This window comes from Enhydra lutris, unplaced genomic scaffold (genome assembly GCF_002288905.1).
Source record: "Enhydra lutris kenyoni isolate GAN:26980312 unplaced genomic scaffold, ASM228890v2 scaffoldscaffold9, whole genome shotgun sequence".
In the NCBI taxonomy this organism is placed as follows: domain Eukaryota; kingdom Metazoa; phylum Chordata; class Mammalia; order Carnivora; family Mustelidae; genus Enhydra; species Enhydra lutris.
The window spans coordinates 20,563,838-20,708,016 of record NW_019154093.1 but is presented as its reverse complement, the minus strand read 5'-3'; the positions used below and the strand labels follow the sequence as shown (position 1 = coordinate 20,708,016).

Sequence of the window (144,179 nt, the reverse complement as noted above, 5' to 3'; positions counted from 1 at the left end):
AAAAATTTGTCTATTGACAACTCCTCCTGCATTCTTTCCTTATGAGTTGATATCATTGACATAAACATTTTTTCCCATTTTACTGATGGTTTTGGAGGAAAGGGAAGAAAAGCACACATACAGATTGTAATGTATACATATTATGTATAAAACATATATATTACCTATAATACATATAACATATTATGTATTATTATATGTTATTATACTAAAACTGGTTCAGTTCACCAAAATAAAAACACTGAGATCATAACATCAATGTTGATAAGATTGTGCTGAAATAGGGAACTCATTGTTATCAATATGAATTCATATAATTCCTTTAGAATATAGAAATCTATACTGAAACAAAAAAATGCTTTAACCTTTAACTGGCTATCCAATGAAATTATTTAGAGGGGAAAAATCAATAAACAAAATGTTATTCATTTTAATGAAAAATTAGAGGCAACAATAATTTCTAACAATCTGAGGATGTTAAAATTTAGTACATGTCTTACACATCTAACACATGGCTGATAATATTATATAGTAATTATTTTCAAATATGACTTATGTTAAAGTTTAAATATTGTAATATAACACTAAGTGCAAAGAAAAGGACACAAACATATGTTCACTGTGGGTAAGCAATGTAAACTTTATATGTTATAAAGAGAATATACAAAATAAAACCAGTTGTTTTTAGAGAGGTAGAATTAGGGAGGTTTTGTTTTTCTTTTTTAAAAAATCCCTTTTATGTTGTTATAAAAATGTTTTCATAATAATAAAAAAAAAAACCTCAAGCCTAAAGCTGACAAAAATCATGGTGATTGTGTCTACCAGACCCCTTAGATGAAGACGAAAACTAAACCGTTCAGCCAAACATCTGAAAGTTTCAGAAAAGCCAGGTCTTTGATGTTGGGTAGACTAAACAACCAGATGTTTGACTGAAGTTTTCCGTTTTCATCTGAAAAGCTGACATCATGCAACTATAGCCTAAGTGTATTACTAATGTCAGTCACCATAAAGTTCAATGAGTTGTTAACACAGTCCCATGCAGCTCTCTTGGCCTTCCTCATTTGTACTCATAAACATCATCATCATTAGCTTGCTCTTTCTTTTAGGTGTCATATGACTCTTTGATTATTCTTCATTTTCTAAAGAATAATGTCTAACCTCCTTAACCCTTCCTAATGTGGCTCCAACTGCATCATCAGCTCCATCTCTCACCATTTCCCTCCCTCACAAGGTCCATATTCTCTAGATGCTGGAAATACAGTCCCTGATTCTCAAGATATTCATAGTGGTATTATTATTATTGTTGTTGTTGACTAGAGAATATTAGTGTTATCATTCATTGAGCTATTATGAGCCATAGTGATAGGGCTTAGTGTACACAATTGAATTTAATCTTCACCATAACTTTTGTAGCATTATTATTTTCATTTTACCAATAGTGAAAGAGAAACTAGAGAGATTAAGTATCTTGCCCAAAGTTATATAACCTGTAAGATACAGAGTCAGGACTCAGTCTATTAAATTCCAAAGCCTATGCTCTTAATCACAACACCATAGAGACATGTCTACTAATAAGTTTACTAAGGTATTATGGTGGCTATGTAGAAGTATGGAGAAAATAAGGACTATAAAATGACAGCAAATAGATAGGCAGAAGTCTAGTCCAATTACAATTTGTAAAAAAATCGCCTATGATGTTCTGGGTCTCATCCCAAGTGCTAGGCACACAGGGAAATCAAATATCATCTTTGCCCTGAAGGGGAAATCAGTCTGATAAGGGTGTCAGGCACCTAAAATTAGGTGGAAAATGCCAACATTCCAGAAATGGAGCCCATAGGAGTGATGGTGTCATATTTCCCCAGGCCTTGGCTGGGGTATATGGTCTCAGGGTAAAAGTTCCAGGAGAAGGAAAAAGGGGATAGAGAGATCCTAGGTACTAAGTAACTTAGAAAGAGTGCCCAGGGAGATCATTGTCTCCTCACAGGAAAACCTGAAGGATGAAGAAAGAGGACACACTGTTACCCATCTGAATCAAGAAAACACTGAGACTCATGACAGTCATAACTGTCTATTCAAGACAACAATCAAAATCTATTTATTTTACTAGTTCGTATTCTGTGCCTCTGTTGGACACCAGGGATTCAGATAAGAGTCAGACCTAACTTATCCCTGGTCATTGTGGTTGGCTCATTCTTTCTACAATTAAGTATGGAGAACCTACTATGTGCATTTCTCTAGGCATTGGGGATACAACAGTAAACAAAATAGACATGTCTTCTGTTTTGGAGCTTACATTCTACTAGGGGGAGACAGGCAAATATGTAAAATACATAATATTTTTAAAAAAGATTTTATTTATTTATTTGACAGAGAGAGATCACAAGTAAGCAGAGAGGCAGGTGAGAGAGAGAGAGAGAGAGAGGAGGAAGCAGGTTCCCCACTGAGCAGAGAATCTGATGTGGGGCTTGATCCCAGGACCCTGAGACCATGACCTGAGCCGAAGGCAGAGGCTTTAACCCACTGAGCCACCCAGGCACCCCGTAAAATACATAATATTTTAGATGGTGATAAGAGCCAAGAAGAAAAATAAAGCAGGGAAAGGGGGCAGAAAGTATCAGTGAGATGGAGAAGTCAGGAAAGGCCCCTCTAGGAAGATGATTTGGAGTAGAGACCTTGAATTTTCACAAAAAGAAGAGAATTCCAGGTAGAGAGTAGAGCAATTGCAAAGGCTGTCAGGCTAGAATGTTGCTTGATGTGACCAGGAACAGCAAAAAAGCCAGTGCAACTGTGGAAGAGTAAGGATTATAAGAATTTTGACTTTTATTCTGAGAAAGATGGTTAGCCATCAGAGGGTTTTTGAACAGAGGAGTGATAATGATCTACTTTATGATTTTGAATTTTCATTCTGGTTGCAGTGTAGATAATAAACTAAAAGAGGATAAGGGTGGGAGTAGGGATACCAACTAGGAGGTCATTGCAATAATCCAGAGGAGAGATGATGGTGGCTAGGATCAGAAAGATAGCAGTAGAGGTAGTAAATGGTCTAATTCTGGCTATACTATGGTATATTCAGAAACTTGGTAAGTTTGATGATGGACCAAATTGGAATGTGAAAGAGTGGAGTCAAAGAGGACACCAAGATTTTACCCTAAGGAAATGGAAGAATGGAATTTTAGTTTCCTTTGATGAATAAGATTGAGTAAGAATCAGGTTTTAGGGGAAAGATCTGGAACTCAGTTCAGACATGCCAAGGTTTATATACATATTGATATTCAGGAGGTGGTGATGAAGAGATAATTGGATATATGAATATAGAGTTCCACATATTCAAGCTGGAAATAAAAATTTTGGGATTTGGGGGAGGAGCAAGATGGCAGAGGAGTAAGAGACCAAAATATTATCAGGTCCCAGGAGTTTAGCTATATAGTTATCAAACCATTCTCAACACCTACAAAGTCAACAGGACATAGAAGAGAAGAAGAGCAGCAATTCTAGGAACAGAAAATCAACCACTTTCCAGAAGGTAGGACATGCAGAGAAGTGAATCCAAAGTGATGGGAAGATAGACTGCAGGGGGAGGGCTGGCAAGTGAGAGAGCAGTGGTACACAAAACTGGAACTTTTAGAAGTCTGCTCCACTGAGAGACATCACTCCAGAGGCTAAGCAGTAGGTGGAGCATTTGTGGGGACAGTGTGGTCTCAGGACCTTTGGGGACACAAAAAGACTAGGGGTGTCTAAGGGTGGCAGAGCTGTCAGGTATTGGAGCAGGGAAGCTGGCTGCAGAGATGGAGCCGAGAAATGAGCTCTTAGCTCAGGATTACCTTAAACTATGATCCAAGGCACAGTTGGGCCACTGCTCTTCGAACAGGGACACCACAAGTGGCAGATCTGGAGAGACCCCCTCCTCCCTCCTCTGGAAAGAGTGGCATGGGAGCCCGCTACAGGAATCTGCTGGGTTTGGAGACTCCAAACAGGGTTGTGCACCAGAGATAGAAATGCTCAGTCACAGGCTGGGTGAGCTCGGAGTATGGCTGGAGACCAGGGAGACAGGAGGAATTGACTTCTTTTCTCTGAGGGTGCATTGAGGAGTGGGGACCTGAGCTCTCAGTTTCTACGGGGCTGGAGATTGGGAGGTTGCCATTTTCATTCCTGGCCTCAAAGCTGTATGGAAAGTGTTCAGGGAACAAAAGCTACCGAGAGCAAACCTGAGCAGATTGCTTAGCCTGGCCCCTGGCAAGGGTGGTGCAATTCTACCTCAGGCAAAGACATTTGAGAATCGCTGCAACAAGCCCCTCTCCTAGAAGATCAGCAAGAACATCCAGCCAAGACCAAGTTTGCCAATCAGTGAGAACTGCAGAACTCCAGAGCTAGGGGAAAGCAACACATAGAATTCATGGCTTTTTTCCCATGATCCTTTAGTCTTTCAAAGTTAAATTTTTTTAATTTTATTTTTTTCCTATTCTATTTTTAAAATTTTTCCTCTTTCCTATTTTAATGTTTTTTTTTTAACTGTTTTATCTTATCAATGCCTTTAAAAAATCTTTTTCTAATTTGCATTGTTATATTTTATCCTTTCATTGTATTTAACCTTACTTTTTTGTATACATAGAGGTTTTTTTTTCTTTAAAAATTTGGTATACAATTTCTTCTAATAGATCAAAATATACCCTGAATCTAGGGCATGGTTCTCTTCTAGTCTCCAGACTGATCACATTCTTTCTTCTTCTTTTTTTCTTTTTTCAACCAACTTCTTATCTTATCAATTCTTTTTTTAGAATCTTTTTAAATTTTCATCTTTACAGTCATATTCCAATGCTTCATCATGTTTACCCTTATTTTTGTATATATGTAAGTTTTTCTTTCTTTAAAAATTTGGGAAGTAGTGTCTTCTAACAGACCAAAACACACCCAAAATCAAGTGTGTGGCTCTGTTCTATTTAACAGTCTAATATATATATATATATATATTTCCCCCCCTCCTTTCCTCTCTTGGTTTTGGGTCTCTTCCAATTACATATATTTTTTTTTCTTTTTTTCCCCCTCTTTCTCCCCCTCATTTTGGGTCTCTTCTGATTTGGTTAGTGTATATTTCTCTGGGGCCATTGCTACCCTTTTAGGCTTTTGTTCTCTCATTCATCTGTCCTTATCTGGATAAAATTACAAGACAGAAAAACTCGCCACATACAAAAAAAAGTACAAGAGTCAGTACTGATGGCTAGGGCTAATCAGTACAGACATTAGTAATATGTCGGTACTAGGATTCAGAAGGATGATATCAAGGTGCTAGGTGGGCTCAAAAAAAGCATGGAAGATATTAGAGAATCCCTTTCTGGAGAAATAAAATCCCTTTCTGGAGAAATAAAAGAACAAAAATCTAACAAAGTTGAAATAAAGAAAAGCTATTAATGAGGTGCAATAAAAAAATGGAGGCTCTTACTGCCAGGATAAATGAGGCAGAAGAGAGAATTAGTGATATAGAAGACCAAATGAAGCAGAATAAAGAAGCTGAACAAGAGAGAGGGAAACAACTACTGGACCATGAGGGGAGAATTCGAGAGATAAGTGATACCATAAGACAAAACAATATTAGAATAATTGGGATACCCAAGAAAAGAAAGAGAGAGAGGGGCAGAAGGTATATTGGAGCAAATTATAGTAGGGAATTTCTCTAATTTGGGGAAGGGAACAAGCATCTGTGCCAGGAGGCACAGAGAACCCCCCTTAAAATCAATAAAAACAGGTCAACATCCCATCATCTAACAATAAAACTTCCAAGTCTCAGTGGCAAAGATAAAATCCTGAAAGCAGCTCAGGACAAGAGGTCTGTAACACACAACTGTAGAAATATTAGACTGGCAGCAGACCTATCCACAGAGACCTGGCAGGCCAGAAAGTACTGGCATGATATATTAAGAGCACTAAACAAGAAAGCTATGCAGCCAAGAATACTATATCCAGCTAGGCTGTCACTGAAAATAGGAGAGATAAAAAGCTTCCAGGACAAACAAAAACTAAAAGAATTTACGAACACCAAACCAGGCCTACAGGAAATATTGAAAGGGGTCCTCTAAGCAAAGAAAGAGAGCCTAAAAGTAATATAGACCAGAAAGGAACAGAGATAATATACAGTCACAGTCACCTTACAGGCAATACAATGGCACTAAATTCATGTCTTTCAATAGTTACCCTGAATGTAAATGGGCTAAATGCCCCAGTCAAAAGACACAGGGTATCAGAATAGATAAAAAAAACAAGACCATCGATATGCTTTCTACAAGAAACTCATTTTAGACCCAAGAACACCTCCAGATTTAAAGTGAGGAGGTGGAAAACCATTTACCATGCTAATGGATATCAAAAGAAAGCTGGGGTGGCAATCCTTATATCAGATAAATTAAATTTTAAGCCAAAGATAATAATAAGAGGGGCGCCTGGGTGGCTCAGTGGGTTAAAGCCACTGCCTTAGGCTCAGGTCATGATCCCAGGGTCCTGGGATTGAGCTCCGCATCGGGCTCTCTGCTCAGCGGGGAGCCTGCTTCCCTTCCTCTCTCTCTGCCTGCCTCTCTGCCTACTTGTGATCTCTGTCAAATAAATAAATAAAATCTTTAAAAAAAAAGATAATAATAAGAGATGGGAAAGGACACTGTATCATACTTAAAGGGTCTGTCCAACAAGAATATCTAACAGTTTTAAATATCTATGCCCCTAACATTGCAGCAGCCAATTATATAAACCAATTAATAACAAAATCAAAGCAACACATCAACAATAATACAAGAATGGTAGGGGACTTTAATACCCTCCTCACTGAAATGGACAGATTATCTAAGCAGAAGATCAACAAGGAACTAAAAGATCTAAATGACACACTGGACCAGATGGACATCACAGATATATTTAGAACATTCCATCCCAAAACAACAGAATACACATTCCTCTCCAGTGCACATGGAACATTCTCCAGAATAGATCACATTCTGGGTCACAGATCAGGTCTCAACCAGTACCAAAAGATTGGGGTCATTTCCTGCATATTTTCAGACCACAGTGCTTTAAAACTAGAACTCAATCACAAGAGGAAAGTTGGAAAGAACTCAAAAACATGGAGGCTAAAGAGCATCCTACTAAAGAATGAATGGGTCAACCAGGAAATTAAAGAAGAATTGAAAAACTCATGGAGACAAATGATAATGAAAACACAACTGTTCAAAATCTCTGGGACACAGCAAATGTGGTCCTGAGAAGAAAGTATACAGCAATACAAGCCTTTCTCAGGAAACAAGAAAGGTCTCAAGCACACAACCTAACCCTACACCTAAAGAAGCTGGAGAAAGAAAAGCAAAGAAAGCCTAAACCCAGCAGGAGAAGAGAAATCATAAAGATCAGAGCAGAAATCAATGAAATAGAAAGCAAAAGAACAGAAGAACAAATCAATGAAACTAGGAGCTCGTTCTTTAAAGAATTAATAAGATTGATAAACCCCTGGCCAGACTTATCAAAAAGAAAAGAGAAAGGACCCAAACAAATAAAACCATGAATGAAAGAGGAGAGATCACAACCAACATGGAAGAAATACAATTATAAGAACATATTATGAGCAACTATATGCCAGCAAGTTTGACAATCTGGAAGAAATGGATGCATTCCTAGAGACATATAGACTACCAAAACTGAACCAGGAAGAAATAGAAAACCTGAACAGACCCATAACCAGTAAGGAGATTGAAGCAGTCATCAAAAATCTCCCAACAAACAAGAATCCAGGGCCAGGCAGCTTCCCAGGGAATTCTACCAAATATTTAAAGAAGAATTAATACCTCTTCTCCTGAAACTGTTCCAAAAAATAGAAATGGAATGAAAACTTCCAAAGTCATTCTATGAGGCCAGCATTTCCTTGATCTCAAAACCAGACAAAGACCCAATCAAAAAGGAGAATAACAGACCAATATCCTTGATGAACACCAATGCAAAAATTCTCACCAAAATAGTAGCCAATAGGATCCAACAGTACATTAAAAGGATTGTTCACCACGACCAAGTGGGATTTATTCCTGGGCTCCAAGGTTGGTTCAACATTCACAAATCAATCAATCTGATACAAGACATTAATAAAAGAAAGAACAAGAACTATATGATCCTCTCAATAGATGCTGAAAAAGCATTTGAAAAAGTACAGCATTCTTTCTTTCTTTTCTTTTCTTTTTTTTTTTTTTTTTGGTTTGTTTTCAGCATCCTTTCTTGATCAAAACTATTCACAGTGTAGGCATAGAGAATACATACCTCAATATAATCAAAACCATCTATGAAAATCCCACAGCAAATATCATTCTCAATGGGGAAAAACTGAGAGCTTTCCCCCTAAGGTCAGGAACGCAGCAGGGATGTCCACTATCACCACTGCTATGCAACACAGTACTAAAAGTCCTAGCCTCAGCAATCAGACAACAAAAAGAAATAAAAGGCATCTGAATCAGCAAAGAAGAAGTCAAATTCTCACTCTTTGCAGATGATATGATACTTTCTGTGGAAAGCCCAAAATACTCCACCCCAAAACTCTAGAATTTATCCAGGAATTCAATAAAGTGTCAGGATATAAAGTCAATGCACAGAAATCAGTTGCATTTCTATACACCAACAGCAAGACAGAAGAACAAGAAATTAAGAAGTCAATCCCATTTACAAGTGCACCCAAAACCATAAGATACCTAGGAAAAAACCTAACCAAAGAGGCATAGAATCTGTACTCAGAAAACTATAAAGTACTCATGAAAGAAATTGAAGAAGACACAAAGAAATGGAAAAACATTCCATGCTCATGGATTGGAAGAACAAATATTGTGAAAATGTCTATGCTACCTAAAGCAATCTACACATTTAATGCAATCCGTATCAAAATACCATCAATTTTTTTCAAAGAATCAGAACAAATAATCCTCAAATTTATATGCAACCAGAAAGGACCCCAAATAGCCAGAGGAATGTTGAAAAAGAAAACCAAAGCTGGTGCCATCACAATTCCGGACTTCAAGCTCTATTACAAAGCTATAATCATCAAGATAGTATGGTACTGGCACAAAAACAGATACATAGATCAATGAACAGAGTAGAGAGCCCAGAAACGGACCTTCAACTTTATCCTCAATTAATCTTCGACAAAGCAGGAAAGAATGTCCAATGGAAAAAAGACAGTCTCTTCAACAAATGGTTTTGGGAAAATTGAACAGCCACATGCAGAAGAATGAAACTGGACCATTTCGTTATACCACACAAAAAATAGACTCAAAATGGATGAAAGACCTCAATGTGAGACAGGAATCCATCAAAATCCTTGAGTAGAACCAAGGCAACAACCTCTTCCACCTCAGCCGCAGCAACTTCTTCCTAGGAACATCGCCAAAGGTGAGGGAAGCCAGGGCAAAAATAAACTATTAGGACTTCATCAAGATAAAAAACTTTTGTACAGCAATGGAAACAGTCAACAAAACCAAAAGACAACTGACAGAATGGGAGAAGATATTTGCACATGACATATCAGATAAAGGGCTAGTATCCAAAATCTATAAAGAACTTATTAAACTCAACACCCAAAGAACAAATAATCCAATCAAGAAATGGGCAGAAGACATGAACACACATTTCTGCAAAGCACACATCCAAATGGCCAACAGACACACGCAAAAGTGTTCAACATCACTTGGAATCAGGGAAATACAAATCAAAACCTTAGTGAGATACCACCTCACACCATTCAGAATGGCTAAAATTAACAAGTCAGGAAACAACAGATGTTGGTGAGGATGCAGAGAAAGGTGAACCCTCCTACACTTCTGGTGGGAATGCAAGCTGGTGCTGCCACTTTGGAAAACAGTATGGCAGTTCCTCAAAAAGTTGAAAATAGAGCTACCTTACAATCCAGCAATCGCACTACTGGGTACTTACCCCAAAGATAAAAATGTAGTGATCTGAAGGGGCACTTGCACCTGAATGTTTATGGCAGCAATGTCCACAATAGCCAAACTATGGAAAGAACCTAGATATCCATCAACAGATGAATGGATAAAGAAGATGTGGTATATATATTTACAATGTAATATTATGCAGCCATCAAAAGAAATGAAATCTCCTTTTGCAATAACTTGGATGGAACTAGAGGGTATTATGCTGAGCAAATAAGTCAATCAGAGAAAGGCAATTATTGTATGATCTCTCTGATATGAGGAATTTGAGAGGCAGGGAGGAGGGTTGTCAGGTGTAGAGGGGGGAAAAATGAAACAAAATGGGATTAGGAGGGAGACAAACCATAAGAGACTCTTAATCTCATGAAACAAACTGAGGGTTACTGGGGGTTGCGGGGTAGGGATAGGGTGGCTGGGTTATGGACATTGGGGAGGGTATGTGTTATGGTGAGTGCTGTGAAATATGGAAGCCTGATAATTCACAGACCTGTACCCCTGGTGCAAATAAAATACATTATATGTTAATAAAGCAACTAAGGAAGGGAGTATACAGAAGAAAAAAGTCCAAGGACTGAGATCTGGGCACTTGAACATTTAGAGGTCAGGGCATGAGAAACTAGAAAAGGAGACTAGAAGGATTATTAAAAATAGAAAGAAAACCAGAAGAATGTAGTTTCCAGGAATCAAAAGAAAGAAGTTTTTCTGGAAACATTTGCTAGGAATGATCTAGTTCAGGGTTTGTCAACATCGGCACTGTTGATATTTTGGGCAGAATAATGTATTGTTGTGGAGGGCCGTCCTTCACATTGTAAGATGTTTAGAAACATCCCTCACATTTTATCCACTAGATGACAGTGTCTTCCCCCCCACCTCCCCAGTTGTCGCAACCATTAGGGTCTCTAGGTATTGCTAAATGTTCCCTGGAAGGTAGAGAGGGAGGGGAGCAGGCAAAATCACCTATGACTGAGAACCCCTGATTTAGTAGAAAAGAAAAATATTCATGACGTTGGACAGAGAATGAGAGAATTTCTAAGGCAGTATCTTTGAGTTAGTGATAAAGGATGCAATCTACTGTCCAAGAAGAGGGCTTGGTTTGCTAGTTTCATGGACTGTGAATCCACATTAACAGAGAAAACAGAGGGTATGGGCACAGATGCAGCTAAGTGACTAGATGTGTTTTGTAGCAACCTAAGGAACTTCCTTAGGTTCTAACTTCCTTAGGTTCAACTCTTCTAGTTGCCTTTGTTTTCTCAGTAAAATAAGTAGCAGAGTAAGCAGCCAAAAACAAGCACACAAAAGGAGGTCCTGGAGGTTTTAGGAGATGGGAGATCTGACAAGAGATCATCTAGGAGAATGAAAGGCAAGCTAGACTAGTGAAATGTATGGTGCTTGCTGAGAAGCTTTACTATTCAGCAATAATTTCCATTAAGAGTAGAGTAAGACTAATTAACATTGTTGTATGTTTTTTCCAGTCATACTCAGGGGTCTTGGCACACAGAATAAACTCAGAGTTGGATATGGGCAGGGTTGCAGTCTTACCAAGGAATATCATGAAATGAAGGGTGGCCTGGGAGTTGACTATGAGCAAGGGAGTGATTATAATGATTGACCATAACATTTAAGCTGATAGGAAAGGAAGCAAGGATATGAAGGGGGAAAGGGATGATAAAAAGGTCATAGCATCAGTGGAATATAAATCCCTGAGGTACTGAAGGATTGTTGGAGGTGAAGTACTAAAGACAGTGAGATGGAAATATAGGGGGCCAGAGTAAGGATAGGGTCTAGGGTATGACCAGAGTAGTGAGTTTCAGGGTAGGGTGGGAAATGGAGTCACAAAGAAAGATGCACAGAGCTGAAGAGATGCCCAGAGCCACAGAATATCAGAGTCCAGGGCACAAGGAGGGACAACAAAACCTTATTGTAGTAACCAACATAAACAATTAGCAATTTCTACCCCAGCTGGGATGATTATCCTTTTTGTGGTAATATTATTTATTCCTTTTGCCACTGACTGATTTAGAGATGGCCAAGCAGATGAGGGAAATTCTGCAGGGAGCTTATGGAAAATGTTTTCTTATTCCAAAGAATGGGTTGGTTCCTCTTCCTCCTCTGGATTATGTGATGCCTGAAACTTTTGTAGCCACTCTTTTAGTAGCCTGAGGATAAAGTTAACACTGAAATGTCAGAGAGATGGATAGAGCATGGGCTATTGATGACACTGTTGAACCATTGTACCAATCGATCCTGGAGATTGCCCTACTCATAAAGCAATATTCCTATTTTGAGAAATAATAAGTTATCTTATTTTTAAGTCAGTTTGCATTAGGTTTCTGATACTCACAGCCAAAGCATCTGATTTCCCACAGCCCCTTGCCTGTGGGAAAGCCAGGAAACAGATGAACACACCTCAATATGTCACATGCTGGAAAACCAGGGGGCTGTGAGATCCTTGTGTAGGTGCCCAACCAGACTGAGAGTCAGGGAAGCCTTCCCAGATGAGAGTAGTCCTTAAAGGTCAATAAGGATTTGGAAGGCAAAAGAAGGTTCCTGGGGAGAGGGAATGGGATATGTGATGGGGAAATGGTAAAACAAAACAACAAAACCAAAAAAAACCCACTCAAAACTTAGTAGTTTTAAAGCTAGCAGGAATTCTGGATGACCTCAACAAAAATACTAACATTTGCCAATCAAAAAAGTCACATATGTCAGAAGTTCATTAGTTGCTTATCCAGTATTTACCTTCCCTCTCTCCCTTCCTAACCATATCTATGTTTTCCTTTGGGAGCTACTTCTCCCCTCCTGTGTGACTGACTCCAACCCCAGCTCTAGAGGTAGCCTCTGACTGACAGAAAACAACTAGAGTAATCTTGAGTCCCTGACATGGTGATTGTTCAGTAAATGAGGTACAAATCAATCAAATTTGGCAGTCTTCTGGCTACAGAAGATAGTTCACGGGTAGTGTGGACAAGTTTGGGGTTTTACTCACTGGTTTTGAGAAATGATGTTCTCTCTTCCTGCATGTAAACAAAAAAGCATATAATCTTTTTGCTAGATGTTGATTTGTGTCCATGGGGGATCCCAGTGCAAGGATTACAAGCTACACACATAGGAGGTCAGAAATGAGACAACAGAGGAGAGCAATTGAGGAAAATCCCTGATTGAACTATAGGGAAGTCTGTCCACTTACTTGATTTTCAGTTATAATTGCTAATATACCGTTTTGTTAGTTAAGCCCATTTGAATTGGATTTTCAGTTACTTGAAACTGAATGGTCCCAATCTGAAACACATTTACAGAAGATCAGTATGTTCATTAGTAACCTATATTATATTTTATATTAGCTGATATTAGAGCAATTCATACATAACATAATGTTTTGTATCTTTAATTTCTTGGACACTAGATGATATACAGAATGTCTGGTTTTACACCAGACATCTGTCTACTCTAATGTCTTGGGGTGGGATACATAGATAAAACTCAGAAGTGGATGGGGGGACAGTGTCTTATCTTAAAGATAAGGGAGAGCCAGGGGAAGGGGTTAGGGAGGTTAAACAAACAAAAAGTAATAACTTCCACGGTTTTGAGGACAAGTCATTTCAAAAAAGAAATATTTTCCCCCTGCCTTTTCCTTTCAGTAAAATTCTTATTGACCTTCAAAATCTACTGATGTATTCAATAGTTATTTATTAAGCATTTACTTTGTGCCAGTCACAGCTGTAGGAATTTAGTATATAGCAGTAAACAAACCAGGAAAAATTCCTGCCATCACAGACAGAGCTTAGGTCCTTTTCAGGCCAAACAGTATCCTCTCCAAAATGTCGAGGGAGAGGGAGAGAGAGAATCTTAAACAGTCTCCACACTGAGTGTGGAGCCAAGCAGGTGGGAATCTCATGACCCTGAGAGCATGACCTGAGCTGAAATGAAGAGTAGGACACTTAACCGATTGAGTCACCTAGGCATCCCTTTCTCAATCATATTTAATATATCCTCCTGCTTTATGGCGTGTTGTTCCATTGTAATTAAACTTATGATCTGCTTCAAGTTAGAGGTATTGCTTTAGGGGTCTCCTTTACTAGACCAAAGGGTTCCTGGGATCACAGTCTATGTTATTAATCTGCCTCCCAAGCACAGACCTGGTTCAGAACAAGTGCCACTAGGTATTTGTTGAATGAACGCATGACCCTGTCTACAGTCCTAAAAGGGCAAGACCACATGGTGCAGCTCTCACTGTAGGCTCTGCCAGGCATTCATTTGGAGTGGTTGGGAGCCAACCTGTCATGGATTTAGGTGATCTGGGAGTTATACAGAAATGACATTCCCAATGAGTGATTATTACTGATAAGTGATAATAATAAAGTTCATGTACGACTGTGGGCATAATAGGAAATGAAAGTCTGGATAATTGTATTACGAAATTCAAACAGCTATGCAGCTTAATGAATGTAAATGGCTCTTTGATGAAGAAAGGGAACATACCAATGAAAATGGTGACTGCAAGTATAAAAATATTTCTTTGGTTAAAACTTAACTCAAATGTTGGGTCACATATGCACTTAAGTATTTTATAAATTATTATAACTTAGGGGCAAAGACCTCTGGTTTTTCTAAAAACAAAAAAGAATTACTGTAAAGATGCAAAGCAATAGTTGGCTATAAAATGGTTGGTGTTTATGGCTACACAGTCAACAGAGGGAGCCCATGTTACAAAACCTTATATAATTTCCTTATTGAATTTTGTACACTGGTAGAAAGTCAACAGAAGATATAGAAAGGAATAGGAGAAGTAGAATAGAATAGTTAAGGTACTGGACAAATTTGGTTTTAAACTGTACTGGGAATCTGGAATCCGTCTTAACTTAAACTGAGTTTAAGGGATGACATTAAGTTAAAGGTATTTCAAAATAGTATACATGTGGGGCGCCTGGGTGGCTCAGTCTAAGCATCTGCCTTCAGCTCAGGTCATGATCTCAGGGTCCTGGGATTGCACCCCACATCGGGCTCCTTGCTTGGCAGGGAGCCTGCTTCTTCTGCCTCTGCTTCTCCCTCTCCCTCTGCTCCCCCTACTTGTGTTCCCTCATTCTCTCTGTTAAAAAAAAAAAAAAAAACCAAAAAAAAAAAAAAAAAAAAAGCATACATGTAGTGGACTTGTTTTTAAAGCACTTTACACACTGCCAGCGTGATCCTTTATTTTTAAAGTCATAGTTATAGAACTCTCCTGCTTAAAACCCTCCTGTGGCCTCTTCATTACTTAACATGACAAATGCAACCTTAGGGGGTGGTATTAAAGGAGATAATCCATAGCACAGGGTTTGGCACAGTAAATTGTCAGTAAATTCTTAGTATTATTTTTCACTATTGTGCCTTCTATTATGGTGATCCTTCAGAGTAGAATACTTTCCAACTGCCCCAATCCTATTACTCTCATCTGGTTAACTCCTTTCTTGTACTCGAGGTTTCAGGATCCCAGAAGTTTTGCTTCATTCACAGTCTGGATGCTCTTCTGTAGTGATATGTTCTGTAGTGATATGTCCAACTTGAAAGCAGAGGCAAGATCCCATAAATTGTTCTGTCTCTAATGCCTAGCAATCAGGTGACCAGTCGTCCAGGTTTGCCTGGGACCGTTACAGTGTTAGCACTAAAATTTCTAGGTCTCTAGAACCACAGTTCCAGGCAAACCAGATAGTTGGCCACTCTCCCAAAGATCTTGATACCTAAAAATAGTTCAATCAATAAATTTGTTTTCCAAGGCAAATTATCTTTGGTGACTCACCTTTGCTTCATGGGTTTAAATTTCTCCAATTATAAATAACAAATTTAAACAAAATAACACCTAAGTCTTTTTTATACTCTGGTATTTTAGAATTGGATGTCTCATTAATGTTTTGCCTACATTCAACATTTTATCACATCTATACCAAGTGAATTTTAACTATACTAATACTCTATTTTTTTTAATTTTAAAAGATTTATTTATTTATTTTAGAGAGAGAGTGAAAACATGAATGGGAGGGGCAGAGGGAAAGGAAGAGAGAATCTCAAGCAGATGTCATATTAAGCACAGAGTCTGACACAAAGCTCTCAATCTCAGGACCCTGAGATCACAACTTCAGCTGAAACTAAGAGTCAGAAGCTCAACAACTACACCACCCAGGTGCCCCAAAAAGATTTTTAAAAATGGTGTATAGTTGATACACAATGTTACATTAGTTTCATGTGAACAACATGGTGATTTGACAACTCTGTATGTTATTCTATGTTCTCCACAAACATAGTTACCTTCTGCCACCATACAATGCTATTATAATAGCATTGACTATACTCCCTACATTGTACCTTTCATCCCTCTGACTTATTCATTCCCAAACTGGAAGCCTATACCTTCCACTCCCCTCTACTCTGTAAATTTTTTTTTTAAAGTACTGCTGAAAATACTCATGAGAAATAAAATGAAAAGTAAAATATAAACCTTGTATCTATGGTATAATCCCAATTTTGTAAAATATGTATATTTTTGTGTTTCATTGAAGAAAAGAGAATGTAATTATGAATACATGTTAATAAATTCTCCCACTTTCTTAATTTTTAAAAATTTCTACAGTGATCATATGATTTTATAGTCAGTTAACAATACCTACAAAACACCAATGTTTGTGGTAGTGGGTGTCCTTTAAATAATTATTTTTCGGGAAACTGTTCCTTTTACATGAAGTTGTTGACAAAAGTTAACTAACTGATTACATGTTTCTTTTAACAGTGCTTCTCAAATATCAATGTGGGTCTGGGTTGGGCCTGTGATTCTGCATTTCTGACAAACTTCCAGGTGATGCCATTGCTTCTGGCTCATGAACCATATTTTGGATAGTGGGCTTTAGAATATATGAATTCCAACCCATGTTTGACTATCAATTACAGTTTTTTCAACCATACTGGGCTTTGGTAGTGCTTCCCCAAATGACACACAGGAGAAATACAAGAAATGTCTCATAATTCACCTTTCTGAGGTGTAGTGGTTGGAGTTAGTTAGACAACTAACTTAGAGTTAGTTGTCTTTTGTAATGACAAGTCAAATGCAACAATATATGTTTGACCAACCAAAATACCAGAATCCTATGTTGACAGATGAAACATTGCTCTTCCCTGGGTCCCAACAGCAGGTTTTTGCATAAGATTCTGAATACCTGACATTGTTACATAATTCCAACTTCCCCAGTTCTAGGCCACTATTTTAACTTTCTGAAAAACGAAAAATTGCAAAAATTTCTCTCAAAAGTTGTTGAATATAGAAAAAAGAATTATTAGTGTTTTTGAAAAGTATTCAAAAGAGAAAATTAAGTGGTACTTAAGTGACTCAACCAGTTAAGCATCTGACTCTTGGTTTTGACTTGTATCATGATCTGAGGGTTGTGGGATCAGACCCCAAGTCAGTTTCTGAACACAGTGGGGAGTCTGCTTGAGATTCTCTCTCTCCTTCCTCTTTCCCTCCCCAAACTTGTGCACTCTCTCTCTAAAAATAAATAAATAAATTAATTAATTTTTAAAATTAATGTGGCAGTTCTCTAACACATGTTCCTTTCTTCTATTAATGTAAACACACACGTCTTATGAAGAGCAGCTATGGAAGTTTCAATGATGCCAAGAAACACAAGACTAAATAAATCAAAAGGTTATAAAAGCATATAGGTAAATGCTTTTCAGACAAATCAAAGAGTGCTTTCGTCTAAATCCTTTGTTTCTTTTCCACCCCTAAGGAAGATGGACAGTTTCTTTGATTAAAATAACGTTTTTGTTTGAAGAGGTTTTTTTTTAAGATTTTATTTATTCATTTGAGAGAGAGAGAGCACACGAGCAGGGGAGAGGGGCAGAGAGAGGGAAAAGCAGACTCTCTGCTGAGCAGGGAGCCCATGTAGGACTCGATCCCAGGACCCTGGGACCATGACTGGCCTAAGGAAGACACTTAACCTACTGAGCCACCCAGGCACTCTGAAGTGTTTTTTAAAGAATATTTTTAAGGTGTTTTTTCTTTTTTTTTTTTTTTTAAAGATTTTATTTGTTTGCTAGAGAGAGAACAAGGGAGAGAGCACAAGCAGTGGGAAGGAGCTCCCACTAGCAGGGAGCCTGATACGGGGCTGGATCCCAGGACTCTGGGATACCTAACCAACTGAGCCACGAAGGCACTCCAGGATTTTGTTTTCTCTTATTTTCAATATTCTTAAAAGTCTTAAAATCTTCCTTTCTTTAATATGACAAAATATTTATTTTTTACTTGTCTTGTAAATAGAATTTAATAATGTTTACTTCTAGTTAAACTCTAAAATGTTATTAAAATAAAAGTAATCCCTAAACCCTAACTCAAAAAGTATTTTCTTTTTCTTCCTATTCCCTTCAAGTCTTTATATGCTGTGTTTGTATAAGGATAATCCTAGGAAATATAAAATGTTGTGTTGAACTTTTTCTCCTTAATGACAACAGGAAGAAAATAGTGCTTTCTTTTCAAGAATTTATTTGCTTGTGCATCATCATTATAAATAATATTTATATATCTCCTAGGTATTGCAATCATGTCTCATATTCTTTCATCTGGAAGCAGTTTGGTGTGTATTATTGATGTGTATTAATTAAAATAGTATTATTTTAATAAATATTCATTTGTTCATTATTATTCATATTTACCTGAGTCATGCTAGAGGTCAACCCAGAGGTGTCTGGGTGGCTCAGTTGTTAAGTGCCTGCCTTCAGCTCAGGTTGTGATCCTAAGGTCCTGGGATAGAGCCCCACATGGGTCTCTCTACTCAGCAGGAAGCCTGCTTCTCCCTCTCCCACTCCCCTGCTTGTGTTCCCTCTCTCAGTGTCTCTCTGTCAAATAAATAAATAAAATCTTTAAAAAGAAAAAAGTCAACCCAATGAGCATCTAAACTAGTAAGCACTTTAAACGGTACTACTATTACTTTAATAAATGAATACTGTTATTTCTCTTTAGAAAATGATGTCTCTTTAGAAAATGATATTTCTCTTTAGAAAATTTATTTAGGAAATAAATGTTTCACAAAAAATTAACAAATTAAATGAAAACTTTTCAGGAAGGAAGAGGTAAAGATACAATTGAATTCTATTTTAATGGTAGATGGGGAGAGGGAATAATTATATTTAAAGGTAGGCTTATCTTTGAATTTCTTAAATAATTTCACAGAAATGTGACAAAATATTTTAATTTCATTCAATAAATTGCTGCTTCACCTTTTTAAAAAAAATAAATAAAGGTAGGCTTAAGCCAAAAATTGATGGTACTCAAAATTACCCTTTAAAATGCCAAATTAGAGAGGAGGGGGGCCAACATGGCAGAATAAGAGGACCCTCAAGTCACTTGTTCCATGGATACAACTAGATAATGGTCACATCAGTGTAAACAACCCAGAAAACAACCTGAAAACTGACGGCTCAAACTCCACAACTAAAGGTAGTGAAGAAGCCACATCAAAGAGGGTAGGAAGGGCAAAGACTCAGTGAAGAGTAAAATGGATGAGAGCAAAATGGACCCATATGTAGGAGGAGTTACAAAGTGGAAAAGAGAAACAGATTATCCCACTGAGAAGAGGGGATGACAGATCCCGCAAAACATTTGGCTTTGAAAATTAGATGGGTGGGGGCACATGGGTGGTTCAGTTGGTTAAGTGTTTGACTCTTGGTTTCAGCTCAGGTTATGATCTCACGGGTTGTGAGATTGAGCCCTACATGGGGCTCTGCACTCAGTGGGGAGTTTGCTTGAGATTCTCTCCCTCTGTCCCTCCTCTGTTCTCTCTCTCTCTCTCCCCTCTCAGATGAATAAATAAATCTTTAAAAAAAAAAAAAAGAAAACTAGAGGGGTCAAATTCCATGAGTGCTTATAACAGGGAGACTTAAAGCCTGGAATTTTAAAAATCAGAGGGCTCTACTCCAGGAGAGCTCAGAAGGTGATATGAAGTGGAGTTCTTGCCCTTAAAGAAATAGTATGACAAACAGCCAACAGAGATACAACACAGAAGTAGCAAAAGGGAAAAAAATCCACAGCCAAGAATACTCTATCCAGAAAGGCTGTCATTCAGAATAGAAGGAGAGGTAAAGAGTTTTCCAGACAAACAAAAGCTAAAGGAGTTAATGACCACTAAACCAGCCCCATAAGAAATGCTCAAGGGAACTCTTTTGAGTGGAAAAGAAAGATCATAAGTAAGAGTAAAAAAAGTAGGAAGCACAAAAGTGGTAAAAATAAATATATTTGTAAAAATCAGTCAAGGGACTTACAAAAGAAAAGGATGTAAAGTATGACCCAAATACATAAAATGTGGCAAGGAGAGGGGTAAAGAATGGGCTCAAACTTAAGTGACATTGACCATGAACTTAATACAGACTGCCATATGCAAAAGATGTTATATGTAAACCTAATGGTAACCGCAAATCAAAGATATGTAGTAATAGATATGCAAAAATAGATATGAAGTAATAGATATGCAAAAAATAAAGAGAAAGGAATCCAAATTGATCACTAAAGAAAACTAGCAACTGTGAAAGAAAGCGAGAGAAGAAAAGATCAGTGAAGAACTAAGAAAACAACCACAAAACAAGTAACAAAATGAGAATAAAATGCTTATTAATAATTACTTTGAATATAAATTTTTTGGACTAAAAAATCCAATCAAATGACATAGGGTAAAAGAGTGGATTAAAAAAAAAATAAAACAAGATCCATCTATAGGCTGCCTACAAGAGACTCATTTCACACCTAAAGACATATGCAGGCTGAAAGTGAGGGGATGGAGAAACATTTATCATGCAAATTGATGTCAAAAGAAGGCAAGGGTAGCAATACTTATATTGGAAAAATAGACTTTAAAACAAGGACTGTAACAAGACAAAGAAGGATAGTATATAATAATAAAGGGGACAATCCAACAAGAAGATATAACAATTGTAAATACTTATGCACCCAACATGGGAGGACCCAAATACATAAAACAGTTAATAAAAAGCATAAAGGAATAACTGATAATAATACAATAATAGTAGAGGACTTTAACACCCCACTTACATCAATGGATAGATTTATCCAAACAGAAAATCAACAAGGAAACAGTGACTTTGACACACTAGATCAGATGGATTTAGCAGTCATACTCAGAACATTTCATCCTAAAGCAGCAGAATACATATTCTTTGCAAGTGCATATGGAACGTTCTCCAGAGTAGATCGCATATTGACATAAAACAAGTCTCAACAAATTAAAAAAGGTTGAAGTCATACCATGCATCTTTTTTTTACCACAATGCTATGAAATTGCTTGGGTGTGGGGGGAGGTAGAGACACAGATAAATTATAATAATAAAGGAGAAGAAACTTAAGTATATGGCAAAGATGAAAATATCATTAGTGAGCAACTATAAATAACTTTGTGCCAGTAAATATCAAAACTTACACAAAAATCAGGAATTTCTTAGAAAAGTATAAGTCGGGCGCCTGGGTGGCTCAGTTGGTTAAGAGACTGCCTTCAGCTCAGGTCATGATCCTGGAGTCCCGGGATCGAGTCCCGCATCGGGCTCCCAGCTCCACGGGGAGTCTGCTTCTCCCTCTGACCTTCTCCTCGCTCATGCTCTCTCTCACTGTCTCTCTCTCTCAAAAAAAAAAAAAAAATTTTAAAAAAAAAAAAAAAAAAGAAAAGTATAAGTCATCAAGAAAGAAAGAAGAATAGGGAAACCTGGATAGTATTACCACCATTAAAGAAATTGAATTAGTAGTTTTAAAAAAATCTACTCACTTAAATGTATCAGGTGAATTTTATGAAACCTTCTAGAGAAACAGATTATCCTGGTGTTCTTGAAGTTAGAAATAGGATTTCTTAGCCAATTTTATGAGGGTGCTAAAGACTGGTTATTTATATCCAGAAGCTTAAAGTAATTGCAAAAATATAAAAAAACTGAAAGTAGATGTCTTAAAACTCATAACTACTTTAAGTTTAAAGTTTATATCCAAACCAGAATTTTGTGTAATTCTACTTTCCTGATTTTAATAGAAACAATGCATCAATACTTTCAAAGACTACCTGTAAAAAAAAATTTACCATTAAAAGTTGGTAAAAGTAGGGGCGCCTGGGTGACTCAGTCATTAAGCATCTGCCTTTGGCTCAGGCCATGATCCCAGAGTCCTGGGATGGAGACCTGCATCGGTCTCCCTGCAGAGCAGGGAGTCTGCTTCTCCCTTTCCCCCTGCTTGTGTTCCCTCTCTCACTGTGTCTCTTTCTGTAAAATAAATAAATAAAATATAAAAAAAAAGACTTAAAAAGTTTGTAAAACATGTATATAGAGGTGCATATTTTTCCTTTCACCTCAGGCTTCACCGTTTCAACATGGCACCATAAAAACCTAACTCTAGAGCTTAAATAATTGGGCAATAGCTTTGGCCAAATGAATACTTTTCACATATTCAGCATGTTTTCCATTCCTTCTTTTCTCTTCAAATTATTCTACATTATTTAGTTTTAGGATGTAAAGCGGGGTATATACAGTTTCTTCTTATTTTGTAACTATCTTGTATGTAGAACATCATGCACTCAGTAATTTTTCAGAATATATTACAGATTACTTAGTTTGCTAGCTTGCACTCACCTCAACCTATTAACAATTTATATTAAAAATTTGTCTATGGGTGCCTGGCTGGCTCAGTTGATAGAGCATGTGACTCTTGGTGTTGGGGTTGTGAGTTTGAGCCCTATGTTGGGTATAGAGATTACTTAAAATTATTTTTTGTCTCAACCCAAATGTCCATAAATGAATGAGTGGATAAACAAAAATGTGGTATATGTACACAATGGAATACTATTCAGCAATGAAATGGAATGAAGTCCTGTTATACATTCTAACATGGATGAACATTGTAAATGTTAATCTAAGTAGAAAAAGCTAGTCACAGAAGATGACATATTTTATAATTCCATTAACATAAGTGTCCAGAATAGGCAAATATGGAGAAACAAAGGGGTGCCTGGCATGCTTCTCCTTCTCCCTCTTCCCCTGTTCCTACCACCCCGACTTGTGCTCTCTCTGACATTCTCTGTCTCAGATAGATAAATAAAATCATATATCTATAGATGTAGATATAGATATGTAGATATATATGTTTGTTTGCCTAGGTCCAGTGATGGTGGGGGGGGGGATGGGAGTGACTACTTATAGGTATGGGATTTCTTTTAGAGTGATGAAAATATTCTAAAATAGTTTGTGGTTATGGTTGGAGAATTAAGTTATATGCTTTAAGTGGGTGACTTATATGATCTATGAATTATATACCCAGAAAGTTATTGTACATAAAACAAAAACAACCCATCCCCCATCAGTTCCTATTTCACTTGAAGTACACACAAAGAGATGCACCATCCATGAATCCAGTCCTACTTGTTCAGGTCATGATTCACCACATCTTGGGAACCTTCCCTGACCTCCAGGCTGAGTTAGGGATTACTCAACAATCCCACATGCCCCCTTTCTGCTATCACAGCACACTTCATATATTGCATTTGTACTGCTGCATGCATGCCTCCCTGAGGCTGGAGGAGTCAGACATAGTCTTGCTTTGAAGAGCTCTACTATAAGCACTGAAGGGCAAGATCAAAGCTAGAGGGTATTTGGGGAACAAAGGAAAAAGAGTAGTCAATTCTAACTTGTTGAGGTGGAATGGGATTAAAGTGTAATGAGAAAGGCATCCTTGAGATGTTTAGGAATCAGTTGTTTCTTGAAGGATGAATCAGAATTAGATAGGCAGACATTGAAGCAAAGTCAGGATCATCACACTGGGAATCATGGATGTGACACAGGACCAGGAGTCAGAATCCTCATTCTGCCCTGTATAACACTTGAAAAGTCCCTCCTCCTTGCTGGGCCTCAGTTTCCTAGAAATTAAAGGGAGATGTTTGACTAGGTGGTATCTGATTGTCTTGCTACTATCCTGAGCTCCTATAGTCCTATGTTCCCCTATATTATCTCATTGAGTCAGCAATATATTGACCATCAGTTATGTGGCACTGAGAATACATGAGGGTACAACATAAGGCATTTTGAGGTGTCATCAAGGTCAAGTGCAAGCTGCTATGAAAGTAACAGAGATGTGCACAACTGAAAAGGAAGAATACTCTTTCTGAGACTGTGGCATTTGAACTGAGATCTGAAGGACAAGGACAGTGGGTGTGTCCCATCCCAGGTAGAAAGGGACAGCACACAGAAAAGGTCAGGGTCATGAGGGATGAGGTTCAGTTGAGGGGCTAAAAGGAGCCAAGTGACACGGCAGTGGAAGTAGGAACGGGGCCAGAATGTGAGTGGTAATCAGATCACCAGAAGCCTTGCAAGTCACAGAAAGAACTTTGATCTTTCTCTAAAGAGTAATGAGATGTGTTAGCAATTTAAGTGTCCACTGACAGATGAATGGATAAAGTAGATGTGATGTATCACACAGTGGAGTCTTACTCAGCCATAAAAAAGAATGAGATCTCGGGGGCGCCTGGCTGGCTCAGTCACCAGAGCATCTGACTCTTGATCTCAGGGTCATGAATTCAAGTCCCACATCGGGTGTAGAGATTGCTTAAAAAAAAAAAAAAAAGAATGAAATCTTGCTATTTGATATAACATATAATTTCACATACATGTGAACAAAGTTCCATTTATAAAATAAATAACAGAGATCAAAAGTACAGCATAGGGAATATAGTTAATAATATTGTGATAACTTTGTATGGTGACAGATGATAACTATACTTACCATGGTGAACATTTTATAATGTATATAATTATATGCTGTACACCAGAAACTAACATAATATTGTATTTTGACCATACTTCAGTTAAAAATTTTAAAATGTGAAAAAAAGGGTAATGGATAGATAAACAAAACATTCATTAAATGGGATATTATTCAGCCATAAAAAGGAATGAAGCACTGACCCATGCTATATTATGGATGGATCTTGAAATGTTACAAAATCTTGAAAATATTATAGAATATGAAAGATCACATATTGCATTAAACGTCCAGCATATGCAAATCCATAAAGAAGCCAAAAAATACTCTAAATTTGAAGTAGGATGGAAAAAAGGTTTCAAAAAAGGAAAAGAAAAAAACAAAAACCTTTTGCACTGGTGTTAGTAAAGGAGAGCCATGTGGCATGGTGTTTGTAGTTAAAGGGTATATAGGGAGTTGTTGATGATGAGCCTTTCCCCTTAGAAAGCATCTTGTTTGCAGCATAATCCAGCCTCAGCCTCACCCTTCAATGGTGGTTAGGAAGTGTTTCTTAACAGTTTCCTGGATAGTTGCATATTACAAGTCGCATACCCCTTTCACCATCCATGAAAGAGTACAACTTATTTTCAATTAGAGTGCAAATGCTACTATTTTATTTGATTCATAGGAGAGTTTTTGTTATACTATGTTTCAGGATGTCCTGTTTGCTTAATTCAGTAAGTTAAAGGGCCATTTTTGTTTTATTTTTGTTGGTCTAGCTTTTGTGTGTGTGTTTAAGAATAATATCAACGAAGAAAGAAGCATGTTGGTAAAATTCTAATAAAAAAATTAGTGCTGCCAAAACTCTTTTGTGGTTTTGAATCGAAGAGCTAAAATATAAGAATCTGTAATTTAATAATTATCTACCCTCTGAATTTAGAAACCCTGAGAATAAAGCATAATTCTAAATTTTCAGGAGTTATTTCACTCAGCATAATCTCTTCCAGACCTGTCCATATTGATACAAGAGTTGGGTATTCATCCTTTCTGATGGAGGCATAATATTCCATATCATATATGAATCATATTTTCTTTATCCATTCATCTGTTGAAGGGCATTTTGGCCCAGGCAGAGAGAGTCAATTATCATTTGGTTTCACTTACTTGTGGAGCATAAGGAATAACATGGAGGACATTAGGAGAAGGAAAGGATAAGTAAAATTGTAGGGGGATAAACCATGAGAGACTGTGGACTCTGAGAAACAAACTGAGTGTTTTGGGTGGGGTAGGGGGTTAGGTGAGATCGGTGATGGGTATTAAGGAGGGCTTGTATTGCATGGAGCACTGGGCATGGTGCATAAACAATAAATCTTGGAACACTGAAAAAATAAAAGAAAAAAAGAAAAATAAATATTCAGGAGTTATAAAAATAATCATCCTTAACACTCAAAAAGATATGTTTAGCAGATTCAAAGGATATAGAATGTTTTAATATCTGGTCTTACTATTTGAAGAGACATAAACTAGCTGGCAAGTTTAGATCTCCTCAAGAATACTGGTTTCCTAAAATTTACTTTGTAACTTGGTTTATTAAAGCACATGGTATCATTTATGACTTAAATAATCTAAACTTAGGAAAAGGGACAGAAAAACTATGTTTATTCTTTAAAATTAAAACTTTCTATATCTTGAATTTAAAAAATTTCAATTTTGACATTGAATATAGAAAAAAATTTCAGGGTTATAGGGTAGCTCTATTTTTAATTTCTTTTTTTTTCAATTTTTAATTTCTTAAGGAATCTCCACACTGTTTTTCTAAGTGACTGCACCAACTTGCATTCCCACCAACAGTGTAAGAGGGTTCCCCTTTCTCCACATCCTCTCCAACACTTGTTGTTTACTGTCTTGTTAATTTTGGCCATTCTAACTGATATAAGGTGGTATCTCAATGCGGTTTTGATTTGAATTTCCCTGATGGTTAATGATGATGAACATTTTTTCATGTGTCTGTAATTGCACTACTGGGTATTTACCCCCAAAATACAGATGTAGTGGAAAAAAGGGCCATCTGTACCCCAATGTTCATAGCAGCAATGGCCACAGTCGCCAAACTGTGGAAAGAGCCGAGATGCCCTTCAATAGATGAATGGATAAAGAAGATGTGATCCATATATACAATGGAATACTAAGCCTCCATCAGAAAGGATGAATACCCAACTTTTGTATCAACATGGATATGATTGGAGGAGATAATGCTGAGTGAAATGAGTCAAGCAGAGAGAGTCAATTATCATATGGTTTCACTGGTGGAGCATAAGGAATAACATGGAGGACATTGGGAAAAGGAAAGGAGAAGGGAATTGGGGGAAACTGGAGGGAGAGATGAAGTATGAGAGACTGTAGACTCTGAGAAACAAACAGGGTTTTGGAGGGGAAGGGGGTGGGAGTTGGGTGAGCCTGGTGGTGAGTATTAAGGAGGGCACGTATTGCATGGAAAACTGGGTATGATGCATAAACAATGAATTTTAGAACACTGAAAAAATAAAATAAAGTTTAAATAATTTTTAAAAAAGAAAGAAAAAAATTTCAATTCAGTTCTATTATTTTCTTTCCAAAACACCTTTCTCTATTTAAAAATATTCGATGGCACCTACTGCCTGTCAAATCAAGCCCAAATCTTAGCTTGGCATTCAAAGCCTTCCACAATCCGGTTATCTATTTTTCTTATTTTCTCTCCCAACATTCTGTCTCTTGTTAGACTCCTGCTCCTGGGATTGGGACTCCTGCTTTGGGATTAGACTAGGATTTAATCCCAAAACAAGCTCCCTGATGCACTTGGATGTGTGATATTGACCTCACTGCCTAAGCAGCCCTTCTACTTCTCTGCCAAGCAAAATATTGGTATAGATCAAGATACAGCTCAGAGTACTTCTATTATACTACAACAAGTTCTTAAATGATTTCCCTGCAGTCCATCTTGTATATCACGTGTAAGCCAATCTTACTAAAACAATTGTTTTTATCCTTTTATTATCAGCCAATGACTGGGAGTTCTAGTTCAAGATAGCAAACTAAACAATTATGTTAGAGATGTGGGAAATTCTTCAGCATGTGACTCTTAAGAATGAGGACATTCTTCTACCTTATAATAAAACCACCACACTCATGAAATTTAATACCGATATAGTGTTACTATTATAAATTTCATAGTCAAATTTCCCCAATTGTTCTGATAACATTCTTTATAGTGAGAGAGAAAGAGATCCTATCTCCAACTAAGTATATCATGTTGCATTTAGTTGACATGTTTCTTCAGCCTCATTTAATAAAGAACAACTCCCTAATATTTTATTGGTATTTCATGACATGGTTGTTTTTGAAGAATCTAGGACAGTGGCATTACAGAATATTCCTTAATTTGGGTTTATTCAATTGTTTTCTCATGATTAACTTTAGGTAATTTGGGGGGCACCTGGGTGACTCAGTCACTTAAACATCTGCTTTCATCTCAGGTCATGATCCCAAGGTCCTGAGATCAAGTCCCATGTTGAGCTCCCTGCTCATCAAGGAGCCTGCTTCTCCCTCTCCCTCTGCTGCTCCCCCTACTTGTGCTCTCTCTCTTTCTCTCTCAAGTTAATAAGTAAAATCTTAAAAAAAATAAAACTTAGGTAATTTGGAGGGGAAGAGCAGGAATAGTGTATAGGAATTGTGTCCTTCTCAGTGCCTCATAATGGGAGGTAAATAATGTCAATTGGTCTCATTTTTCACACTATAAATTTGGTCAGTTGGTTTTCAGAAGTCTGCTCTGGTGAGGAGATGCCCCAGCCTGAAAGGCACTCAGGTGACTAAGTGGGGCAAAATCCTAGGTGGGACAGTATGGTCTCAGGATCCTTGGGGTCACAGGAAGACCATCTAAGCAGAGTTCCTCGGATCAGAGCAGGGAAATGAGCTGCAAGCAGTGAGCCCAGGAGTGTGTTTTCAAATTGGGGTCACCATAAACCATGAACTAGAACACAGTAAGGTGACTGCTCTCCAAGCAGGGGCCCAACAAGCAGAAGAACTGGCAAGACCCCCCTTCCTCACCTGGGAAGAGCAGCACAGGAGCACACTGCAGGAGTCTTCAGGGTATGGAGACTAGAAAAGAGGTTGTGTGCTTGAGATAGAAACACTTGGTCACAGGCTGGGTGAGCACAGAGTGCAGACAGACACCAGGGAGACAGGAGTGATTGATGGCTTTTCCCTGAGGGTGAACTGAGGAGTGGGGCTCTGGAGCCAAAAGCTCAGCTTGGGAGGCTCCCATTTTCATTCTCATCCTCTAAAGCTGTGCAGAAAGGCTTCAGGGAACAAAAGGCACATAGAACAAACCAGAGAAGCTTACTTAGCCTGGACCCCTGGCAAAGACACTTGAGAATCAGTGCAACAGGCCCCTCCCCAAGAAGATCAGCCAAGAACATGCAGCCAAGATCAAGTTTACTGATCAAGGAGAACTGTAAAACTCCAGCACTAGAGGAATAGAGCACATAGAATTCTTGGGGTTTTCCTCCCATGATTTTCAGTCTTTCGATTTTAATTTTTTCTCTTTCCTTTTTCAACCAATTTCTTATTTTACCAATTATTTTCAAAATCTTTTTAGGGGCACCTGGGTGGCTTAGTCGGTTAAGTGGCTGCCTTCGCCTCAGTCATGATCCCAGGGTCCTGGGATCGAATCCTGCATCAGGCTCCCTACTCAGTGGAGAGCCTGCTTTTCCCTCTCCTTCTGCCTGCTGCTCTGCCTACTTGTGCTCTCTATCTTTCTAATAAATAAATAAAATCTAAAAAATAAAATTTTAAAAATTTTGAGTTTTACAGTTAAATTCTATCCCTTGTATTTAAGTGTATGTGTGTGTGTAATTTTCTTTCTTTATAATTTTGGGATGCAGTTTTTTCCAACAGGCCAAAATACACCCAGAATCTAGTGTATGGCTCTGTTCTCTTAACCTGTTTGATCATACATCATATTCTTTTTTTTTGTTAAAGTCTTTTTTAATTTTCATTTTTACAGTTACATTCTATCCTCCCAAAGTATTTAATTTTATTTTTTACATATGTAAATTTTTCTTTCTTTACAATTTTGGGATTGAGTTTTCTAACAAGTGGACCAAAGTACACACAGGATCCAGTGTATTGCTCTATTCTGTCTGCTTGTCTGATTATATCTCTCTTTTTTAAACCTTTCCTTTCTTTTGTTTCTTTTAATTTTTTTTTCAGTTTTGTGTCTCTTCTGAATTGTTTAGTGTATATTTTGGGAGAGTCATTGTTGCCATTTAGTATTTTGTTCTCTTGTTCATCTGAGTGCATCTTGGCATTGAACAGGAGTCTGCAGGGTTTGGAGACTACAAAGGGGACCATGTGCCCGAGATAGAAACACTTGGACAAAATGACAAGACAGAAAAACTCACATCAAACAAGAGAACAAGAGGCAGTACTGACTGTCAGGGACCTAATCAGTATTGATATAAGTAAGATGTTGGAACTAGAGTTCAGAATAATGATTATAAATATACTAGCTGGGCTTGAAAAAAGCATAGAAAACACTAGAGAATCCCTTTCTAGAGAAATAAAAGAACTAAAATCTAATCAAGTCAAAATAAAAAAGGCCATTAATGAGAAGCAATAAAAAATGGAGGCTCTAGGGATGCCTGGGCAGCTCAGTTGGTTAAGGGTCTGCCTTCAGCTCAGATCATGATCCCAGGGTCCTAGGATCGAGTACCGCATCAAGCTCCTTGTTCAGTGGGGAGCCTGCTTCTCCCTCTTCCTGCTGCTCACGCTGCTTGTGCTCTCTCTCTTTGAAAAATAAATTAAAAAAAAAAAAATGGAGGCTCTAACTGCAAGGATAAATGAAAGGAAAACAAATACAGAAGACAAAATGGGAAAAAATAAAGAAGCTGAGAAAAAGAGAGATAAACAACTACTAGATCACGAGGGGAGAATTTGAGAGATAAGTGATACTGTAAAGCAAAACATTAGAATAACTGGGATCCCAGAAGAAGAGGAAAGAGAGAGAGGTACAGAGGTATATTGGAGCAAATTATAGTGGAGAACTTCCTTAATCTGGGGAAGGAAACAGGTATCCAAGTCCAGGAGGCACAGAGCATCCCCCTCAAATCAATAAAAATAGGTCAGCACCCTGACATATAATAGTGAAACTTATAAATCTCAGAGACAATGAGAAAATCCTGAAAGCAGCTTGGGACAAGAAGTCCATAACCTACAAGGGTAGAAACATTAGATTGGCAGCAGACTTACCCACAGAGACCTGGCAAGCCAGACAGGACTGGCATAATATATTTAGGGTGCTAAATGAGAAAAATATGCAGCTGAGAATACTTTATCTAGCTAAGATGTCATTCAAAATAGGAGGCATATAGAAAGCTTCCAGGACAAACAGAAACTAAAAAAATCTGTGATCACCGAACGAGCCCTACAAGAAATATTAAAAGAGATCCTTTAAGCAAAGAGAAAGCCCAAAAGTAACATAGACCAGAAAGGAACAGAAACAATATACAGAAACAGTGACTTTACAGATAAGACAATGGCACTAAATTCATATCTTTTAATAGTTACCCTGTATGTAAATGGGATAAGTGCCCCAATCAAAAGACATAGGATATCAGATTGGATAAAAAAGCAAGGCTCGTTGATAGGCAGACTGTAAGAGACTCATTTTAGGTCTAAAGACACCTCCAGATTTAAAGTGAGGGGCTGGAAAACCATTTACCAAAAAAAAAAAAAAAAGCTGGGGTGGAAATCCTTATATCAGACAAATTAGATTTTAAACCAAAGACTGTAATAAGACATGAGGAAGGACACTATATCATAATCAAAGCGTCTATCTAACAAAAAGATCTAAGAGTTGTAAATATTTATCCCAACATGGGAGCAACCAATTATATAAGCCAATTAATAATAAAATCAAAGAAACACATCAACAGTAATACAAGAGTAGTAGGGGACTTTATCACCCCACTCACTGCAATGGATAGATCATCTAAGCAGAAGATCAACAAGGTAACCAGGGCTTTGAATGACACAATGGACAAATGGACTTCACAGGTATATTCAGAATATCCCATCCCAAAACAACACAATACACATTCTTCTCTAGTGCACATGGAACAGTCTCCAAAGTAGATCACATCCTGGGTCACCAATCAGATCTCAACCAGTACCAAAAGATCAGGATCATTCCCTGCACATTTTTGCACCACAATGTTTTGAAACTGAAACTCAACCACAAGAGGAAAGTTGAAAAGAACCCAAATACATGGAGGTCAAAGAACATCATACTAAAGAATGAATGGGTCAACCAGGAAATTAAGGAAGAATTTTAAAAAAATTCATGGAAACGAGTGAAAATGAAAACACAACAGTTTAAAACCTTTGGGATGCAGCAATGGAGGTCCTAAGAGGGAAGTATATAGCAATACAAGCCTTTCTCAAGAAACAAGAAAGGTTTCAAATACACGACCTAATCCTACACCCAAATGAGCTGGAGAAAGGACAGAAAAGTAAGCCCAAATCCAGCAGAAGAAGAGAAATAATAAAGATCAGAGCAGAAATCAATGAAATAGAAACCAAAAAAAGAGTAGAACAAATCAATGAAACCACCTCATACACTCACACAGACACACACACTGGAATACTACTCAGCCATCAAAAAACCGAAATCTCTCCATCTGCAATGATGTGGATGTAACTACAGGGTATTTGGTAAGCAAAATAAGTCAATAAGAAAAAGATCATCATATGATCTCACTGATAGGTGGAATTTAAGAAACAAAACACAGGATCAGAGGGGAAGAAAGAAAAAAATAAAACAAGATGAAATCAGAGAGGGAGACAAACCATAAGAGAGTCTTAATCATAGGAAACAAACTGAGGGTTGCTGGAGGGGAGAGGGTGGGGGGATGGGGTGGTAGGGTGATGGACATTGGGGAGGGTATGTGCTATGGTGAGTGCTGTGAATTATGTAAGACTGTTGAATCACACACCTGTACCCCTGAAACAAACAATGCATTTTATGTTAACTAAAAAATAAATAAAAATGAAAATAAGGGAAAAAATGATCATTTGGTTTGATTAGAGTCTTTTCCCATTGGAAAAGTAGTTTTTTCTCTATTTGTAAAGAATCTGTGAGTATGTACAGATTCTTTGAGATGTGAATATCATGTTCTCAACTATCTAAAACTTAATGTGTACTAACACATTGACTTCTTGCATAAATCAATTATTACTAAAGAGATTGCAAAAATGATTTCCTAATTCTATCTTTCTACATTTATTAGTTGGCTTTCTGTCCTTAGCCCTTTAAATTTTTTATAAAAAGTTTTCAGGATGGATTCATGGGTCCTTTTTTAGTTCAATATGTTACAACTTGTTATTATTCATTTTGTCCTCAGAATTTCCCTAATTTGAAAAGTGGGAGCCTCTTTAAGCTAGCTCAGGTGTCCTTTTGTCATGGTCCCATCATTTTATGTGTACTTTCTTACTTTAGGTGCAAGAAAATGTTCTAGGTTTACTTCATAATTTCCTCACCCCAGTCCTAGACTAATTTCCTAGTCCCAGCCCCATTTCTTCAAGGAATATTATTTCCTTTGAGTGGAGAATTGTTTTTAGAAACCAAGTTTGAGAGGCACCTGGGTGGCTCAGTCAATAAGCGTCTGCCTTCAGCTCAGGTCATGATCCCAGGGTGTGGGATTGAGCCCCGCATCAGGCTCCCTGCTCAGCAGGAAGCCTGCTTCTCCCTTTCCCACTCCCCCTGCTTGTATTCTCTCTCTCACAGTGTCTCCCTCTGTTAAATAAATAAATAAAACCTTAAAAAAAAAAAAAGAAACCAAGTCTGAGCATTAACTGTGTTGATACATGAGATGAGGGATCAGTATTAGGAAATACAGTATAAACACATATAGCATAAAAATACTAATGCTAATAATAGTATTAGAAGTATCATTGTAAATAAATACACACACAAACACACATTGCATATACATACATACTAATACCTTCAATTCCAACCCAATACCATGTCACAGGGCTTTTTTTTTTTTTTCTGATTTGCATTTCCCTGATGATTAATGACTTTGAGCATTTTTATGTATATACATTTTTATGTATCTGTTGGCTATTCTTACATCTTCTTTCAAAAGATTTCTCTTCAGGTCTTTTGCCATGGCTCACTCTTGAACTATTACATGCTTAGGTGAAAATCCAAGGTATCCAGGGGCAAAACAACAGCTAGAGAGTTGAAAGAGCCAAGCAGATACTTCAGTTATTGTCTACCACAGTGGAGAGAGATTTAACCTATAAAAGCTTACTTGGTTTAAGTAAGAGGAAAAGCTCTAAGTCTGATGAATAGCTCTAACTTGAATCATCACAATATAGAGACGTGGTTCATCAACCAGTTTCCAGATTTGAGCTAGTTCTCAAACTTAGAGCCTTTAGATAAAAGATGGCCTTTGAGGAAGGGCCCAGCTGTTCTGCTAAAAATTTACATTACAAATTTTATTACATAGAAAATCTTCCTCCTACACTTCCTCCCAAATATTTGCAGCCATTAGCCAGTGTGAGAGTACATTGGGCTAAGGCAAATAACCAGATTTAAAAAACAGATTACCAGATACTGGCTATGAACTGCCACTAATTCCTGGAGAGCTAAAAGTCACAGTGGTCCCCTAGTCAAAATAGGGGCCTATGGAAGTAAGGTCATTAATGTAGTTTTAGACTGGTTCATCTCAGTTAGCCCAGTGGGTTCCAAACCAAACCCATGGTTATTTCCTCCAGTCCTAGGAAGCATAATTGGAGTAGGCATACTTAGCAAAGGGCAAAATCTCCACATTGGTTCCCTAACCCATGGGATGAGGGCTATTATGTTAGCAAAAACGAAGTGGAAGCCACTAGAACTGCTTTCCCCACCCAAAATAATAAACCAAAAGCAATACACATAGAGAGAGATTAGAGATTAATGCCACTTGAAGGATTCAGGAGTGGTAATTCTTGCCACATCTCTTTTCAAGTTGCCTATTTGGCCTGTGCAGAGGAAGATAAAACTTAGAAAATGGAAATGGATTGTTTTAAACTATTTAATCAGGTACTCCCTCTAATTATAGCTACTGTTCCTGGTGTTGCTTCATTGGTGGAGCAAATCAGTGCTTTCTCTTGTATATGCTATCCACCTATTCCTCCAGCAAATAATTTTTTTCTTTATTCCTGTTAGTGTGGACCACAACACGCAGTTTTATTTCATCTCTAAAGATCAGCACTAACTTCGCTGTTCTACTGCAGGGTTAGATTATCTCTCTAGCTCTCTGTCATAATTTAGTTTAAATGGGCCTTAATCTTCATTCCACACAAATGGACACCAGAAGACATTTGTGATATCATGCTAGCTGGACATGGTAAACAAGCATTAGTAACTACCCTAGATAATATGGTTAGATAAATGCAAGCCAGGGGGTGGAAATAAATTCTACAAAATTCAAGGGTCTGTTGCCTCAGGAAAATTACTACAAATCCAGTGGTCTGGAGCATGTCTGGATACCCTTCTAAGGTGAAAGACTAGTTGCTGCATCTGATACCTCCAACCACCAAGAAAGAGGCACAATGTATAGTGGACTCCTTTGGATATTGGAGATAACATATACTTCAATTGGATGTGCTACTTGGACCCACTCACTGAGGAACCTGAAAGAGGTTCCAGTTCTGAGTATGGTCTGGAAGAATAGAAAGCTCTGCAACAGATTCAGGCTACTAAGTTAGTTCTGCCACATAGCAGATCCATGCTATGTGAAGTATTTGTAGCAAATAGATATACTCCATGGAGACTTTATCACGCAACTCTAGGTTAATGAAAGTCTATAGGATTCTAAACAAAGCTATGTTATCACCCGCCAATTATTCTTCTTTGGAAACATCCTCTGGTTTACTATTAGACTAGTAGGGACTTAACATGTGACTATGGCCACCAACTTACCTTTGAGTTCAACTGTTCACCATGAAATGGTGTTGTCTGATTTGCTAACACATAAAGTTAGGCATGTAGATCTGTACTCAATTACAAATGGCATTAGGTTATATAAAATTGAATTTGAGCAGATTCTTTTTTTTTTTTTTGAATTTGAGCAGATTCTTAAACCACAAAGAAATTGCATGAGAAAATGATTGAGATACCCATGGCTCTTACTCCTGCTACATGGTCTCTCTCTCACCATATAACTATGGCATCAAGTAGAGTTACTTGTCAACAGTTGACTAAGAAAATACTTGATCCTGACTTTCAGACAGTTCTACATGATATGCCAGCATCATCTCAGAGTTCACACCTAAAGTAAGAGAGCCCTGCTCATGTATGGCCTTGGTAGGCAGTGGTGAAAGTCTCAGTAGGCATAACTTTGAGCAGTGACCTAGCTGTATAGCCTGGAAGAATAAACTTTCAGAGGTATAGATTTTTGTTGATTCATTGGCAGTAGGTAATGGTTTGGCTGAGTGGTTGGAGACTTGTAAGGAATACAATTGGAAAATTAGTGACAAGGAGTCTAGGAATGATGTATGTAGGTAAATTTCCTGATGGAGAATGGACACAGAATATGAATATAAATGAGTCTTAAGTAAATGTTACCCAAAGAGCAATATCAGAAGAAATTTAATAATTAAGTGGACAAGATGATCCACTCCATGGACGTCAGCCTCTTTCAAAAGTCATCCTTGCTACTGCTATGAATAATAAACCGTCCTTTGTCACTGTAAAACCACTGAGGGCTAACTTGTCAGAGGGCACGAATGGTGAAATCTTAGATCCTTTACAGTTCTTGAAAATAAGATTATTTTAGACTGCTGTAATTTCATATACTCATCAGTCTTTTCAAAGAGAACAATTATATAGCTATGATATAGAATAACATTTTTTTTTTTTTTTAAGATTTTATTTATTTATTTGTCAGAGAGAGAGAGGGAGAGAGAGCAAGCACAGGCAGACAGAATGGCAGGCAGAGGCAGAGGGAGAAGCAGGCTCCCTGACGAGCAAGGAGCCCGATGTGGGACTCGATCCCAGGATGCTGGGATCATGACCTGAGCCGAAGGCAGCTGCTTAACCAACTGAGCCACCCAGGCGTCCCTAGAATAACATTTTAATAAACAAGTAAATGTGTTAGGTTTTGAGAAAAAAGTTCAATCTATTCATTCATAATATAACAATTATTTTATATGCATAGATCTCTTTATTTCTCATTTGTAATGACAAGAATTTGGTTAGGATGCTTTGTTCATAGTAACAGAAACAGAACTCTTTTTACTTTATGCAAAAAGGACTATTTATTATAAAATTACAAGGGTACCTTACCAAAGCCCAGAACAACAGTTAAAAACAGGACATTAATAAATATCAAATCTTGCTAGCTTAAGCAAACAGGGGAACTTATTATTAGGATACCAGACTGCCATACCAAGCCAAGGGCAGCTTCATGAAGGGCTGGAATAAGGAAATGGAGAACTATTAGAAAGCAGGAATCACATTCACCTTATCTTTCATCTCTGCTTTTTACTTTGCAAGTGCTTCACTGCTCTCTCACTGCAGATTTACTATTTTTCCTTCCCAAACATAGCCCATAGCTCCCCAGGTTGTTTCCGCTATTCCAGAGACTAATCAGATCAAAGCTAGACTCTCTTATCTCCAATCCCAAATTCCTAGAAAAGATTTAACATCTTACCAAAATTAGAGATAACTTCTCTGGGATAGGTAGTAAGATATAAGTTGGTGAGACACCAAGAGACAGAGAACAATTTATATATATGCTGTTCCTTACAGACCCTGAGTTCAAATAGCTTACTTAAATGTAGGGGTGGACATTAGAGAGATGTTCTCACAACCAGTAACTAGTAGAAACGATGAGGTGTTCAGGAGAGAGAGGTATTCTAATCCTTTTTACTATTTCCCATGGGACAGAATCAATAGACATGGACAACGCTACTTTTAATTGAGAGAAGTTTCTTTTCATTTATTGTAATAGGTATGATTTATCTCTTGGGAAGATATGCACAAGTGTAGGTGAGTAACTTAAGCACAAAAGTTAATATTATATTTAGTCATCTTCCAAAAAAGAAAGAAGAAAAGGAGAGAGAGAGAGAGAGAGAGAGAGAGAGAAGGAAGGGTGGAAGGAAGGAAGGAAGGAAGGAAGGAGGGAACTGATTATATGGAGACTATTTAGGAGAAAGGGAAAAAAGATTAATTACATGGTGGATGATTTCAGAAATCCCTCAGGACTAAACATAGAAATCTGACTAAGGGTCTTTCAGATTATTGTCATTAAGAGGTTTTGGAAAACTCATCAAACTCAGTAAATTTTCTGCATTACCCACTTAGAATTATTCCTAATAAAATGATAAAGATATATTTAAAAAAAAAAGAAGGATCTCTCAGATTAGTGAGAACTCTGATTCATCTAGCTTGAATCAGCGGTTTAGGAAAATAGCTGGCCACATTTCCATCATAGTGGAGTAAGGATTGGGAAACCATTCTGAGAAACAGACATAGGAAGGGGCAAAGAAAATTATTTTCTGGATTCTTCAGTTTCCAGGCTTCCATAGAAGAGCAAAATTATATTGTTTACCAAAATCATGACAAAATAAAATTTGAATGTTAAGAGATTTATGTATTTAAAATTCAGAAAAGCTGATGGAAGTATTCTGCCCAGCCCTACCCACATGGAAGTAAAATTGAAAATGTCAAAAGTATAAGGAAATGTTGTGAATGTTTTATTCAAAAATCTATTTATGCTGAAGATTTTTTAAAGTATTTCTCTTGTATGTTGAAATACATTCATATTATTTATTATGTCCTTTGATGAAATACAAGGAGTTAAACTTTATATTCATAATGTCACTCTACTGCTTCCTGTAATTTTGTTTCTAGAAATAAGAAATGGCAAGGGAAGTAGGACCACTCTAAGGTAAAGAACAAGTAATATTAGTATGGACATGTTAAGAGACTCAGAAGCTGGTGATTCAGTTTTAACTTTCCATGATTTCAGTGTATACAATGTTTCAAAAGAAAAAAAAGTCATTCAATATTATGTTGAAGGTTTTGTATTTCAACCTCTGCATTTCTTCGTGAAAATATTTCCTTAATGCTGTCATCTTTCTGATCATCATAAAGTGCCATATTCAGTACATTTTCAGTACAGTCTTCCAAGGAAATTGTTGACAGGTATGAAAATACTTTTTCCAGTAGAGGTTCCCTGAGAAAAGGCATTGGAGAGCTCTTTTTTGCTAGAATATCATCAGAAAACAAGTCATCAGCTGCTTCTATACTTTGGCTGTAATAAGAATCAGATGGTAGTGTTGATAAGGTTAAGGTAACACTGCTGGGATGTGTTGCCAAGCTAGTCTCTGAGGGGTCACAAATGACCTTTTGTTTTGCAAGGCAGAATTCGTCTTTAGAGTGATCATTAATTACTGTAAAAGAAAATTAGATATACTATGAATACTATACATTCATGACCTGAATCTTACTTATAAAGGCGATATTTCTTTTTAAAATTCAGACTCTTTTTTGAGTTAAAATGGACAGAAGGATGCAATAGTGAAAATTCTAAGTTGCTATCATCATCTGTACAATGTTAAGTATGTAATTGGGGATTAACAACTTCATTACAATCAAGAATAGAAAAGGCTGTTCTAAAGAAAATCAACCCGTTTTAATAGGAGAAGATTCTAAATAGGCTAGAAAGCTCAGTTCTGGAATATTGTAAGCAGGTAGATTACAAAATGTTTGGTCCACAGTGGAAAGGGCCTATGGGTTGCCTTGACACCAATTAAAGTAACTACTAACATTCTTAGAGTGCCTTATAATATGTGAAGCAGTTTGATATATTTCCATATATCATTTATCCTTTCAATAATTTTTCAAGTAAGGTATTATTAGAACCATTTCACAAAAGAGAAGACTGAGATTTAGAGACTGATGACTCACCAAAGATCAGAGACACAACAGACTTCACCTAGACTTCTAGTACTCTAAGATTCATGCTTCTTCAATTATTACATTATTTATAATGCACAGTTGATATTTAAAAATGTTAAGATTTAGAAAATATACTACATAATATATAGTATATATATACTTAGGATTAAGTATCTTCTATAATATTTTACATACTGAACTTTGATATTAATGTATAACATTAATTTTTAAAGCTGTTTTAAATATCTTATTACATTTTGTATATCCAACATTTCTTACATAGGAGGATAATATTTTGAGGTAGTAAGACATAATATACAATATCTAGAGGATTATAAAATACTCATGTCTTTTGACCCTCCAGGATAACTATATGGCATTGACTATGACACTTTTTTTTTTTAACCTTAGGGATGGTTGGGGGATGAATGGAGACAATCTGAAATAGGCTACATGCCCAGCATGGAGCTCTACGCCAGGCTCGATCTCACAACCCTGAAATCATGACCTGAGCAGAAATCAAGAATTGGACAGTTAACCCAATGAACCACCAAGATGCTCCTGACTATGATGCTTTTGGGTATAAATAAGGAACAAAAATTTGAATTTCACATTTTAATTTAAGATGTGACATTGTAAGTTTTGTTTTTTAAGGAATATATGCCCACTCACATACTAATACATTAATGTTTCCCTTGAATTTCCATGGTATTAAAACAATATTTAGATAACATTTAGGTAGGCCTCTTGGTTCTTTAAAAATTGCTATAATTATATATAATTATGGTTTCTTCTAACAAATTGTTGAGAAAATTTACCTTTTATATGTGCTGTTTCCTTTTTTCTTTGCTCCTCCTACATAAAAAAAGTTATTCATATTTAAAAAACTGAATGGTTTCTCTATAATTTCTTTAATATATTTAACATATATTTATATGAGAATAATATATTTTAACTTCATAATAAGGTTTTGATTGAATTTTTTTCCACAATATGAGTTTATATCATCAAAATATACTGACAGAAAAAAAAAGTGTTTAGGTATCATCTGGAGAGAACGTGAACTGGTTCAAGAAGGCAATCTCAGGATTAGGAATGAAGGGGTGAAATAGAGTTCATCAGGATTATTTCTTCCCCTCCTCACTAACTCAGAGTCATTAGAACTAGAGAGGTCTAAAAAAGTAATTGGAATTCTTAGACTTAGTCATTTCATTAACCAACAACAAAAACATGAATTCATGTGCTATTCTTTTGAAGCAAATAAAACAGTTGCTCAAACAATATATTCTAAGATGTATTCTGGAAAGTGTAGTGGTATAGTAGTTCTCAAACTCCAGGGCATCAGAATCACCTGGTGTGCCTATTAAAATGCTGATACTTGGACATAATATCAGACCCTACTAAAACACATTCTCTGGGAGGAGATTGGGAGTATCCATTGTAACACTCTGCAAGTGGTTCTGATTCAGGTTTTTCTTAGACCACTAGATAAACAGTGGGCTACTGCATAGGGTGTTTGGGATGGAGTGGGTAAAGATGAGGCAGGAGAGAACATTGCTTTCTTGTGTTTTAGGGGAACAGTGTTAGTACTCCATGCTGATCTGCATTGTCCTATCCCCCAAAATGGTTTCTTAGGATATATATATACACACACTCACACGCACACACACACACATACTATACATTATATAGTATGTGTGTGTGTGTGCGTGCGTGTGTGTGTATATATATATATAAAATATATATATTTCATATATGTCTTATATGTATATAGGATAACACCTAAGCACTTTTTTTGCAATCAACTTTACTTATTTGTTCTGTTTACCTTTTATTAATATAAATGTCAGTATAGGCTCCTGACTTACCTTGCCTAGACTTAGGACCAATTCAGTTTGTGACTCCTATATAAATTATATCAGAATGCTGCCCCTCAGACTTTTATGTGCCTATGTTTTACCTGGTGAGTTTGTTCAAATGCAGATTATGACCCAGTAGGTCTGGAGTGGGGTCTGAGACTGTGCATTTCTAACAGATGCGCCTAGGTAATAACAATATTGCTGGTCTGGGGACCACAGAATAAGGACCTAGACTGATTGAAATTCCACCCAAATTTAAGGGAATTGCAAAATGGACATTCTTACATATTGCTGCCTATAAATAGGTAGAATTTTTCTGGAAGGCCATATAACAAATCTACTTCTAGAAATGTATTATGCCAGGTTAATAATTTTGGATTTATGTAAATATTCAGTTACCAGAATGTTCTTTACAACAATCTTAAGCATTTCTTAAATCTGTAATTTAAAATTCTAAAAGAAATACTTAAATGTATTATGATACATAGATAATAAAATAATCAATATTCTTCCAACTATTAAAAATTATGCTATAGTTCAGAAGTAAGGGCTCAAAAAATGACAGGGATATATAAAAAAGGGAAACAACCTTGGGGGTTCTCACTGGTTAAATCTGGAAAAAACTGAGCATCAAAATAAGTACAGTAATGGATTACCGTCTGCTGAATAACACAGAAACCCATGAGTCTACACAGATAATAAAGACAGAGAATTTTTTTCTTATAGTAGAAAGCCCAATGGAAGATGGAAGTAGTATCATAAGAAAAACATTATTTTGCTACAGCTTTGTAAAGCAAGGTTCAGGTAAGAACCTTACCTTGGTTCAGGTAAGCAGAGGAACTCTACTTACCACCTGTCTACTTGGTAAGTAGAGTCTGATGAAGAAAGAGAATTTCATGGTTACATGGTTCAAGATTATTTAATTGCTAGGGTAAAAACAGGAATAATACAATGGGTGAAGAACAGACATCATCCTGATGGTGTGATCAACTAAAATCATTAGTGAAAAGCAGATGAACATTGTATGTCTTCATATGTGATAAAATGAATCTGATCACAAGGAAAGTCAAAATCAATCTTATGATCTATAAAGTAACTGACTGCATTCTTCAAAAATGTCAATATCCTGGAAGACAACAAAAGGACACTTTTAAAATATTTTGAACTGAATAATGATGAAAACAAAACAAAAATTTGTGGGATGCAGCAAAAGCATTGCTTAGAAGAAAATTTAAATATTAGATGTTTACATAAAAGAAGTCTAAGGATAATAAATTGAATATACCTAGCAAGACTGATTTAGAAAAAGAGAGATAAATCAGGAATGAAAAGTGTACCATCACTAAAGATTCTACAGATATTAAAAGGAAAATAACTGGATACTATTAAAACTTTATGCCAATAAACTTAACAATTTAGATCAAATGGACAAATTCATTGAAAAACAAATTTCTAAAGCATACAAAATAAAACACTTAAATAGCCCCATATCTATTTTTTTTTTAAAGATTTTATTTATTTGTCAGAGAGAGAGAGGGAGAGAGAGTGAGCACAGGCAGACAGAATGGCAGGCAGAGGCAGAGGGAGAAGCAGGCTCCCCGCCAAGCAAGGAGCCCGATGCGGGACTTGATCCCAGGACGCTGGAATCATGACCTGAGCCGAAGGCAGCTGCTTAACCAACTGAGCCACCCAGGCGTCCCGCCCCATATCTATTAAAGGTCCTATATTTATAGTCAAAAACTTTCTCTGGAAGAAAACTCTAGACCTACGTGACCTCATTGCTGAATTCTAGGAAAACCTTTGAGAAAGCAGTATTGCCAATTATACACAAAAATTTTTCAAAAAGTAGAGGAGCAGGAGACATTTCATAGTTTTCTGACCAGAATAACTATGATTTTAAAATCTAAAAACAAAGAGGGGCATCTTGGTGGTTCAGGCTGTTAGGTGTCTGTTTTCGGCTCAGGTCATGGTCCCAGGGTCCTGGGATTCAGCCCAGCACCAGGCTCCCTGAGCCTGCTTCTCCCTCTGTCCCTCCCACTGCTCCTGTTTTTTTTCTCTCTCTCTCAAATAAAGAAATAAATAAAATCTTTTTAAAAATCTAATAAAGATATTACAAGATAAGAAAATTATAGAATAATATTCCTCATATACATAGATGTAAAAGTGATTTAAAAATATATCAGTAAATTGGGGTTTATTCCAGGAATATTCCAGGAATACAAGGTTGATTTAACATTTGAAATTCAATGTAATTCACAATATCAAAAGAGAAAATCTATGTGAACAATGTCAAAAGATGCAGAAAAACCATTTGGCAAAATTGAGCAAACTTCATGACTAAAAAAAACAGAAACAACAAACTTTCATTAGACTAAGAATAGAAGGGAATTTCCTTGACCTGACAATATGCATCTACAAAAATTTCATAGTTAACTTTACACTTACTGGTAAAGAGTTGAATGTATTCTGAGATCAGGGATATAAAAAGGATAACTGTTCCTGACACTTCTATTTATCATTACTACATGAGGTCTTACCCAGTACAAGATGAAAAATAAAAATAAAAGCATAAAGATTAGAAAATAAGTAAAGTTGATGTTTTTCACAGATGATATGATTGTGCTGAAGAAAACCTATGGAGTCCACACACACACACAAAAATTACTAAAAGTAATAAGTAAATTTATTTATAAAAGTCACAGAAGACAGGTCAATATAAGTATCAATTGTAGTAAAGATGGCAATTTGCTTCAAACTAATCTATAAACTAAATGTAATTTCCATTACAATCTCAAAAAGGTATTTTGTAGTTAGGGATTAATTTATCTTAAAATTTATATGAACAGGCAAAAAACCAAGAAAATCTAAAAAAAACATTGAAAAAGAACAATGAAATTGGAGGAACCATATGGTCCAATTTTATGACCTACTATGTAGCTAGAGTGTGGTTTTGATAGAAATAGACACACAGGTCAACAGTATAGACAGAGAATCCAGAAATAGACCCACATGTATTTGCTCAACAGATTTTTGATAAAAGTTGCAAAAGCAATTCAATGTAAAAAGGATAGTCTTTCCAATAAATAGTGCTGGAACAATTAGACATCAGGAGCTCCCAAAATGAATTTTGACCTAAACCTCACACCTTATTAAAAAAATTAACTAAAAGTGGATCAAAGATAGAAATATAAAATGTAACACTTAATAGCAAAAACAATCCTAAAAAAAAAGTTGGAGAACTTCCTGAAATTAAAACTTACTTCAAAGCTATAATAATTAAGATGTGGAACTGATATAAGGATAGATATATAGATCAATGGAATAGAACTGACATTCCAGAAGTAAATGTTCACATTTATAGCAAATTGATTTTTGACAAGTGTTTGAAGACAATCATTGGGGAGAGATAGTCTTTTCAACAAATAGTGTTGGGACAAGATATGTACATGTAAATGAATGAAGTTGGGCCCATACCTCACACCATATCAAAAACTAACTCAAAATAGATCAAACACTTAAATATAAGAGCTAAAACTATTAAAGCTCTTAGAAGAAAATATAGGCATAAATCTTTACACCTTAGATTAGAAAAAGGTTTTATATATGACTTTGAAGCTTTTAATCTTGATGAAGTTCCAATAGCTCATTTTTACTTTGGTTTCCCTTGCCTCCAAAGATACAGCTAGTAAGAAGTTGCTATGGCCAACGTCAAAGAAGTCGCTTCCTGTGATCTCTATGATTTTGATGGTTTCCTGTTTCACATTTAGGTCTTTCAACCATTTTGAATTTATTTTTTTTGTACGGTGTAAGAAAGTGGTCCAGTTTGATTCTTTTGCGCATTGTTGTCCAGTTTTCCCAACACCATTTGTTGAAGAGACTATCTTTTTTCCCTTGATATTCTTCCCTGCTTTGTCAAAAATTAGTGGACCATACAGTTGTAGATCCATTTCTGGGTTTTCTTTTCTGTTCCATTGATCTATACGTCTGTTTTTGTGCCAGTACCACATTGTTTTGATCACTAAGGCTTTGTAGAGTATCTTGATATTTGGGATTGTGATACCTCCATTTTTGTTCTTTATCAAGATTGCTTTAGCTATTCGAGGTCTTTTAATTATAATTTTGGTTATTTGCAAACAAAATTTGGTCAGTTCATATACTGGAATACTGTAAAAAAAAGTCTATAATGTGGGGCGCCTGGGTAGCTCAGTGGGTTAAAGCCTCTGCCTTTGGCTCAGGTCATGATCTCAGGGTCCTGGGATCGAGCCCTGCATGGTGCTTCCTCCTCTCTCTCTCTGCCTACTTGTGATCTCTGTCAAATAAATAAATAAAATCTTTAAAAAAAAAAGGCTATAGTGCACTATGGGTATATGCACCAACCTGGATGAATCTCAGAAACATAATGTTGGACAAAAAGGTAAGAGTATATTAGACATGGAGTCTGAAATCAAGTAAAATTTAATAATACATTGGTAAAATCATAAAGAAAAGCAAAGAAATGGTTAACTGCAATTATAAGATAGTTGCAGTGAAGGGCTGGGATACAAACTGTAAGAGATAAATGAAGGCTCAGGACATCTCAAAGGTACTGGTAATATTCCATTTCTTATTCTGAGTGGTGGGTATAAATAATTACACTTATTAGTCTTTAAATTGTTTGTGGGTACTCTATTGTTTATATGCTGTATTTCACAATATACATTTTAGAAATGCAGCTCTAGTTCTATCCATTAAGCCGTATCTTTCATTATAATTTTCATCCTCCTGCCTGTCTGTCTCTAGGAGGTGAGGAAGAGGCCAATACACAGGAAGAAACTGAGATGAGAAAAAGAAGGACAATATGAAAAAGAATCCTTTTGTACTGCCTGAAATGATTGTGGCTGAAGTCAGTACTACCTTATTCTTTTCATACCCTGTTTTCATACTATGATTTATACTATCTTTTTTTCTGAATTAGGTTTCTATCACTATCAATAATTTTGAATAATATTCTACATTTTTTTGTATATTATTTATCTCTCCCATTAGTCTATAAATCTCATGGAAACAGGGACTCTTGTTTTCCTTGTTCACTACCAAATTTCCAGTTGCCTAGAATAGTGCCTGGCATATAAGACTTTATTAGGTATTTGTTGAATGAACAATAAACAGTTAAACAGTACTATTATATATGTACTTCTTCCATCATAGTACTCATGACATTTTGTTTATCTGTATCTACCATTAGGTATGAAGACATCATTGTACTATAGTATCCAGCAAAATGCCTAGCATGTGATGGGTACTCAGTAAATACATTTAAACATTTCTCTCTGCAATGCAATCCTAATTTCAAACAACCCTTCATTTGAAAGAACTATTTAGAATTGATTTGATCATTAAACCCACCTGCCTAAAACCTCCCGGTAATCATAATGGTAAACTTGTATGGTGCTCACTATGTGGCCAGGCACAATTCTGAGTGTTTTTTACATACGAATTCATTTACTTCCCATAACAATCCTATAGAGATTAAATCATCCTCATTTTGCAGATGATGAAACAGACACACAGTAAGTAATTTGCCTAAGATTACACAGCTAGCAGTGGTTAAGCTAGGATTTGAACCTGCATCAACTGGCTCTATAGTCTATGCTCTTGACTATAATCCCATACTGCCTCCAGTGGATCTGTAAAGTCTATGGAGTAAAATCCAAAATCCTTAGGCTGTAAATGAGGTTTCTCAAAACTTCATCTCCAGGACCTTTCCCCCACCATTTCCCTTTATGAACCCTAGCTCCCAAACATTATAACATTTTTACTGAACATGTTACTTACTTTCATACCTGCAAGCCTTTGAACATAGAATGAATGTCCTTTGTTCTCTTTCCTCCTGGCAAACTTCTATTCCTTTCTCAAAATCCAACTAAAAATTTCTTCTCTGTGAAGGCTTTCTCAATTTATGCTCCCTTGTCTGCATTTCCTCAATTCTGTGGCTCTTACCACATTATGATGCAATTTTTAGTTTATATGTTTTTCTTCTCTACTAACTTTGGGCTCATCTAGATCTGAATTCATATCTTATTTATGTAGCCTCAGTGCCAAACCTAGTGTTGTCATATTTAAGGCACTTGAAAAATATTTGTTCAATAAATGAACACTGAGTTCAACTTGAGTTCAATATTCAATATGTACAATGAAACTTTGATATTCTATCAATTTGCTGCTATTTTTTATTAATGCTATAATAATAATGATGATGCTGTAAACCACTAATATTTGTTTTAATTATACATAGTTTTACATTTCCACTGGTATCTCTCCTGTTTTACTTTGTCCATATAACACTGTTTTGACACCACATAACAGAAAGTTAACTATGTATCTGCCTTTCCCACTTGTACTACAATAAGGATACCTTATCATCCTTAACAGGGGGTTCCCAGAGCTTAGAATATACTGAAGTCTTAATAAATCTTTGTTAAGTAGTACTTAATTTCAGTTAGTTGGTTTTTTAGATTATTTGGTTTTCTGAGTTTCCTCTTATTTCCAAATCACTTTCCTCTGTTAAGCCTGGCAATTTTGTTTTGTTTTTCTTATGCCATTTTTCTTCATCTCTGTAATAATCCTAATATGAGGAGTATAGGTTCTTAGGCTAGAGATACAGAGAAGCAACTATAAAAGCAGACATTTCCTTTTAGTTTTTCATTTTCCTTTAATATAAAAACTAACTAGTTTGGGTAATTTAAATTTAGCTCCATATTACTATCTTTCAAATTGAAAACAGTGGATACTGTTTTTCAGATTTAAAGACAACAATGTTAGTGACATGGTATCAAATAAATTATTTGAAAATATTTCTATAAAACGTCATACACTACCTGTGACTGGAATCCTCCAGTATGAAAATTTCGAGAAATAAACACACACTGAGAATGAGATTTAATCTTTCCCTTTGATGATCTTTGCCTGCATCTCTTATCAATTGCTTTAAATTTGGAATTTCGAAATATTTCTCTGAAAAATATTTTATAGAGAATATTATCAAACCTGAGTTCCATTATAAATAACTAAAATTATTTCTAATAGTTATACATAAAAGTTTAAAATCAGAAATATTAATATTTATTTTTATTTTTTATTAACATATAATGTATTATTTGTTTCAGGGGTACAGGTCTATAATTCATCAGTCTTACACAGGTCACAGCACTCACCGTAGCACATACCTTCCCCAATGTCCATTACCCAGCCACCCCATCCCTCCCACCCCCTCCACTTCAGCAATCCTCAGTTTGTTTCCTGAGATTAAGAGTCTCTTAAGGTTTGTCTCCCTCTCTGGTTTTGTCTTGTTTCATTTTCCCCCACCTTCCCCTATGATCCTCTGTCTTGTTTCTCAAATTCCTCATATCAGTGAGATCATTTAAGTGTCTTTCTCTGATTGGCTTATTTTGCTTAGCATAATACCCTTTGTTCCATTCAAGTCCTTGCAAATGGTAAGATTTCATTTTTTGATGGCAGCATAATATTCCGTTGTGTATGTGTGTGTGTGTGTGTGTGTGTGTGTGTGTGTATACCACCTTCTATATCCATGCATCTATTGATGGACATCTAGGCTCTTTCCATAGTTTCCATTGTGGACATTGCTATTAACAACATTGGGGTGCAAGTGCCCCTTCAGATCACTACATTTGTATCTTTGAGGTAAATACCCAGCAGTGTATTTGCTGGGTCATAGGGTAGTTCTATTTTCAACCTTTTGAGGAAGCTCCACACTGTTTTCTAGAGTGGCTGCACCAGCTTGCATTCCCACCAACAGTGTGGGAGGGTTCCCCTTTCTCCACATCCTCACCAACACCTGTCATTTCCTGACTTGTTAATTTTAGCCACTCTGACTGGTGTGAGGTGGTATCTCATTGTGGTTTTGGTTTGTATTTGCCTGATGTGGAATGATGTTGAGCACTTTTTCATGTGTCTGCTGGCAATTTGGATGTCTTCTTTGGAGAAATGTCTGTTCATGTCTTCTGCCCATTTCTTGACTTGATTGTTTTTTGGGTGTTGAGTTTGATAAGTTCTTCATACATTTTGGATACTAGCCCTTTATCTGATTTGTCATTTGCAAATATCTTCTCCCATTCTGTCAGTTGTCTTTTGGTTTTGTTGACTGTTACCTTTGCAATGCAGATCTTTTATCTTGATGATGTCCCAAAAGTTCATTTTTGCCCTGCTTCCCTTGCCATTTTTTTTATTGTTTTATGTTAGTCACCATAAAATACATCATTAGTTTTTGATGCAGTGTTCCAAATTCATTATTTATGTACAACATCCAGTGCTCCATAAAATACGTGCCCTCCTTAATACTTACCACCAGGCTTACCCATGTCCCTACCCCCTGGCCCCAAAACCCTGTTTGTTTCTCAGAATCCAGTCTCTTTTGTGGTTCGTCTCCCCCTCCTACTTCCCCCAATTCACTTTTCTTTTCCTTCTTCTAGTGTCCTCCATGTTATTTCCTTTGTTCCACAAGTAAGTGAAACCATATGATAATTGACTTTCTTTGCTTGACTTATTTTACTCAGAGATTATGCTGAGTGCTTCCCTTGTCTTTGGCGATGTTTCTAGGAAGAACTTGCTGTGGCTGAGGTCACAGAGGTTGCTGTCTGTGTTCTCCTCAAAGATTTTGATGGGTTCCTGTCTCACATTTAGGTCTTTCATCCATTTTGAGTTTTTTGTATGTGTGGTATAAGGAAATGGTCGTTTCATTCTTCTGCATGTCTGTCCAATTTTCCCAACACCATTTGTTGAAGAGACTGTCTTTTTTCCATTGGACATTCTTTCCTGCTTTGTCAAAGATTAGTTGACCATAGAGTTGAGGGTCCATTTCTGGATTCTCTATCCTGTTCCACTGATCTATGTGTCTGTTTTTGTGCCAGTACCAAACTGTCTTGATGACTACAGCTTTATAAGAGAGCTTGAAGTCCAGAATTGTGATGGCACCACCTTTGGTTTTCTTTTTCAACATTCTTTTGTCTTTTCTGGTTCCATACAGTTTTTAGGATCAATTGTTCCAGTCTGTGAAAAAAGCTGATGGTATTTTATAGGGACTGCATTGAATGTATAGATTGCTATCAGTAGCATAGACATTTTAACAATATTTGTTCTTCTAATCCATGAGCATGGAACATTTTTCCAGTTCTTTGTGTCTTCCTCAATTTCTTTCATGAGTATTCTACAGTTTTCAGAGTACAGATTCTTTGCCTCACTGGTTAGATTTATTCCTAGATATCTTATGGTTTTGGGTGCAATTGTAAATGGGATCAACTCCTTAATTTCTCTCTCTTCTGTCTTGTTGTTGGTGTATAGAAATGCAACTCATTTCTATATGCTGATTTTATATCCTGACACTTTACTGAACTCCTGTATGAGTTCTAGCAGTTTTGGGGTGGAATCTTTTGGGTTTTCCGCATAAAGTACTGTATCGCCTGCAAAGAGTGAGAGTTTGACTTCTTGTCGATTCAGATGGCTTTTATTTCTGATTTCTGATAGCTTAGGCAGGACTTCTAGTACTATGTTGAACAGCAGTGGTGATAGTGGACATCCCTGCTGTGTTCCTGTCCTTAGGGAGAAAGCTCTCAGTTTTTCCCCATTGAGAATGATATTTGTTGTGGGTTTTTCGTAGATGGCTTTTATGATATTGAGGCATGTTCCCTCTATCCCTACACTATGAAGAGTTTTAATCAAGAAAGGATGCTGTGCTTTGTCAAATGCTTTTTCTGCATTTATTGAGAGGAGGATCATATGGTTCTTGTTCTTCTATTAATATATTGTATCACATTGATTTGCAGATGTTGAACCAACCCTGAAGCCCAGGAATAAATCCCACTTTGTTGTGATGAATAATCCTTTTAACGTACTACTAGATTCTATAGGCTAGTATTCTGGTGAGAATTTTTGTATGCATATCCATCAGGGATATTGCTCTGTAATTCTTCTTTTTGATGGGGTCTTTGTCTGGTTTTGGGATCAGAGTAATGCTGGACTCACAGAGTTTGGAAGTTTTCCTTCCATTTTGACTTTTTGAAACAGTTTTGGAAGAACAGGTATTAATTTTTCTTTAAATGTTTGGTAGAATTCCCCCTGGAATGCCACCTGGCCCTGGATTCTTGTCTGTTGGGAGATTTTTGATTACTGCTTCAATTTCCTTGCTGGTTATGGGTCTGTTCAGGTTTTTTATTTCTTCCTGTTTCAGTTTTGGTAGTTTATATGTTCTAGGAATCCATCCATTTCTTCCAAATTGCCTAATTTATTGGCATAGAGTTGCTCATAAATATGTTCTTATAATTGTTTGTATTTCTTCCATGTTAGTTGTGATCTCTCCTCTCTCATTCATGATTTTATTTATTTGGGTCCTTTTTCTTTTCTTTTGGATAAATCTGGCTAGATTATTAATTCTTTCTTATTATTAATAATTAATTCTTATTAATTATTAATTCTTATTAATTCTTTCAAAGAACTTATTCTTATTAATTCTTCAAAGAACCAGCTCCTAGTTTTGTTGATTGGTTCTACTATTCTTTTGGTTTCTATTTCATTGGTTTCTGCTCTGCTGGATTTAGGCTTTCTTTGCTGTTCTTTCTCCAGCTCCTTTAGGTGTAGAGTTAGGTTGTGTATTTGAAACCTTTTTTGTTTCTTGAGAAAGGCTTGTATTGCTATATACTTCCCTCTTAGGACCACCATTACTGCATCCCAAAGGTTTTGAACTGTTGTGTTTTCATTTTCATTTGTTTCCATGAATTTTTTAAATTCTTCTTTAATTTCCTGGTTCACCCATTTATTCTTTAGTACAATGATCTTTAACCTCCATGTATTTGAGTTCTTCCCAACTTTCCTCTTGTGATTGAGTTTCAGTTTCAAAGCATTGTGGTGCAAAAATGTGCAGGGAATAATCCTGATCTTTTGGTACTGGTTGAGATGTGATTTGTGACCCAGGATGTGATCTATTCTGGTGACTCTTCCATGTGCACTAGAGAAGAATGTGTATTCTGTTGTTTTGGGATGGAATGCTCTGAATGTATCTGTGAAGTCCATTTGGTCCAGTGTGACATTTAAAGCTTTTATTTCCTTGTTGATCTTTTGCTTAGATGATCTATTTCAGTGAGGGAGGTGTAAAAGTCCCCTACTACTCTTGTATTATTGTTGATGTGTTTCTTTGATTTTGTTATTAATTGGCTTATATAATTGGCTGCTCCCATGTTAGGGGCATAGATATTTACAATTTTTAGATCTTTTTGTTGGATAGACCCTTTAAGCATGTTATAGTGTCCTTCCTCATCTCTTATTAGTCTTTGGTTTAAAATCTAATTTGTCTGATATAAGGATCACCACCCCAGGGTTTTTTTTTTTTTTTTAATGTTCATTAGCATGGTAAAAGGTTTTCCACCCCCTCACTTTACATCTGGAGGTGTCTTTGGGTCTAAAATGAGTCTCTTGCAGATAGCATATCAATGAGTCTTGTGTGTGTATGTGTGTGTGTGTGTGCGTGTTTAATCCAATCTGATAGCCGTGCCTTTCAACTAGGGCATTTAGCCCATTTACATTCAGGGTAACTATTGAAATATATGAATTTAGTGCCAATTGTATTGCTTGTAAGGTGACTGTTACTGTATATTGTCTCTGTTCCTGTCTGGTTTATGTTACTTTTAGACTCTCTCTCTCTGCTTAGAGGATCTCTTTCAATATTTCTTGGAGGGCTGGTTTGGTGTTCGCAAATTCTTTTAGTTTTTCTTTGTCCTGAAAGACTTTTATCTTTCCTTCTATTTTCAATGACAGCCTAGCTGGATCTAGTATTCTTGGCTGCATAATTTTCTCATTTAGCACTCTGAATATATCATGCCAGTCCTTTCTGGCCTGTCAGGTCTCTGTGGATAGGTCTTCTGCCAATCTAATGTTTCTACTGTTGTAGGTTACAGACCTCTTGTCCTGAGCTACTTTCAGGAGTCTTTTTTTGTCTCTGAGACTTGTAAGTTTTACTATTAGATGATGAGGTGTGGACTTATTTTTATTAATTTTGAGGGGAATTCTCTATGCCTCCTGGATTTTGATGCCTGTTTCCTTCCCCAAATTAAGGAAGTTCTTCTTAATATACCTTCTGTCCCTCTCTTTCTTTCTTCTTCTTCTGGGATTCCCAATTATTCTAATATTGTTTTGTCTTATTGTATCACTCATCTCTCAAATTCTCACCTTGTGATCCAGTAGTTGTTTATCTCTCTTTTTCTCAGCTTCTTTATTCTCCATCATTTGCTCTTCTATATTAGTAATTCTCTCTTCTGCCTCATTAATCCTAGCAGTAAGAACCTACATTTTTTATTGCACCTCATTAATAGTCTTTTTTATTTTGACTTGGTTAGATTTTAGTTCTTTTATTTCTCCAGAAAGGGATTCTCTAGTACCTTCTCCACTTTTTTCAAGCCTAGCTAGTATCTTTATAGTCGCCATTGTGAACTCTAGTTCTGACATCTTACTAATGTCCTTATTGATTAGGACCCTAGCAGTTGGTACTGCCTCTTGTTCTTTTTTTTTTTTTTTTGAGATGAATTTTTCCATTTTATCATTTTTTCCAGAGAAGAAGATGAATGAGAGAAGAAAATCCTAAAAGGGTAACAATGATGTCAGAAAAATATACACTAAACAAATGAGAAGAGATCTTCCAGAAAGTGGTTGCTTTTCTGTTCATAGAATTGCTGCTATTCTTTTCTTCAATCTCCTCTTGAGTTCGTAGGTGCTCAGAATGGTTTGATAACTACCTAGCTGAATTCCTAGGACCAGACAAAATTTACATCTCCTACACCTCTGCCATCTTGCTTCCCCCCCATGTATTTATTTATTTATTTAATTTTATTTTATATAAACATATAATATATTTTTATCCCCAGGGGTACAGGTCTGTGAATCGCCAGGTTTACACACTTCACAGCACTCACCATAGCACATACCCTCCCCAATGTCCATAATCCCACCCCCCCTCTCCCAACCCCCTCCCCCATCCATATATTTATTTTTAAAACACCAATCAACATATATATTCCCTTCTCATATGTTACTGATTTTACTATACCTATTTTATTCATAGAATGTAAATTAAGCCACTTTTTATGCAGGATTAATATTTCCAGTTTGAAATTCACCACAATTTTTTGATATCCATCTTTCTGGTTGTGAGATCATCAATCTAGTTTAATGTTAACTAGTCTTTTCATAAATTTGCCTTCTATGACAAAGGAATGAAATGAAATTCATTCATCAGTTTTTTACTTAATAATATATCTGGCAAAATTAAATAGAAGGAAACTGGATTGAAACTAATGACTTACAATGCAAGTGTACCCATGACCTTACCCTTGCAACACAAACAATTTTGAGAGACCGTTAAAAATAACGAAGCAGCAAGTAAAACTCCAGCTGATCAAAGATAGTTAAGCATAAGGAAATGTAGTTTCTAATAGTCATTACAAACTTACCAATTTAAAACATAATGCTGATTGCCATTTCTTCATAGAGAAGTACTAGAAAACTTCTAAATTAATTTAAGAGACTCTATTTCATTACTTAATGTGGTTTAGGCAACTAGGATTCACTCATTCATTGAATTAAGTTCACTTAACAAATATTTAGTGAGTACTTGCTATGGGTCAGACATTGTGCTGGGTGCTGGATATATAGTGGCAAGGGAAAAAAAGCACAACCACTACCCTCACAGAACCGTTATTGCTCTTATGGAGGTTAAAGACTATTAAGGAAGACAGACATTAATAAAATGCTGACAAGAAAATGAAAAATTACAACTTTTGAAAGAGTTATCAAGGAAAGGTACCTGTTGTACTGTGGGAGTATGCAACAAAGGGAATTAATTTGGTTAGAGAGTCAGGGAGAAGGCTTTTCTGAGGAAAAGACTGAATTGGGCATTCGAAGAAATAGTAATTTATTAGGCAGAGTGTTGTGGAGGAAGGGAGTTGTAGAAGAAAGTATTTCAGTCAGAAATAATATCAAGATAAAGACCTAGGGGCCAGATTAGGACAGTGTAGCAGAAACAGTGAAAGCAAGAGGAAAGTGGGAGATGAAATGGGCAGACCATGTAGGGCCTTAAAAGTTATGCCACTTGTCTTTCTCCTAAAAGCAATTGGAAGTTCTTTATAATGTAGTGGGGATGGGACGGAATGGTCTGGTAACCTGATTATATCTGTATTTGGAAAATGTCTCGCTGAAGTGTGGAAAAGAGATTTAATGAGAATAATAGTGTAGGTAGAGAGTCAGTTATTACTTGTACTGCAGTAATCTATGTGAGGGATAATGATAAATAAGATGGTAACAGTGGTAACTGAAAGTAAAGGATAGATTTGAGTGATTTATGAGGTTAAATAGAACTTGGTGATGGTTCAAATTTGGGGGAAGTGGTGAATGAGAGAGGAAGATAATCAAGCATGTCTTCAATTTTTAGAGAGGGGAAAAAACCCTCTTCCTTGCCCTCACATTCTCCTCCAGTTACTTCCCCATTTGTCAACTCGCCTTCACCAAAAACAAAATAATACAAAACAAAACAGAAAACACCACTTTCCTTAAAGGGAGGTCTATATTGATTCAATTCTCTCACCTCCTGTGTTTTATTCAAATGTGAGCTTCTGAACTCATCACTCCACCAAAACTGTTAGAGGTCGTCAATAACTTCCATGTTGCCAAATCCAAAAATTATTTCTCCATCATCTTTCTCAACTTCTTAAGCACTTTCAATATCATCATCTCCTCCTTCTTGAAACATTTTCTAATTTTTTCCCTTCTTTTTATTTTTTTAAATTTTAAATTCCAGTATAGTTAACATACAATGTGTATCTTAGTTTCAGGTGTAAATATAGTGATACAACAATTCTATACATTGCCCAGTGCTCATCATGACAAGTGCACTCCTTAATCCCCTTCACCTGTTTCACCCATCCTCCCCTTCACCTCCCTTCTGATAACCATTAGTTTGTTCTCTATAGTTAAGAGTCTGCTTCTTGGCCCCCCCCCCTTTTGCTTTGCTCTTGGTTTTGTTCCTTAAATTCCACATAAGAGTGAAATCATATTTGTCTTTCTCAGACTGACTTATTTTGCTTAACATTATACTCTCTAGCTTCACTTTGCACTGCAAATGGAAAGATTTTTTTTTTATGGTTGAATAATACTCCATTGTCTATTATACCACACCTTCTTTATCTATTCATCATTCAATGGACACTTATATTGCTTCCATAGTTTGACTTCTACAAATAATGTTGCAATAAACAGAGGGGTTCATGTGTCTTCTGAATTCATGTTTTTGAATTATTTCTGGGTAAATACCCAGTAGTGCAAACACTGGATCATAGGGTAGCTCTATTTATAATTTCTTGAGGAACCTCCATACTGTCTTCCAAAGTGGCTGCACCAATTTGCATTCCCACCAACAGTGCAAGAGGGTTTCTTTTTCTGCACATGCTCTCCAACACTTGTTTCTTGTGTTTTTGATTTTAGGCATCCTGACAGGTGAGAGGTAATATCTCACTGTGGTTTTGATTTGCATTTCCCTGATGATCAGTGGTGTTGAGCATCTTTTCATGTGTCTGTGGGACATCTGGATGTCTTCTTTGAAGAAATGTCTGTGTCTTCTGCTCATTTTTAAATTGGACTATTAGTTTTCTGGATGTTGAATTGTATAAATTCTTTATATATTTTGGATACTAACCCCTTATCAGATGTCATTTGCAAATATCTTCTCCCATTCCATAGGTTGCCATTTAGTTTTGTTCATTATTTCCTTTGCTGTGCAGAAGCCTTTTATTTTGATGTAGTCCCAATAGCTTATTTTTTCTTTTATTCCCCTTGCCTCAGAAGACATATCTAGAAAAATGTTGCTAGAGCCAATGTCAGAGAAATTAATGCCTGTGCTCTCTTCAAGTGGTCCAGTTTCATTCTTTTGCATGTGGCTGTCCAGTTTTCCCAACATCATTTGTGGAAGAGATGGTCTTTTTCCCATTGGATATTCTTTCCTGCTTTTTCGAAGATTAAAAGGCCACAAAATTTGGGACTTATTTCTGTGTTTTCTAATCTGTTCCATTAATCATGTGTCAATTTTTGTGCCAGTAACATACTGTTTTGATTACTATGGCTTTGTAACATAATTTGAAGTTGGAATTGTGATACCACCAGCTTTTTCTTTTTCAAAATTGCTTTGGTTATTCAGGGTCTTTTGTGGTTCCATACAAATTTTGTGATTTTTTTTTTTGTTCTAGTTCTATGAAGAAATGTTGTTGGTGTTTTGGTAGGAATTGCATTAAATCTGTAAATTGCTTTGAGTCATATGGACATTTTAACAATTGTTCTAAGCAATTAGCATGGAATGTCTTTCCATTTCTGTCTCTAATTTCTTCCATCAATGTTTTATAGCTTTCAGAGTATAGGTCTTTCACCTCTTTGTTTATTCCTAGGTATTCTGTTGTTTTTGGTGTGGTTGTAAATGGGATTATTTTCTTAATTTCTCTTTCGGTTGATTCATTACTAATGTATACAAATGCAACAAATTTTTGCATATTGATTTTGTATCCTGTGACTTCACTAAATTCATTTATCAGTTCTAGTAGTTTTTTGGTTGAGTCTTTAGAGTTTTCTATATATAGTATTATCTGCAAATAATGAGAGTTTTACTTCTTCCTTACCAATTTAGATGTCTTTATTTCTTTTTGTTGTCTGATTGCTTTGGCTAGGACTTCTAGTACTATGTTTAATAAAAATGGCAAGAGTGGACATCCTTGTGTTGTTCCTGACCTTAGGGGGAAACCTCTGTTTTTCCCTATTGAGAATGATAACAGCTATGGGTTTTTCATATATGGACTTTATTATGTTGAGGTATGTTCCCTCTAAACCTACTTTTTAAAAGATTATTATCACGAACCAGTGTTGTACTTTGTCGAATGCATTTTCTGCATCTATTGAGATGATCACTGTTTTTATCCTTTCTTTTATTGATGAGATGTTATCACATTGATTATTTTGTGAATATAGAACCACCCTTTCATCCCAGTGGATTTTATTTGCTAGTATTTTGTTGAGATTTTTGCATTTATATTCATCAGAGATATTGGCCTATAGTTCTCTTTTGTGGTATATTTAGTTGGTTTTGGTATCAGGATAATGCTGCCCTCACAGAATGAATTTGGAAGTTTTCCTTCTTCTATTTTTTAGAATAGTTTGAGTAGAACAGGCATTAACTTTTCCTTAAATGTTTGGTAGCATTCAGCTGTGAAGCCATCTGCCCCTGGACTATTGTTTGTTGGGTGTTTTTTGATTACAGATTCAATTGCCTTGCTGGTAAAAGATCTGTTCAAATTTTGTTTCCTCCTGCTTCAGTTTTGGTAGGTTATATTTCTCTGAATTTATCCATTTCTTCTAGGTTGTCTAATTTATTTGGCATATAGTTTTTAATAATATTCTTACAATTATTTGTATTTCTGGGATGTTAGTTATTTCTCCTCTTTCATTGGTGATTTTGTTTAAAATCCTTCTCCCCACCCCTTTTTCTGGAAGAGTCTGCCTAGAGGTTTATCAATTTGGTTGATATTTTCAAAGAACCAGGTCCTGGTTTCATTGATCTGTTTTTTTTGTTCTTTTTGTTTGTTTGAGTTTCTATATCATTTATTTCTGCTCTAATCTTTATTATTATTCCTTTTCTTCTCCTGGTTTTAGGTTTTGTTTGTTGTTCTTTTTCCAGCTTCTTTAGGTTTGAGGTCTCTCTTGCCTTGTGAGCTAGGTTTGTATTGCTATAAATTTCCCTCTTAGAATTGCTTTTGCTGGGAAGTGGCTGCCTGGCTCAGTCTGTTAAGTATCTAACCCTTAGTCTGGCTCAGGTCATGATTTTAGGGTTGTGAGATTGAGCCCTGTGTCAGGTTTTGTGCTGGGAGTGGAGCCTACTTAAGATTCTCTCTCTCCCTCTGCCCCTCCTTTCTCTCTCTCTCTTCCTCTCTTTCCCACTCTAAAAAATAAAAATAAAAGATATATTTAAAAAATAACTGCTTTTCTCTATGACCCGGCAATTGCGCTACTGGGTATTTACCCCAAAGATACAGATGTAGTGAAAAGAAGGGCCATATGCACCCCAATGTTCATAGTAGCAAAGTCCACAATAGCCAAACTGGGGAAAGAGCCAAGATGCCCTTCAACAGATGAATGAATAAAGAATCCATGGTCCATATATTCAATGGAATATTACTCAGCCATCAGAAAGGATGAATACCCAATTTTTGTATCAACATTGATGGGACTGGAGGAGATTATGCTGAGTGAAATAAGTCAAGCAGAAAAAGTCAATTATATGGTTTTACTTATTTGTGGAACATAAGGAATAACATGGAGGACATTAGGAGAAGGAAAAGAAAAGTGAAGAGAGGGAAATTAGAGGGGGAGATGAATCATGAGAGACTGTGGACTCCAAGAAACAAACTGAGGGTTTTAAGGGGAAGAACTGGGGAATGGGTGAGCCTGGTGGTCGGTATTTAGGGCATGTATTGCATGGAGCACTGGGTGTTATACATAATCAATGAATCTTGGAACACTACCACAAAAACTAATGATGTACTGTATGGTAACTAACAACACAATAAAAAAAAAAGAAAAAAATTGCTTTTGTTACATCCCAAAGATTTGGACAATTTGTGTGTTGTTGTTGTTTTTTTAAGGTTTTATTTATTTATTTGGGAGAGAGAGAGAGAGAAAGTGAAAGAGCAAGCACAAGCAGAGAGGAGGGGCAGAGGGAGAGAGGGAGGGAGCAGGGAGCCTCACCCATGCCCTGAGCTGAAGGCAGGCACTTAACCAACTGATCCACCCAGATGCCCCTGGACTATTCTGTTTTCATTTTCATTTGTTTCTATGTACTTTTTTATTTCTTCTTTCATTTCATGGTTGACCCATTCATTGTTTAGTATTTATTACTTAATCTCCATGTATTTGTGGATCTTCCCAAAATCTTCCCAGATATTTTGTGATTGATTTCTAATTCCATAGCATTATGGTCAGAAAATATGCATGGTATAACTTTGCTCTTATTGAATTTGTTGAGGCTTGTTTCAGGTCTTAACATGTGATCTATTCTGGAGAATGCTCCATCTGTGCTTGAAAAGAATGTGTATTCTGCTGCTTTTGGATGGAATGTTTTGAATATATCCATTAAATCCATCTGGTCCAGTGTATCATTCAAAGTTAGTTTCATCATTGATTTTCTATTTGAATGATCTGTTCATTGATGTAAATGGAAGCTAAAGTCCCCTACTATTGGTGTATTCCTATTGAATATTTCCTTTATGTTTGTTATTAACTGTTTTGTGTATTTGGGTACTCCCATGTTGGGTGCATAAAAAATATTTACAATTGCTATATATTCTTGTTGGGTTCTGTTTATTATTATATAGTGTCCTTCTTTGCCTCTTTTTACAGACTTTATTTTAGAGTCTGTTTGTCCAACGTAAGTATTGCTACTCTGGCTTTCTTTTGACATCCACTTGCATGATGAATGTTTCTCCATCTCCACACTTCAAATCTACAGGTGTCTTTAGGCCTGTAATAAATCTCTTGTAGGAAGCCTATAATTGGGTCTTGTTTTTTTTATAAACTCTTTCACCCTATATCTTTTGATTGGAGCAGTTAGTCCCTTTGCATTCAAAGTAACTATTGATAAGTATTTATTGTCATTTTGTTACTTTTTTGTGGTTGTTTTTGTAATTTTTTTCTGATTCTTTTCTTTCTCTCTTTCATGGTTTGCTGGGGGGCAGTTAGTGATATCTTTGGGTTCCATACTTTTTTTTTTTGCATATCTACTACTGTTTTTTGATTTGTAGTTACCATTAGGTTTATACATAACATCTTTTGCATAAAGCAGTCTATGTTAAGCTGATGGTCGCTTGTTTTTAAATTCATTTTTTACTTCTCCTCCTTCTACATTTCAGATATTTGGCGTGTTTTGTTACATCTTTTTATTTCGTGATTCTCACTTTTCTTATTCTTACTTATGGTTTTTGTTTTCCACTCAGATTCCCCCTTAACATTTCTTGTAGGGCTGGTTTAGTGGCCATGAGTTCTTTTAACTTTTGTTTGGGAAACTCTTTATCTCTCTTTCTATTCTGAATGATAGCCTTGCTGGGTAAAGCATTCTTGGCTGCAGAATTTTCCCTTTCAGCACTTTGAATACATTATGCTATCCTCTTTCAACTTACAAAGTTTCTGCTAAATAATCAGCTGATAACTTTTTGGGGTTTCCTTTGTATGTAGCTGTCTTCTTTTCTCTTGCTACCTTTAAAATTCTCTATCACTATTTTTTGCCTTTTTAATTACTAAGTGTCTTGGTGTGGATCTTCTTGCTTCTTGAGTTGAATTTGTTGTGGGATCTCTGTGCTAGCAGAAAGGCTTGGGGCAACTTTTGATGTTAGCAAAATTTGCACTGAACCCCTAGTCCCAGGCCAGACCTCCCACAGCCAAGTGGCTATTGGGGGTACAGGGACTGAGGATGGTGGTGGTGGCCACCCGGGGCACTTGGTGGCTGGGCATGGCATATGCAGTGTTAGTAAACTTTGCATTGACCCACTAGTTTGAAGCTGGATCCCCCAAAGTGTGATGGCCATGGGCGCATAGCATGTAGAGGCATGGGTGGGTGCAACATGCACAGTGTTAACAAAAATTACACTGAGCTGGAGCTGAGATCAGCAAGCTTGGAGTTGGCAAGTGCTCAGGAGAACTTGTTGGCAGGGCTCAGTACCAACAGGTTAAGTAGCAAGTGCCTGTGCAGCACCACCTCCTACAGGTGACTCTGTGTTTATGTGAGGGGGCAGGAGAAGAAAATGGCAACTGCCAGCTCCTTCATTCCCAGAGAAATCCCCCAACACTCTCTGAAATTGGTATAAACAGATTTCCCTCCGATCTGCAAGCTGTCACTTCTATGTTGTCTTTCCTTGGGCCCTTGTCTCTTTAAGGGTGGGGACTCTTTATGGGCTATCACTAGCCCTCTGACTTTTAAAACTCTGGGCTCCAAGTCCTGCTGGTTATACAAACTCACAGAATTCAGCCCCTTTGGTTTTCAAGGCCAGACGTTATGGGGATTCATTTCCTCTGTGTTGGCTTCCTGGTGTTTTTCCCTCTCCAAGTCTGCAGCTCTCTCCCTCCTGTGGGTAGCTCCTGACCACAGTGTCTGCTCTTCCTAAACTCTCTCATGCAGCTTTTTCTCTACATTTAGTTGTAGAGTTTGTTCTGCCAGTCTTAGGATCACTCTCAGTTTATTGACTTGGATGTGAATGATATCCAGTTGTAAACATGGGACAGGGTGAGCCTAGGGCCCTCCTCCTCTGCCATCTTCCCAGCACCACTGAAACATTTTCTAATTTTGATTTCCTTAACAGCGTACCCTTCTGTTCTTCCTTTTCAGATGATTCTTCCTATTCTTTTGCTAGATTTCTAAATGTTGGTGGGCTGAAGGGCGTAGTCCTAGGTTTTTTCTTCCAAAAATCACTCCCTGGTTAGTCTCACCCAGTTCTAATGACCTTAGATATCCTCTATACATTGATACCCTAAATCTTCAGGCTTGAATTCTCTTCTGAACTTCCTACATGTATATCTGAGTATTTGACATTTCTAATGGATATCCAAAACACTTTCCAAAATGTAACTCCTAGTTTATCACTATTCCTTCAACTTGCTCCCCTCTCTAATCATATTCCCATCTCAGTAATTGACATGATCAACTACTCGATTGCTCATGGTAAAAAGGTAGGTGTTGGCATTAACTCTCCATTTCATTTATCTTTCCTTACCTCATTCAATCCACCAAACAAGCCCTCTTAACTTTACCTGCAAAACACACCTCAAATCCAACCTCTTCTTTTCATCTCTTTTAGTCCAAGACACTATCATCTCTGACCTAGATTATGCAATAGCCTCCTGACCTGCTCTGCTTTCACTCTTGCTCAATTAAATACAGGCTTCACAGAGAAGTAAGAAAACCCTTTTAAAAATATGAATTAGAACTCTCAAATATTACTGGTAGAAGTATATACTCACTTTGGAAGACTGTTAAGCAATTTGCTAACAAAGTGAATATGATCCAGCAATTCTACTCTTAGGTATTACCCAAGAGAAGTGAAAGCACATGTACAAAAAGATTGTACAAGAACGTTCATAACAGCCTTACTCCTAAGAACTAAAAACTGGAAATGATCCAATTGTCCATTAACAGGGACATTATACAGTGAGGTGCATTTATACAATTAATAAAAATCATCAATAAAAAGAATGAAATACAGATAAATACAAAGATATGAATGAATCTCAAAAATATTATGTTAAGGCAAAAATGCGAACATAAAGTCCATATGATCCCATTTACACATAACTCAAGACTAGGCAAAATTAACCTCTGGTAATAAAAATCAGAATAATGACTGTCTCTGAGTGGGAGGTGGGGAGTGACAACTGGAAAGGAGCATGAGGGAACTTTCCAAGGTGATGGAAAGTTGTATATCTTGATCGGGGTTGTGATGATATGGGAATATATATGCTGAAATTCATCATCATACATTTAAAATCTATGTACTATATTGTATGTGAATTATATCTCAAATTTTAAAAAGTGTTATAAAAGTGTAACATAGGTTACACTATATCTATATCTATCTTATCTATAGGTGACATTATAGTGTCATATAGATATAGGTTACACTATATCTATATCTTATCTATAGGTGACATTATAGTGTCCTTAAAAGGGAGATAACATTACTGCTACCTCATGGGCTGGTTATGAATTCTAAATGAGATCACATATAAAGCATTTAGAACAGTGGCCACTAGGTAGTAAGTCCCCAGTGTTAGCCATTATTATACTAATAAAGTCATTCTCCTGCTTAAAACCTTACAATGGCATAAATAACAAAATCCAAACTCCATATTCTAGTCCACAACATGCTATGTGATCTAACCCCCATCTACATCTTTAATTTCATCATTATTTCCCTCACTCACTACAGTCTATACACTAGCCTTTTTTCCCTTTCCTGAACAATACCAAGGACATTTCCACGTGGGGTCTTTGTATTTGCTATCCCTTCAGCTTACAGAGCTCTTTAACAAAGTCTTCATATGGTTGGTTCCTTCTTTTAACTCCAATCTCAGATTAAATACTGCTCACTTAAAGAGACATTCCCTGGCCACTTTATTTTTCATTATCTGTCTCCTCCCAGTGGCACTGCTAGTCTATGAAACAGAAACCCTGTCTGACTTATTCACAGTTATATCCATAGTACCAAGAACAATGGCAGACACTAATAAATATTTGTTAAAAGAATGAGTAAGTGAATTTCCAGTTTTCTGACTTATGCAAATGAATAGATAGTATGTATTCATTGGTTAAGATAGGGAATCCTGGAAGAGTATGTGCAAGAACGTGTTACAATTTACATTTTTAAACATCAAACAAAGCAACTCAACAAAATAATCAAAACCACCAAATTTTAGGGTTTTCTGTCTCTGGCAAAAGACTACATTTAGATTATACCAGAGGATTCTGTCAGCTCTTCTCTTAAATATCTAAAAAAAAAAAGAGAGAGTCTTTTTGTCCCAGTAATGTTTTTAACCTCTAAATTAGAAATAAAAAACTATGGGGCACCTGGGTGGCTCAGTGGGTTAAAGCCTCTGCCTTAGGCTCGGGTCATGATCCCAGGGTCCTAGGATTGAGCCCCACATTCGGCTCCCCGCTGAGCAGAGAGCCTGCTTCCTCCTCTCCCTCTCTGCCTGCTTCTCTGCCTACTTGTGATCTCTGTCTGTCAAATAAATAAGTAAAATCTTAAAAAAAAAAAGAAATAAAAAACTAAAAATTTCTAGACATGATTTGAACACATGTCTTCCAGAGAATAAAATATATCTCATTATTTCTTAGAATTTTAATGCATGAAGATTACTATTACAGTACTCAGGCTATTATACTAGTAGGACGTGTTTTTCTGGGCTATTTTAAACATGTAAAGCTTTCCCTTCCCAATCAAAATGTCTATAACCAAACCTCAAATTACAGAATCAGTGCTATTATAGTTATTTAATACCATTTGGAAAAGTCTTTCACTGAATTTTTAAAAGGAAAAAAAGTTAAACATTCTAATAAACCTTACCTTCGTTTGCAAATCAGGAACCACAAAGCTGATGCCAAAGCAAAGAAACCAATTCCCAAAGTAACAGCACCAGCAGCCAGAAAATAAGTTAAGTGGTTAAAAAAACCTACACAAATAAATTATAAAAGATTATTTCATGCATGTATCTTCATTCTCTAGGTAAAATTAAATGACATAATAATTTGAATGATATGATGTACTGTAGTGTTAAAACATTAACCAGGAAGTTCGAAAACCTGAATTCTAGGCTCCTGTGCAATTCTAACAAATTTCAACACAAGGTCTCATGGTTATTAGGGCCCAGGGTGCATATATCTGACCCTGCCTCAATTTGATACCTAGATTTTGTTTGTTTTTGCACAGGTGTCCCCTCCTTTTTTTTTTTTTTTAATCTAGCCTTCTCCTTTCCCAGTCTAGCTGTAAATTTTCAAATTATTTTTCCAGTATCAGTCTTTGCAGTCCTTCAATAAGACAATAAAATCTGTATTATCAATCACTATAAGAAGGTAGATGGAGGGTAATAAAGAACAAATATGAGGAACTTTGTTTTTATCTCTATTTTATCCCAGGAACAATAAAAGATCACGGCCAAAAGCTAAATAAAAGCAATATAAAATAATAGCATATCACAGGTTTAAAATTGGAAAAGCCTATAGGAATTATGTGGTATAACTCCTTCATTTTACAGATGAAAAAATTGAGGTCTAGGTAAGAGAGGGAACTAAACAGATTAGGCAGCAGATTAAAGTCAGTCTTGTTTTTTTCTATTAACTTATCCCTACTACAAATCATCTTAATACTAGTAGATACTGAAAAGAATTAAGAATAAAGAATGCATGAGGTATTTATAGTCAGGTTGGTCAAGTATTCCTTAAGATTGTGAAATGTGAAACCTAACCATAAAGCAAGCTGTAGGAAGCTTTTGTAGAAAGCTGTATAGAACATAAAGGGCCTTAAAACAATTTAGTAGTACAGCTGACCCTTAAACAACATGAGGATTAGGGGTACCAATCTGTGCACACTCATAAATGCAGATATAATTTTTGACTCTGCCAACACCTAACTACTTATGTATATACATATATAAACAACAGCCTACTGTTAACCAGAAGCCTTACCAATAACATAAACAGTTGATTAACACATATTTTGTATGTTCTATGTATTTCATACTATAGTCTTACAATAAATAAACTAGAGAAAAGAAAATGTTATTAAGAAAATTATAAGGAGGAGAAAATACATCAATAGTCTTGTACTATGTTGAAAATCATCTACATATAAGTGGACCTGCACAATTCAAACACATATTGTTCAAGGGTCAACTGCATAGTACCTGGGAAAAAAGAGTTTAAAGGTATAAAACTATAGAGAACAAACTGATGATGACCAGAGGGGAGGATGGTTTAAATAGGTGATGGGAATTAAGGATGCACTTGTGATGAGTGCTGGGTGTTGCATAGAAATGTTGAATTGCTAAATTGTACACCTGAAACTAATATTACACTGTAGTTAACTAACTGGAATTTAAATAAAATGAAACAATATGGGACCGAGGAGGGAGACAAACCATAAGAGACTCTTAATCTCAGGAAATAAACTGAGGGTTGCTGGGGGATAAGGGAGGGGGGGGATAGGGTGGTTGGGTTATGGACATTGGGGAAGGTGTGTGCTATGGTGAGTGCTGTGAATTTTGTAAGACTGATGAACCATAGACCTGTACCCCTAAAGCAAATAATACATTATATGTTAATAAAAAAAATTAAAACTAATGCAATATGTTTATGCGTGAACATATTATAAGTTCCACTAAACATATGACATTATAAAGACTTTGTTGTTCCCATGTTTTTGTTGTTTCCTAAGTAATTTCCAGCTTCCAAGATAATGCCTCTCAAGGAGTTCAGAAAATGTGTACATTTGGGAATTAATGGTACCAAAATGTTATAGAAGGCTATTTATCAAAGTGACACTTATAATACAAAGAAAAAACCTTCTAAGTGCATATAAGGAAGGCAATTAAATAACTTATGATGATGTTACATATGAAAAATACCATATTCTTTATTTAGTGCAGGGTTTCTCAATCAATACTATTGATCTTTTGGATCAGATAATTTGTTGTAGGGATTGTCCTATGCATTGTACGAAAGACATCTCCAGGCAAATGTATTCTGGGGGGCAAAACTGTCCCACTTGAGAATCACTGGCAGAGTGTTATAATGAAATATCATTATATCAGAAATATAATGAAATGCTTTATCATTGATAAAAGCAAGATAGGTAAAATGCATATTTTTTAAATATTAAAAAGACACTGTCATACTCAAATATAAGATAAAAAAGATTTCTAGGGGCCCCTGGCCAGCTCAGTTGGAAGAACATGTGACTCTTGATCTTGGGGTCATGAGTTTGAGCCCCACATAGTGTGTAGAGATTAAATAAATAAAGCTATGGGAAAAAAGATAAAGATTCCTGGGGTGCCTGGGTGGCTCAGTGGGTTAAAGCCTCTGCATTCGGCTCAGGTCGTGGTCCCGGGGTCCTGGGATCAAGCCCCGCATTGGGCTCTCTGCTCAGTGGGGAGCCTGCTTCCCCTCTCTTTCTGCCTGCCTCTCTGCCTACTTGTGATCTCTGTCTGTCAAATGAATAAATAAAATCTTAAAAAAAAAGATAAAGATTTCTATAGACAAAATAAATAAATAAAAGCAACACAGAGTAATAAGTATAGGCTAAAACCACAGGCATAATAAGCACTGAGATCTGGAAGCAAGAATTAGTTAGAAGAAGCAGAGAAAATCTCTGAAACAAGACCTAGACCAAATCATCCTTTGGCACTGTGAATGACTCTACATTAACAAAATCTCTGAGGGAGGGGGTTCCTGAACCACTAACAGAAAACCAAGAAGGAACCTTGGAAAATGAAAAATTCAAAAATTTTAAGATAAATTCTTTTTTGAACACAATTAATGAAATGAAATATAACACTGAGAAACTCATCTAATTACATAAAGGAATGAAAAATATAAGGAAATATAAGACTGGAAGAGATTAAGAGTACATAATATAAAAGTAATAGGGGTCCTAAAAGAAAAAATACAGGAGTAGTAGAGAAGTAATATTCAGGGAATTAACCGAAGAAGGATTTTACTTTAAAAAAATTTTTAATTTATATAGTAATATTCATTTACTTGTGTGTGTGCTGTTCTTTAAGTTTTGACAAATACAAAAATATGTCACAGCACCATAACCAACTTACGTGACACTTCATCACCTTCCAAAATTTCCTCATACTGCCTCTTAGCAGCCAAGCACTGATAGCTAGCAACCATTGTTTATTTTCCATCTCTATTCTCCATCCTTATACTTTTGGCCTTTTCCAGAATTTCATATAAATGGAATCATACAGCATGTGGCCTTTTGAGTCTGGCTTTTTTCACTTAGCATAATGCTTCTGACATTCACCTACACTGCTGCATGTATCAACAGTTTCTTTTTATTCCTGAGTAACATTCCACTTTACAGATGTACCACAGTTTTGTTTATTCCCCAGCTGAGACATTTGGTTGTTTCCAGTTTGGGGTTGTTAGATTAAAGCTACTATACTTTTTTTTTTAAGATTTTATTTATTTGAGAGAGAGAGAGAGAGCATGAAAGGGGCGAGGGGCAGAGGGAGAAGCCAGCTCCCTGATGAGCAGAGGGCCTGATGTGGGACTTGATCCTGGGACTCCAGGATCATGACCTGAGCCGAAGGCAGTTGTTTAACCAACTGAGCCACCCAGGTGCCCAAGCTACTATACTTTTGCATAAAGATGTTTGTTTGAACATATATTTTTATTTCAGTAGGGTCATGTAGCAAACATCTATTTAAATGTGTAAGAAACTGCCAAGCTGCCTTCCAAATTGTACCATCTTGCTTTCCCACTAGCATTATATGACAGTTTCACTTGCACTGTATCATTGTCACCACTTGGTATTGTTAGTTTTATTTCAGTCATTCTAGTAGATGTACAGTGGTATCTCACTGTGGTTTTAATTTGCATATCCTTAATGAATAATGATGTCGAGCATCTTCGTATGTGCTTATTTGTCATCCACATGTCTTCTTCAGTGAAGTATTTGTTTAAATCTTTGTTGATATTTTAAAATTCCTCAAGTCCTTGGTCAGATATGTGATTTGGAAATATTTTCTCCAAGTCTATGGCTTGTCTTTTCAGTTCTCTTATGGGTGTCTTTCACAGAGGAAAACTTTTAAATTTTGGTAATGTCTAATTTATTAAGTTTTTCCTTGTATGGATTGTGCTATGGTATTATCTAAGAAATCTTTGCCAAACCCAGGCCACAGAGATTTTTCTCCTATGTTTTCCTATAAAGGAGTTATAGTTTTATGTTTTACATTTAATTTATGATTCATTTTGAATTAATTTTTACATAAGGTATAATGCATGGGTCAAGTTCCTTTTCTTTTCTCCTTTGGGTATGTATATCCAGTGTATATCCAGTATATTCAACACCATTTGCTGAAAAAACTATCCTTTCTTCACTGAGTTGCTTTTGCACCCTTGTCAAAAATTAAGTAGCTATATTTGTGTCAGTTTGTTTCTTGAATCTCTGTTCTGTCCCCTTGATATATATTGTCTATCCTTTTGCCAACAACAGCAACAACAATAATAATAACTAACATTCATATAGTAAATACTCCCTACCAGGCACTGTTCAGTGTATTAAATATTTAAACTCATTTAATTCTCACAACAACTCTGAGTTAAGTACTATTATTTCCTCATTTTACAGATGTAGAAACAACTGAAGCAAAATAAGGTTAAGAGACTTGTTTGAAGGCACACAACTACTACGGGAGGGAACAATAGTTATTGCTAAGGTCCTTCCTTATCTAGATTGGGTGGAGAATAGAGACCTTTAGATTACCTTTAGATTACCTTTAGATTTGTTAGAAAAAAATCAAGTAAGGATGCTAAATATTTAAGGATATCATAAAAAAGAATATCTAAATGGTCAATAAATGTATGAAAACTTCATTAACTATTAGGAAAGTTATAATTTTTTTTTATAATTTTTTTTAAATTTATTTATTTGACAGACAGAGATCACAAGCAGGCAGAGAGGCAGGCAGAGAGAGAGGAGGAAGCAGGCTCCTTGCCGAGCAGAGAGCCCGATGCGGGGCTTGATCCCAGGACCCTGAGATCATGACCTGAGCCGAAGGCAGCGGCTTAACCCACTGAGCCACCCAGGCGCCCCTAGGAAAGTTATAATTAAACCATGAGATAACAACGACTCTATATGATGCCTAAGATGAAAAAGACAGAAAATGCCAATTGTTGCCAAGGAGGCAGAGTAACCTGAACTCTTATTTACTATCGGAGCAAATGGAGTTTTGTACAATACTTTGGAAAACTGTGGCTCTATATTAAAGCTGAACAGATGCATAGCCATGACCCAACAATTTTTAGACATATACCAAAATGAAATGCATTCAGAAAAGTATGTACTAGAATGTTTATAGCATCACTATTTAAGATAGCCACAAATTAGAAACTATACAAATGCCCATCAATAGTTGAATGAATGAATTTTTAAAAATTGACTTAAGAAAAAAAATATTCTATAAATGGGAAAGAATAGATTACAACTATTTCAAAATAATATTGGGCAAAAGAAGGCCAACCTAAAATTCAAACACGGTATTTGGGGAGTTCAAGAATGCTGGTAATGTTCAGTTTCTTGAGCTAGGGGCTGGTCACAAAGGTGTGTTCAGTGAAAATTCATCAAGGTTAACACTTAAGACTTATGAATAAGCAAGATATGTATGCATCAGCATGAATAGAACTGAAAAACATAATGTTCGGTGCAAAAAGAAATTCCTCTAAATCTGTATTCAATTACTCCAATTATATATTGATTCCATGTATGCACATTTAAAAAAAAACACAAAATAATAATATTTTTTAAAAAAATTACTGTAATAGGGGAGGAGTCAAGATGGCGGAGAAGTAGCAGGCTGAGACTACTTCAGGTAGCGGGAGATCAGCTAGATAGCTTATCTAAAGATTGCAAACACCTACAAATCCAACGGGAGATCGAAGAGAAGAAGAACAGCAACTCTAGAAACAGAAAATCAACCACTTTCTGAAAGGTAGGACTGGCGGAGAAGTGAATCCAAAGCGACGGGAAGATAGACCGCAGGGGGAGGGGCCGGCTCCCGGCAAGCGGCGGAGCAACGGAGCACAAAATCGGGACTTTTAAAAGTCTGTTCCGCTGAGGGACATCGCTCCAGAGGCTTAACTGGGGTGAAGCCCATGCAGGGTCAGCGCGGCCTCAGGTCCCGCAGGGTCACAGAAGGATCGGGGGTGTCTGAGTGTCGCAGAGCTTACAGGTATTAGAACAGGGAAGCCGGCTACAGAGACAGAGCCGAGGAGTAAGCTCTAAGCTCGGGGTTACCTTGAACCGGTCGCAGGCTCGGTCAGCTCGGAGCGCGGCCGGAGGCAGGGTGACGGGAGTAAATCGGCGCTGTTCTCTGAGGGCGCACTGAGGAGTGGGGCCCCGGGCTCTCGGCTCCTCCGGGCCGGAGACCGGGAGGCCGCCATCTTCATTCCCGCCCTCCGGAACTCTACGGAAAGCGCTCAGGGAACAAAAGCTCCCGAAAGCAAACCCGAGCGGATTACTCAGCCCGGCCCCTGGTAAGGGCGGTGCAACTCCGCCCGGGGCAAAGACACTTGAGAATCACTACAACAGGCCCCTCCCCCAGAAGATCAACAAGAAGCCCAGCCAGGACCAAGTTCACATACCAAGGAGTGCAGTCTCAATACCAAGGAGAGCAGCGGAATTCCAAAGGAAGAGAAAGCAAAGCACGGAACTCATGGCTTTCTCCCCATGATTCTTTAGCCTTGCAGTTAATTTAATTTTTTTTTCCTTTTTCAATTTATTTTTCTTCTTCTGCTAAATTTTTTTTAACTTTTACCCTTTCCTTTTTTAACATTTTTTAACTAGTTTATCTAATATATATATTCTTTTTTTCCTTTTTATATTTTTTCTTTATTGGTTTTCTTTTCTTAATTGTTTCTTTCTTTCTTTTTTTTTTTTTTCTCTTCTTTCTGAACCTCTTTTTATCCCCTTTCTCCCCCCTCACGATTTGGGATCTCTTCTGATTTGGCTAAAGCATATTTTCCTGGGGTTGTTGCCACCCTTTTAGTATTTTACTTGCTCCTTCATCTACTCTTATCTGGACAAAATGACAAGGCGGAAAAATTCACCACAAAAAAAAGAACAAGAGGCAGTACCAAAGGCTAGGGACCTAATCAATACAGACATTGGTAATATGTCAGATCTAGAGTTCAGAATGACGATTCTCAAGGTTCTAGCCGGGCTCGAAAAAGGCATGGAAGATATTAGAGAAACCCTCTCCGGAGAGATAAAAGCCCTTTCTGGAGAAATAAAAGAACTAAAATCTAACCAAGTTGAAATCAAAAAAGCTATTAATGAGGTGCAATCAAAAATGGAGGCTCTCACTGCTAGGATAAATGAGGCAGAAGAAAGAATTAGTGATATAGAAGACCAAATGACAGAGAATAAAGAAGCTGAGCAAAAGAGGGACAAACAGCTACTGGACCATGAGGGGAGAATTCGAGAGATAAGTGACACCATAAGACGAAACAACATTAGAATAATTGGGATTCCAGAAGAAGAGGAAACAGAGAGGGGAGCAGAAGGTATATTGGAGAGAATTATTGGAGAGAATTTCCCCAATATGGCAAAGGGAACAAGCATCAAAATCCAGGAGGTTCAGAGAACCCCCCTCAAGATCAATAAGAATAGGTCCACACCCCGTCACCTAATAGTAAAATTTACAAGTCTTAGTGACAAAGAGAAGATCCTGAAAGCAGCCCGGGAAAAGAAGTCTGTAACATACAATGGTAAAAATATTAGATTGGCAGCAGACTTATCCACAGAGACCTGGCAGGCCAGAAAGAGCTGGCATGATATATTCAGAGCACTAAACGAGAAAAACATGCAGCCAAGAATACTATATCCAGCTAGGCTATCATTGAAAATAGAAGGAGAGATTAAAAGCTTCCAGGACAAACAAAAACTGAAAGAATTTGCAAATACCAAACCAGCTCTACAGGAAATATTGAAAGGGGTCCTCTAAGCAAAGAGAGACCCTAAAAGTAGTAGATCAGAAAGAAACAGAGACAATATACAATAACAGTCACCTTACAGGCAATACAATGGCACTAAATTCATATCTGTCAATACTTACCCTGAATGTTAATGGGCTAAATGCCCCAATCAAAAGACACAGGGTATCAGAATGGATAAAAAAACAAAACCCATCTATATGTTGCCTACAAGAAACTCATCTTAAACCCGAAGACACCTCCAGATTTAAAGTGAGGGGGTGGAAAAGAATTTACCATGCTAATGGACATCAGAAGAAAGCAGGAGTGGCAATCCTTATATCAGATCAATTAGATTTTAAGCCAAAGAGTATAATAAGAGATGAGGAAGGACACTATATCATACTCAAAGGAACTGTCCAACAAGAAGATCTAACAATTTTAAATATCTATGCCCCTAACATGGGAGCAGCCAACTATATAAACCAATTAATAACAAAATCAAAGAAACACATCGACAATAATACAATAATCGTAGGGGATTTTAACACTCCCCTCACTGAAATGGACAGATCATCCAAGCAAAAGATCAACAAGGAAATCGAGGCCTTAAATGACACACTGGACCAGATGGACATCACAGATATATTCAGAACATTTCATCCCAAAGCAACAGAATACACATTCTTCTCTAGTGCACATGGAACATTCTCCAGAATAGATCATATTCTCGGTCCTAAATCAGGTCTCAACCGTTATCAAAAGATTGGAATCATTCCCTGCATATTTTCAGACCACAATGCTCTGAAGCTAGAACTCAATCACAAGAGGAAATTTGGAAAGAACCCAAATACATGGAGACTAAACAGCATCCTTCTAAAGAATGAATGGGTCAACCAGGAAATTAAAGAAGAGTTGAAAAAATTCATGGAAACAAATGATAATGAAAACACAACGGTTCAAAATCTGTGGGACACGACAAAGGCAGTCCTGAGAGGAAAATATATAGCGGTACAAGCCTTTCTCAAGAAACAAGAAAGGTCTCAGGTACACAACCTAACCCTACACCTAAAAGAGCTGGAGAAAGAACAAGAAAGAAACCCTAAACCCAGCAGGAGAAGAGAAATCATAAAGATCAGAGCAGAAATCAATGAAATAGAAACCAAAAAAACAATAGAACAAATCAACGAAACTAGGAGCTGGTTCTTTGAAAGAATTAATAAGATTGATAAACCCCTGGCCAGACTTATCAAAAAGAAAAGAGAAAGGACCCAAATAAATAAAATCATGAATGAAAGAGGAGAGATCACAACTAACACCAAAGAAATACAGACAATTATAAGAACATACTATGAGCAACTCTACGCCAACAAATTTGACAATCTGGAAGAAATGGATGCATTCCTAGAGACATATAAACTACCACAACTGAACCAGGAAGAAATAGAAAGCCTGAACAGACCCATAACCAGTAAGGAGATTGAAACAGTCATCAAAAATCTCCAAACAAACAAAAGCCCAGGGCCAGATGGCTTCCCGGGGGAATTCTACCAAACATTTAAAGAAGAACTAATTCCTATTCTCCTGAAACTGTTCCAAAAAATAGAAATGGAAGGAAAACTTCCAAACTCATTTTATGAGGCCAGCATCACCTTGATCCCAAAACCAGACAAGGATCCCATCAAAAAAGAGAACTACAGGCCAATATCCTTGATGAACACAGATGCAAAAATTCTCGCCAAAATACTAGCCAATAGGATTCAACAGTACATTAAAAGGATTATTCACCACGACCAAGTGGGATTTATTCCAGGGCTGCAAGGTTGGTTCAACATCCGCAAATCAATCAATGTGATACAACACATTAATAAAAGAAAGAACAAGAACCATATGATACTCTCCATAGATTCTGAAAAAGCATTTGACAAAGTACAGCATCCCTTCCTGATCAAAACTCTTCAAAGTGTAGGGATAGAGGGCACATACCTCAATATTATCAAAGCCATCTATGAAAAACCCACCGCAAATATCATTCTCAATGGAGAAAAACTGAAAGCTTTTCCGCTAAGGTCAGGAACACGGCAGGGATGTCCGTTATCACCACTGCTATTCAATATAGTACTAGAAGTCCTAGCCTCAGCAATCAGACAACAAAAGGAAATTAAAGGCATCCAAATTGGCAAAGAAGAAGTCAAACTATCACTCTTCGCAGATGATATGATACTATATGTGGAAAACCCAAAAGACTCCACTCCAAAACTGCTAGAACTTGTACAGGAATTCAGTAAAGTGTCAGGATATAAAATCAATGCCCAGAAATCAGTTGCATTTCTCTACACCAACAACAAGACAGAAGAAAGAGACATTAAGGAGTCCATCCCATTTACAATTGCACCCAAAACTATAAGATACCTAGGAATAAATCTAATCAAAGAGACTAAGAATCTATACACAGAAAACTATAAAGTACTCATGAAAGAAATTGAGGAAGACACAAAGAAATGGAAAAATGTTCCATGCTCCTGGATTGGAAGAATAAATATTGTGAAAATGTCTATGCTACCTAAAGCAATCTACACATTTAATGCAATTCCTATCAAAGTACCATCCATTTTTTTCAAAGAAATGGAACAAATAATCCTAAAATTTATATGGAACCAGAAAAGACCTCGAATAGCCAAAGCAATATTGAAAAAGAAAGCCAAAGTTGGTGGCATCACAATTCCGGACTTCAAGCTCTATTACAAAGCTGTCATCATCAAGACAGCATGGTACTGGCACAAAAACAGACACATAGATCAATGGAACAGAATAGAGAGCCCAGAAATAGACCCTCAACTCTATGGTCAACTCATCTTCGACAAAGCAGGAAAGAATATCCAATGGAAAAAAGACAGCCTCTTCAACAAATGGTGTTGGGAAAATTGGACAGCCACATGCAGAAAAATGAAATTGGATCATTTCCTTACACCACACACGAAAATAGACTCAAAATGGATGAAGGATCTCAATGTGAGAAAGGAATCCATCAAAATCCTTGAGGAGAACACAGGCAGCAACCTCTTCGACCTCAGCCGCAGCAACATCTTCCTAGGAACATCGCCAAAGGCAAGGGAAGCAAGGGCAAAAATGAACTATTGGGATTTTATCAAGATCAAAAGCTTTTGCACAGCAAAGGAAACAGTTAACAAAACCAAAAGACAACTGACAGAATGGGAGAAGATATTTGCAAATGACATATCGGATAAAGGGCTAGTGTCCCAAATCTATAAAGAACTTAGCAAACTCAACACCCAAAGAACAAATAATCCAATCAAGAAATGGGCAGAGGACATGAACAGACATTTCTGCAAAGAAGACATCCAGATGGCCAACAGACACATGAAAAAGTGCTCCATATCACTCGGCATCAGGGAAATACAAATCAAAACCACAATGAGATACCACCTCACACCAGTCAGAATGGCTAAAATTAACAAGTCAGGAAATGACAGATGCTGGCGAGGATGCGGAGAAAGGGGAACCCTCCTACACTGTTGGTGGGAATGCAAGCTGGTGCAACCGCTCTGGAAAACAGCATGGAGTTTCCTCAAAATGTTGAAAATAGAGCTACCCTATGACCCAGCAATTGCACTGCTGGGTATTTACCCTAAAGATACAAACGTAGTGATCCGAAGGGGCACGTGCACCCGAATGTTTATAGCAGCAATGTCTACAATAGCCAAACTATGGAAAGAACCTAGATGTCCATCAACAGACGAATGGATAAAGAAGATGTGGTATATATACACAATGGAATACTATGCAGCCATCAAAAGAAATGAAATCTTGCCATTTGCGACGACGTGGATGGAACTAGAGGGTATCATGCTCAGCGAAATAAGTCAATCGGAGAAAGACAACTATCATATGATCTCCCTGATATGAGAGAGAGGAGATGCAACATGGGGGGTTAAGGGGGTAGGAGAAGAGTAAATGAAACAAGATGGGATTGGGAGGGAGACAAACCATAAGTGACTCTTAATCTCACAAAACAAACTGAGGGTTAATGGGGGGAGGGGAGTTGGGGGGGTGGGATTATGGACATTAGGGAGGGTGTGTGCTATGGTGAGTGCTGTGAAGTGTGTAAACCTGGCGATTCACAGACCTGTACCCCTGGGGATAAAAATATATTATATGTTTATAAAAAAAAATAAAATTAAAAAAAAATTACTGTAATAGAAGCATTAAAATACATTAAATTCATGATATTTGTTATGTCTGGAGAGAGAATGAAGGAAATGGGACTAAGGATAGAACATAAACAGACTCTATCTGTAATGTTTTATTTCTTTAAAAAATTAAAGATCTGAAGCTTATATGACCAAAAATATGTATTTAGTAGATTACATGAGTGTTTATTATCCTTTGTCCTTTTCCTATTTCTTTTCACTTTTCTGGTTTTCTCAAATATTAAAAAAAATATATAAAAATAATATAATTTCAATTTCGTAAAGAAAGAAAGAAAGAGGAGAAACATTTGTATGAGGAAGATAATTAACAGTGGTTATCCCTGGAGTAAGGGCCTATAGTTACAATTTTCCACTCTAGACTTTGTGTGTGTGTGTATTTTCTACCATGAATATCTTAGAAAAATCACAAAAAAATTTTTTTTAGAGTTTCTTATTTAATTCCTGACACCTTTACTTAGGTGCTACAAGTTTCCTTGCAGAACTTTATTGGTATCACTGTGATTATAGCCCACTTACCTGTCGCCCCTGAAGATCTCTGCCCTGCTCTATCTTTTATTTTTTTCTTTCTTTTCTCTTTTTTACCAAATCTCCATTAGGGAAGAAAATAGGTGTGATTAGTACACCGTCATAGTCCCTGGTTTAAACAGGTCATTTACATCTCAGGGAAATCCCAATCAGGAATAAAGAATCTCAAAGTTTCCAAAACACTTTACCAAGAGAAAGACAAATTTCAAATTCATTAATACCTTCAACAAGTCACACATTCTCTCTAAATCAATCTGTAAAATGAAAAGGTTGGACTCTGTAATCATTAAGATCCCCTTCTCACTTTAAAGTTCTAGTCAATACATATAAAAATGTAGTATTTTTACTTTTTTGATAATGCTCTTAATCCTGTCTAAAGTAAGGGCTCTATTGGGGTGCCTGGGTGGCTCAGTTGGTTGAGCAGCAGGCTCTTGATTTTGGCTCTGGTCATGATCTCAGGGTCCTGGAATTGAGCCTTGCTTTGGGCTCTGCACTCAGCAGGGAATCTGTCTGAGGATTCTTCTCTCCCTCTTCATCTGCCCCTCCCCTCCCACTCATGTATGTGCATGTGCATGCTCTCGCTCTAAAAATAAATAAATCATAAATAAATTAATTAATGACTCCTCATTTTCAGCAGTTACTCTATCATATCACCTTCTTTGTCTTTAATAATTATTATTATAAATAATTTTCTTTCCTGGTTTATTGTCTGTTCTGTCTTCCTCTACCAGAAGATAAATCTTTTTCATTATTATATTCTTAGAGTTTAGAATAATTGAGAAATGATTGAATATTCAATAAATGAATGATAGGCACTATGCTAAATGCTAGTATTATAAAAATGAACAAATAACTATGTTGTTTATAATATAAGTATGTATGTAGGAAGGTCATACATGTGAAAAGGGATAAATGCAATTAAAAAGTATTATGTGTTATTATGGAAGAAAAAAGGACAGAATGTGGATACAGAAGATTTATAAAAAGGAGAAATTTTGAAAAGCTCCATAGTTTAAACATTGCCTGAGAACTTTCTATTGCCAAACCTTTGCCAAGAATTGGTGATTGAAAGATAAATAACACATGATCACAGAGTTTATAATCTGCAGGAGACAAGACACTTAAATGGATATATTCATTACAATATTCTAAGTGATATGATAACAACCTTTTGACAGTGCTAAGACAACAGAGGAGTTTGACCAAGTGCAGGTATAGTCCTAGAGATAATACCTGAGCTCAATCTTACAGACTAAGTAAGAGATAGCTAGGTAAGAACATTAAGTCTTTTTTTAAAGACTTTATTTATGTATTTGATAGAGTGAGTGAGAGAAACAGCACAAGTAGGGGACATAAGCAGAGGGAGAAGTAGGCTCCCCACTGAGCAGGGAGCCCAATGCAGGGTTCGATCCCAGGACCCTGAGATCATGACCTGAGCCGAAGATAACCAGCTTAATTGTCTGAGCCATCCAGGCACTCCAAGAACAGTAAGTCTTAAATCAGGTTATGATTCTTCCATCTTAAAATGAATAAAACTCTCTCCTGGCAGCACCCTCCAGCTTACAATTGATCTTTTTTTTACCCCCTACCAATGAGAATTCCTACTTCTTCACATCTATTTCCAAGGCCATTAATAACTTCATTAACACAAAAATCAAAACTGGCCATTCTCTTTTGCCTTTCCATCAGTAAACTAAAATCACTTAGCATTCTTTCCATTTATGTATCTATACATTTATTGCCTTTGTAGGTCCCTCTTTGTTTGCCCATCTATCCTTTAACATATGTATCTATATCTAAATATATTCTTTATATTGATATAAATGTATGTATGTATATATCTGTCTAGATTTAGATAGATACATTAAAGGATATACAGATGGATATATAGAGATATTTAAAGGATATAGATAGATATGGATGCTACCTATATACACCTATCTCTATAACTTTCCCCAGATTTATTAGGTACTTGTGTCAGAAGTGATTTCAGATTATTTTTTGCAATAGTTCCAGAACTACAAGTCCTGTTTTATTTTTTCCTCTTCTTTTTGTTATGTTATGTTAGTCACCATACAGTACATCATTAGTTTTTGATGTAGTGTTCCATGATTCATTGTTGTGTATAGCACCCAGTACTCCATGCAATATGTGCCTTCCTTAATACCCATCACTGGGCTAACTCATCCCCCCATCCCCTTTCCCTCTAAAACCCTCAGTTGGTTTATCAGAGTCCACAGTCTCATGGTTTGTCTCCCCCTCCAATTCCCCCCCTTCATTTTTCCCTTCCTTCTCCTAATGTCCTCCATGCTATTCCTTATGTTCCACAAATAAGTGAAACCATATGATAATTGACTTTCTCTGCTTGACTTATTTCACGTAGCATAATCTCCTCCAGTCCCATCCATGTTGATGCAAAAGCTGGGTATTCATCCTTTCTGATGGCTGAATAATATTCCATTAAATATATCGACTATACCTTCTTTATCCATTCATCTGTTGAAAGGCACCTTGACTCTTTCCACAGTTTGGCTATTGTGGAGATTGCTGCTATGAACACTGGGGTGCATATGGCCCTTCTTTTCACTACATCTTTATCTTTGGGGTAAACACCCCATAGTGCAATTGCTCAGTCATAGGGTAGCTCTATTTTTAATTTTTTGAGGAAACTCCCCACTGTTTTCCAAAGTGGCTGTATCAGCTTGGTTCTCACCAACACGTAAGAGGGTTCTCCTTTCTCCACAACCTCTTCAACATTTGTTGTTTCTTGTCAATGTTTGCCATTCTAACTGGTGTAAGGTGGTATATCTCAGTGGGTTTTGGATTTGAATTTCCCTGATAGCTAGTGATGTTGAACACTTTTTCATGTGTCTGTTGGCCATTTGTATGTGTTCTTTTGAGAAGTGTCTGCTCATGTCTTCTGCCTATTTTCTGACTTGATTATCTCTTTTTTTGGGTGGTGAGTTTCAGAAGTTCTTTATAGATCTTGAATAGCAGCCCTTTGTAGCGCTGTTTGCAATTATCTTCTCCCATTCTGTGGGTTGCCCCACAGACTGTTTCCTTTGCTGTGCAGAGCTTTTTATCTTGATGAAGTCCCAAAAGTTCATTTTCACTTTTGTTTCCCTGGCCTTTGGAGAGGTGTCTTGAAAGAAGTTGCTGTGACTGATGTCGAAAAAGGTTACTTCCTATGTTCTCCTCTAGGATTTTGATGGATTCCTGTCTCACATTGAGGTCTTTCCTCCATTTAGAGTTTATCTTTGTGTATGGTATAGGAGAATGGTCAAGTTTCATTCTTCTGTATATAGATGTCCCATTTTACCAGCACCATTTATTGAAGAGACTGTCTTTCTTCCATTGGATATTTTTTCCTGCTTTGTCAAAGATTATTTGACCACAGAGTTGAGAGTCCATATGTGGGATCTCTATTTTGTTCCACTGGTCTATGTGTCCATTTTTGTGCCAGTACCATTCTGTGTTGGTGATCACAGCTTTGTAATATAGCTTGAAATCTGGCAACATGATGCCCCCAGCTTTGTTTTTCTTTTTCAACATTTCCTTGTGATTTGGAGGTCTTTTCTGGTTCCATACAAATTTTAGGATAATTTGTTCCAGCACTTTGAAAAATGCCATTGGTATTTTGACCAGAATGTCATTAGAAGTATAGATTGCTCTGGGCAGCACAGACATTTTAACAATGTTTATTCTTCCAATGCATGAGCATGGAATATTTTTCCATCTTTTTGTGTTTTCTTCAATTTTATTAATGAGTGGTCTGTAGCTCCTAGAGTATGAATTCTTTACCTTGTTGGTTAAGTTTATTCCAAGGTATCTTATGGTTTTTAGTGCTATTGTAAATGGAATCAGTTCTCTAATTTCTCTTTCTACAGTTACATTGTTAGTGTTTAAGAAAGCAAATGTTTTCTGTGGATCGATTTTGTATCCTGCCAAATTACTGAATTGCTGAATGAGTGCTAGTAATTTGGGGATGGAGTCTTTTGGGTTTACATAAAGTATCATGTCATCTGCAAAGAGAGAGAGTTTGACTTCTTTTTTGCCAATTTGAACACCTTTTATTTCTTTTTGTTGTCTGACTGCTGTTGCTAGGACTTCTAATACTATGTTGAACAGTAATGGTGAGAGTGGTCAACCTTATTGTATTCCTGATTCCAATAGGAAGGCTCACAGCTTTTCATTCATTGAGAATGTTATTTGCTGAGTTTTTCATAGATGGATCTTATGAAATTGAGGAATGATTTCTCTATCTCTATACTCTGAAGAGTTTTAATCAGGAAAGGCTGCTGTATTTAGTCAAATGCTTTTTCTGCATCAATTGGGAGGACCATAAGGTTCTTCTTCCTCCTCTCATTAATGTGTTCTATCACATTGATTGATTTGTGAATGCTGAACCACTCTTGCATCCTAGAGATAAATCCCACTTGATCATGCTGAATAATCCTTTTAATGTACTGTTGGATCCTATTAGCTAGGATCTTGCTGAGAATTTTGGCATCCATAATCCACCAGGGATATTGGTCTATAATTCTCCTTTTTGATGGGGTCTTTGCCTGGTTTTGGGATCAAGGTAATGCTGGCCTCATAGAATGAGTCTGGAAGTTTTCTTTCTGTTTCTATTTTTTGAAACAGCTTCAGGAGAATACATACTAATTCTTCTTTGAATATCTGGTAGAATTTCCCAGGGAATCCATCGGTTCCTGGACTCTTGTTTTTTGGGAGGTTTTTGATCACCGCTTTAATTTCATTACTGGTTATTAGTCTATTCAGGTTGTCAATTTCTTCCTGTTTCAGTCTTGGTAGTTTATAGGTTTCCAGGAATGCATCCATTTCTTCCAGGTTGCTTAATTGATTGGCATGTAGTTATTGGTAATAATTTCTGATAACTGTTTCTATATCCTTGGTGTTAGTCATGATCTCTCTCCTTTCATTCATAATTTTATTAATTTGGGTCTTTTATCTTTTCTTTTGAGTAAGTCTGGCCAGTGGTTTATTGATATTACTAATTATTTCAAAGAACCAGCTTCTAGTTTCATTGGTATGTTCTACTATATTTCTCATCATATTCATTGATCTCTGCTCTAATCTTAACTATTTCTCTTCTTGTGTGTGGGTTAGGCTTAATTTGTTGTTCATTCTCCAGTTCTTCAAGGTGTAAAGATAGTTTGTGTATTCAGGATTTTTCTATTTTTTTTTTTTTTTTAGTGAAGTTTGGATGGCTGTGTATTTCCCCCTTAGGACTGCCTTTGCTATATCACATAAGTTTTGGACCTATGTGTTTTCATTCTCGTTAACTTTCATGAATTGTTTAAGTTCTTCTTTGATTTCCTGGTTGACCCAAACATTTTTGAGCAGGATGGTCTTTAATTTCCAGGTGTCTGAATTTCTTCCAAACTTTTTCTTATGACTGAGTTCCAGTTTCAAAGCACTGTGATCTAAGAATGTGCAGGGGAAAATCTCAATTTTTTGGTACTGGTTGAGACCTGATTTGTGACCCAGTATATAGTCTATTCTAGAGAAAGTTCCATGTGCACTTGAGAAGAATGAGTATTCCGTTGTTTTAGGGTGGAATGTTCTGTATAGATCTATGAGGTCCATCTGGTCCAGTGTGTCATTTAAAGCTCTTGTTTCTTTGTTGATTTTCTGCTTAGATGATCTATTGCTGAGAGTGGAGTGTTGAGGTCTCCCACTATTAATGTATTATTATCAATATGTCTCTTCATTTTGGTTAACAGTTGGCTTATGTAGTTGGCTGCTCCCATATTGGGAGCATAGATATTTACAACTGTTAGATCTTCTTGTTGGATAACCCTTTAAGAATGATATAGTATCTTTCTGTTTGTCTGATATGAGAATTGCTACCCCAGCTTTCTTTTGAGGTCCATTGGCATGAAAGTTCTCTATCCCTTCACTTTTAGTCTGGATGTATCTTTAGGTTCAAAACGAGTCTTTTGTAGACAGCATATGGATGGGTCCTGTCTTTTTATCCAATCTGCAACCCTGTGCTGTTTTGTGGGAGCATTTAGGTCATTCATGTTGAGAGTGATTATTGAAAGATATGATTTTATTGTCATCATGTTGCCTGTGAAGTCCTTGTTTCTATAGACTGTCTCTGTAAATTTCTGTTCTATATCACTCTTGGGGTATTTCTCCTTTTATAGAGCCCCCCTTAGTATTTCTTTCAGGGCCAGCTGAGTGGTCACATATTCTTTCAGTTGCTGTCTGTCCTGGAAGCTCTTTATCTCTCCATCCATTCTGAATGACAGTCTTGCTGGGTAAAGTATTCTTGGAAGCATGTTCTTCTCATTTAGTACCCTGAATACGTCTTCCAGTCCTTTCTGGCCTCCCAGGTCTCTGGAGACAGGTCTGACACTATCCTGATGTTCCTCCCTCTGTAGGTAAGGAATCTCTTCCCCTTAACTGCCCTTAAAATGATTTCCTTGGTTCTAAGATTTGCGAGTTTTACTATTACATGCCAGGCTGTTGGTCTGTTCTCCTTGATCTTGGGAGGAGTCTTCTCTGCTTCTAGGACACAAATGCTTGTTTCATTCCCCAGATTAAGGAATTTCTCGGCTACAATTTGCTCAAATATATCTTCTAGTCCTCTCTCTCTCTCCACCCCCTCAGGGATCCCAATAATTCTGACATTGAAATGTTTCATGGTGTCATTTATTTCTCTAACTCTGTTTTCATGGATTTTAAGCTATTTGTTCCAGGCCTCCTCCTGTTCCCTCTTTTCTATCAGTTTGTCTTCTAGATCACTAATTCATTCTTCTGCCTTGTTTACCCTGGCTGTTAGAGTATCTAGATTAGATTGGATCTCACTGATAGCATTTTTAAGTTCTGCCAGATTAGCTCTCATTTCTGCCCTTAGAAAATCTATGATACCATTAATGGTTTTTTCATCCTAGCTATTGTCATCATAACTGTTACCTGGAAGTCTATTCCTGTCATCTTCCTTATATCCATAAGCATTAGTTCTGTGGCAGGGCTCACAATCTCTGAATCTTTCCTCTGTTGGAGGTTCTTCCTCTTAGTCATTCTTTTGAGTGGTGGTTCAGAGACTGTACAGAGTCCAAATTATTGGCCTCAACCCAAGCAAGATGCACTTGTTTTATAGGGACCTTAGGGTTGTTGGTCTCTTCTTCTAGTGTGTCTTCTGGGGGAGGGGCCTGCTGCACCTCATACAACCCTGTTTGGGCAGAGTTGCCCTGCCCCCTGTGAGGGGAGGATGGGCTCAGTGAAAACTGGTTTTGGGGGGCTTTTGTTCTCTGGCAGCTTTCTGTGTTCTCTTCTGAGAGAGCAGAAGTGACTGTATCCAAACCTCTGTCTCAGAACAGAGAGATTACTGCTCTCCACTGAGTACTCTAGGCCACACTATCTCCATTTCTCTCTGTGTTGCTAAAAAACCACGAGTCCTGGATCGTGTGCCCCACAGCAGCACTTCCAGGCCTCGCTTCCAAGTTCAGGCATGTCTCTGCCCTTTGTGCTCTAAAACTGCAAGCTGCCCCTCAGTTCACAGGTGTGCCCCTGCAGCTCCAGGTTTCAATCTGGGGGGCTGCCCTAAAGTCCTTTCCCTACCACTACCAGTCTCTTAGTCTGTGCCAGTCCCTAACATGGGAGGCTTTTGCACTCCAGTGGCAGGATCCCTGAGGCTCCCTCCCCATTCTGTTTATCTTCTGATATCTGCTCACAGAATCACAGCTCCACATTTCATACCTCAAGACCAATCGTCAGAAATATTCTGTTTGTAGAGATCCATATCTTCTTACATCTCAGGCTGATTTTGTGGGTGCTCGGAATGGTCTGGTAGATATCCAGCTCAATTCAGGGGACTGGTTGAAATAGGGTCCCCTAGTCCTCCACCATCTTTCCTCTTGTCTTTGTTTTATTTTTTGAATCTTCATGAATTACCTGTTTATTATACTCTTTTGGAATTTTGCCAGATTTCAATCTCAGGTTTACTCCAATTCAACAAAAATCTTTTTTTTTTTTTTAAGATTTTATGTATTTATTTGAAAGAGAGCATGAGCGAGTGGGGGAGGAGCAGAAGGGGAGGGAGAGGAAGGGGAAGGAAGAATCTCAAGCAGACTCTGTGCTGAGTGTGGAGCCCCATATGGGGCTTGATCTGACAACCCTGAGATCATGACCCAAGCCAAAACCAAGAGTTGGTCCATTAACTGACAGAGCCAACCAGGCACCCCATCAACAAAAATCTTTTAAACACCAAATATGCATAGAATATTGTTTCAGATATCAAGTGAGGGGTAAAAAGCCCTTTAAATAAGAATGAATCCTTGCCCTAAAGGTTTAAAAATCTATAATGAGATATAAGCAAGGCTCATATGCAACCAGTATAAAAAGTTGACCATACTTTTTTACTTGGTATTTGTTCAGAGTGGTTATAAGACTAATTAGATCTGTTTGTGAATATAGTAAAGTTACTTATTGTGATGGCTGGACTTTAATGTTCTGATTTGAAAAATGGGAGTCATACTATCTATCTTACACAACTATAATTATAAATAAATAAGATAATGTTGCAAGGAATTAATAACATGGAAAAAACCAGGAAGACATCTCAAACTTATATATACCATGGCATATACCAGGGCATAAAGCAAGACTCCATATAAGTTTTATAGAATCATTATTACATATACCACATTCTCTGAAAATAATGAAATTAATTTTGAAATTAATAACCTAATATATACCCTAAGAAAAGCTCCTATACCTGTTGAAATTTAAAATCACACTGTAAATTACTCATGCCTTAAAGAAGAAATCAGTGGAAATTTGAAAATACATAGAAATAATCAATAATGATATGTACAAATACTTGTAGCAACAATGCTGGAGCCAAATTCAAGGGGAATATATGGCCCTAAATGCATATATTAGAAAAGAAAGCTGAAAAATAATGAGCTTATCATTCAAATTATAAGTTGAAAAAGACCAGCAAAATAAGCCCAAGTAATGTAGAGAAAAGAAATAATGAACAGAAATTAATAGGATAAAAATTAAAATTCTTGGTAAAGACTAACAAGATTGAATAAAGCTCTAGTTAGATTAAAAACCAAGTAAAAAAGAAGTATAAATAAACAATATTTAAAATGAAGAAAGAACATAATTACAATTACAGCAGAGTTTAAAATAAGAAAATACTTCAAACAAATTTATGGTAATACATTTTAAAACTGTTACAAAATTATATATACCTAAAAAGTAACTTACAAAAAATGACTCAAGAATAGAAAACCTAAATCAACATGTATCCATTAAACAATCAGCAGTTACAAAATTTCCCCTAAAGAAAAGAGCAGGCCCCAATAACTTTATAATTTCTACTGTATACCCATGATTCAAGTATTTCTTATCTTATACAAGCTCTTCCAGAAAATACAAAGAGATTGCTGGTTGTTTGTCCAAATACATTTTCCTCTTCTTCCCCGGCAAAAAGCTAGACTACCATGTCCCAGCTTCCCATACCATTAGGTGAAGCCATATGACTGAGTTCTAACCAATAGAATTTGAATAGAAGTGATGTCACAAAAACCTCTCAAGCACCTTTCTCCATGTTCTTTCTCCTTTTAGGTATGACTGGAATGGAAATCATCCCCAGGGAACTTTGGAGCTGTGTGTCGCCATGGATCTAATTAACATTCATAGAACACTCAACCCAAATAAAATGAAAATACAACATTATCAGGATTTGTGGGATGCCACTAAACCAGAACTTAGGTGAAATTTTACACCAAAACCTGCAACATTAGGGGAAAATGTGTGAAAAACCTTAAAAACTAAAGTAGAACAGATTAAGCCTAAAATAAACAGAAGAAAAAGGATATTAAAAACTAAAGTGAAAACCAATGAAATAGAAAACAAAACAATCTAGGTGGTAAAAAACTTGTAATAGATATGCAAAAAATAAAAAAGAATCCAAGTATATCACTATAGAAAGCCAACAACACATGGAAGAGAGAAGAAAGCATCTAGAAAATCTATGGAAACAACCATAAAACAATAAAAAATGACAACTAAATACATATCTATCAATAATTACTTTGACTGTAAATGGACTAACTGCTCCAATCAAAAGACATAGGGTGAAAAAGTGGATTAAAAAAAAAAAAGACCCTTGGGGCGCCTGGGTGGCTCAGGGGGTTAAAGCCGCTGCCTTCGGCTCGGGTCATGATCTCAGGGTCCTGGGATCGAGCCCTGCATCGGGCTCTCTGCTCCGCGGGGAGCCTGCTTCCTCCTCTCTCTCTGCCTGCCTCTCTGCCTACTTGTGATTTCTCTCTGTCAAATAAATAAAATCTTTAAAAAAAAAAAAGACCCATCTATAGGCGTCCTATGAGAGACTTATTTCAGAACTAAAGACACCTAAAGACTGCAAGTGTGGATATAGAGAAACATTCTTCATGCAAATGGATGTCAAAAGAAAGCCAGAGTAACAATACTTACACTGGACAAAATAGACTTTAAAACAAAGACTGTAACAAGAGAAAAGAAGGACACTATATCAGAACAATCTATTAAGAAGATGTAACAATTATAAATATTTATGCATCCAATATGAGAGCACCCAAATACACAAAACAGGTAATAGCAAAATAAAGAAAATAATTGATAATAATACAATAATAGTAGGGGACTTTAACACCCCACTTACACTGATGGACAGATCACCCAAACATAAAATAAACAAGGAAGCAGTGGTTTTAAATGACACACTGGACCAAATGGAGTTAACAGATACATTCAGAACATTCCATCCTAAAGCAGCAGAATACACATTCTTTCCAAGTGCACATAGAACATTCTCCAGAAGAGATCAAATATTAGGCCACAAGATAAGTCTCAAAATTGAAAAATATCAAAGTCATACCACGCATCTTTTCTGACCACTATGCTATGAAACTAGAAATTAACCATGAAAAATGTGGAAGGACCACAAATACATGGTGGTTAAATAACATGTTACTAAACAATGAATGGGTCAACCACAAACTAAAAGAAGAAATTAAAGATTAGAGGGAAACAAATGAAAATGAAAACACAACAATCCCAAATCTTTGGGATACAGCAAAAACAATTCTAAGAGGGAAGTAAATAGCAACACAGGCATACCTCAAGAGGAAAGAAAAATCTCAAATAAAAAATCTAACCTTATGTCTAAAGGAGCTGGAAAAAGAACAAACAAAACCCAAAACCAGCAAAAGGAAAAGACATAATAATATTAGAGCAAAAATAAGTGATATAGAAACTAAAACCAAAACAAAACAAAAACAAAAACAAAAAACCACAATAGAACAGACCAATGAAAACAGGAACTGGTTCTTTGAAAAGATCAACAAAATTGATAAACCTTTAGACAGACTTTTCAAAAGAGAAAGAGAAAGAGCTAGTGAAAGGGAGAAAGAGACAGGACCCAAATAAAATCACTAATAAAAGAGGAGAAATAACAATGAACACCATAGAAATACAAACAATTGTAACTGAGTATTATGAAAACCTATATGCCAAAAAACTGAACAACTCAGACAAAATGTATAATGTCCTAGAAATATATAATCTGCCAAAACTAAAGTAGGAAGAAATAGAAAATTTGAATAGCTCTATTACCAGCAATGAAATTGAATCAGTAATAAAAAAACTCCCCAAAACTAAGGGTCCAGGATCAAGCAGCTTCACAGGTAAATTCTACCAAACATTTACAGAGAGCAAATACCTATTTCTTCTCAAACTATTCAAAAAAATAGAAATGGAAGGAAAACTTCCAAATTCTTTCTATGAGGCCAGCATTACCCTGATACCAATACCAGATAAAGAAATCACCAAAAAAGAACTATAGGTCAATATCTCTGATGAACATCGATGAAAAATCTCAGCAAAGTATTAGCAAACTGAATCCAACAATACATTAAAAAATCATTTATGATGATCAAGATCAAGTGGAATTTACTCTGGGGATGCAAGGATGGTTCAATGTAGATAAAACAATATAATATGTCTCATCAATAAGAGAAAGAACAAAAAACATAGGATCGTTTCTTTTTTAAAGTTTTTATTTATATTCTAGTTAGTTAACATTCAGTATAGTATTAGTTTCAGGCATAAAATATAGTAATTCAACACTTCCATACAACACCTGGTGCTCATCACAACAAGTGAACTCCTTAATCCCCATCATCTATTTAACCCTCCCGCCTACCCACTTCCATTCTGGTAACCATCACATTGTTCTCCACAGTTAACAGTTTCTTAGTTTGTGTGTGTGTCTCTCTCTTTCCCTTCACTCATTTGTTTTGTTTCTTAAATTCCACATATTTGTGGAATCATACAGTACTTATCTTTCTTTGACTTATTTCACTTAGTAAAATACTCTCTAGCTCCATCCATGTCATTACAAATAACAAGATTTCCTTCTTTTTTATGGCTGAATAATATTCCATTATATATTTTTATATATGTATGTGTATATACATACCTACATACATATATACATATATACTACCTCTTCTTTATCCATTCATCAGTCAGTGGACATTTGGTTGTTTCCATAATTTGGCTATTATAGATAATGCTACTATGAATATCAGGGTGCATACATCCCTTTGAACAAATTTAATACAATTGTTATCAAAATACCAACAGCATTTTTCACAGAGTTAGAACAAAGAGTCCTAAAATTTGTGCAGAGCCACAGAAGACCCTGAAGGCAAAAGCAATTTTGAAAAACAAAAAAAAAAAAGCAAAATGAGGCATCACAATTCTGGACTTCCAATTATATTACAAAGCCGTAGTGATTTTAATAGTATGGTACAGCATAAAAATAGACACATAGATCAACAGAACAGATGAGAAAACTGAGAAATAAATTCATAATTATATGATCAATGAACCTTCAACAAATAAGGAATGAATATACAATGAGAAAAAGACAATCTCTTCAACAAATGATGTTGGGAAAACTGGACGGCCACATGCAAAAGAATGAAGATGGACCACTTTCTTTGATTATATACAAAAATAAATTCAAAATAGATTAAAGACCTATAAGTGAGACCTATAACCATAAAAATTCTAGGAGAGAGGAGAGGCAGCATTTCTCTGACATTGGCTCTAGAAATATTTTTCTAGATATGTCTCCTGAGGCAAGAAAAATAAAAGCAAAAATAAGCTATTGAGACTACCTCAAAATAAAAAGCTTCTGCAGAACAAAGGAAATAATCAACAAAACTAAATGGCAACCTACAGAATGAGAGAAGATCATTTGCAAATGACATATCGATAAAGGGTTAGTATCTAAAATACAGAAAGAACTGATAACAACTCAACACCCTAAAACCAAATAATTCAATTATAAATGGGCAGAAGACATGAACAGACATTTCTCCAAAGATGACATCCTAATGGGCAACAGACACATGAAAAGATGCTTAATACCACTGATCATTAGGGAAATGTAAATCAAAACCACAAGGAGATATCACCTCACTTGTCAGAATGGTGAAACACAAAACACAAGAAACAACAAGTACTGGCAAGGATGTGGAGAAAAAAGGAACCCTCTTGCACTGTTGGTGGGAATACAACTAGTGTAGCCACTGTGGAAAACAGTATGGAGTTTCCTCAAAAAGTTAAAAATAGAATTACACTTTGATCCAGTGTTTGCACTACTGGGTATTTACCCCCCAGATACAAAAACACTAATTAAGAGGGATACACACACCCCTAAGTTTACTGCAACATTAGCTTCAGGAGCCAAACTATGGAAGCAGCCCAAGTGTTCGTCAATAGATGCATGGATGACGATATGGTATACCAAAAGACACATGAAAAGATGCTCAACATCACTCATCATCAGGGAAATGTATATCAAAACTACAATGAGATACCACCTGACACCTGTTGGAATTGCTAAAATTAAGAAGACAAGAAACAACAAATGTTGGCAAGGATGTGGAGATAAAGGAACCCTGGTGCACTGTTGGTAGGAATGTAAATTGGTAAAACCACTGTGGAAAACAATATGGAGGTTCCTCAAAAAATTACAAATAGAATTACCATACATTCCCACAATTCTACCTTTGGGCATTTACCCACGGAAAATGAAAATGCTAATTACAGAAGAGAAATGCACCCCCAAGTTTATTTCAGTATGACGTACAATAACCAAGATATGGAAGCAACCTAAATGTCCATCAGTAGACAAATGAATACATAAAATGTGGTGTGTATATATATGATGGAATATTACACGGCCATATAAAGGATGAGATCATGCCATTTAAGACAACACAGATGGACCTAAAGGATATTATGCTAAATGAATTAAATCAGACTGAGAAAGATATATACCGTATAATTCTACTCATAAATGCAATCTGAAAAAGTGAATAAATAAAACACAAAATCAGAACTATAAGTACAATGAACAAATTGATGATTATCAGAGGGGACGGGGGTGGGAAGTTGGGTAAAATGGATGAATGAGAAAGGTAGATACGGGCCTCCAGTTATGGAATGAGTAAGTCACGGGAATAAAAATCAGAGCATAAGGAATATACTCAATGATATTGTAATAGCTATGTGATGGGACAGATGGTAGCTATACTCGTGAACATAGTATAATGTATAAACTTGTCAAACTTAGTGAAGTTGTACACCTGAACCTAAAGTAACATCATCAATTATACTAAATTTTTTTTAAAAAGCTGTAAGACAGATGTAAAGTGGAATGTACTCAGCCATAAAAAGGAATGAAATCTTGCCATTTTCAATACAGTGGATGGATCCAGAGGGCATAATGTTAAGTGAAATAAGTCAATCAGAGAAAGACAAATACCAAATGATTTCACTCATATGTAGAATTTAAAAGACAAAACAAATGGGGGCACCTGGGTGGCTCAGTGGGTTAAAGCCTCTGCCTTCGGCTTGGGTCGTGATCCCGGGGTCCTGGGATCGAGCCCCATATCGGGCTCTCTGCTCAGCAGGGAACCTGCTTCCCTTCCTCTCTCTCTGCCTGCCTCTCTGTCTACCTGTGATCTCTGTCAAATAAATAAATTTTAAAAATATTAAATAAATAAATAAATAAATAAAAAGAAAAGACAAAACAAATGAACAAAGAAAAGAAGAGATAAACAGGCATGCCTGGGTGGCTCAGGTGGTTAAGCATCTGACTCTTGGTTAAGCACCTGATTCAGTTTAGGTCTTGATCTCAGTGTTGTGGGTGTAGGCCTTGTGTTGAGCTCTGGGCTAGGTGTGGAGCCCACTTTAAAAAAAAAAAAAAAGGAGACCAAAAAAACCCCTTAGAACAAAAAACAAACAAACAAAAAAATACCCAGCCTCTTAAACATACAAAACAAACTGGTAGTTACCAGAGGGGAGGTTGGTAGGGGATGGCTGAAATAGGTGAAGGGGATTAATAGTATATTTATTGTGATATGCACTGAATAATATATAGAGTTGTTGAGTCACTACATTTTACACCCAAAACTAAAATGACACCATATCTTAATTATATTAGCATTTTCAAAGTGCAAAATTTTTTAAAATTAAAATCTTCGAGAACTACCTTATGACCCAGCAATTGCAATACTAGGTATTTACCCAAAGGCTAAAAAATACTGATCCACAGGGGCACATGCACCCTGATGGTTTTTTTTTTTATTAAATTTTTAAAATTTTTTGTATAAACCTATAATGTATTTTTATCCGCAGGGGTACAGGTCTGTGAATCTCCAGGTTTACACACTTCACAGCACTCACCATAGCACATACCCTCCCCAATGTCCATAACCCCACCCCCCTCTCCCAAACCCACTCCCCCCAGCAACCCTCAGTTTGTTTTGTGAGATTAAAGAGTCACTTATGGTTTGTCTCCCTCCCGATCCCATCTTGTTTCATTTATTCCTTTCCTACCCTCCAAACCCCCCATGTTGCATCTCCACTTCCTCATATCAGGGAGATCATATGACAGTTGTCTTTTTCCAATTGACTTATTTCGCTAAGCATAATACCCTCTAGTTCCATCCACATCGTCGCAAATGGCAAGATTTCATTTCTTTTGATGGCACCTTGATGTTTATAGCAGTATTATCATCAAAAGCCAAATTATGGAAAGAGCCCAAATGTCCACTGACTGATGAATGGATAAAGCAGATGTGGGTTATATATAATATTCACATACATAGATGAATATTACTCAGCCATTAAAAAGAATGAAATGTTGCCATTTGCAATGATGTGGATAAAGCCAGAGTGTATTACACTAAGCAAAATCAGTCAGAGAAAGACAAATACTATATGATTTCACAAGTGTGTGGAATTTCAGAAACAAAACAGATGAACATAAGCGGGGGGGGGGGAGAGGGAGGCAAACCAGGAAATAGACTTTTAATTATAGAGAGCAATCTAACTGAGGGTGGCCGGATGGGACATTGGGGAGTTGGGGGAATAAATGAGTGCTGGGTATTAAGAAGGGTACTTGTCGTGATGAGCACTGGGTGTTAGATTTAAGTGATGAATCACTAAATTCTACTTCTGAAAACAATATCACAGTGTATGTTAACTAACTAAAATTTAAATAAAAACATGAAAAAAAAAATCCGGGCCTACAGTTCAGAGACTGCGAAAGTCAGAGATTTGAAGCTTCAGGGGCATTTGTATGTGGCAAATTCTCTAGAGGGAGCCATGTACTAAGAAATGAGAGTAGCCTCTAGCAGCTGAGAGCAGCCCTTAAAGGACAGCCAGCAAGAAAATGAGGACCTCAGTCCTACAACTGGAAGGAATTGAATTCAGTTAACAACCTGAATGAACTTTGAAGCAGATTTTTTTCATCAGAACCACCAAAAAGGAAAGCAGCCCAGCTGACATCTTGATTTCAGCCTTACAATATCATAAGCAGAGAAATCTGGCCACTCTGTACCTAGACTTCTGCTATAGACCTAGACTTAACTAAAAACTAATACGAGTGTTGTTCTAAGCAGCTAAGATTGTAGTAATTTGTTAATCAGCAAGAGAAAAACATTACAAACTGGAAACAACCCAAGAGTCTACCAACAGATAAACAAATTGTAGTATATTCACACAATGGAATACTCTGAGCAATAAAGAGAAATTATCTACTGATACACACAACAGGGATAAATTTTAAAATAGTTCTGCTGAATGAAAGAAGCAAAAAAAAAAAAAGAGAGAGAGACTACATACTATATGATCCCATTTATATAAAACTCTAGAAAATGCAAACTAATCTATAGTGACAGAAAGCAGATGAATGGTTGCAAAGAGATGGGGGACAGTGAAAGATGTGGAGGGATTACAAAAGGGTATACAAAAACTTTTGGGGGTAATGAATATGCTCATTATCTTGATTGTGGTGATTTTCATGTGTACGTATGTCAAAACTTTGTCTAAAGAATCATAAATATGTATTTCAATTACTCTTCATTAAGCAGATTTTAAAAGTAAAAACAGGGGCGCCTGGGTGGCTCAGTGGGTTAAAGCCTCCGCCTTCGGCTCAGGTCATAATCCCAGGGTCCTGGGATCAAGTCCCGCATCGGGCTCTCTGCTCCGTGGAGAGCCTGCTTCCTCCTCTCTCTCTGCCTGCCTCTCTGCCTACTTGTGATCTCTCTCTGTCAAATAAATAAATAAAATGTTTAAAAAAAAAAAAGTAAAAACAAATCATATTTTAAAAGAAGCAATGGAAAAGGAAAATTTGAACACAATGAAAATGAAATTAAAGACTACATATTTAAAAATAAATAGAGTCTCTGGGAGATTCTTTTGTTTTCTTTGAGAATCAATTTAAATTCTGCAATGAGAGGTGGATCTGAAACGTTGCTAAAGTAATTATGGTTGATCCTCATTATTTGTGGATTACATATTGGTGAATTCGTTTACTCAATGAAACTTATTTGTAACCCTAAAATCAATACTCATAGTGCTTTTATAGTTATTTACAAGCACGTGAATGGGCAGAGTGGTGAAAAATTTTAGTCGATGTGCATGTTTTTAGCTAAGGTCAAACAAAGCAACATTCTGCCTTTTTATTGTAGATCTCATACTGTCAACAATTATCCTTTTTGTGATCCAAGTAGTGCTATGGTTTTTGCATTTTTGTATTTTTTGTCGGTGATTTCACTGTTCAAAATAGCCCTGAAGCATAATGCAAAACACTGTCTAGTGTTCCTAAGTGCTGAAGGCTGTGATGTGCCTTACAGAAAAAATGTGTGTGGTAGGTAATTTTCATTCAGCTATGAGTTATAGTGCTGCTGCTGGCAGAGTTCAATGTTAATGAATCAACTAACAATCCCTTATAAGGCGTCTTTAAATAAAAACACACATAAAACAAAACTATGTATTTACTGGTTGACAGAAACATAATCAGAAGCTTGCAGGGACCTAACCCTGTATTTTTCCTTGAGAGCAACGGTTCAGTATTTGTTAATTCAGTGTTCACAGCAACTTTATAGAACATAACTAACATGAAGAATGAGAATTTTTATTCTCAATAATAAATAAAAATGAGGTTCTATGATCGAATGGCTTATATGGGTAGTCAGAGGCTTTAGAAACAATTATTTCTCTGATGACTTCTGCTTTGCCTATTTTTTAATGACATAAACTAGATTCAATGAATTATGCAGATTTTTAATTCGTTATTCTCCACTGAAGATATTCTGATCTTTCTTCATTTTGCTCAAGTTTTCAACCCCATCTACCACTATCCTTAATTTCAAATGACCCTGTCCATTTCATACCTTAAGCCTCACTTCTAATGAGAATGCCTCAATTCCCGTAAGAATGTTAATTCTTTTAAAAAAAGATTTTATTTATTTGAGAGAGGGACAGAGAGAGCAAACATGAGCAGGGGTTGGAGGAGGGGCAGAAGGAGAGGGAGAAGCAGACTCTCTGCTGAGCAGGGAGCCCAACGTGGGGCTGGATCCCAGGATCCTGAGATCATGACCTGAGCTGAAGGCAGACGCTTAACCAACTGAGCCACCCATGCACCCCGAGAATACTAATTCTTTTTTTTTTTTATTTCTTTTAAGCGTAACAGAATTCATTGTTTATACACCACACCCAATGCTCCATGCAATACGTGCCCTCCATGATACCCACCAACTGGCTAATTCTTAAACCCCTTTCTTTAAGGAAATTCAGGAACTCCTGTCGCTGGGAAATTTTCTCTCCTACTAGATGGTAAACTCTTTAAGTTTATGAGTTTTAGTTCTATGAGTTCTAGGTGCAGAAAGCTTTTATTACACTCCACCACCACCAAAAACCTTCAAGAATCAGGAGGAAGCAATGGGGTATGGCACCTGCAAAGGCAAAGTTAACAGAAGAAGGCTTTGAAATACATCTCAAGGTCAACAGAGACAGATGCTCTTTTAGCATAAAAATATCTAAAAATTACGCTACTAAGAACACGAATACGATTCCTTTCCCCTGGTATACATGCCCTGTGTAATCCTCTCTCCTTGGATGCAGGAAACAAAGGTCTTCATGGGGTATTTTTTAAAGGTAGAAGGAGTGTCCAAGAGAAGTAGTGCTGCTCCAGGCATATACTTTGTGCAAGGGAAGCTGGATTTAGGGTAGCATGCTCAACTTTTCATCTCTCACATGTATATTCTGTGTGATTTGGATTTTATCATTGTAAAACTGGAATACAGAACTAATTGAATCTTGTTTGAGCTTCCTTGTATGTTCATTCAAAAGAGAGGGGAGCATTTTCATTCCCTTTTCCAATCAGTGTAAGATAACTTAAGAGTAAGTGACAGGGAAAAAAAGAAAATCTCTCCTGGAACTCATCTGGCCTACTAAACAGACCTACTTTAATCTTCCATGTTATCAAATGTACACTAAAGGGGTAAAGGGGCATTGTCAGCTTAACTGTAGGGGAAACTGTATTATGTTTTAGTGTAATGAAAGAGAAATGGTCATAAGCATTTCAAAATTGTTCCAAATATTTTTTTCAAAAGAGAAATAATTTGTTGCTAGAAAGGAGACTTGTTATAACTTCACTATGAGATTCCCTTACACTCTGCTTAACCTCTTATTTAAAGAGGTCCCTGTTATGTACAGTACCATCACACATAAAACTGAAGGAAGTTTTAGGGAGTGGGGAAAACTACTTTGATCCTTCATTTCTCACTCCAGATAAGTATGGCAGTCTCAGGTGTTCATATTCTTCATGACAGTTTTTTTTTTATATTACACACAGAAATAATGTCTTCAGAAACCTTTCTCTACAACCTGGGATATATTTCAGTGTAATGACATAAGCCTAAATAATGAAAATTGTATGACTGCTTTACTGTCAAAAGTATAGCCTGTGAAATTGTTGGACAAATACATAGCCTATAGACTACTTGTTCAAACCTTAGAGTATTAATAAGTAACATAATAAAAATACTAACAATGCATACTCCATTAGAGGAAAAACACTGTGATTTAAAGCTTACCAACAGTTATTATGACTGTTTGATCATCTGTGGAACAATTCTTTCTTTTATTTAAGGAACTTGAAGGAGAAGGCTTATGAAAGTTCAATTTTGATGATGAATATTCCATCTTATTAAGGAGCATGCAAAATTAACTGTAAGTTTTCTCATCTTCTTTATCTGGGATAAGACTTTTTGGCTTTCAATTTTAAATCCATCAGAAGAAAATTCTACATTTGTGAAAAACGTTCCTTTGTTTCCCTCTGATGCTTCATTTCTGTAGTTAAAAAAAAGAAGATATGGGGCACCTGGGTGGCTCAGCGGGTTAAAGCCTCTGCCTTCAGCTCAGGTCATGATCCCAGGGTCCTGAGATCAGCCTGCTTCCTCCTTTCTCCCTCTGCCTGCTTCTTTGTCTACTTGTGATCACTACCTGTCAAATAAATAAATAAATAAATCTTTGAATAAAATATATTTATGAGAAACTATAGTTTTTCTAGCTTTTAATAATATATCTGACTTGTTAGAAGACTGCCATGAATTTTCCAATAAATGTAGTGATTACTCTTTTTGATACATTTGCATCATTTGAGTAGCATTTAATAACTCAAATGTGATGTTGACTCTAGATCACATTCTAGATTTACATTTTGTTTCTTTTCAGAGTATTTTTTACTTTAGATACCTCTTTTGTGATTCATCTTTGCCACATCAATTTAAATTCATCATATATGACTTTTGATTTTTTTCATGACATCTTCCATTTGGTCTTAGAAACTTATTATTTTGGGGCACCTGAGTAGCTGAGTCACTTAAGCATATGCCTTTGGCTCAGGTCATGATCCCAGGGTCTGGGGTCTGGTCCCTCATCAGGCTCCTTGCTCAGCAGGGAGCCTACTTCTCTCTCACTACTTCTGCTTGCTGCTCTGCCTACTTGTGATCTCTCTCTTTTATAAATGAATAAATAAAATCTTTTTTAAAAATAAACTTATTATTTTGTAGATCTGAGTGAAGTTCTTTCAAGATGTTCTGAAAGATCATAGCTATTGCCAATTTTAATGAAAATGGGAATTTTATCTTTTCTTGAATAAATTCTAAACTGCTCTACTTTTTTTTTGCTTTTTTAATAAAATGAATAACTATTCCAAATCTGTTATTTGCTATATCCAACACTTTTTTTTTTATAAGGATCTTAGATTTTTTTTTTCAAGATTTTATTTATTTGACAGAGAGAGATCACAAGTGGTCAGAGAGGCAAGCAGAGAGAGAGAGAGGAGGAGGCAGGCTCCCTGCAGAGCAGAGAACCTGATGCGGGACTCGATCCCAGGACCCTGAGATCATGACTTGAGCCGAAGGCAGAGGCTTAACCACTGAGCCACCCAGGTGCCCCCTATCCAACGCTTTTTTGAGTTACCTTTTGTATGCTTATCCTATTATAATCAAACCTACATTTTCTGTAACTTTGGTGGCTCTTTTGAACTTTGGTTGATTTTTGTTTCACAGAGGTTAAGAAGAATGAAGGACTTCTGCTTTCCAGTTTGATCAAATTTTGGTAAATAATAATTCTGAGAACACTTGCCAAGTGTTTCTACCATTTATGAAACTACTTAAAAATCATAATCCTTCATGACATGCTTTAAACAAAACACTGTGGGTGTTTTTCCTTTATTTTTCTGTTTAACATATAAAACATTTTTTAAATGCAGTGACTGAAACAAATCATATGGTATCTATGTTCTGAAACTCAGATAAATTAACTCTGAGTTAAGAGATGTTAGCAATGTACTAAAAACATAATTTCTGTTTCATTTTTAGTTTGAAATCATTGTTTTCATCATCCTGAAGAGCATTGGTTAAATTTAATACTGAGATGCTTACTAAGTCTTTTTAATTCCCATGTTCTTTCCTCAATGCATATACTAATTATGTGTCAGATGACATTGTTAAAATTTATTAAAGTATGTTAATTAGTATTCTTTTTTAAAATTCTGAAATATCCTTTATTTAATTTATTTATTTTTAATTTAAAAATTTTTTCAGTGTTCCAAGATTCATTGTTTATGCACCACACCCAGTGCTCCATACGATATGGCCAACTAATCTTTGACAAAGCAGGAAAAAATATACAGTGAAAAAAAGACAGTCTCTTCAATAAGTGGTGCTGGGGAAATTGGACAGCTACGTATAGAAGAATGAAACTCAACCATTCTCTTACACCATACACAAAAATAAACTTGAAATGGATAAAAGACCTCAACATGAGGCAGGAATCTATCAAAATCCTAGAGGAGAACATAGGCAGTAACCTCTTTGACACAGGCCACAGCAGCTTCTTTCAAAACATGTCTCCAAAGGCAAAGGAAACAAAAGCGAAAATGAACTTTTGGGACTTCATCAAAATCAAAAGCTTCTGCACACCAAAGGAAACAGTCAACAAAACAGAGGCAACCCACGGAATGGGAGAAGATATTCACAAATGAATTAGTATTCTTTTCAATTGTCTTCTTTCTTAAAGTTATTTAAAATTCCTTTGTAATATGTAATCTATACCTCTGTGTTTCCTCAAATTTATAATCTCAACATCACTTTTGATGTTTAAGTAGAACTGTTTCTTTTTTCTTATCTTTTAAAAATAGATATTTCTACATTTTCTCTGATACTTTTTAATTTATAAACTGATTTTTTAAATAATTCCAGATAAAAGTTTCTGTTGCCAATTTTACCTTTATTTCATATTTTTTGTTGGAACTCTTTGTTTTTCTAACATCCACCAAATCATTTTTCTCCCCAATACTCTAATAAATTAAATTCTTTGAAGTATGGCCTGCTCTGAATTTGAAGATGGTAGCTGCCTAATATAAGTAGTTTTTTTTCAGCACTGATATTGTTTCCCTTTTATTTGATCTGAAAACCATAATAAAACATAATTATAACATAATAAAGCAGATGTTTTAAATCACTTTTTATATAATATTAAATCATTAATTATTATAATTAAAATTATTTCATAAAGTTCTAAGCATTAGTCAGAAATGACATTGGGAAAAAAAATCTGCTGAAGAATGTAATAAGAGAAAAAACTGGAGATGTCACAATTCCAGATTTCAAGTTATATTACAAAGCAGTAGTAATTAAAACAGTACTGTATTGGCATAAAAATAGATATATAGAGATTGAAAGCATGCTATAGCTGAGGAGTATGTGATCAGCAGCCTTGCTCAAACCCTTACCTCACTGATCTATGCATTTCTCTATGTCTTGAGTCTGCCTGCAGTGGACCAACAGAAACAAGAAGAGCATCCTGGGCATATTTACTCACAGACTAGCAAAATGACGGCCACAATTTTGTCTGCTATATTAGACTCTGCTGGTACCCATGAGAGGATCACTGAGGTGGAAAATATCTACTCTGCATTACAGAACTCAGTAACCTTAGAGGATGTGGCCATGGACTTCCCCCAGGAGGAATGGGCATTGTTGAATTCACAGCAAAGAAAACTGTACAGAGACGTCATGCTGGAGAACTACAGAAACTTGGTATCTCTGGAAAAGTAGCTCAGCAAACCCACTCTGATCACCCAGATGGAACAAGAAGAGGAAATGAAAACAGAGACAAGAAATCACCAAGATAGCTCTTCAAATGGGATAGTTCTCCTTAAAACCAAACAAGCACAACATAAACAAGAAATTTTGGAGACAGAAACACTCAGTGGCAAGAGGAAGAAGCAAACTCATGGAGGCAGATCCACTGAACAGAATAAAATTGCCTTGAGCATGAAATCTAGCATCATTCGGAACCAGAAAATTTATCCTGGAGAGAAATTCCATCAATGCCTTCATGAGAGCATTCTTTCTGGGGAAAAATTCAATAACTATAAAAATTATAAAAATGCCTTCATCAGTTCTTTCTTAGCTGTACAAAAGAGACAACATACAAAAGAGAAATCCTATGAATGCACTGACTCTAGGAAAGTCTTAAATTCAATCTTCTAACTTAAGCATGAAAAAACTTGCATTAGAGAGAAATCTTTTCAATGTAGCCAGTGTGGTAAGGTATTACAGAACCATTCATCCATTGTATTGCACATAAGAACCCACAGTGGAAAAAATCCTTTTAAATACAACCAATGTGGGGAAGTCTACAGTTCAACCTCTTATCTTACATGGCACAAGAGAATTCACACTGGGGGGAAGCCCTTTGAAAAACCTTCAGAGTGTGGTAAAACCTTCAGAGATAGTTCACTTCTAAGACTACATGAATGAATTCATTCAAGAGACAAACCCTACAAAATAAAATAAAAATTTTAAAAAAAGGAGACAAACCCTACAAATGTGATCAGTGCAGCAAACCTTCAGTAGAAGCTCTAGGCTTACCACGCACAAGATAATATATAACAGAGAGAAGCCCTATGCCTGCAATGATTGTGGGAAAACCTTCAGTATTCCATACCTTACACAACATAAGACAACCCACACTGCAGAGAAATGTGTTGAGTATAGCCACTGTGGAAAAGCATTAAGTAGTCCGTCGTCCCTGAAGACACACCTGTGGATACATACTGGAGAGAAACCTAACAAGTGTGATCGGTGTGGGAGAACTTTTAGAATGAGCTGTAGTCTTTTCTTGCAAATATCTTTTTTTTAAAAGATTATTTATTTATTTATTTATTTGACAGACAGAGATCACAAGTAGGCAGAGAGGCAGGCACAGAGTGGGGCGGGGGGGGGGGGAAGCAGGCTCCTTGCTAAGCAGTGAGCCCAATGCGGGGCTTGATCCCAGGACCCTGAGTTCATGACCTGAACTGAGGGTAGAGGCTTAACTCACCGAGCCACCCAGGCCCCCAAAATGAGCTGTAGTATTAATGTGCACAAGAAAATGCATGCTGGAGAGAAATGATGTACATGCAATGACTATGGGAAAGCCTTCAGGGATCATTCATGCCTTAAAGAACATGTGAATTCACACTGGAGAGAAACCTTTCGCATTTAGTCAGTTTGGGAAAGCCATTGGAGTGAAATCTTTCCTCACTTTGTACAAGAAAATTCACATGAGAATGAAACAATATGAGTGTAAGGAATGTGGGAGAGCCTTTGGTGGTCTCCTATCTCATAGATCTCATAAGAGACATGAAAAAGCACACCAGGGAAAAGAAACCCTTCGGTATACTGAGTGTGAAAAAGCTTGGAGAGAAAAGAACCCTCTTGCACTCTTGGTGAGAATACAGACTGGTGCAGCCAATGTAGAATACAGTATGGAAGTTCCTCAAAAAGTTAAAAATAGAACTACCCTGCAATCCAGTAGTCACACTACTGAGAATTTCCTCCCAACATACAAAAACCCTGATTCAGAGGGATACAGCCCCCCATGTTTATTGCAGCATTATTTACAGTATCCAAACTATGAATACTGTAGTATCCATTGATTGATGAATGGATAAAGAAGAGGTGGAATACAATTCAGCCATAAAAAGGAATGAAATCTTGCCATCTCCAACAACATGGATAGAGCTAGAATATAATGCTAAGCAAAATAAGTCAATCAGAGAAAGACAAATACCATATCATCTCACTCATATGTGGAATTTAAGAAACAAAACAAATGAGCAAAAGAAAAAAAGAGATAGAGAGACCAACCAAGAAACAGACTCTTAACTATAGAGAATAAACTGATGATTCTCTCAGAGGGTAGGTGGGGGAATGGAGAAAATGGTGGGGGAGGAAGGAAGGATGTAGTAAGAAAATTAACCATTAAAAAACCCATAAAATGTAGTAAGAAAATTAACCATAAAATTAACCATAAAAGTGGCCTGATGAAAATCTGATCCCATTAGTTTAATTTAGGAAAATAATAGTCAAAACCACCTCATCTAGCAAATGCAAATAGTGATAGTATCTACCTTATTAAGGACTGTAAGGCTTAAGTAAGATAATGTATATAAAGTGCTTAGTATAGCATCTAGTAAACTAAAAGCTTAATAAATGCTAGTTAATCGCTCCCCCTACTGTCCATGCTCTTTCTCACCTTCACCACACTTCAGTCCCAATCTCCTTCACCTCTGAAATTTTAACTCCTATGTTCTAGTCTTTGACCATAATACGCTTTTCTCTGATCTATTCCAGCTTTTACTGCTAATCCTACCATAATTTTAATTCTCCCTCCTTGATATTCCTAAACCCCTGACCATCCCATTTCCCCCCAATTTATTATTACTCTCTGGCTTTATTTCTAGCTCTACTTTTCCCCCTATCCATCACAAAATCTCATAGTCCACAAATTAAATAGTACTACATTGGGTCTTGTTAAACCCTAGAGGTCTATCGGTCACAGGATCTAAAGCTAGAAAAACTTTGGGTTTAAATTCTGGCTCTGTTACTTACTAGCTGCGAGAAATGAGCAAGGTGTTTAATCTTTTTTTGGATATATAAAGAATGATAATCATTATAATTAAATGCAGTAATGTATTTAAAGCTTTCACCATACATGCTACCATATATTAGATCTTCAGCAAGTCTTGGTTCCTTTCTTCTCTTCTCATTCCCCTCAGTAACTATTCCAAAATTTCATTCTTTTATTCAAGCTCTCACTTAATCTTTCTCCCACTAGCTCAGCAGATGACCCAATTCTTTATTTCATAGAGAAATTTGGAGGCATTAGGCCAAGACTCCTTTAATTTCCTCCAAACCACTTGTAATTTAATCTGTATTAGTATTTCTTTCTAGTCTTGGTTGAAGACTCTCCCTTCTATCTATGGCTTAATGTTCCATTCAATCTCAGAAACCACTAATCATCGCTTCTCTCTTCCTTCTGGACTATTTCTTCCTCTTCTTTCCCTATCGATCTTTTCCCGTCACATATAAACATTCAAAGCCTCTTTCTCCTTTAAGACGAATAAACCGTTCATTATTCTTCATGGCCAAACCTCTTGAACAGTTGTTCACTCTCACTGTCTCTGCTTTCTCACTTCCTATTCACTTTCAACTCACTCTTTTACTTCTACCCATACATTCTTCCAAAGCTGCTCTCACTAAAGTCCACATTGATCTCCATATTACCATGGCCAATGGACACTTTTCTACAGTATTGACACAGTTAGTTGATCCCTCCCTCATTCGTGTAAATCTTTTCTTCTTTGCTTCCATGCCATAAGTTTTTTCAAGTTTCCATTTCTTGCTTTAGTTTTATCAAACACATCTTCTAATGCCCACCTCCCAAATGTCATAGTTCCCTCAGATTCTATTTTAAATATCTGGGGTTTTTTTCCTTCACAGTAGTTGGGTGATCCATCTGAACCTATGACTTCAATTACAACATCTATATGCTGATGACTCATTAAACCTTATTTCTAGTCTAGGTCTCCACTGTAAGGTCCATAATCTTTTACTCAACTAGCTATCCCATCTCTCCTTCCAAATGTCCAATAAATACCTCAAATTCGATATACTGAAAACTAAACTCATATTTGCTTCTACACATATAGGATATATTTTAGAAAATTAAAAAAAAAAACTATCTTCCGCACAATTACCAAGGCCTTTGTCAATCTAGGACCTTTATTTGAATACAAAAAATAATTATTTCTTGATTTTTCCAAGGGTCAGTACATAATTAATACTATTCCAGATGCATAATAGGTAATTAATCCATTATATACAATAGATGCCTTAGGGCACTAGGGTTAAATAACTCAGTTGAGACAGGGCTCATTTACCTTCCGTATCTACACATCAAGTTAGTAGCTTTTACCTCTTATCTCTGGTACCCTCCATACCTTCCTCCCTCACCTTTGCTGGCTAATGCTCTCATGCTTTTCTGTTTGCCTACTGTAATAGCCTACAAAATTGGGTTGGCCCAAATCTAACTCTCTAATTTGATTTCATGACACTTCCTTTTAGGCTCACTATGGGACGACCATACAGTGTGTCCTGTACCTCCCTGAATATAATGAATTCTCCTGAACTAAAGTCTCTGTGCTATTATTTCCTCTCTCTGGTATCCCTTCAACCTCTTCATCACATGAACTTTTTTTTTCTTTAATTGCACAAGCAAGTGATAAGTACACATTCTTTAAAAAGATTCACACAATGCAACAGAGTAAAAAAGTTAACTATTTCTTTATCTTTACCTCTCTCCTCCAAATACCACACATATACACACATACACTTTCTTCTCCACAGATAGCTATCATTAACAGTCTGGTTTGTATCCTTCCAGACTAAATTCTGGAGTTAACTCCTCCTATTTGCTTCTATAAAACTTCAGGTTTAGCTTTATCAGGGTGTCATAAAATATTTTAGTTGTTTAACTTTTGGTTTATACCCAACCTGGACAATAAAATCCTGAGAGTGGGGCTTTCTTTTTAATATTTATGATCCCGCATTTGTCACAATGCTTCATACACTTTTGTTGAAGCATAAATTACACTGTCTTTGTTCTCACCATGGTCTAGTGAGGAAACATAAATAATACCAGGGGAAGGAACAGAGTACTTAAAAATCAAAGAGTTACCTAAAGAATTTAGGAACTCTTCTAGGTAACATGACAGGTAACTTTTAGTAAGTGTGACTATAAGTACATGAAAGGAAACAGAAATATGTTCCACAAGAGAGTGGCACCACAATTAAATATTAATGTGTGCTAAAAATTTTAAAAAGAACTGATGGTTGGCAGAGTCAGGGGCCGGGGAGTGAAATGTGCAAATGGGTAAAGAGGAGTAAGAGGTACAGTCTCCCAGTTATGGAATGAGTTAAGTTATGGGATGAAACATACAGCAAAGGGAATATACTCAGCAGTATTGTAATAGCATTGTATGGTGACAAATGGTAGCTACACTTGTGAACAAAGCATAATGTACAGAGTTGTAGAATCACTGCGTTGTACACCTGAAACTAATGTAACATAGTATGTCAACTACAATAAAAAATAAAAATAAAAAGAGGTACTTACATAAAAACAAACTCAAAATGGATAAAAGACCTCAACGTGAGACAAGAATCCATCAGAATCCTGGAGGAGAACATAGGCAGTAATCTCTTCGATATCAGCCACAGCAACTTCTTTCAAGATATGTCTCCAAAGGCAAAGGAAACAAAAGCCAAAATAAACTTTTGGGACTTCATCAAAATCAAAAGCTTCTGCACAGCAAAGGAAACAGTCAACAAAACAAAGAGGCAACCCACGGAATGGGAGAAGATATTTGCAAATGACAGTACAGACAAGAGGTTGATATCCAGGATCTATAAAGAACTCCTCAAACTCAACACACACAAAACAGATAATCGTATCAAAAAATGGGCAGAAGATATGAACAGACACTTCTCCAATGAAGACATACAAATGGCTATCAGATACATGAAAAAATGTTCATCATCACTAGCCATCAGGGAGATTCAAATTAAAGCCACATTGAGATACCACCTTACACCAGTTAGAATGGCTAAAATTAGCAAGACAGGAAACAACATGTGTTGGAGGGGATGTGGAGAAAGGGGAACCCTCTTACACTGTTGGTGGGAATGCAAATTGGTGCAGCCACTTTGGAGAACAGTGTGGAGATTCCTCAAGAAATTAAAAATAGAGCTTCCCTATGACCCTGCCATTGCACTACTGGGTATTTACCCCAAAGATACAGATGTAGTGAAAAGAAGGGCCATCTGTACCCCAATGTTTATAGCAGCAATGGCCACGGTCGCCAAACTGTGGGAAGAACAAAGATGCCCTTCAACGGACGAATGGATAAGGAAGATGTGGTCCATATACACTATGGAGTATTATGCCTCCATCAGAAAGGATGAATACCCAACTTTTGTAGCAACATGGACGGGACTGGAAGAGATTATGCTGAGTGAAATAAGTCAAGCAGAGAGAGTCAATTATCATATGGTTTCACTTATTTGCGGAGTATAACAAATAGCATGGAGGACAAGGGGAGTTAGAGAGGAGAAGGGAGTTGGGGGAAACTGGAAGGGGAGGTGAACCATGAGAGACTATGGACTCTGAAAAACAATCTGAGGGGTCTGAAGGGGCAGGGGGTGGAAGGTTGGGGGAACCAGGTGGTGGGTATTAGAGAGGGCACGGATTGCATGAAGCACTGGGTGTGGCGCAAAAACAAGGAATACTGTTATGCTGAAAATAAAAAAATAAATTAATTAATTAAAAAAAAGAGGTACTTAACTATTATTATTAAACATTATTATATTAACATATACAAAGATTTTTTTAGGGTTCTTTTTTATCAGGCTAGGAACTTAATATCACTCTAGTTATAATCTCTAATTATCATCTCTTTTGCAGAGGAACAAACTAAGACTTAATGAACGTATCAGACATCATCAGGGCCTGCCCATATGTGGCAATTTCCATTAGTTTATACTAATGGTTTCCTATTTCAATCATCTTTCTGCCTGAAAGTTTTCTCAATCAACAGAAGTATGCTACTTGAGGGAAGTACCAGTGAGTTAAGACTCCCAAGAATAACCCTTAACCACTGAGGGAGGGGAATTGGTAGGTAAAGATCCCAGTTTTCTGGTCCCTCAGTGAAATAATTCTGAGTTTTATTCTATATAGCCTCTAAAGGATCACCAGTAGAATTAAGTACCAATTTCCCTCAGTGGTAACCTGCTCATTAATACACTTTATTGGCTTTCCTTCCTTCCTTGTTTCATTTTCTCACTATGCTTCCCAAATTTCTTTGTATTCCTATCCTTGCCTCAGAGTTTTAGCTGTGGGGAAACCCAATTTAAGGTAAAGCTGCCTGAAGTCCAGCACCTGGGTGGCTCAGTTGGTCAAGCAACTGCCTTTGGCTCAGGACATGATCCTGGAGTCTCAGGATTGAGTCCCACATCTGGCTCCCTGCTCAGCAGGGAGTCTACGTCTCCCTGACTGTTTCCCCTCTCATGCTCTCTCTCTCTCTCTCTCTCTCTCAAATAAATGAATAAAATCTTAAAAAAAAAAAAGAAGCTGCTTAAAGTCATACATTGCTAATAAATAATGAGCTTAGGTCCATCTGAATTAACGTAACCCATATTTTATTATATTTATACCAACTTCTAAGGTGTTTTAAATTTTCTCTTTCCTATTCACTAAGCACACTAAGAAGGCTCACAACTAAGTTTATATGTGGCATAAACTCAGAGAATAGTGGGAATATAGAGGTTCAAGAGTAAAATACTAACTTAGAATATACGTGAATAAAATGAATTGTATTTAGAAAAACATGTTCTAGCTTTATTTGTTCATAAGGTTCAGCAAATCCTAATCCTGGAATAAGTTAGCCATAGATACTACTGTGTACAATGAAAGTGCTTACACTTTGTTACCATTAAGGCCCTGCAAAAGTAAGCTCACATACAAAGGAGAGACTCTTCAATTTTACCTTAATTTGCACGTGATAGGAAGTTGGTTTCTTTCTGGAAAGTGTTCAGATGTAAGGAAGGGTAAACAGGATTATCTCATTATTCCAAAGACTATTCTGGAAGGGCCAGAACATTTTTAGATTTAGCACTTTCCTCATCCTTTTAAGAAAATTCTGACCTTACCCTTACAAACAGGACAAGAGGCTCCTCATAGCAAGCCAGAAGAGTTAACGAAAGCCCAGAGTCTTCCAGGGACTCTAGGTCAGAAAACGGTCATCAACTACAAAATTTCAAAGCCCACTGAGTACCAAAAAGGGAGCGAGAGAAAATGAGGGTGCCCCTTCTCAGACTTGCATTGGCGACTCCACTGAAGCCCATGTCCACAGGAGCAAGAAGAGCGGGGTCAATTTTTCAGAAGTTTTGAAGCTTGCTAGGGCGGAAAGAATGAAGAAAGAAACGAGATTCGGCTGGAGTAAGCAAGGACCTGCATAACCACCATCAACCACTGCTCCTGCAGCCGCAGCTCTATGGGCAGCTGGGAGGTGAGATTTCCTCTAGCATTTCGGGGGATTGGGCGGTGCCTCGTCAGGAAGGTGGAGCCTCGCCGCCAGAAGCAGGAGCCTCACAGGTGAGGTCCAGGCTAGACAACGGTAAAGTTAGGGCCCGGGCTTCCAAAGTTGTAACCTTACGCGGATAGTTGTGCAAGTTGGCACCAGCTTCTGGGTTGATGTAATCAGAGGGAAGAGGACCAAGCCTTCCAGTGTGCTCCCAGTGGGCCCCTTCGAGTCAATTTCTGCAGTCCCCATTCTGTCCTCGGCTTCCGCAGCCCACCAAACCCAGTGGTGTGCCAAGCCCTCTGAGTCCCTGTACTGGGGAGCTTCGCTTTGTCCCTGGCCTCCACCTCTGGTGGTGAGAATTAAGAGCCTTAAACTGGGTCTTCCAGGGCACACAGTATATTCTAGTCACTTGCTATCAGCATTTAATTCAGCAGCGTGTAGTAGATTTATTTATGCATCAAAGTCCTAAGAGAAATTAAACGTTAAAAATCTGATTTGTGGGACGCCTGGGTGGCTCAGTTGGTTAAGCAGCTGCCTTCGGCTCAGGTCATGATCCCAGCGTCCTGGGATCGAGTCCCACATCGGGCTCCTTGCTCGTCAGGGAGCCTGCTTCTCCCTCTGCCTCTGCCTCTGCCTGCCATTCTGTCTGCCTGTGCTTGCTCTCTCTCTCTCTTTCTCTGACAAATAAATAAATAAAATCTTTAAAAAAAAAATCTGATTTGTATTTTTACCAACTTTGATATATTGATTTCAGCAATTTTTTCAACCGACACTGGCACTGAGCATTTATGTGTCAAATCCTGTGGCAATGAAACATTTTTTTTTGCTCCCAGGGAGCATCCAAAATAGGTAAAAACACTCAATTGGAGTATATCAATACTTCATATCTATTAAATCCAATTTATTAAACATCTATTCTGAATTAAGCTCTGCTAGGTATTGGTCATGCAAGCTGAATCAATCTTTGGTCTAGAAATCTGAGCTCACATTCTTGGTGGAAGGAAGAGACAGAGCACAAAACAATTATTTTTAAAAATGTAAGATGAACACTGGTAAATGCTACTACAAAAGATTCAGGACAAGTGTGAACACAGGAGACAGAGATCTGAATTATACATCTAGAGAGAATTGGAAAGTCTTGGTAGAGGAGCAACATGTGTAGTAAGCCCTGGAAGAAGAAAGGTTACAAGTGGAGTTCTGGCTGAAGGTTTGTACTTTCCAACAGAGCTAACTTGAGGTTTTTGCTCCATTTTTCTCTAATTTTCTCTTGCTTTCCAATCCACTTTGCCTTCCACCCACCCACAGCCCAGTTCTCTTTTCTTGGAAGTAGCTTGGCCAGGGTATATCACTTACAAATGATAATTACCTCTTATTAAAATGCTTATTTCTGCATAAACAGTACTTGTAAAGAAAGAATTTTCATTTTTTTAGATTTTGTTTTAGCCAAGTCAACAAAGCACAGTTCCTGTGGCCCATCTGCTAGAACACAAAAATAGCCTCAGTATGCAGAAACAGATGTTTAAAATGGTATTCATTAAAATGAGATTCCACCTGTAATAGAAAACAGAAAGTGGATGCAAAAGGAATGTTGTAAGCTGGTAGTGCTTGCTTTCTGCCTTCCATTCGCTTCGAAATGTATATTTGTGGGTAAAATCTTGCTAATAGAAATACACTTCTGGCTTTAATTTCTAGTGATATGGGTTATTAGTAATACTGAAATACAATCATCCTAGACTCATATGGAGGGTAGCAGTCATAAAAAGGAAAAAACAGCCCTCCAGGGCACATGTCTTCTTACTAGTGAACAAAATTATCTTCGGCAGAAAATTAATGACTACCCTATCTTAGCAACAAAAATGAACATTTACATTACACCTTCTGTGCCAGGCGCTTTATTGTATATTTTTACAAGAACCCTATTAAGAAGATATTATCTTTACATCATAGATGAAGAAATTGAGTTATATGTTAAATAACTGCCCAAAGCCACAACTACATTGGAATCCAAGACTCTCGGATTCTTAAACCAATATACTTTTCCCACTATTTCATACTGTCTTTCCAAAATGAAAGCAAATAGAGGTTAAAAACCCTACACTATCAGGTAGGGTATCTGGCATATAAATCCATGTTTGGTTCTAAAGCCTATGCCTGTGTATTTCTACATATTTTTGGCCTTTGCCTCCCAAGTTCATTTAGCTCCATCTATAGAGTAGAGGAAAAGAAGAGAGCATCTAGTGAAATAAGAAGAGTTCTATGTTATCATTAAGCAAGCTCGGGCTAGCATTTCCTGAACTGTGAATAGTTCAGGGCAACATTATACAGACTGGTGAAAATACATTAATCATTTTTTAATGTATGTAAAATGTAGATTAACTTTATTACTTCTTAAACCATATTCTTTCATTCATTAATCCAACAGATATTTGTTGATCTCTTATTTGTGTGAGACTTACGATTAATCAGAGAGAAGTCCTTGTCTTCAAGGAGTTACATTCTGATTGGAGATTAAGGCAGTAAACAAGACAAATAAATATCAACAAAATATATTGCACATTTAGATGATAAATGTTAAACAGAAAAATAAGGCAGAGATCGTAGAAAGCAGAAAGTTATATACCATTGTTACAGTAATATTAGGTTTTATAATTACCCATGTGTTTACCTTTATTGAGATCTTTAGTTCTCCTTACAGCTTCAAGTTACTGTCTAGTGTCCTTTCATTTTATCTTGTAGGATTTCCTTGAGCATTTTTTGCAAAGCAAGTATAGTGGTTATGAACTCTCAACTTTCGTTTTTCTGAGAATATCTTGATTTCTCCTTCACTTTTGAATGACAGTTTTGTCAGATATAGGATTATTGGTTGAGACTTTTTTCTTTTAGCACTTTGAATATATTGGCCCACTGCCTTCTGGTCTCCAAAGTGTCTGATGAGAAATTTGCTGATAATCTTATTAGCAATCCCTTGTGTGTTATATAATTTGCTTATCTCTGGCTGCTTTCAAGGTTCACCCTTTGGTTTTTGCAAGTTTGATTATAATGTGTTATGAGTTTCTTTGATTTTATTATACTTGGAGTTTGTTGAGCTTCTTGAATGTTTATGTTCATGTCTTTCCTCAAATTTGGGAAGTTTTCAGCCATTATTTATTCAAATATTCTCTCTGCCCCTTTCTCTGTCTCTTATCCTTCTGGGACTTCCACAATAAGTAGTAGTGTCCCACAGGTCCCTTAGGCTCTGTTCACTTATCTTCAATCTTTTTTTCATTCTGTTCCTCAGTCTTGACAATTCCTATTGTTCTATCTTCAAGTTTACCAATTCTTTCTTCTGCCTGCTCAATCAAATCTGCCTTGGAATCCCTCTAGTGAATTTTTCATTTCAATTACTGTCCTTTCAGCCTTGTGATTTCTTTTTAGTTTCTTTTTAGTTTTTTAATCTATTGATATTTCCGTTTTATGCATATATCACTTTCTTGACTCTCTACATCTTCCTTTATTTCTTTCAGCATCTTTAGAGTTTTCAAATCTTTAATATATTTCCTATTAAGTATTTTTCAGGGACACAGTCTGTTGATTTACCTTTTTTCCTTTTAATGGGCCACACTTTCCTGTTTCTATGTATACCTTGTGATTTTTGTTGTTATTGTTACTAAACATTGGACAGTGAATCTAATAATGTGATAACTCTGGCAATCAGATACTCTCCTTTCCCCAGGATTTGCTAGTTTTTGTTATTTTTAAAAGATTTTTTTGCTTTTTTATTGTTTTTTTTTTTTTTCCTGTGCTGTTTCTGTGCCAAAAATCAGCCTAACAAGTAGACTTAATGTCTTCTAACGTCTTTTCTGGGCATGTACAGTCACTTTGTGATTTTTCTCCATATATTCAGTTGTTTTTTAATGTACTAGTCTTTCACATCTGGCTACTGAAAGGAGAAAAGCAAAAAATGAACGGTTTTTAAAAAAGGGGTGGGGGGGACAAAGCCCTTTAAATGTCCTGGAAGTCACTTCAGCTAGAGTGGGAGGGGCTTGCAACTCTTGGAGGAGATGTAACAACAATGACTGCCAGACTCTTTGTCTGTACCTTTGTGATCAAGTGCAGCAATCAGTTATCAAAGCGCAAATCACCAATATTTGGAGGGCAGGTAGCCATCCTAGCTACTACAAGCTGTGTTCAAGATGCTTTAAGAACACATGTACAGCTTCCTGCCGTATGTCTGGGCATTGGGAGAAGGTAGCTGCTAATGTGCTAAGAGCTAAAATTGACTAAAAGTAACCACAATGTACCTGTCTAGACCTTATCCTGGAGTTGCAAGCCTTCAACAGACTCCAGAGTTTCAAAATTAGTTATATCAGACAGATTCTGACAGTGCAATTGTCGTTTAGGTGGGGAGACAGATTCATGGTGATTCCTACTTTGCCATATTCTCCAGATCCTCTATTATGTTTTAATAGGATCATTTTGGGTACTGTGCTGAGAATGTATTGAGGGAAAACAAGAGAGGAAGCATGAACAAGTTATGAAATTATTGTAGTAAGTAATCTAGGTGAAAGATCCCCAAAAGATTAGAGGGTGGGATAAGGCTAAGGTCAGGGTAATTATTCCCTGCAAGGGGATTACTTTCTGTAAAGTCACATGGCCATGTCTCTTGCCTAACAGCTATTGTTCTTTTCAAGATACCTAATTCAACATAATTCTTTCCTCCCAAATTATGATAACTTCCCTTTTCTCTTTTGGGTAGTGACAGCTTGGCTACTATTAAGCTCGGGGTTAATGAACTATTTCTTGGGGTTTCCCTGTACCTACATCTTACAAATATTCCCATATAAATAAACCCTCATTGAAATATCCTTTTTTTAAGTGTGCCATGTGTTTACTGTTGAGACCCTAACTGATACAGCAATTCTTCAGTTCAAGTTGCAATGTCTTAAGTATTCTCAGTAAATTAAGCTTGTGAATTATGTTCGCATATTCTATATAACTGCATTTAAAAATCTGTATATCAGTTATTGACAGAAGTATGTTAAAATCTCTCATTACCATCATACCCTATGTCTTTGAGAACCAAGATTCTCAGTATGGAAGAGGGAAAATAGAGAAGTAATATGGAAGATAGAAGAGGTCATATAAAAACACCGTAGTATTAAATTTGAATTGGAAGTGTTAATATGAACATGTGAGGTGTCATATAGATGTGTGTATGTATATATGTATGTATTAGTTTTGTCCACTAAAAAGGAACAGAAAAATGACCAACCCAGTAATAATGAGCACCTCTAGCACCCACATTCCCAGGTTGTATTCTAGGATTAACATTTGCCACTTTAAGAAACCAGAGCTTCTTAGAAAAGTGGTTTAGTTCAGAAAATGTGCAAGATGAGCCTAGAACATCTTGTCATACCAGATAGCAAGGAAGCTATCAAAGAATACTAGTATCAAATCTAAAGGATACATGACTAAATTTGAAGAGGTTCTCACTGGCCAGATTTGGGACAAACTGAGCTTCAGTGAAAATCAAAATTACAATAGACTGAAATTCATAGAATCCATGAGTTCATAGTGATAAAAAAAAGTTGATCACATTCAGAACATGACAGGAAACAAATATGAGATTTTAAACTTGATAAAGGGAAAGATCAAGAATTTATCCTTCCTTTCCTGCATGAACTATATAATTTGGTACCCAAATAATAGACAAAGAGAAGCATCACTTTAATGAAGCATTTCACCAAATAAAAAAGAAATATTAGCATTATAATATCAGGATTTTGGAAGTCTCAGTGAATTAATGGTTATAAGCATTTGGCAGCAATGGTTGTCAAATCACAACTAGACATGGTGTGTCTCTTAATGAATGACCACAGCATTTCCCATGGTCTTGACCATGTGAATGAACCTGAGTCTACTGAAGCCACTGGATCTAGCTATGAACTTGCTGGAAATAACAGGAGTCAGAGAAATACACTAACTGTGTGTTCTTCTTACCTAGTTTCAAGAGTATTCACTTTATAATAATTCATAAACTAAGCATTCATGTATTACTCTTTATCTGTTTCATTTTACGATGAAAAGAATAAAGATCTTTCACTGTGTTGGTAGAATTGCTTATTTTTCCTTGTAGTTCTGTCCATTGTTGTCATGTGTATATGTATGTCATATATACACACACACACACATATATATGTGGTAATGGTGAATGTACATATATATATATATACATATTCACCATTACCATGTATATGTGTATGTCATACACACACACACACACACACACACACACACACACATATATATATAAAAATTTTTTAGGTACATATAAGAATTATTTAGAATTATTAAACTTTTGGTAAATTATGTTGTTATTCTCTGTTGTTAATATATTTTACATTGAAGCCTGTTTTTGTATTAGTAAAATGATACTAACTTTCTGGTGGTTAATATTTTCCTAGTATATGTTTTCCATCTCTTTAGTTTTTAACCTTACTGTATTCTTTGGTTTTAGATATGCCTCTAGTATTGCTAGATTTTATTTTTCATCCACTGTATCAGTCTTTGTCTCTTAATGGAGCTTTTATAAACTTTTATGTATGACAATTTTTGATATTCTTGGTTTGTCTTATTTTGTGTTATCTTTTATCTTTTTTTGTTTCTTATTTCTATTTTCTTTGCAACTTCTGAATTTTTATTTTATTTTTTTACCCACTACTATTTCAGAAAGTATCTACTCTAACTCTAATATATTAGTGCTTACTTTTTATATTTTTATATTCATACTTAGCATATCAAAGATGAAAATTATTTAATATGTTTATCCTTTTCCCAAACAACACAGAGATTCTAGAATACTTCAAATAATTAACTATTTTGTCCATTCTTATTATTTAATCTAAATATTTGAGTGGTCAACATTTGTTCTTATTCCGTAAGTGCTGAAATATAAGCATAAAGACAAAATAAAGGTGTGCCTGGGTAGCTCAGGGGGTTAAGCCTCTGCCTTTGGCTCAGGTAGTGACCTCAGTCCTGGGATCAAGGCCCATGTAAGGCTTTCTGCTGAGTGGGGAGCCTGCTTCCCCCTCTCTCTTTGCCTGCCTACTTGTGATCTCTCTCTCTCTCTCTGGCAAATAAATAAATAAATAACTTTTTAAAAAAGACAAAATAAAAACAAGCACTGGAATAAATGAGTCAATACAATAATTTATATCAAACTCTCTTGAATTACATGTTATTTTTCATGTGCTTTTTCTGCTTTTTTAAACCCTGATGATGTTGTTTTTATTTTTTAAAAATCAGTGTTTGCTAACACCATCTGTTGAAGAGATTGTCTTTTTTCCACTGGATATTCATTCCTGCTTTGTCGAAGACTAATTGACCATATTTCTGAAGGTTCATTTCTGAGTTTTCTATTCTGTTTCATTGATCTATGTGTCTGTTTTTATGCCAGTATCACACTGTCTTGATCACTATAGCTTTGTAATATAACTGGACAGAAACATGCAAAAAACAAAAACAAAAACAAAAAAAAATGAAACTGGACTACTTTCTTATACCATATACAGAAATAAATTAAAAATGGATGAAAGCCTTAAATGTGAGACAGAAAACCGTAAAAATCCTAGAGAGGAATGTAGGCAGTAAGCTCTTTGGCTTTGGCCATAGCAACTTTTTACTAGACACGTCTCCAGGGAAAGGAAAACAAAAACAAAAATAAACTATTGGGATTTCATCAAGATAACAAGCTTCTGCACAGCAAAGGAAATAATCAATAAAACTAAAAGTCAACCCCTGGAATGGGAGAAGATATTGCAAATGACATATCTGGTAAAGGATTAGTATACAACATGTATAAAGAACTTATCAAACTCAACACCCAGAAAACAAATAATCCAGTTAAAAAATGGACAGAGGACATGAATGAACATTTCTTCAAAGAATTAGATGGCTAATGGACACATGAAAAGATGCTCAGCATTACTCACCATCAGGAAAATGCAAATCAAAACTACAATGAGATATCACCTTATACCAATCAGAATGGCTAAAATTAACAACAGAGGAAACAACAGGTGTTGGCAAGGATGCTGAAAAGAGGAACCTTCTTACACTGTTGGTGGAAATGCAAACTGGTGCAGTCACTCTGGAAAACAGTATGGAGTTTCCTCAAAGAGTTAAAAATAGAACTACCCTGTGATCCAGCAATTGCACTACTAGGTATTTACCCAAAGCATACAAAAATACTGATCCAAAGGGATACATGCACCCCAATGTTTATAGCAGCATTATCAACAATAGTCAAGTTATGGAAACAGCCCAAATATCCATCAATTGATGAATGCGTAAAGAATATAATATAGTATAATATTACTTAGCCATAAAAAAGAATGAAATCTTGCCATTTGCAGTGACATGGATGGCAAAATTAAGTAAAATTAAGGCAGTCAGAGAAAAACAAATACCATATCATTTCACTTATATGTGGAATTCAAAGAAAAAAAAATCAATGAACATAGGAGGGAGAAAAGAGCAAAACCAAGTAACAGACTCTTAATCATAACAAATAAACTGAGGGTTACAGGAGGGGAGGTGAGCAGGGGAATTGGTTAAATATGTGTTGGGGATTAAGGAGGGCACTTGTGATGAGCATAGGGTGTCATATATAAGTGATGAATTGCTAAATTCTACACCTAAAGCAAATATTACACTCTATGTTAACTAACTGAAATTTAAATAAAAACTTAGAAAAAAAAATCTCTTTATCTTTTTGGGTAAGAATTATTTATTATTTTTCTTACATTTGAATTATTTATCCCATCTTGCATATTCATTTCACATCTCACAGACCTTCTATCTGTGTTTACTTCCTTCCTACTTGAAATTTCTCTTTTAAAATATTTTTTACTAGGATCTGTTTGTAACAAATTCTCTCAATTCTTTTATGTTTAAAATTATTTTTAGGGAGAGAGGAAGCAAGATGGCAGAGGAGTAGGAGACTGAACTATCATTAGGTACTAGGAGTTCAGCTGGATAGTTATCAACCATTCCCAAAACTCAATAGGAGATAGAAGAGAAGAAGAACAGCAATTCTGGGAGAAGAAAATTGACCACTTCTGGAGAGTAGGAGGTGTGGAGAAGTGAATCCAAAGCAATGGGAAGATAGAATGTGGGGGAAAGAGGCCAGCTCCTGGCAAGCAGTGGAGCAGCAGAGCACAAAAATTGGAACTTTTAGAAGTCTGATCCACTGAGGGACGTCACTCCAGAGACTAAGCAGTGTGTCTTAGGACCTCTGGGGTCACAGAAAGGCCAGGGGTGTTTGAGTGTGGCAGAGCTACTGGGAATCAGAGTCGAGAAGTCGACTATAGAGACAGTAAGCTCTCAGCCTGGGGCTACCTTAAACCATGATTCAAGGAACAGTTGGGCCACTGCTCTTCAAACAGGGACAACACAAGTGGCAGATCCAGAGAGACACCCACTTTCCTCTTCTGGGAGGAGCAGCATGGGAGCCCACGGCAGGAATTTGTTGAGTTTGGAGACTACAAACAGGACTGTACACCAAAGATAAAAATGCTCAGTCACAGGACAGGTGAGCTTGGAGTACGGCCGGAGACCAGGGAGACAGGAGGGATTGACTATTTCTCTCTGAGGGTGCACTGAGGAGTGGGGCCCTGAGCACTCGGCCCCTTTGGACTGGGAATTGGGAGGCTGCCATTTTAATTCCTGTTCTCCAAAGCTGTACGAAAGCATTCAGGGAACAAGAGCTACCGAGAGTGAGCCCAAGCAGATTACTTAGCCTGCCCCTGGCAAGGGCGGTGCAATTCCACCTTGGGCAAAGACATTTGACAATCACTGCAATAGTCCCCTTCCCCAGATCAACAAGAATATCCAGCCAAGACCAAGTTCACCAATCAAAGAGAATTGCAGAATTCCAGTCTAGGGGAAAGCAACAAATAGAATTCATGGAGTTTTTCCCATGATCCTTTAGTTTTGCAAAGGTAAATTTTTTTAATCTAGTTTTTTTCTTAGTCTATTTTTTAACTTCTCCTCTTTCCTCTTTTAACGTTTTTTAACAATTTTATCAATACCTTTAAAAAAATCTTTTTAAATTTTCATTGTTACAGTCATATTTTATCCCTTCATTGTACTTAACCTTATTTTTTGTATACATATAGGTTTTTTTCTTTAAAATCTTGGGATGCAATTTCTTCTAATAGATCAAAATACACCCTAAATCTAGCTCATGGCTTTGTTCTAGTCTCCAGCCTGCTCACATTCTCTCCTTCCCCCCCCCTTTTTCTAACTTATCTTATTGATTCCTTTTTAAAAATATTTTTAATTTTCATCTTTACAGTCATATTCCATCCCTTCATTGTGTTCACCTTTATTTTTGTATATACATAAGTTTTCCTTTCTTTAAAATTTTGGGAGGTAGTTTCTTCTAAGAGGCCAGAATACACACAAAATCAAGGGTGTGGCTCTGTTCTATTCACCAGTCTAGTATAAATTATATATATATATATATATATATATATATATGTAAAACTTTTAAATTTTTTCCCCTTTTCTTCTCCCCCTGGGTTTGGGTCTCTTCTGATTTTGTTAGTGTATATTTTTCTGGGATCTTTGCCACCCTTTTAATATTTTGTTCTCTCATTCATATATCTTATCTGAATAAAATGCCAGGTGGAAAAAGTCACAACAAAAGAAAGAACAAGAGGCAGTACCAATGGCTAGGGACCTAATCAATATGGACATTGGTAATATGTCAGAACTAGAGTTCAGAATGATGATAATCAAGGTGCTAGCTGGGCTATAAAAAGGCATGGAAGATATTAGAGAATCCCTTTCTGGAGAAATAAAAGAATAAAAATCAAGCCAAGTTGAAATAAAAAAAGCTATTAATAAGGTGCAATAAAAAAAATGGAGGCTCTTACTGCTAGAATAAATGAGGCAGAAGAGAGAATTACTGATACAGAAGACCTAGTGATGGAGATAAAGAAGCTGAGGAAAAGAGAGACAAACAACTACTGGACCACAAGGGAAGAATTCAAGAGATAAGTGATACCATAAGATGAAACAATATTAGAGTAATTGGGATTCCATAAGAAGAAGAAAGAAAGAGAGGGGCAGAAGGTATATTGGAGCAAATGATAGTGGAGAACTTCCCTAATTTAGGGAAGGAAACATGCATCAAAATCCAGGAGGCACAGAAACCCCCCCTCAAAATCAATAAAAATAGGTCCACACCCTGTCATCTAATAGCAAGACTTACAAGTCTTAGTGACAAAGAGAAAATCCTGAAAGCAGCTTGAGACAAGAGGTCTCTAACGTGCAATGGTAAAAATATTAGATTGGCAGTAGACCTATGCACAGAGACCTGGCAGGCCAAAAAAGACCAGCATGATATATTCAGAACTAAATGAGAAAACTATGCAGCCAAGAATACAATATCCAGCTAAGCTGTCACTGAAGATAGAAGGAGAAATAAAAAGCTTCCAGGATAAATGGAAACTAAAAGAATTTGCAAACACCACACCAGCCCTACAGGAAACATTGAAAAGGGTCCTCTAAGCAAAGAGAGAGCCTAAAAGTAACAAACCAGAAAGGAACAGAGACAATATACACTAACAGTCACCTTTCAGGCAATACAATGTCACTAAATTCACATCTCTCAATAGTTACCCTGAATGTAAATAGGCTAAATTCCCCAATCAAAAGACACAGGGTATTAGAATGGATAAAAAGAGAGAGAGAGAGAGAGAGAGAGAGAGAGACCCATTGATATGCTGTCTGCAAGAAATTCATGTTAGACCCAAAGACACCTCCAGATTTAAAGTGAAGGGGTGGAAAACCATTTACCATGCTAATGGATGTCAAAAGAAAGCTGGGTAGCAATCTTTATATCAAATAAATTAGATTTTAAGGCAAAGACTATAATAAGAGATGGGGAAGGACACTATATCATACTTAAAGGCTCTGTCCAACAAGAAGATCTAACAATTTTAAATATCTATGCCCCTAACATGGGAGCAGATAACTATATAAACCAATTAATAACAAAACCAAAGAAACACATTGACAATAATACAATAATAGTGGGGGACTTTAACACCCCCACCTCATTGAAATGGACAGAACATCTAAGCAGATCAACAAGGAAGTAAAAGCTTTAAATGACACACTGGACCAGATGGACATCACAGATATATTCAGAACATTCCATCCCAAAGAAACAGAATACACATTCTTCTCTAGTGCACATGGAAAATTCTCCAGAATAGATCACATCCTGTGTCATAAATCAGGTCTCAACTGGTACCATAAGATTGGGATCATCCCATGCACATTTTCAGACCACAATGCTCTGAAGATAGAACTCAATCACAAGAGGAAATTTAGAAAGAACCCAAATACATGGAGGCTAAAGAGCAGTCTACTAAAGAATGAATGGGTCAACCAGGTAGTTAAGGAAGAATTGAAAAAAATTCATGGAAACAAATGATAATGGAAGCACAACTGTTCCAAATCTGTGGGACACAGCAAAGGCAGTCCTGAAAGGAAAATAATAGCGATACAAGCCTTTCTCAAGAAACAAGAAAGGTTTCAAATACACAATCTAACGCTACATCTAAAGGAGCTGGAGAAAGAACAGCAAAGAAAGCATAAACCCAGCAGAGTAGAAATCAATGAAATAGAAACCGAAAGAACAGCAGAACAAATCAATGAAACTAGGAGCTCATTCTTTGAAAGAATTAATAAGATTGATAAACCCCTGGCCATACTTATTAAAAAGAAAAGAGAAAGAACCCAAATTAATAAAATCATTAATTAAAGAGGAGATACCACAAACTGTTAACAGGAAGGAAATACAAACAATTATAAGAACATATTATGAGCAACTATATGCCAGCAAGTTTTACAATCTGGAAGAAATGGATGTATTCCTAGAGACACATAAACTACCAAAACTGAACCAGGAAGAAATAGAAAACCTGAACAGACCCATAACCAGTAAGGAGATTGAAGCAGTCATCGAAAATCTCCCAAACAAATAAGAGCCCAGGGCCAGATGGCTTCCCAGGGGAATTCTACCAAACATTTAAAGAAGAATTAATACCTCTTCTCCTGAAACTGTTCCAAAAAATAGAAATGGAAGGAAAACTTCCAAACTCATTTTATAAGGCTGGCATTACCTTGATCCCAAAACCAGACAAAGACTCCATCAAAGAGGAGAATTACAGACCAATATCCATGATCCAGATGCAAAAATTTGGATATCCAACATCCTTTATCCAGATGCAAAAATTCTCACCAAAATACTAGCCAATAGGATCCAACAGTACATTAAAAGTATTATTCACCATGACCAAGTGGGATTTATTCCAGGGCTGCAAGGTTGGTTCAACATCCACAAATCAATCATTGTGATACAATACATTGATAAAAGAAAGAACAATAACCATATGATACTCTTAATAGATGCTGAAAAAGCATTTGACAAAGTACAGCATCCTTTCTTGATCAAATCTCTTCACAGTGTAGGGATAGAGGGTACATACCTCAGTATTATCAAAGCCATCTATGAAAAACCCACCATGAATATCATTCTCAAGGGGAAAAAACTGAGAGCTTTACCCCTAAGGTTAGGAACACAGCAAGGATGTCCACTAGCTCCACTGCTATTCAACATAGTACTAGAAGTCCTAGCATCAGCAATCAGACAACAAAAGGAATAAAAGGCATCTGAATCAGCAAAGAAGAAGCCAAATTCTCATTCTTTGCAGATGATATGATACTTTATGTGGAAAACCCAAAAGACTCCACTCCAAATCTGCTAGAACTCATACAGGAATTCAGCAAAGTGTCAGGATATAAAATCAAAGCACAGAAATCAGTTGCATTTCTATACGCCAACAGCAAGACAGAAGAAAGAGAAATGAAAGAGTCAATCCCATTTACAAGTGCACCCCAAACTATAAGATACCTAGAAATAAACCTAACCAAAGAGGCAAAGAATCTGTACTCTGAAAACTATAAAGTACTCATGAAAGAGATTGAGGAAGACACACACACAAAAATGGAAAAACGGTCCATGCTCATGGATTGGAAGAACAAATATTGTGAAAATGTCTATGCTACCTAAAGCAATCTACACATTTAATGCAACCCCTATCAAAATACCATCACATTTTTTCAAAGAAATGGAACAAATAATCCTCAAATTTATCTGGAACCAGAAAAGACCCCGAATAGTGACAGGAATTTTAGAAGAGAAAATCAAAGTTGGTAACATTGCAATTCCAGACTTCAAGCTCTATTACAAAGCTATAATCATCAAGACAGTATGGCACTGGCACAAAAAGAGACACAGATCGATGGAACAGAATAGCCTAGAAAGACCCTCAACTCTATGGTCAACTAATCTTTGACAAAGCAGGAAAGAATGTCCAATAGAAAAAGGACAGTCTCTTCAACAAATGGTGTTGGGATAATTGGACAGCCTCATGCAGAAAAATGAAACTGAACCATTTCCTTACACCACACACAAAAATAGACTCAAAGTCCTTGAGGAGAACACAGGCAGCAACCTCTTCAACCTCATCCACAGCAACTTTTCCCTAGAAACATCACCAAAGACAAGGGAAGCAAGGGGCAAAAATGAACTATTGAAACTTCATCAAGATCAAAGGAAACAGTTCACAAAACCAAAAGACAACTGACAGAATAGGAGAATATATTCATAAATGACATACCAGATAAAGGGCTGGTATCCAAAAATGAACTATTGAAACTTCATCAAGATCAAAGGAAACAGTTCACAAAACCAAAAGACAACTGACAGAATAGGAGAATATATTCATAAATGACATACCAGATAAAAGGCTGGTATCCAAAATTTGTAAGGAACTTATCAAACTCAACACCCAAAGAACAAATAATCCACCAACAAATGGGCAGAAGACATGAACAGACATTTCTGCAAAGAAGACTTTCACATGGCCGACAAAGACATGAATAAGTGCTCCACATCACTCGGCATCAGGGAAATACAAATCAAAACCACAGTGATTCACCTCACACCAGTCAGAATGGCTAAAATTAACAAGTCAGAAAATGACACATGTTGGCAAGGATGTGGAGAAAGGGGAGTCCTCCTACACTGTTGGTGGGAAATGCAAGCTGGCGCAGCTGCTCTGGAAAACAGGATGGATGCTCCTCAAAAAGTTAAAAGTAGAGCTACCCTACAACCCAGCAATAGCACTACTGGATATTTACTCTAAAGATACAAATGTAGTGATCCGAAGGGGCACATGTACCCAAATGTTTATAGCGGCAATGGGCACAATAGCTGAACTATAGAAAGAACCTAGATGTCCATCACCAGATGAATGGATAAAGAAGATGTGGTATGCATATACAATGGAATATTATGCAGCCATCAAAAGAAATGAAATCTTGCCATTTGTGACGACATGGATGGAACTAGAGGGTATTATGCTTAGCGAAATAAGTCAATTGGAGAAAGACAACTATCATATGATTTCCCTGATATGAGGAAGTGGAGGGGCAATGTGGGGGGTTTGTGGGGAGGAAAAGAATAAATGAAACAAGATGGGATCAGGAGGGAGACAAACCATAAGAAACTCTTCATCTCACAAAACAAACTGAGGGTTGCCGGGGGAGGGGGGTAGGGAGAGGTTCATGGGGGTGTAGACATTTGGGAGGGTATATGCTATGTTGAGTCCTGTGAAGTGTGTAAACCTGGCAATTCACAGACCTGTACCCCTGGGGCTAATAATACATTATATGTTTATAAAGAAATTAAAAAATTAAAAAAAAACTGTAAAAAAACCTAAAATTATATTCATGATCATAGTTTCTTCAGAATTTATAGAGGAAGGAACAGAATATATCTCCCTCTTATAGATTGGAAGCGCGACTAATTAAAAAATTAGTGACTGGAAGTGACTGTCAGTTGCCCACCAAATGTTTATTTCCTATTAGTTCTTCACTAAAAGTACTTGGACATTGTTCGAGGTAGCAACATAGTAGGCCCTGGGTGATAAGTCTTAGTTGATGTAAACCAACCAGGAGAGTTATTTTTCCCCTTTCTTTTTCTTTTGTAGTTTGGGCTGGCCATGTCACTCCCTCATGAGATTGAGATGTACGACTAATTCTTCTGGGAGCTGGGTGTGGGCAGTTTGAAAAATACATGCCTTGGTTCCTTCCCTTTTGTTCCTGGGTTGCACATGTTATGTCTGGAACTTAGAGAAGCCAATTTTGACTATGGGGGAAAGGCTGAGTGAATTACAAGGCCACTGAGCTGTATAGATTAGCTAAATAAATATATGGATTAATTAATTAATTAATTAATTAATTTAAAAATGTGATTTGAGAGAAGTAAACTCTTAAAAAAGAAAGATGCAGTGTATATGTGTACAATGGAATACTATGCAGCCATCAAAAGAAATGTAAACTTGCCATTTGCAATGAGGTGGATGGAACTAGAAGGTATTATGCTGAGCAAATAAGTCAATCAGAGAAAGACAATTATTGTATGATCTCCCTGATCGGAGGAATTGGAGAGGCAGGGCAGGGGTTGTTGGGGGTAGGGAAGGAAAAAATGAAACAAGATGGGATCGAGAGAGAGACAAACCATAAGAGACTCTTAATCTCACAAAACAAACTGAGGGTTGCTGGGAGGCAGTGAATTAGGGATAGGGTGGTTGGGTTATGGACATTGGGAAGGGTATGTGCTATGGTGAGTGCTGTGAAATGTGTAAGCCTGAAGATTCACAGACCTGTACCCCTGCGACAAATAACACATTATGTGTTAATACAAACAATTTTAAAAATTATTTTTAGTTTGAATTAGTTCTTTTTTTTTAAGATTTTATTTATTTGACAGAGATCATAAGTAGGCAGAGAGGCAATCAGAGAGAGAGAGAGAGAGAGAGGAGGAAGCAGGCTCCCTGCCTAGCAGAGAGCCCGATGTGGGACTTGATCCCAGGACCCTGAGATCATGACCTGAGCTGAAGGCAGAGGCTTAACCCACTGAGCCACCCAGGCAGCCCAAGTTTGAATTGGTTCTTAAGTGATATTTTCAACAAGGGGAATTTGGTGTTGAAACCTAATTATCTAATCTCATTCTACTTTTGATGCTAGTGTTAATAAGTCAGCTATCAGTCTAATGGCATTCTTTTCATGGGCATGTTTTTTCTCTCTGGTAATTTTTAGGATTTTCTTGGTCTTATATTCTAGTTTCACTATAAAGTATTTAAGTAAAGATTTTCTGCTTATCATTCTTGGTATTTGTTGGGATTCCTGAACTTTCTAAGTTCTGAATAATTCTAAGGCATTATCTTTTAAAATATTGCTGCTTCTCTAATCACTCTATCCTCTCCTTCTGAAAACTAATTAGACCTTCTTAATTTATCCTCCCTTTGTCTTAATTGCTTTCATTTTTTTTCCTGTGCTAAGTGTAAAATAATTCCTTCAAATTTATCTTCCTAATCTTCATTTTGAGTATAACATTTTCCATTTCTAGAAATTCATTTGTTTTCCATATTATGTTTGTTGTTTTAAAAAATAATCTCTTAAAAAATAATCTCTTGCTCTTTATCCATATTCTCATTCCTTCATTTAAAAAAATATAATAAACATGAATATTTTATGTTATGTTTGTAATGATTCTGCAGTCTATGGATCTGATTCTGCTACCTGATTTTTATGCTGGCTTTCATATATGATATGTTGTTTCCTTGGGTGTTTTATTATTTTTTTTTTACTATGAGCTTATATATTTTTGAACTTTACCCATGGGAATTCTTTGAAGGCATTCTAAGGAATTTGTATTTGCTTTGGTGAGACATGCAGTTGTATCAACAGATAGGACTGTGTTATTTGTTTAACTTACTCTTTTATTTTGCTTTGAAATGTTAACTTACAGAAAGACTGCAAGCACAGTACAAAGAACTCCTAGAAATCCCACTAAAGCTTCAATACCTGTCCCAACAATGTCTTTTATAACCAAAGATTCTTGTGATCAGATTTCTTTTATTCTCCTTCAGTATAGAAGAGTGCCTTAGTCCTTCTTGACTTTTGGGATCTCAACAGTTTTGAACACTGCAGGAGAGTTATTTTGCAGAATGTTTATTTGTTTTTTTTTCTTATGTTTCTTCATAATTAGATTCAGGTTATGCATCTTTGCAAGAACATAAAAAAATTCTTGGGTTTTTAAATTACATCACATTAAGTAGCCCACATAGTGGTTTCTTCCATCATTGGTGAGGTTAACCTCTGTCATTTGATTAAGAGATCAGGTTTCACACCATTATGATTAATAAGTAGTTTGTTTAGAGATATTTTGAGTACTTTTCAGCTCCAGGCCCATACTTCATTGCCTGCTCTGTAAAATGGAACTTCAGCCTGTAAACATTTCTCTTTTGCCTGATGATACAATAATAATATTTGTCAGGTCACAGTGCTGGAGAGACACTAAAGAAAAAAACCAGTTTCTCTTCCTGGTTTTAGTATGCTTTTCTCAGTGGGCTTCTGTAGTAAGTCTCTTTTGCAATGTGTGGCAGCCAATAGCATTTAGTGACCATCAGCATGTGGTATCTAACCATTAATGGCTTCCTTTGGTTCCCTAGAAGGCAACTTTCTGCACAGTGTGCAGCAGCCCCGGTGAGTTCTATCAGTGGGACACCTTCCTAGATGACTTCCCCTGGTAACTCAGTGAACCAGAGCTGCACCATGTCCAATGAGGGTTAGATCACAGCCTGAGTGGAGCCCTTTTTCAGAATTGTTACTTCTTTGAATGCTCTGCCCACTCCTGGAGGTAGTACGATTTCCTATATCTCCTATTCTACTCTCTTTAGAAATCTCTTCTCTTTTTGTTAAATAATTCCTTATTACAATTCATAATTCTTTACACTAAACTTACCCTGTTTAAATTACTATGTAGTATCTTTCTGCTAAGTGGACCTTAACCCATCCAGATTAGATACTGGGAATGGTCCCAAGAGATAAACCAGAAAAGATTGAATTTGGGGTTTTAATTAGTCATGCTTTTGAGCTTGAATGTAGTGCTGAGATCCTTGCCAGTCAATAGAAAGTGGGATACTAGTAGCTCATGTTATGCAGTATCACCACAAATAATCATGCTATTACCTACAGATGGTTGCCAACAAATAACAACTGAAACAACTCACCTATTAACACAAGCAACTGCTGCATTTGAACATTATGATAATGATGACGAAAAGAACTAGTGTGGAATATATCCTACTGGCTGTATTGAATGTTTACAGAAAGAAAATGACAAGTTCAAATCTTACATCTGAAGTTGTGATCTGAGAAAAAGAGAGCTGCCTTGATACTCATAAAATCTCTCATATCCAATGGCCACAGGGCTGATATTCCTAGAAAGAAAATGTAAAATTTAATCACATATATTATTGAATTAGTGTCAGTAGGATTCATAGTTCCACCAAGTTTCTGAGGAAAACTCAGAAAATTGATTGGTGTCTTAGTTGGTTCAACCTGCTACAACAAAATATCACAGACTGGGTAGCTTATAAACAACAGAAATTTATTTCTCACAGTTCTGGAGCCTAAAAGTCTGAGATCGGGGTGGTAGCATGGTTGAGTAAGGGCCATTTAATGCATTGCAACCTTCTCATATCTTCACGTGGTGGGAGGGCCTAAGACATTCTTTGAGATTTCTTTCATAAAAACACTAATCCCATTCATGAATCTTTCACTCTCAGGACCTATTCAAATTTTGGAGGCCTCACCTCTTGACACCATCACAATCGGTGTTAGGATTCCAATACATGGATTGGGGGACCAGGGGACACAAACATTTAGACCATAGCAATTGGAAAGAATAGGATCTTGAAACTTGGAGGGAGGACATTTGGTTGAACTCAGATGTAACTGGCAGTTGAGCTCTCAAGTCACTCTGGACCTCACTTGCCAAGAAAGTAGTTACCTTTTTGTTTCTGAGCAGACTAGCCTTCCTTTTCTAGAAACCTTGTGATAACTTGAAAGGGGATGCTCATTCTCTTCAAGACCCACCATAGCCACTCCCTATTACCATTAGGCCCTAATTAAGGGTTAATTTTCAGCATACTACATAGGATCAAGTACACACTATTACCCAGGAAGAAATAGCTTACACACCACTAAAAGGATTGAAAGGCTTTGCTAATGTATATCAGCAGAGATCTGGGAAATGTGGGAGTAATTCTGAAGGAATTGGACCAAGGTAAGTGGAATATTACACTGATTTAATGCATTAACTAGTGGGAGGTTAATAGTTTGCTTGATTTGTTGATGAAACTTTGTCTCAACAGTGGCTTATGAATATGGAACATTTGCCAAGATTGACAACATTCTGGGTCATAAAACAAACTCAAGAGATACAAAATAATTGAAATAATACAAAGTCTATTTCTGAACACAATATAATTAAACTAGGAATAAGTAACACAAAGATATCTGGAAAACACTACTAAATAACACCTGATCAAGAGAATGTCTCAAGAGAAATTAGAAATATTCTAAATTGACTGAAAATGAAAACGTGGGTAACACTAGCGGAAACAATGAAGTAAGAATTCCAAAAATCCTCACTTCTTTAAAAGCAAAGAAAACAAATGGCCAAATTGTCAAGATCAACTTGTTTTAGAACTCTGGAAATTAGCCTAATGTTTGCAGCAATCCAGAGACCATTCGTTTAAGAAAAGTAGTTCACTTTGTAAGTACAGCAAACCTTGAAGTACGTAAATTTGCCTTATTTTCTTTCTTTTAAAAAAATTATATTTATTTATTTGTAAGAGAGAGCTCACAAGCAGAGGGGGGAGCAGGCAAAGGGAGCAAGCAGGCTCCCCACCAAAGAAGAAGCCTGAAGTGGGACTCAATCCCAGGACCTTGGGATCATGACCTAAGCTGAAGGCAGACACTTAACCGACTGAGCTACCCAGGTGTCCCAGTTTGCCTTATCTCCATCTTCTTCTCTCCAACTTGGTGATACACTTGAAAACCAACAGTTTCACAGTCATAGTGAAAATTAGAAGGCTTGCATGCATGAAAAGGAGCTCCCTCAAATCTCTGTTGTCAGAGATTTGTCATTATTTGACCTATCTGACAGTTTTCTGGGAAATCTCATTCAGGAGGCTTGCTTTATTTCACCTGATTCAGGGCTCACCCAGTTTGAACAGCATATTCTTTGGAGTACTTGTCATAAACAGTCATAGGCAATTGTTGAACATCAAGTCTGCCTAGGGTGGCAATAACAGGGCAAGCAAGAAGCTGACCAAAAACCTTAAAAGGAAAATATGAGGAATGAGATGTCCACTCAGGGTCTTAAAAAACTCTGACATAGTCCTAGAAATTTATAAGACTATGCACATGCATAGGGCTGTAAGCATGACAGAGCTGTGTGTATGTGCATAAGAGGCCCGATACAGCTTTAAGCTCTCACTTGTGACTGACCCTGTGTCTAAATAAACAGGAACTGACAGCTAAAACAGAGTTGTAAACCTGTAAACTTGTAAACTCTGCCTGAGTGTCAAAAGTGTGCCTCAATGGGTACACAGGGCTCCTTGGGAAAGACTAGGAGACTTGCTGTTTCCAAGCATTTAAAATATCTCTGTAATTGTTAGCTGACCACTAAGGTAACTGAGGAGAGCTTTCAAAGACCACATATGAAAAAAAATACATACTTTACAAAATGAGTTAAGGAAAGTCACTAAGCAAGTAAGCATCAACAATAAACAACAACAATAAATAAACAACCATCAATAATAATAAACAATAACAATAAACCCTGTGGGGGATTTGATTTCCATAGCTGCCACATTATATTATCTAAAATATCTGTTTTCGGGGGCGCCTGGGTGGCTCAGCGGGTTAAACCTCTGCCTTCAGCTCAGGTCATGATCTCAGGTTCCTGGGATCGAACCCCACATCGGGCTCCCTGCTCAGCAGGGAGCCTGCTTCCCCCTCTCTCTCTGCCTGCCTCTCTGCCTACTTGTGATCTCTCTCTGTCTGTCAAATAAATAAATAAAATCTTTTAAAAAAATAAAATAAATTATCTGTTTTCGACAGAAAATTTGAGATTCAATGAAACAAAGTATAACTCATATACTGGAAGAAAGGAGCCAATAAATAACTGCCCCTGAGAAAGATCAGACACTAGACCTACTAAACAAAAACATTAAATTAGTTATTGTTAAATATACAAATATTTTTTAAAGAACTAAAGAAAACCATTTCTAAAGACTTAAAGGAAACTATGAGAATGACAACTCACTAAATAAAGAATATCAATAAAGGGATATAATTTATTTAAAAGAACCTAATAGAAATTCTAGAGTTGAAAATGACTGAAATGAAAAATTTACTAGAGGAGTTAAGCAACATATTTGAGATGGCAGAAGAAAGAATTAGTGAAGTTGAAAATAGATCAATTGAAATTACCTAGATAGAGGAACAGAAAGAAAACAAGTATGAACAAAAATAAATAAATCCTGAGACTTGTGGGACACCATGAAGTATGCCAGTATATGCATAATGTTATTTGTAGAAGGAGAGGAAAGGTAAGGAGAGAAGATGAGAGAGGAAGAGAGGGAAATAAGAAATATACTGGAAGGAAAAATAAAAGAAATATACTGGAAGAAACAATGGCTGAAATCTCCCCAAATTTGATGAAAAACATTTATTTGAATAACAGAGAAGCTCAAGAGACTCAAAGAGGATAAACTAAAAAAGATCCACACCTAGACACAACACAGCCAACTATAGAAAGCCAAAACCACAGAATCTTGTAAGGAGCAAGAAAGAAACAGCTCATTATGTGTGAGATACACCTGTAAGATTAACAGCCTACTAACCTTCATCAAAGCAGGAAAGAATATCCAATGGAAAAAAGACAGTCTCTTCAACAAATGGTGTTGGAAAAATTGGACAGCCACATGCAGAAGAATGAAAGTGGACCACTTTCTTACACCATACACTAAAATAAACCCCAAATGGATGAAAGACCTAAATATGAGACAGGAATCCATGAAAATCATAAAGTAGAACACAGGCAGCAACTTCTTTGACCTCAGCCATAGCAAGTTCTTGCTAGACACATCTTCAAAGCCAAGGGAAACAAAGGCAAAAATGAACTATTGGGACTTCATCAAGTTAAAAACTTTTGCACAGCAAAGGAAACAGTGAACAAAACTAAAAGACAACCTACAGAATTGGAGAAGATATTTGCAAATGTCCTATCAGATAAAGGGTGAGTATCCAAAATCCGTAAACAACTTTTCAAACTTAACACCCCCCAAAACCAAAAAATCTGGTCAAGAAATAGGCAAGAGTCATTAACAGACATTTTTCCAAAGAAGACATCCAGATGGTTAATAGAACCATGAGAAGATGCTCAACATCATTGATCATAAGGAAAATACAAATCAAAACGACAATGAGCTATCACCTCACACCTGCCAGAATGGCTAAAATTAACAACAGAGGAAACAACAGATGTTGGCAAGGATGCTGAGAATAGGGAACTCTCTTGCTCTGTTGGTGGGAATGCAAGCTGGTACAGCCACTCTGAAAAACAGTATGGAGGTTCCTCAAAAAGTTAAAACTAGAACTACCATACAATCCAACAATTACACTATTGGGTATTTACCCAAAGGATTCAAAAATAGTGATACAAAGGGGCACATGAACACCAATGTTTACAGAAGCATCATCAACAGTAACCAAATTATGGAAAGATCCCGAATATCCATCGACTGATGAATGGATAAAGAAGATGTGGTATTTATATACAATAGAATATTACTCAGCCATCAAAAAGAATGAAATCTTGTCATTTGCAATGACTTGGGTGGAGCTAGTGTGTATTATACTAAGCAAAATTAAGTCAGAGAAAGACAAATATCATATGTTTTTTTTTGCATTTTTAAAAAATTTTTTATTTTTTCAGCATAACAGTATTCATTATTTTCGCACCACACCCAGTGCTCCATGCAATCTGTGCCCTCTACAATACCACCACCTGGATCCCCCAACCTCCCACCCCCCACCCCTTCAAAACCTTCAGATTGTTTTTCAGAGTCCATAGTCTCTCATGGTTCACCTCCCCTTCCAGTTTCCCTCAACTGCCTTCTCCTCTCCATCTCCCCTTGTCCTCCATGCTATTTGTTATGCTCCACAAATAAGTGAAACCATATGATAATTGACTTTCTCTGCTTGACTTATTTCACTCAAAAATGAACTATTGAAACTTCATCAAGATCAAAGGAAACAGTTCACAAAACCAAAAGACAACTGACAGAATAGGAGAATATATTCATAAATGACATACCAGATAAAGGGCTGGTATCCAAAAATGAACTATTGAAACTTCATCAAGATCAAAGGAAACAGTTCACAAAACCAAAAGACAACTGACAGAATAGGAGAATATATTCATAAATGACATACCAGATAAAAGGCTGGTATCCAAAATTTGTAAGGAACTTATCAAACTCAACACCCAAAGAACAAATAATCCACCAACAAATGGGCAGAAGACATGAACAGACATTTCTGCAAAGAAGACTTTCACATGGCCGACAAAGACATGAATAAGTGCTCCACATCACTCGGCATCAGGGAAATACAAATCAAAACCACAGTGATTCACCTCACACCAGTCAGAATGGCTAAAATTAACAAGTCAGAAAATGACACATGTTGGCAAGGATGTGGAGAAAGGGGAGTCCTCCTACACTGTTGGTGGGAAATGCAAGCTGGCGCAGCTGCTCTGGAAAACAGGATGGATGCTCCTCAAAAAGTTAAAAGTAGAGCTACCCTACAACCCAGCAATAGCACTACTGGATATTTACTCTAAAGATACAAATGTAGTGATCCGAAGGGGCACATGTACCCAAATGTTTATAGCGGCAATGGGCACAATAGCTGAACTATAGAAAGAACCTAGATGTCCATCACCAGATGAATGGATAAAGAAGATGTGGTATGCATATACAATGGAATATTATGCAGCCATCAAAAGAAATGAAATCTTGCCATTTGTGACGACATGGATGGAACTAGAGGGTATTATGCTTAGCGAAATAAGTCAATTGGAGAAAGACAACTATCATATGATTTCCCTGATATGAGGAAGTGGAGGGGCAATGTGGGGGGTTTGTGGGGAGGAAAAGAATAAATGAAACAAGATGGGATCAGGAGGGAGACAAACCATAAGAAACTCTTCATCTCACAAAACAAACTGAGGGTTGCCGGGGGAGGGGGGTAGGGAGAGGTTCATGGGGGTGTAGACATTTGGGAGGGTATATGCTATGTTGAGTCCTGTGAAGTGTGTAAACCTGGCAATTCACAGACCTGTACCCCTGGGGCTAATAATACATTATATGTTTATAAAGAAATTAAAAAATTAAAAAAAAACTGTAAAAAAACCTAAAATTATATTCATGATCATAGTTTCTTCAGAATTTATAGAGGAAGGAACAGAATATATCTCCCTCTTATAGATTGGAAGCGCGACTAATTAAAAAATTAGTGACTGGAAGTGACTGTCAGTTGCCCACCAAATGTTTATTTCCTATTAGTTCTTCACTAAAAGTACTTGGACATTGTTCGAGGTAGCAACATAGTAGGCCCTGGGTGATAAGTCTTAGTTGATGTAAACCAACCAGGAGAGTTATTTTTCCCCTTTCTTTTTCTTTTGTAGTTTGGGCTGGCCATGTCACTCCCTCATGAGATTGAGATGTACGACTAATTCTTCTGGGAGCTGGGTGTGGGCAGTTTGAAAAATACATGCCTTGGTTCCTTCCCTTTTGTTCCTGGGTTGCACATGTTATGTCTGGAACTTAGAGAAGCCAATTTTGACTATGGGGGAAAGGCTGAGTGAATTACAAGGCCACTGAGCTGTATAGATTAGCTAAATAAATATATGGATTAATTAATTAATTAATTAATTAATTAATTTAAAAATGTGATTTGAGAGAAGTAAACTCTTAAAAAAGAAAGATGCAGTGTATATGTGTACAATGGAATACTATGCAGCCATCAAAAGAAATGTAAACTTGCCATTTGCAATGAGGTGGATGGAACTAGAAGGTATTATGCTGAGCAAATAAGTCAATCAGAGAAAGACAATTATTGTATGATCTCCCTGATCGGAGGAATTGGAGAGGCAGGGCAGGGGTTGTTGGGGGTAGGGAAGGAAAAAATGAAACAAGATGGGATCGAGAGAGAGACAAACCATAAGAGACTCTTAATCTCACAAAACAAACTGAGGGTTGCTGGGAGGCAGTGAATTAGGGATAGGGTGGTTGGGTTATGGACATTGGGAAGGGTATGTGCTATGGTGAGTGCTGTGAAATGTGTAAGCCTGAAGATTCACAGACCTGTACCCCTGCGACAAATAACACATTATGTGTTAATACAAACAATTTTAAAAATTATTTTTAGTTTGAATTAGTTCTTTTTTTTTAAGATTTTATTTATTTGACAGAGATCATAAGTAGGCAGAGAGGCAATCAGAGAGAGAGAGAGAGAGAGAGGAGGAAGCAGGCTCCCTGCCTAGCAGAGAGCCCGATGTGGGACTTGATCCCAGGACCCTGAGATCATGACCTGAGCTGAAGGCAGAGGCTTAACCCACTGAGCCACCCAGGCAGCCCAAGTTTGAATTGGTTCTTAAGTGATATTTTCAACAAGGGGAATTTGGTGTTGAAACCTAATTATCTAATCTCATTCTACTTTTGATGCTAGTGTTAATAAGTCAGCTATCAGTCTAATGGCATTCTTTTCATGGGCATGTTTTTTCTCTCTGGTAATTTTTAGGATTTTCTTGGTCTTATATTCTAGTTTCACTATAAAGTATTTAAGTAAAGATTTTCTGCTTATCATTCTTGGTATTTGTTGGGATTCCTGAACTTTCTAAGTTCTGAATAATTCTAAGGCATTATCTTTTAAAATATTGCTGCTTCTCTAATCACTCTATCCTCTCCTTCTGAAAACTAATTAGACCTTCTTAATTTATCCTCCCTTTGTCTTAATTGCTTTCATTTTTTTTCCTGTGCTAAGTGTAAAATAATTCCTTCAAATTTATCTTCCTAATCTTCATTTTGAGTATAACATTTTCCATTTCTAGAAATTCATTTGTTTTCCATATTATGTTTGTTGTTTTAAAAAATAATCTCTTAAAAAATAATCTCTTGCTCTTTATCCATATTCTCATTCCTTCATTTAAAAAAATATAATAAACATGAATATTTTATGTTATGTTTGTAATGATTCTGCAGTCTATGGATCTGATTCTGCTACCTGATTTTTATGCTGGCTTTCATATATGATATGTTGTTTCCTTGGGTGTTTTATTATTTTTTTTTTACTATGAGCTTATATATTTTTGAACTTTACCCATGGGAATTCTTTGAAGGCATTCTAAGGAATTTGTATTTGCTTTGGTGAGACATGCAGTTGTATCAACAGATAGGACTGTGTTATTTGTTTAACTTACTCTTTTATTTTGCTTTGAAATGTTAACTTACAGAAAGACTGCAAGCACAGTACAAAGAACTCCTAGAAATCCCACTAAAGCTTCAATACCTGTCCCAACAATGTCTTTTATAACCAAAGATTCTTGTGATCAGATTTCTTTTATTCTCCTTCAGTATAGAAGAGTGCCTTAGTCCTTCTTGACTTTTGGGATCTCAACAGTTTTGAACACTGCAGGAGAGTTATTTTGCAGAATGTTTATTTGTTTTTTTTTCTTATGTTTCTTCATAATTAGATTCAGGTTATGCATCTTTGCAAGAACATAAAAAAATTCTTGGGTTTTTAAATTACATCACATTAAGTAGCCCACATAGTGGTTTCTTCCATCATTGGTGAGGTTAACCTCTGTCATTTGATTAAGAGATCAGGTTTCACACCATTATGATTAATAAGTAGTTTGTTTAGAGATATTTTGAGTACTTTTCAGCTCCAGGCCCATACTTCATTGCCTGCTCTGTAAAATGGAACTTCAGCCTGTAAACATTTCTCTTTTGCCTGATGATACAATAATAATATTTGTCAGGTCACAGTGCTGGAGAGACACTAAAGAAAAAAACCAGTTTCTCTTCCTGGTTTTAGTATGCTTTTCTCAGTGGGCTTCTGTAGTAAGTCTCTTTTGCAATGTGTGGCAGCCAATAGCATTTAGTGACCATCAGCATGTGGTATCTAACCATTAATGGCTTCCTTTGGTTCCCTAGAAGGCAACTTTCTGCACAGTGTGCAGCAGCCCCGGTGAGTTCTATCAGTGGGACACCTTCCTAGATGACTTCCCCTGGTAACTCAGTGAACCAGAGCTGCACCATGTCCAATGAGGGTTAGATCACAGCCTGAGTGGAGCCCTTTTTCAGAATTGTTACTTCTTTGAATGCTCTGCCCACTCCTGGAGGTAGTACGATTTCCTATATCTCCTATTCTACTCTCTTTAGAAATCTCTTCTCTTTTTGTTAAATAATTCCTTATTACAATTCATAATTCTTTACACTAAACTTACCCTGTTTAAATTACTATGTAGTATCTTTCTGCTAAGTGGACCTTAACCCATCCAGATTAGATACTGGGAATGGTCCCAAGAGATAAACCAGAAAAGATTGAATTTGGGGTTTTAATTAGTCATGCTTTTGAGCTTGAATGTAGTGCTGAGATCCTTGCCAGTCAATAGAAAGTGGGATACTAGTAGCTCATGTTATGCAGTATCACCACAAATAATCATGCTATTACCTACAGATGGTTGCCAACAAATAACAACTGAAACAACTCACCTATTAACACAAGCAACTGCTGCATTTGAACATTATGATAATGATGACGAAAAGAACTAGTGTGGAATATATCCTACTGGCTGTATTGAATGTTTACAGAAAGAAAATGACAAGTTCAAATCTTACATCTGAAGTTGTGATCTGAGAAAAAGAGAGCTGCCTTGATACTCATAAAATCTCTCATATCCAATGGCCACAGGGCTGATATTCCTAGAAAGAAAATGTAAAATTTAATCACATATATTATTGAATTAGTGTCAGTAGGATTCATAGTTCCACCAAGTTTCTGAGGAAAACTCAGAAAATTGATTGGTGTCTTAGTTGGTTCAACCTGCTACAACAAAATATCACAGACTGGGTAGCTTATAAACAACAGAAATTTATTTCTCACAGTTCTGGAGCCTAAAAGTCTGAGATCGGGGTGGTAGCATGGTTGAGTAAGGGCCATTTAATGCATTGCAACCTTCTCATATCTTCACGTGGTGGGAGGGCCTAAGACATTCTTTGAGATTTCTTTCATAAAAACACTAATCCCATTCATGAATCTTTCACTCTCAGGACCTATTCAAATTTTGGAGGCCTCACCTCTTGACACCATCACAATCGGTGTTAGGATTCCAATACATGGATTGGGGGACCAGGGGACACAAACATTTAGACCATAGCAATTGGAAAGAATAGGATCTTGAAACTTGGAGGGAGGACATTTGGTTGAACTCAGATGTAACTGGCAGTTGAGCTCTCAAGTCACTCTGGACCTCACTTGCCAAGAAAGTAGTTACCTTTTTGTTTCTGAGCAGACTAGCCTTCCTTTTCTAGAAACCTTGTGATAACTTGAAAGGGGATGCTCATTCTCTTCAAGACCCACCATAGCCACTCCCTATTACCATTAGGCCCTAATTAAGGGTTAATTTTCAGCATACTACATAGGATCAAGTACACACTATTACCCAGGAAGAAATAGCTTACACACCACTAAAAGGATTGAAAGGCTTTGCTAATGTATATCAGCAGAGATCTGGGAAATGTGGGAGTAATTCTGAAGGAATTGGACCAAGGTAAGTGGAATATTACACTGATTTAATGCATTAACTAGTGGGAGGTTAATAGTTTGCTTGATTTGTTGATGAAACTTTGTCTCAACAGTGGCTTATGAATATGGAACATTTGCCAAGATTGACAACATTCTGGGTCATAAAACAAACTCAAGAGATACAAAATAATTGAAATAATACAAAGTCTATTTCTGAACACAATATAATTAAACTAGGAATAAGTAACACAAAGATATCTGGAAAACACTACTAAATAACACCTGATCAAGAGAATGTCTCAAGAGAAATTAGAAATATTCTAAATTGACTGAAAATGAAAACGTGGGTAACACTAGCGGAAACAATGAAGTAAGAATTCCAAAAATCCTCACTTCTTTAAAAGCAAAGAAAACAAATGGCCAAATTGTCAAGATCAACTTGTTTTAGAACTCTGGAAATTAGCCTAATGTTTGCAGCAATCCAGAGACCATTCGTTTAAGAAAAGTAGTTCACTTTGTAAGTACAGCAAACCTTGAAGTACGTAAATTTGCCTTATTTTCTTTCTTTTAAAAAAATTATATTTATTTATTTGTAAGAGAGAGCTCACAAGCAGAGGGGGGAGCAGGCAAAGGGAGCAAGCAGGCTCCCCACCAAAGAAGAAGCCTGAAGTGGGACTCAATCCCAGGACCTTGGGATCATGACCTAAGCTGAAGGCAGACACTTAACCGACTGAGCTACCCAGGTGTCCCAGTTTGCCTTATCTCCATCTTCTTCTCTCCAACTTGGTGATACACTTGAAAACCAACAGTTTCACAGTCATAGTGAAAATTAGAAGGCTTGCATGCATGAAAAGGAGCTCCCTCAAATCTCTGTTGTCAGAGATTTGTCATTATTTGACCTATCTGACAGTTTTCTGGGAAATCTCATTCAGGAGGCTTGCTTTATTTCACCTGATTCAGGGCTCACCCAGTTTGAACAGCATATTCTTTGGAGTACTTGTCATAAACAGTCATAGGCAATTGTTGAACATCAAGTCTGCCTAGGGTGGCAATAACAGGGCAAGCAAGAAGCTGACCAAAAACCTTAAAAGGAAAATATGAGGAATGAGATGTCCACTCAGGGTCTTAAAAAACTCTGACATAGTCCTAGAAATTTATAAGACTATGCACATGCATAGGGCTGTAAGCATGACAGAGCTGTGTGTATGTGCATAAGAGGCCCGATACAGCTTTAAGCTCTCACTTGTGACTGACCCTGTGTCTAAATAAACAGGAACTGACAGCTAAAACAGAGTTGTAAACCTGTAAACTTGTAAACTCTGCCTGAGTGTCAAAAGTGTGCCTCAATGGGTACACAGGGCTCCTTGGGAAAGACTAGGAGACTTGCTGTTTCCAAGCATTTAAAATATCTCTGTAATTGTTAGCTGACCACTAAGGTAACTGAGGAGAGCTTTCAAAGACCACATATGAAAAAAAATACATACTTTACAAAATGAGTTAAGGAAAGTCACTAAGCAAGTAAGCATCAACAATAAACAACAACAATAAATAAACAACCATCAATAATAATAAACAATAACAATAAACCCTGTGGGGGATTTGATTTCCATAGCTGCCACATTATATTATCTAAAATATCTGTTTTCGGGGGCGCCTGGGTGGCTCAGCGGGTTAAACCTCTGCCTTCAGCTCAGGTCATGATCTCAGGTTCCTGGGATCGAACCCCACATCGGGCTCCCTGCTCAGCAGGGAGCCTGCTTCCCCCTCTCTCTCTGCCTGCCTCTCTGCCTACTTGTGATCTCTCTCTATCTGTCAAATAAATAAATAAAATCTTTTAAAAAAATAAAATAAATTATCTGTTTTCGACAGAAAATTTGAGATTCAATGAAACAAAGTATAACTCATATACTGGAAGAAAGGAGCCAATAAATAACTGCCCCTGAGAAAGATCAGACACTAGACCTACTAAACAAAAACATTAAATTAGTTATTGTTAAATATACAAATATTTTTTAAAGAACTAAAGAAAACCATTTCTAAAGACTTAAAGGAAACTATGAGAATGACAACTCACTAAATAAAGAATATCAATAAAGGGATATAATTTATTTAAAAGAACCTAATAGAAATTCTAGAGTTGAAAATGACTGAAATGAAAAATTTACTAGAGGAGTTAAGCAACATATTTGAGATGGCAGAAGAAAGAATTAGTGAAGTTGAAAATAGATCAATTGAAATTACCTAGATAGAGGAACAGAAAGAAAACAAGTATGAACAAAAATAAATAAATCCTGAGACTTGTGGGACACCATGAAGTATGCCAGTATATGCATAATGTTATTTGTAGAAGGAGAGGAAAGGTAAGGAGAGAAGATGAGAGAGGAAGAGAGGGAAATAAGAAATATACTGGAAGGAAAAATAAAAGAAATATACTGGAAGAAACAATGGCTGAAATCTCCCCAAATTTGATGAAAAACATTTATTTGAATAACAGAGAAGCTCAAGAGACTCAAAGAGGATAAACTAAAAAAGATCCACACCTAGACACAACACAGCCAACTATAGAAAGCCAAAACCACAGAATCTTGTAAGGAGCAAGAAAGAAACAGCTCATTATGTGTGAGATACACCTGTAAGATTAACAGCCTACTAACCTTCATCAAAGCAGGAAAGAATATCCAATGGAAAAAAGACAGTCTCTTCAACAAATGGTGTTGGAAAAATTGGACAGCCACATGCAGAAGAATGAAAGTGGACCACTTTCTTACACCATACACTAAAATAAACCCCAAATGGATGAAAGACCTAAATATGAGACAGGAATCCATGAAAATCATAAAGTAGAACACAGGCAGCAACTTCTTTGACCTCAGCCATAGCAAGTTCTTGCTAGACACATCTTCAAAGCCAAGGGAAACAAAGGCAAAAATGAACTATTGGGACTTCATCAAGTTAAAAACTTTTGCACAGCAAAGGAAACAGTGAACAAAACTAAAAGACAACCTACAGAATTGGAGAAGATATTTGCAAATGTCCTATCAGATAAAGGGTGAGTATCCAAAATCCGTAAACAACTTTTCAAACTTAACACCCCCCAAAACCAAAAAATCTGGTCAAGAAATAGGCAAGAGTCATTAACAGACATTTTTCCAAAGAAGACATCCAGATGGTTAATAGAACCATGAGAAGATGCTCAACATCATTGATCATAAGGAAAATACAAATCAAAACGACAATGAGCTATCACCTCACACCTGCCAGAATGGCTAAAATTAACAACAGAGGAAACAACAGATGTTGGCAAGGATGCTGAGAATAGGGAACTCTCTTGCTCTGT

General features: G+C 36.7%; 1 protein-coding gene across 1 annotated transcript; it reads right to left on the bottom strand.

Annotated features, from left to right (window-relative positions):
• Positions 1–38,456: 38,456 nt before the first annotated feature.
• LOC111143710 (chromosome unknown C1orf185 homolog) lies at positions 38,457–88,201 on the bottom strand. The gene is given in 5 exon segments (XM_022497535.1): positions 38,457–39,174; positions 40,501–40,537; positions 48,399–48,534; positions 65,721–65,826; positions 88,114–88,201. Coding segments are annotated over 5 exon segments (762 nt in total). The 3' UTR covers positions 38,457–38,779.
• Positions 88,202–144,179: the final 55,978 nt, after the last annotated feature.